A 144,179-nucleotide genomic window follows, 5' to 3' on the forward strand; every position below is an offset into this window, starting at 1 on the left:
AGTAAGTCAGGACTGTCAGTGGTCAATGTCTTCCCCAGGTTAGTAAGTCAGGACTGTCAGTGGTCAATGTCTTCACCAGGTTAGTAAGTCAGGACTGTCAGTGGTCAATGTCTTCCCCAGGTTAGTAAGTCAGGACTGTCAGTGGTCCATGTCTACACCAGGTTAGTAAGTCAGGACTGTCAGTGGTCAATGTCTTCCCCAGGTTAGTAAGTCAGGACTGTCAGTGGTCAATGTCTTCACCAGGTTAGTAAGTCAGGACTGTCAGTGGTCCATGTCTACACCAGGTTAGTAAGTCAGGACTGTCAGTGGTCCATGTCTACACCAGGTTAGTAAGTCAGGGCTGTCAGTGGTCTATCCAGGTGGATTTTGTCAAACTCTCCAGGGAACGTAAACCCTGGGCAGCCAGGGTTATACACATACAAACAGTTGTCCGGTTGGTCTAGCCGCCTGCCTGCCCCGTGCCTGTCTCTGGCTGCGGTACCCATAGAGCTGCTCTGCGTTAGGACAGAGGTTAAAGGTTAATGGAACAGAGTGGTGCTAGGCCAGGATCCTCTGTGGATTTGGTAAACAGTGAACTAGCAGATTAATAGTGGAGAAGGAGAGCGAGAGAGAATCAGACCTCACATAGCCCCAGGACAGCAACACAATCATGAGAAAACAAAATGATTATTACTTGACACATTGGAAAGAATTAACCAAAAAAACTGATCAACCTGTAATGCTATTTGGCCCTAAACAGAGAGTTCACAGTGGCAGAATACCTGACTACCTTGACTTATTCATACTTAAGGAAAGCTTTGACTATGTACAGACTCAGTGAGCATGGCCTTGCTATTGAGAAAGGCCACCGTAGGCAGACCTGGCTCTCAAGAGAAGACAGGCTATGCGCAGACTGCCCACAAAATGAGGTGGAAACTGAGCTGCACATCCTAACCTCCTGCCAAACGTATGACCATAATAGAGACACATATTTAACTCAGCTAACACGCCCAGCCTCAGCTAACACCCAAGCCCCAGCCTCAGCTAACAACTTAGCCCCAGCTCACACCCCCAGCTAACATCCCCAGCCCCAGCTAACACCCCCACCCCAAACACCAGCTAACACCCCCACCCCCACCCCCAGCCCCAGCAAACACCCCACACCCAGCCTCCGCTAACATCCCCAGCCTCAGCTAACACCTCTCTAGCGATTGTTCTGATAAAGAGATGATATTGAATGTCACAGCTTTAATGCAAAGGATGGCATGTTTGTTTTCACTACAACAACAAAAAAGAACACATATCATTACCATATATTTGCCACAATCAATGACTTGGAGAGCTTTTTGACCATACATGGAAAGAAAGAGTTGAGAATAAGAGTCTTTCATTCCACTATGGAATCCCGTAGACCTACACCTAATATTTTATTTAACCTTCATTTACCTAGGAAAGTAGGAACAAACGCTTTTTTTAACAATGACAATCTAAATAACAACTATATAGTCAGTGTCTTATATTCTTCTGAGTCTCCTCGGACATTACTGTACTGTACAGCACAGCATTACCCGCTTCCACCACCCTCTCTCTTTCCCCCAATGAATCACCCCCCCCCCCCCTACGGGCTTTCAGTTGGCCAGCAGGGAGGTCAGCCCCCCCTCACCCTCCAGTCACTCCCAGCTACAGCTACAGCTTCCATTGTACCGCCTCACAATGGAACAGAGTCTTTCATCTTCGAAGGGTGCACTCCTCCTCCTCTTTCCCCTCCTCTCTTCTCATCTTTCTCCTTGTGTTTTTCAGATTAAGCATTGACCTTCCATTCATCGCAGCAGAGAGGAGGAAAGGAGAGAAAGTAAGGAAATTTATGAAACTATAATGAATTGGAGTGAGGGAGCGAGAGAGAGAGTGATGAAGGGAGGGAGCGAGAGAGAGTGATGAAGGGAGGGAGAGAGAGAGATGAAGGGAGGGAGAGAGAGAGAGTGATGAAGGGAGGGAGCGAGAGAGTGATGAAGGGAGGGAGAGAGAGAGAGTGATGAAGGGAGGGAGAGAGAGAGTGATGAAGGGAGGGAGAGAGAGAGTGATGAAGGGAGGGAGAGAGAGAGTGACGAAGAGAGGGTGAGGGCTGTTGTTCTCTGTCTTCAGTAATTAAAAGGCCTGGAGACATATCTATCCAATGCATATTGTTTTTGTCTAATTGACAAAAATTGCTCTCCCCAAATGTCTTAATTGGTACATAGTGGTAGCATGGTTTAGGCTAAGGGTGAGGCTAAGAATGGGGAGGGTAGGGTAGGGATGTTGGGAGCTTCAGTATCTGGGATAAGGACAACTATAGCTCTTCTGTGTTACTGTAGCCCCATTGAGGTGTTGTGAATTTTGGGGATTGTAACCTAACCCAATGTACTGTAGCCCCATTGAGGTATTGTGGATTTTGGGGGTCATAACCAAACCCCATGCAGCCATGGTACAGCAGAGCAGGCTGACTGGTCTTTAGTAGATGGTCCACACAAACACTTTCTGGGACTGGAATTATCTTTCTGTTGCCCCTGTACTCTACCACCCAGTACTCTACCACCTCAGTACTCTACCACCCAGTACTCTACCACCTCAGTACTCTATCACCCAGTACTCTACCACCTCAGTACCCTACCACACCAGTATCCTACCACCTCAATACTCTACCACCTCAGTACTCTACCACCCCAGTATCCTACCACCTCAATACTCTACCACCTCAGTACTCTACCACCCCAGTACTCTAGCACCCCAGTACTCTACCACCTCAGTACCCTACCACCCCAGTACTCTACCACCCCAGTACTCTACCACCCCAGTACTCTATCACCTCAGTACCCTACCACCCCAGTACTCTACCACCTCAGTACTCTACCATCCCAGTACTCTAGCACCCCAGTACTCTACCACCTCAGTACTCTACCACCCCAGTACTCAACCACCCCAGTACTCTACCACCTCAGTACTCTACCACCCCAGTACTCTACCACCCCAGTACCCTACCACCCCAGTACTCTACCACCCCAGTACTCTACCACCTCAGTACTCTACCACCCCAGTACTCTACCACCCTAGTATCCAACCACCTCGTACTCTACCACCCAGTACTCTACCACCCAGTACTCTACCACCCAGTACTCTACCACCCAGTACTTAGTAGATGGTCCACACAAACACTTTCTGGGACTGGAATGATCTTTCTGTTGCCCCAGTACTCTACCACCCAGTACTCTACCACCTCAGTACTCTACCACCTCAGTACTCTACCACCTCAGTACTCTACCACCCAGTACTCTACCACCTCAGTACCCTACCACCCCAGTATCCTACCACCTCCGTACTCTACCACCCAGTACTCGACACTGGGTCAGGTCTTAGCAGAGGGCCAGAAGGGAGAGACAATACACTGAGTCAGGTATTAGCAGAGGGCCAGAAGGGAGAGACAATACACTGGGTCAGGTATTAGCAGAGGGCCAGAAGGGAGAGACAATAAACTGGGTCAGGTATTAGCAGAGGGCCAGGAGTGAGAGACAATATACTGGGTCAGGTGTTAGCAGAGGGCCAGAGGGAGAGACAATACACTGGGTCAGGTATTAGCAGAGGTCCATGAGGGAGTGACAATACACTGGGTCAGGTATTAGCAGAGGGCCAGGAGGGAGAGACAATACACTGGGTCAGGTATTAGCAGAGGTCCATGAGGGAGTGACAATACACTGGGTCAGGTATTAGCAGAGGGCCAGAGGGAGAGACAATACACTGGGTCAGGTATTAGCAGAGGGCCAGGAGGGAGAGACAATACACTGGGTCAGGTCTTAGCAGAGGGCCAGGAGGGAGAGACAATACACCGGGTCAGGTATTAGCAGAGGGCCAGGAGGGAGAGGCTACGGTGGTAGAGTACTGAGGTGGTAGAGTACTGGGGTGGTAGGGTACTCAGGTGGTAGAGTACTGGGGTGGTAGAGTACTGGGGTGGTAAGCTACTAGGGTGGTAGAGTACTGGGGTGGTCGGGTACTGAGGTGGTAGAGTACTGGGGTGGTAGGGTACTGGGCTGCTAGAGTACTGGGGTGGTAGAGTACTGAGATGGTAGATGTTGGGGTGCTAGAGTACTGGGGTGGTAGAGTACTGAGGTGGTAGAGTACTGGGGTGGTAGAGTACTGGGGTGGTAGAGTACTGAGGTGGTATAGTACTGGGTGGTAGAGTACTCTTTTTCTTCTCTTTCTCCCCTCCTCTCTTTTCTTCTCTCCCCTCTGTTTTCTTCGCTCCCCTCTCTTTTCTTCTCTTTCCCCCTCCTCTCTTTTCTTCTCTTTCCCCCCTCCTCTCTTTACTTTTCTTCTCTTTCCTCCCCTCCTCTCTTTCTTTTCTTCTCTTTCTCCCCTCCTCTCTTTTCTTCTTTCTCCCCTCCTCTCTTTTCTTCTTTCTCCCCTCCTCTTTTTTCTTCTCTTTCTCCCCTCTCTTTTCTTCTATTTCTCCCCTCCTCTCTTTTCTTCTTTCTCACCCTCTCTTGTCTTCTCTTTCTCCCCCTCTCTTTTCTTCTCTTTCTCCCCTCTCTTTTCTTCTCTTTCCCCCTATCTTTTCTTCTCTTTCCCCCTCCTCTCTTTACTTTTCTTCTCTTTCTCCCCTCCTCTCTTTTCTACTTTCTCCCCTCCTGTCTTTTCTACTTTCTCCCCTCCTCTCTTTTCTTCTCTTTCTCCACTCCTCTCTTTTCTTCTCTCTCTTTACTTTTCTTCTCTTTCTCCCCTCCTCTCTTTTCTTCTCTTTCTCCCCTCCTCTCTTTTCTACTTTCTCCCCTCCTCTCTTTTCTTCTCTTTCTCCACTCCTCTCTTTTCTTCTCTTTCTCCCCTCCTCTTTTTTCTTCTCTTTCTCCCCTCCTCTCTTTTCTTCTCTTTCTCCCCTCCTCTCTTTTCTTCTCCTCCCCCTCTCTTTTCTTCTCTTTCCCCCTCTCTTTTATTTTATTCTCTTTCGCCCCTCCTCTCCTTTCTTCTCTTTCTCCCCTCCTCTCTTTTCTTCTCTTTCTCCCCTCCTCTCTTTTCTTCTTTCTCCCCTCCTCTCTTTTCTTCTCTTTCTCCCCTCCTCTTTTTTTCTTCTCTTTCTCCCCCTCTCTTTTCTCTTTCTCCACCTCTTTTTTCTTCTCTTTCTCCCTCCTCTCTTTTCTTCTTTCTCTCCCTCTCTTTTTTCTCTTTCTTCTCTTTCTTCTCTTTCTCCCCCTCTCTTTTCTTCTCTTTCCCCTATCTTTTCTTCTCCTTCTCCACCTCTCTTTTCTTCTCTTTCTCCCCTCCTCTCTTTTCTTCTCTTTCTCCCCTCCTCTCTTTTCTACTTTCTCCCCTCCTCTCTTTTCTTCTCTTTCTCCCCTCCTCTCTTTTCTTTCCTCCCCCTCTCTTTTCTTCTCTTTCCCCCTCTCTTTTATTTTATTCTCTTTCGCCCCTCCTCTCCTTTCTTCTCTTTCTCCCCTCCTCTCTTTTCTTCTCTTTCTCCCCTCCTCTCTTTTCTTCTTTCTCCCCTCCTCTCTTTTTTCTTCTTTCTCCCCTCCTCTCTTTTCTTCTCTTTCTCCCCTCCTCTCTTTTCTACTTTCTCCCCCTCTCTTTTCTCTTTCTCCACCTCTCTTTTCTTCTCTTTCTCCCCTCCTCTCTTTTCTTCTTTCTCTCCCTCTCTTTTCTTCTCTTTCTCCCCCTCTCTTTTCTTCTCTTTCTCCCCCTCTCTTTTCTTCTCTTTTCCCCCTATCTTTTCTTCTCCTTCTCCACCTCTCTTTTCTTCTCTTTCTCCCCTCCTCTCTTTTCTTCTCTTTCTCCCCTCCTCTCTTTTCTTCTCCTCTCCCCCTCTCTTTTATTTTATTCTCTTTCGCCCCTCCTCTCTTTTCTTCTCTTTCCCCCTCTCTTTTCTTTTCTTCTCTTTCGCCCCTCCTCTCTTTTCTTCTCTTTCTCCCTCCTCTCTTTTCTTTTTCTCTCCCCTCTCTTTCTCTCTTTCCCTCTCTTTTCTTCTCTTTTCCCCCTCTTTTTTTCTTTTCTTTTCCCTCCTCTCTTTTCTTGTCTTTTCCTTTTCCTTTTTCCCCCTCTCTTTTCTTCTCTTTCGCCCCACCTGTCTTTCCTCTCCCCCCTTTCTTTTCTTCTCTTTCTCCCCTCCTCTCTTTTCTTCTCTTTCCCCCTCCTCTCTTTTCTTCTCTTTTGCCCCCTCTCTTTTCTTCTCTTTCGCCCCACCTCTCTTTTCCTCTCTTCCCTCCTTTCTTTTCTTCTCTTTCGCCCCTCCTCTCTTTTCTTCTCTTTCTCCCCCTCTCTTTTCTTCTCTTTCCCCCCTATTTTCTTCTCTTTTCTTCTTTTTTCGCCCCTCCTCTCTTTTCTTCTCTTTCCCCTCCTCTCTTTTCTTCTATTTCTCCCCTCCTCTCTTTTCTTCTCTTTCTCCCCCCTCTCTTTTCTTCTCTTTTCCCCCTCTCTTTTCTTCTCTTTCTCCCCGTCTTTTCTTTCTTTTTCCCCCTCTCTTCTATTTTCTTCTCTTTCTCCCCTCCTCTCTTTTCTTCTCTTTCCCCTCCTCTCTTTTCTTCTCTTTCTCCCCTCTCTTTTCTTCTCTTTCCCCCCTATCTTTTCTTCTCTTTCCCCCTCCTCTCTTTACTTTTCTTCTCTTTCTCCCCTCCTCTCTTTTCTTCTCTTTCTCCCCTCCTCTCTTTCTACTTTCTCCCCTCCTCTCTTTTCTTCTCTTTCTCCCCTCCTCTCTTTTCTTCTCTTTCTCCCCTCCTCTCTTTTCTACTTTCTCCACTCCTCTCTTTTCTTCTCTTTCTCCCCTCCTCTTTTTTCTTCTCTTTCTCCCCTCCTCTCTTTTCTTCTCTTTCTACCCTCCTCTCTTTTCTTCTCCTCCCCCTCTCTTTTCTTCTCTTTCCCCCTCTCTTTTATTTTATTCTCTTTCGCCCCTCCTCTCCTTTCTTCTCTTTCTCCCCTCCTCTCTTTTCTTCTCTTTCTCCCTCCTCTTTTTTCTTCTTTCTCCCCTCCTCTCTTTTCTTCTCTTTCTCCCCTCCTCTTTTTCTTCTCTTTCTCCCCCTCTCTTTTCTCTTTCTCCACCTCTCTTTTCTTCTCTTTCTCCCCTCCTCTCTTTTCTTCTTTCTCTCCCTCTCTTTTCTTGTCTTTCTCCCCCTCTCTTTTCTTCTCTTTCTCCCCCTCTCTTTTCTTCTCTTTCCCCCTATCTTTTCTTCTCCTTCTCCACCTCTCTTTTCTTCTCTTTCTCCCCTCCTCTCTTTTCTTCTCTTTCTCCCCTCCTCTCTTTTCTACTTTCTCCCCTCCTCTCTTTTCTTCTCTTTCTCCCCTCCTCTCTTTTCTTCTCTTTCTCCCCTCCTCTCTTTTCTACTTTCTCCCTCCTCTCTTTTCTTCTCTTTCTCCCCTCCTCTTTTTTCTTCTCTTTCTCCCCTCCTCTCTTTTCTTCTCTTTCTCCCCTCCTCTCTTTTCTTCTCCTCCCCTCTCTTTTCTTCTCTTTCCCCCCTCTCTTTTATTTTATTCTCTTTCGCCCCTCCTCTCCTTTCTTCTCTTTCTCCCCTCCTCTCTTTTCTTCTCTTTCTCCCCTCCTCTCTTTTCTTCTTTCTCCCCTCCTCTCTTTTCTTCTTTCTCCCCTCCTCTCTTTTCTTCTCTTTCTCCCCTCCTCTTTTTTCTTCTCTTTCTCCCCCTCTCTTTTCTCTTTCTCCACCTCTCTTTTCTTCTCTTTCTCCCCTCCTCTCTTTTCTTCTTTCTCTCCCTCTCTTTACTTCTCTTTCTCCCCCTCTCTTTTCTTCTCTTTCTCCCCCTCTCTTTTCTTCTCTTTCCCCCCTATCTTTTCTTCTCCTTCTCCACCTCTCTTTTCTTCTCTTTCTCCCCTCCTCTCTTTTCTTCTCTTTCTCCCCTCCTCTCTTTTCTTCTCCTCTCCCCTCTCTTTTATTTTATTCTCTTTCGCCCCTCCTCTCTTTTCTTCTCTTTCCCCCTCTCTTTTCTTTTCTTCTCTTTCGCCCCTCCTCTCTTTTCTTCTCTTTCTCCCCTCCTCTCTTTTCTTCTCTTTCTCTCCCCTCTCTTTTCTTCTCTTTCCCCCTCTCTTTTCTTCTCTTTCTCCCCCCTCTTTTCTTCTCTTTCCCCCTCTCTTTTCTTCTCTTTCTCTTTCTCCCCTCCTCTCTTTTCTTCTCTTTCGCCCCTCCTCTCTTTTCTTCTCTTTCCCCTCCTCTCTTTTCTTCTCTTTTGCCCCCTCTCTTTTCTTCTCTTTCGCCCCACCTGTCTTTCTTCTTCTCTTCCCCCCTTTCTTTTCTTCTCTTTCGCCCCTCCTCTCTTTTCTTCTCTTTCCCCTCCTCTCTTTTCTTCTCTTTTGCCCCCTCTCTTTTCTTCTCTTTCGCCCCTCCTCTCTTTTCTTCTCTTTCCCCTCCTCTCTTTTCTTCTATTTCTCCCCTCCTCTCTTTTCTTCTCTTTCTCTCCCCTCTCTTTTCTTCTCTTTCCCCCCTCTCTTTTCTTCTCTTTCTCGCCCTGTCTTTTCTTCTTTCCCCTCCTCTCTTTTCTTCTCTTTTTCCCTCCTCTCGTTTCTTCTCTTTCTCCCCTCCTCTCTTTTCTTCTCTTTCTCCCCTCCTCTCTTTTCTTCTCTTTCTCCCCTCCTCTCTTTTCTTCTCTTTCTCCCCCTCTCTTTTCTTCTCTTCCCCTCCTCTCTTTTCTTCTCTTTTTCCCCCTCTCTTTTATTTTCTTCTCTTTCACCCCTCCTCTCTTTTCTTCTCTTTCCCCTCCTCTCTTTTCTTCCCTTTCTCTCCTCCTCTCTTTTCTTCTCTTTCTCCCCCTCTCTTTTCTTCTCTTTCTCCCCCTCTCTTTTATTCTCTTCCCCCTCTTTTTTATTCTGTGCCCAAACTGTAAATATTTACCAATGTGCTGGTATTGAGAGTTGTTGTGCTCGTAACTGGATAGAGTACAGAGAGGGAGGGGCAGTAATTGGATAGATTACAGAGAGGGAGGGGCAGTGAATGACCATATGGCTCCCATAATGGGAGAGAACACAGAACACACACAAACACACACATCCGCTGTACACACACTGGCTATATGATCGTATTCTTGCTTTACCCAGTGAGAGACCCACTTGTGCTACTTTAGCCTTTGGCCACTTCAAACTTTCCAGAGACACATCAGCGTGGACTCAGTGGCCTCGACCATATGTTAGTGATGTGTTTCCTGTTAAGACTATTGTGCATTTACCAGACGCTCCGACTGAAACAGGATAACATGGACAATTGGCTCCTCATGCTTCATCCTGGCCAACCCTTAACTTCCTGTCTCAATGTGAACTCTGGCTCTAGCATGTCTTTCATAGGTTAGTTTCACAACTGTGAAACCTTCTGTATGTCAGTGTGTGTGTGTGTGTGTGTGTGTGTGTGTGTGTGTGTGTGTGTGTGTGTGTGTGTGTGTGTGTGTGTGTGTGTGTGTGTGTGTGTGTGTGTGTGTGTGTGTGTGTGTGTGTGTGTGTGTGTGTGTGTGTGTGTGTGTGTGTGTGTGTGTGTGTGTGTGTGTGTGTGTGTGTTTGGCTTCAATATTCTTGGGACCAGAAGTCCTCACAACAGTAGTTAAATCGAGTACAGGCTTAACTGAATGAACAACAGAGACAGAATGCAATATTGAATATTACTAAATAGTTTGGGGCATGAGCTTATCTATGAGAAATGCTACGCGGAGCCAGATGCTGATGACAGGTTGCCGGGCAGCTGGCATCAACCTGGCTACTATGCCCGTAGAATAGGAAACAAAGTTATTTATTTTATGCTTTCTTGATGAAGTTAAATGAGCATTCAGAGCAGCCTTTCTGATTGATCTTTAAGAAACTACATTAAAGCAGGTACAATTTGGACAAGTGGGGACATTTCGCCAGCCCCCAAAAGTGCAAAGGCTATTTTAGGTTTAGGCGTCAGGTTTAGGGTTAGGTTTAGAATTAGGGTTAGCGGTTAGGTTTAGTCTTAGGAAATAGGGTTAGGTTTAGGGTTATGGTTAGCTTTAAGGGTTAGCTTGAGGGGTTTTGGTCCCCACAATGATAATAAAGCAAACATATAATACCAGTCAGAAGTGTGGACACCTCCTCATTCAAGGGGTTCTCTTTATTTGACTATGTTCTACATTGTAGAATAATAGTGAATAAATCAAAACTATGAAATAACATGTTGAATCATGTAGTAACCAATATATTTTAGATTTTAGATTCTTCAAAGTAGCCACCCTTCGCCTTGATGACCGCTTTGCACACTCTTGGCATTCTCTCAACCAGCATCCCCTGGAATACTTTTCCAACAGTCTTGAAGGAGTTCCCACATATGCTGAGCTCTTGTTGGCTGCTTTCATTCACTATTCAGTCCAACTCATCCCTAATCATCTCAATTGGGTTGAGATCGGGTGATTGTGGAGGCCAGGTTATCTGATGCAGCACTCCATCACTATCCTTCTTGGTCAAAAAGCCTTTACACAGCCTGGGGGTGTGTTGAGTCATTGTCATGTTGAAAAACAAATGATAGTCCCACTAAGCCCAGCCAGATCTGATGGCGTACAGCTGCAGAATGCTGTGGTACCCATGCTGGTTAGGTGCTCCTTGAATTCTAAATAAATCACTGACCGTGTCACCAGAAAAGCACCCCTCACACCTCCTCCTCCATGCTTCACTGTGGGAAACACACATGCAGAGATCATCCAGTCACCTACTCTGCGTCTCACAAAGACACGGTGGTTGGAACCAAAAATCTCACATTTGCACTCATCAGACCAAAGGGCAGATTTCCACTGGTCTGATGTCCGTTGCTCGTGTTTCTTGGCCCAAGCAAGTCTCTTCTTCTTATTGGTGTCCTTTAGTAGTGGTTTCTTTGCAGCAATTTAACTACGAAGGCCTGATTCACATAGTCTCCTCTGAACAGTTCATGTTGAGATGTGTCTGTTACTTGAACTCTGTGAAGCATTTATTTGGGCTGCAATTTCTGAGGCTGGTAACTCTAATAAACTTATCCTCTGCAGCAGAGGTAACTCTGGGTCTTCCATTCCTGTGGCGGTCCTCATGAGAGCCAGTTTCATCAGTGTTTGATGGTTTTTGCGACTGCACTTGAAGAAACTTTCAAAGTTCTTGAAATTTACCCTATTGACTGACCTTCATGTCTTAAAGTAATGATGGACTGTCGTGTCTCTTTGCTTATTTGAGCTGTTCATGCCATAATATAGACTTGGTCTTTTACCAAATTAGGGCTTTCTTCTGTATACCACCACTACCATGTCACAACACAACGGATTGGCTCAAACGCATTAAGAAGGAAATCAATTCCAGAAATGAACTTTTAACAAGGCACACCTGTTAATTGAAATGCATTCCAGGTCATGAAGCTGGTTGAGAGAATGTGAAGAGTGTGCAAAGCTGTCATCAATGCAAAGGGTGGATATTTTGAAGAACTAGTTACTACATGATTCCATATGTGCTATTTCATAGTGTTGGTATCTTCACTACTATTCCACAATGTAGAAAATAGTAAAAATAAAGAAAATCCACGGAATGAGTAGGTGGGGTTTCTCTGGTTTCAATGGTAAAGGGTTATGGTTTATGGGTAGATAGGGGTTTCTCTGGTTTTAATGGTAAAGGGTTATGGGTAGATAGGGGTTTCTCTGGTTTTAATGGTAAAGGGTTATGGGTAGATAGGGGTTTTAATGGTAAAGGGTTATGGGTAGATAGGGGTTTCTCTGGTTTTAATGGTAAAGGGTTAGGGGTAAATAGGGGCTTTCTGTGTCTCATTGTCTCGTTACTTCTAAATGTTCTACTGAGACACCTGATACTGAGGCCCATTTGTCAGCCTTGTTTATGTCTGGGGTGCAGAGTGGTGTCTGCGAAGGCTGCTCCCCTCTCCACCCTCCCTTCTGTCCCCTCCACAGCCCCCTGGGATGTGGGTGCGGTGAGTGACAGGGCTCTGAGAAATCTGTTGGTTGATACATGTACAGGTGTCTTGAGATGGAGGGAGGGAGGAGAGGAGTAAGGTGTCTAAACCTTATATACTAATGGAAACTGCCTCCTGCAGAGGCAACAAGATCTCATAGTTTCCCCCTCTGGAAAAAAAATTGATTATGGGATGAATGTCTATTTTTGACGCATTAATTCCACGTGGTTAAGGTTAGGGCTATTGTTTGGGGATGCCTTTAAACAAAATAGTTTTAAAAAGGACTCGCTACTACCATCAAGTATCATCAAGTAGTCTCAACGGCTTGCTACAGCATTGTGAACTGAGGTGACACAGAGGTCTGAGAAATGGTTTAGATGTTATTGTTGAGAGTGCAGACGAAGGTGTAGTTGTATCCTCGTTCTGTCTGTTTCTAGGTATCGGGCCGGGAGAGGATACAGAATGCCTTGGTATGTCTGGCGACAACACACGCTATTTTATTCAATTCATTTCTATTCAAAATCTACCTTTACTTGTATTCCTATTATTGTCACATTGGGAGTTGAACCTGCATGTCAATGTACTGTGTGTAAGTCGCTCTGGATAAGAGCGTCTGCTAAATGACTTAAATGTAATGTACACCATGTGTATCCAATGCATATGACAAATAGCACTTGACTTGACTTGACTTGACTTGACTTGACTTGACTTGGCTTGTCTTACAGATTCAAACAGATGCTCTTACAAGATGCTTGACACGTGAACACACTGCACACTGTAGTGGACACACCCACACACAAACACACACAGTATTGTACTTAAGTAAAAAATACTTTTACTTTTGATATTTAAGTATATTTTTGCAATTAGACTTACTTTTGATACTTAAGTATATTTAAAAACAAATACTTTTAGATTTCCTCAAGTAGTATTTTACTGGTTGACTTTTACTTTTACCCTTTTCTGTTAAGGTATCTTTACTGTTACTACAGTATGATTTTTTAGGTACTTTACACACACACACACACACACACACACACACACACACACACACACACACACACACACACACACACACACACACACACACACACACACACACACACACACACACACACACACACACACACACACACACACACACACACACACACACACGCACACACAGGTCAGGGTTTGACGAGGGTGGTTTGTTTAGTTTTTGTATTGTCTAGGGGTTTTTGTAAGTCTAAGTGTTTGTATGTCTATGGTTGCCTGAATTGGTTCTCAATCAGAGGCAGCTGTTTATCGTTGTCTCTGATTGGGGACCATATTTAGGTAGCTATATTCCTTGGGTAGTTTGTGGGTTCTTATTCTATGTTTAGTTGCCTGTTCTGCACTCCTCATATTAGCGGTGCATTTTGTTGTTTTGTATAGTTTGTTCAGTGTTCTTTCTTTCAATAAAGAAGAAGGTGCCCTTACCACGCTGCGCCTTGGTCTCCTCCGTATGACGACCGTGACACCATAACACACCTCTCTCCCCATAACACACCTCTCTCCCCATAACCCATCTCTCTCCCCATAACACACCTCTCTCCCTATAACCCACCTCTCTCCCCATAACACACCTCTCTCCCCATAACCCACCTCTCTCCCCATAACACACCTCTCTCCCCATAACACACCTCTCTCCCCATAACACATCTCTCTCCCCATAACACATCTCTCTCCCCATAACACATCTCTCTCCCCATAACACATCTCTCTCCCCATAACACATCTCTCTCCCCATAACACACCTCTCTCCCCATAACACACCTCTCTCCCCATAACCCATCTCTCTCCCCATAACACACCTCTCTCCCCATAACCCACCTCTCTCCCCATAACACACCTCTCTCCCCATAACACACCTCTCTCCCCATAACACACCTCTCTCCCCATAACCCACCTCTCTCCCCATAACACACCTCTCTCCCCATAACACACCTCTCTCCCCATAACCCACCTCTCTCCCCATAACACACCTCTCTCCCCATAACACACCTCTCTCCCCATAACACACCATTCTCTCCCCATAACACACACACTCTCCACATAACACACCTCTCTCCACATAACATTCTCTCCCCATAACACATCTCTCTCCCATAACACACCTCTCTCCCCATAACCCACCTCTCTCCCCATAACACATCTCTCTCCCCATAACACACCTCTCTCCACATAACACACCTCTCTCCCCATTTCACCCCATTCTCTCCCCATAACACACCACACATCTCTCTCCCCATAACACACCTCTCTCCCCATTTCACCCCATTCTCTCCACATAACACACCACACATCTCTCTCCACATAGCACACCTCTCTCCACATAACACACCACACATCTCTCTCCACATAGCACACCTCTCTCCACATAACACACCACACATATCTCTCCACATAGCACACCACACACCTCTCTCCACATAGCACACCTCTCTCCACATAACCCAGCTCTCTCCACATAACACACCTCTCTCCCCATAACACACCTCTCTCCACATAACACATCTCTCTCCCCATAACACACCTCTCTCCCCATAACACACCTCTCTCCCCATAACACACCTCTCTCCCCATAACATACCACACATCTCTCTCCACATAACCCACCTCTCTCCACATAACCCACCTCTCTCCACATAACCCACCTCTCTCCACATAACCCACCTCTCTCCCCATAACACACCTCTCTCCCCATAACCCATAACATAACCTCTCTCCACATAACCCACCTCTCTCTCCATAACCCAAACTCTCTCCACATAACATAACTCTCTCCCCATAACATAACTCTCTCCCCATAACACACCTCTCTCCCCATAACATACCTCTCTCCCCATAACATAACTCTCTCCCCATAACCCACCTCTCTCCACATAACCCACCTCTCTCCACATAACCCACCTCTCTCCACATAACATAACTCTCTCCCCATAACACACCTCTCTCCCCATAACACACCTCTCTCCCCATAACACATCTCTCTCCACATAACATAACTCTCTCCCCATAACATAACTCTCTCCCCATAACACACTATCTCCCCATAACACACCGCTCTACACATAACATAACTCTCTCCCCATAACACACCACACAACTCTCTCCCCATAACATACCACACAACTCTCTCCCCATAACACACCACACAACACTCTCCCCATAACACACCACACACCTCTCTCCCCACAACCTACCTCTCTCCCCACAACACACCTCTCTCCCCACAACACACCTCTCTCCCCATAACATAACTTTCTCCCCATAACACACCACACACCTCTCTCCCCATAACCCATCTCTCTCCACATAACCCACCTCTTTCCCCATCACACACCTCTCTCCCCTTAACCCACCTCTCTCCACATAACCCACCTCTTTCCCCATAACACACCTCTCTCCCCTTAACCCACCACTCTCCACATAACACACCTCTCTCCCCATAACACACCTCTCTCCACATAACACACCTCTCTCCCCATAACACACCTCTCTCCCCATAACACACCTCTCTCCACATAACACACCTCTCTCCCCATAACACACCCTCTCCACATAACCCACCTCTTTCCCCATAACACACCTCTCTCCACATAACACACACCTCTCCACATAACCCACCTCTCTCCACATAACACACCTCTCTCCACATAACACACCTCTCTCCACATAACACACCTCTCTCCCCATAACACACCTCTCCACATAACCCACCTCTCTCCCCATAACACACCTCTCTCCCCATAACACCTCTCTCCACATAACACACCTCTCTCCACATAACACACCTCTCTCCACATAACACACCTCTCTCCCCATAACCCACCTCTCTCCACATAACACACCTCTCTCCCCTTAACCCACCTCTCTCCACATAACACACCTCTCTCCACATAACACACCTCTCTCCCCATAACACACCTCTCTCCACATAACCCACCTCTTTCCCCATAACACACCTCTCTCCACATAACCCACCTCTCTCCTCATAACACAACACACATCTCTCTCCCCATAACACACCACTCACCACATAACACATCTCTCTCCACACACACATAACACAAACCCATCTTGCCAGGGTACAAACCATTCCACAAAATGAGCCTTCTTTCCTTCTTTCTGTCCCTTTTTTGTCCTCCTCAACCCTGCTTCTCTCTCTCGTTTTCACTCAATGAACAGCATTTTCTCTCACATAGGTCCCAGGGGCTTGGCCTCTCAGCTACCCATACGGGTTAGTGATTGGTTGACAGTATAGGACCCAGGGGCTTGGCCTCTCAGCTACCCATACGGGTTAGTGATTGGTTGACAGTATAGGACCCAGGGGCTTGGCCTCTCAGCTACCCATACGGGTTAGTGATTGGTTGACAGTATAGGACCCAGGGGCTTGGCCTCTCAGCTACCCATACGGGTTAGTGATTGGTTGACAGTCTAGGTCCCAGGGGCTAGGCCTCTCAGCTACCCATACGGGTTAGTGATTGGTTGACAGTCTAGGACCCAGGGGCTAGGCCTCTCAGCTACCCATACGGGTTAGTGATTGGTTGACAGTCTAGGTCCCAGGGGTTTGGCCTCTCAGCTACCCATACGGGTTAGTGATTGGTTGACAGTCTAGGTCCCAGGGGCTTGTTTTCAGGTATTCTTCCTCCGAGAGGAAGAAGGGAGGAAGAGGATGAGGAAGGGAGGAGGCACAGGCCATGAAATGCAGTGGTAAGATAAAGAGTGAGAAACAGAAGATACTGGATTGAAACCAATCAGGAGGATACTGTAAAACGAAAGAGAAAAAAATCATGTTTTTTTGACAGTAACACCAGTGTTCCATCAGTGTATCCACTCTTATGTTATACTAAGTACAGTATATGGTGATTCTATAGCTAGTGCTGACAGTGAGGACGTGTGAAGTACAGGATCAACAACCTCTGCACAATCAAAACAGTGTATTTGTGAAAAGGTGATAAGTTCACAGTTAGCCATTGTTATGATGTAGGCTAAATGCCAGCTGAAAAGTACCGGTGGCTTTGGCCCCAAGTGAGAGCGGTTCCGCCGGAGCCATGGCCCAGTGAGACACGGGTGCGGCCCGCATAGATGGAAAGGGAAAGGTCTAAGCCTTTGGAATTAAACACTGGGATACATCCTGTATGGAACTGACCCACTCTCAGGCAGAGCCTCCCCACCCACCAGGGTCATCCCCCGACTCTTGACACCGGGCCTATTTGCTGTGAGACCATGGTTTAAGAAGGGCGTTTTCTCCAGGTCTTGGTTAAGGACTGTCTGGTTTAAGAGTCCTGTCATCAGGGCTATTGATTTGATCCTAATGAGCTGATTAGGAGAACTGGAGTTAAGTTATTGGGCTGTGTGTGTGTGTGTGTAACTATAGTCTCTTCCTAGGATGGAGACCTAGAGGAGGTTCCCTTCTCAAGCTCCTGAGAAAGAGACAGACGGAGCACAAGTGTTCCCTGCTGGACAGAGACCGTACTACAGCCTCACTTATTTAAACTGTCATAGGTACTGGGGGAGAATCTAATTTCCTTGATTCCTCACATCCTCTCTCCTTGCCTCCTTCTCAAAACCCATTGATTGAGAAGTTCAGAGGGGCGGAACCTCTGATGTTCTCATCCAATGAGTTTAGATAAGGACATGAGGAATGAGGACGCAAGGAATAAAGAAAACGCAATTGAGATTCTCCCCGTGTTGTAAGAGTGGCAACGCTCTGCCTGGTTTTACACTGACAAACAAAGAGTAATGTGTTCTCAGTCAAAGCATGTGGCTCCTTTTGTATAGAGATCTAAAGTGTATTGTGAAATGCACTTCAGAATAATCAGTACTTGCAGTTCAAAATTATATTAAATTTGATCTCCCTATCGTTCCCAATTCTAATAAAGAAAAGGGAATGGAACAATAATCTAATCATAATGGAATATTCTCGTTCCTGCCCATGTCAACCCCATCCTAGTTCTCTGTAGCCTACACAGGTGTGTGGAATGTGGAATCTCCATGGTCCAGAGAGATGTATGATCGAATGCTTCCCCCTGACCCGTATACATGCCCTGACCTCTGACCTCTCTACCTTCCTCCTGGTCTCAATGACTGACGATGCTACTGGGGAGTCAGGGGTCTGGTGATCAGTGGTATGGGCCCAGTCCTCTCTCCTTTCACCCGGGCTCTGCTATGGCCCATTTCAATCCATACACACACATGCACGCAGGCACGAGTGTGCTCTCACTCACAAACACACACCCTTCAGTTGGTTGGGCAGCTGTCTTCCAGATGTATACGTGATGCTTTGAGGATGTTTTTGTTCCCCTGGTGGTGGTTTGTGTGTGTGTGTGTGTGTGTGTGTGTGTGTGTGTGTGTGTGTGTGTGTGTGTGTGTGTGTGTGTGTGTGTGTGTGTGTGTGTGTGTGTGTGTGTGTGTGTGTGTGTGTGTGTGTGTGTGTGTGTGTGTGTGTGTGTGTGTGTGTGTGTGTGTGTGTGTGTGTGTGTGTGTGTGTGTGTGTGTGTGTGTGTGTGTGTGTGTGTGTGTGTGTGTGTGTGTGTGTGTGTGGCAGCTACCTGACAAATCAATCTGTCTGCATTAGTGTGTATGTTGTCGTGTCTTTGGCTATGCCGGATTAAGTGATATGACATGCTATTCTATAAAATAATTTCTCCGTCATTAATATTACCTGATTTTAGTTTAGTTTATTTTATTTTTTACAGGGACAGTGCACATTAATCAACGTTTCAGTAAAAGTGCCGGTTTTAGCCAGCCGGCTAATTTTCAACCGCAGTCCCTGGGCAGGTTATTAAAAACAATTACAATATAGACAATAGCACCATAGAACAAGCAAGTCATAGCAACATAGGACAAGCAAGACATAGCATACAGACAGAGCAACATAGAACAAAAAGCAGCAAAACAAAATTCATAAAAGCAACAAAGTGTTTCCACACCTCACAAGCTACAGACAACAGACAACATGGAAAGCGGCAACAGGGACCATGTTCACAAATCTGATTGACCTTTAGCCAGGTCTTCAAGCATTTTGTGAAAGTGTGATATGTGGTGCAGTTATGTGTGTCTGATGGCAGTGTATTCCAGACATGGGAAGCTCTCACAGAGAATGCAGATTTACTAAAGGTGCTTTTCCTTAGGGGAACTATACAGTCACCTCTCATGGCAGACCTTGTGGATCTGCTGCCATATGTCTGGGTTTTCTGTTTAACAAAAATATTGAGTGGAGGGGGAGCCAGGCCATTTAGGATCTTGAATACAAGACATGCGTCGGTGTATTGCACAAGATTTTCCCAACTCAAGAGCTCATGTTTTCTAAGGATGTGACAATGATGATGGCTATTGGGCTTCCTATCAAGCACTTTGAGAGCCTGTTTGTAGACAGACTGAATAGGTTTTAATGTTGTACAGCAAGCTTGGGCCCAACTAGTCAAGCAGTATGTTAAGTGGGGAGTATCATAGAATTGAAGTACAGTTTTGCTACCTCTGTAGTCAAACAATTTCGTATAAATCGGAAATTAGCTAGGTTGAATTTGGTTATTTGAATTACCTTTTTCACATGCTTTTTAAAAGAGAGGTTGGAATCAAGTATGATGCCAAGGTACTTAAAATCGGATACCACCTGGAGCTTCTCCCCTGACACATAGACATCTGGCTCAGTAGCATCTGTTGCCCTCTTTGTGAAGAACATGCAAACAGTTTTTTTCACATTGAGATGCAAACACGAGTCACTGAGCCACTTTGTAACCTGGACCATTACAGTAGTGAGTTCTTGTGCAGCTTGTTGTTTGCTCTTTGCATGCACATATATCACTGTATCATCTGCATACATTTGAACTTCAGACCCAGTACAGACAGAAGGCAGATCATTAATGTACAGGCTGAACAGGAGGGGCCCCAGTATTGACCCTTGGGGCACGCCCACATCATAGCTACGAGTGGGCGACAGCTCATTGCTCACTCTGACACACTGAGTTCTGCCTTCAAGGTATGATTTCATCCATCTCAAGGCATCAGGGGAAAAGTTGAACTTGGACAATTTTGTGATGAGAATCTCATGGTTAACAGTATCAAAAGCCTTCCTTAGGTCCAGAAACACAGCCCCAACAGCACCCCCTTTGTCCATCTTGGACTTCACATTTTCCAGAAGAAAGCAGTTGGCCGTTTCTGTGGAGTGTTTCGCTCTGAAGCCAAACTGCATGGAGTGTAATGTGAAGGGGCTGTTGTTGAGGTGGGCAATCAGTTGTTCTGCTACACACTTTTCAACAACCTTTGACACCACAGGTAGTATACTAATGGGCCTGTAGTTACTCACGTCAGCAGGGTCGCCTGATTTAAAGATGGCCGTTATTATGGCCGACTTCCATACCCTTGAAACACACCGAGACCAATAGATGTGTTGGTGACCTTAGTAATGGGGCCAATGAGTGACTCTTTGTAGTTTTTAAGAAAGGTAGAGTCCATCCCAAACACATCTTTGGCTTTAGAGTTCTTTAGTGAGCTAATCACCTTGTTCACCTTTGACTCAGAAACCTCCCTTATGATGAAGACAGGTTGAGTGTCATTCACTAGCACTGAGCCCAAGAAATCAGTGGAGGGGTTCTGTGTCAGTAACCTGACAGAGTCAATAAAGTAGGAATTGAAGGCTGTTGCTATTTCAACTGCATCCTGTGTTAGATTGTTATTCACCATGATTTCTAGTCTTTTTGCAGTGTTACTATGGTCTTTCCCTGTTAACTTTTTTAGATTCTCCCATATCAATTTAGAATTTCCCTTTGCTTCACCAATTATGTTAATAAAAAAAGTTTTGCCTTGGCCTGTCTGATTTCTTTTATCACCTTATTTCTCAACATGGTAAACCTACGTCTGTCATGCTCTAATTTAGATTTTAGGGCTATTTTTAGAGCATAATCTCATTCGTTCATCAATTTCCAGATTTCTCCATTTAGCCAAGGAAGAGTGCTCTTTTGGCCAGGTTTGGATTTGATTTTCTTTAGGAAGCCATTTATTGTAGTCTGGATTGTGGATAGAAAAACCTGACTATCAGCTTCCACGTCTGTATAGGACAAGAGATCATTCCAGTTTATTCCCTTAATTGCTTTTTCAATAGTTTAATTCACTCTTAGGTATTCTGAGTTGATCCGGCTTTCTAACAGTAGAGAGGTTAAACCTGCTCTTAGACAGCTTTCTGGCTATAAGTGTCAGATTATGATCAGACAGCCCAGTAACCATATTGAATGATTTAGTCACTCTCTCTGGTTTATTACTGAACACCAAATCAATCTGTGTTTTAGAGCAACAAGTCACCCTGGTTGGCCCTTTAACTAGCTGTGTAAGGTCAAAGGTATTAGTGATCCGTTTGAGCGTTTTCCTACAACACTTGTCTTCATAATTAATGTTAAAATCTCCCATTAAGATGACCTCTTTCCCAAAATCACATTCCCTAACTAAGCATGGTATTAAACTGATCAAAAACACACTTTTGGTGGAAGGTGGCCTATACATTCCAATGAGGGTAAAAGACATTTGGGGAGACAGTGTAACGTTCAGGCCGATACATTCTAGTTCATTATCACATGACCACTCAATTTGTTTACATCGGATATGTTCTTTAATGTAAATCATCACAACCCTCCTCTTCCTTCAATCCTGTCTCTCCTGAAAACATTGTAGCCAGACACAATCAAAGCAGCATATGGAGAGTGTTTATGGAGCCATGTCTCTGAGAGGCAGAGAAAGTCAAGGTTGGAGTCTGTGAGTAGATGTTGAATTTGATCACTTTTTGGAATGACACTATGAATGTTCAAGTGCCCCCCTAGTAGTCTCTTGGGCTTAGCTCGTGGGTCCCAGATGACTCGAGAGTGATTGACACATTGAAAAAAGTTAAATTTTCTGTGTTTTCTGACGGCTGGGTTTAGGCCGTTTTGTTTCGTTTTGATTAGGGGCAGTTCGGTAGCGCAATTAACAATCCCTCCCGCCTGCACTGGATGCGGGGAACTAATTAAAATAGCTTGCGTACCAGAAGCAGAGTCAGGGATCGCATATAGCGACTCTGGTATGTTTGAAGAGTCAAAATCTATCCTGGAGCTGGATGAGTCGAGAGAAACCATAGGACCATAGCACTCACCCACTTCCACAGCGGCGACGACCAGTGGACAAGGCTTTCCACCGCTCTCCACTCTGGTGCGTATCACTGGCTCGGTGATATTGGGCCCAGGATTGAGTTGTACATCCCTGGAGAGCAGGAGGGTAGTGAACAGGTAGTTTAACAGTTTCCGATAAATGTTGGACTTGTGTTTGTTACGCCTAAGCGGTTCAGTAGAATAAGGAGCGAGGTAGACTTGGCCATTATTCAGAACATTATGGTATGCTGTGTACTGTCCGCTCCCGTGGAACGGTGAACCAATGTGTTTGGTGTTGATATTCTCCGGTAGTAGACTGATTGTGTCATCCCAGCAAGGACGCACTGAGATTATCAGTAGAGCAGCTACATAACTGACAATCATGGCAGAGTACTGGAGATAAAACACATAATTGTGTTGAGGCAGCACCTGCCTCACCACCCTGTCTTCCGTCCGCCATTTTCCTCGGTAACACTTCACTGTGACGTAGGTAGTGTTGCTGTAGAAACTAATCTAATCATTAGTTGAGCTAATCATCTAAATGTAATTAACTAGAGAGTCGGGCAACACAAAATAATATTTATAGAGCTGTTATAGAGAGACAGGAACAATCACCCACAAAAATACAAAGTGAAACCCAGGCTACCTAAATACGGTTCCCAATCATAGACAACGAGAATCACCTGACTCTGATTGAGAACCGCCTCAGGCAGCCAAACCCATACAACACCCCTACTCAGCCGCAATCCCAATAACCACAAAACCCCAATACGAAATACAACAAAACAAACCCATGTCACACCCTGGCCTGACCAAACAATCAGCGAAAACACAAAACACTAAGACCAAGGCGTGACAATACCTAACTAAAATGACACAGAATTACACATACACACAATTAATCATAACTTGATTACGAATTACGTCATAAAGGAAAACGACCCTGGCGGGCGGAACAGATCTGACAGCTTGTTACACAAAGGAAAGAGGCTGGGTTTGAGTGAAAGAGCGGGAAGACTGAGGGACACAGGGAGAAGCTGTGCTATCGTAAATACAGTATCTGATGCATTCTAAATTACCGCCCATTTGGAAAAGGAAAATGCAATAAATATTTACCCTGAGCTGCGCTTCAGTAGGTTGGTGGTAGATGGAAGGCCGTGTTGCCAAACCAAGTCCTTTGTTCTTTGAAGAATGTCTCTGGAGGTCAATTGGATAAGCTGTAGTAGCGTCGTTGTGTGATAGATGGGATACTCTGTCTGTTCCTTCCTAACCTGCGTTTGCAGCGGCTGTTGCTAACTCAACGGCTAGGAGGTATCACTTCTGTAGTGAATAAGAGTTCAAAGTTCATATCATTCGCAACTAAGCTCACGCTGATGTTGGCTTCATTCTGTAGTTATTACCTGAACCATTCTGACATCGGACCGTCGTCCTCACATTATCGGAACAGGAGGTTCTATTGTCGTCAAGGGCTTATATAGGAAGGGAGAGGAGGGCGTTTGAAAAGTTTAATAGCCCATGCCCCTTCACAGGGCGGGCCACTGATTGAGCAGCCCTCTCTTATGAAAACCCACATCTCACATTTTAGAAACTAAAATCACATTTCATCCCATCACAAATAATTTAATATTCAAACATTTAAATTGAACAACAATTCCATGTGAATCCGATAACTCTGATGTGTAGACTTTCCACTGTAGAGTTTATGTCATCTTATCATTGATTAGAATGTCTCAGATGACAACCGAACTGACATTATATTCATTAAGTACCGCCGCATATGTTCAATTGTTCGGATTACCAGAATATAGTTCATTTCCCCCCACCTACTGATGTTCCCAGAATCTCTATGTTAACTAAGGGTTTTCCAAATGTAACCTCAGTAGGGTAGAGAGAGGAAAAAGGGGGAAAGAGGTATTTATGACTGTCATAAACCTACCCCCAGGCCAATGTCATGACAACTATAAGGGTTCTTCTACATAGATAATAGAAAATCCCAAGACATAGTGTCTATAATAATATAAGGGGTTATTCTACATAGACCATAGGAAACTCCAGGACATAGTGTCTATAATACTGTAAGGGTTCTTCTACACAGATAATAGGAAATCCCAGGTCATAAGGTCTATAATACTGTAAGGGGTTATTCTACATAGATCATAGGAAATCCCAGGACATAGTGTCTATAATATGGGCAGGTGGGACAGTATTGTCCCACCTCGCCAACATCCGGTGAAATTGCAGGGCGCAAAATTCAAACCACAGAATTATAGATATTTAACTTTCATAAATTCACAAGTGTAATCCATTAAAATTAAGTTTAACTTCTTGTTAATCCAGCCGCTGTGTCAGATTTCAAATAGGCTTTACGGCGAAAGCACACCATGCGATTATCTGAGGACAGTGCCCCGCATACCAAACCATGAAAAACATATTTCAACCAGGCAGGTGCGACACGAAAGTCAGAAATGGCGATATAATAAATGCCTTACCTTTGATGATCTTCTTCTGTTGGCACTCCAAAAGGTCCAGATACATCACAAATGGTCCTTTTGTTCGATAATGTCCTTCTTTATATCCATAAAAACTCAGTTTAGCTGGCATGTTTAGGTCAATAATCCACCCAGTTTCCCTTCATCAAAATGCATACAAAATTAATCCCAAACGTTACTAATAAACTTTTCCAAACAAATCAAACAAAGTTGATAATCAAACCTTAGGTATCCTAATATGTAAATAAACTATACAATTTAAGACGGAGAATCATTATTGTCTTTACTGGATAAAAATACTAAAGAACGCGCTCTCATTCACGCGCTTGGAAACACTACAGACAAAATGGGAGCCACCTAGGAAAAACTACCATTTCTGGCTCATTCTTCCAAAAACCAGCCTGCAACTCTTTTTAAAGACTTTTGACATCTAGTGGAAGCCCTAGGAACTGCAATCTGGGAGGTTTTCGCCTTATAATAAAAGTGACAGCCATTGAAAATAGTGGTAGGCTGATTTCTTTTTTTTTTAGATGGTTTGTCCTCAGGGTTTTGCCTGCCATATCAGTTCTGCTATACTCACAGACATGATTTTAACGGTTTTTGAAACTGTATAGTGTTTTCTATCCCAATTATATGCATATTCTAACTTCTGGGCCTGGGTAACAGGCAGTTTACTTTGGGCACACTATTCATCCAGATGTGAAAATACTGCCCCCTACCCAAGAGAGGATAATACTGTAAGGGGAAATTCTACATAGGTAATAGGACATCCCAGGACATAGTGTCTATAATACTGTAAGGGGAAATTCTACATAGGTAATAGGACATCCCAGGACATAGTGTCTATAATACTGTAAGGGGAAATTCTACATAGGTAATAGGACATCCCAGGACATAGTGTCTATAATACTGTAAGGGTCCTTCTACATAGATCATGGGAAATCCCAGGACATAGGGTCTCTAATACTGTAAGGGGTTATTCAACATAGATCAAAGGAAATCCCAGGACATAGTGTCTATAATACTGTAAGGGGTTATTCTACATAGATCAAAGGAAATCCCAGGACATAGTGTCTCTAATACTGTAACGGGTTATTCTACATAGATCAAAGGAAATCCCAGGACATAGTGTCTCTAATACTGTAAGGGGTTATTCAACATAGATCAAAGGAAATCCCAGGACATAGTGTCTATAATACTGTAAGGGGTTATTCTACATAGATAATAGGAAATCCCAGGACATAGTGTCTATAATACTGTAAGTGGTTATTCTACATAGATCATAGGAAATCCCAGGACATAGTGTCTATAATACTGTAAGGGGTTATTCTACATAGATCATAGGAAATCCCAGGACATAGTGTCTATAATACTGTAAGTGGTTCTTCTACATAGATCAGAGGAAACCCCAGGACATAGTGTCTATAATACTGTAAGGGGTTATTCTACATAGATAATAGGAAATCCCAGGACATAGTGTCTATAATACTGTAAGTGGTTATTCTACATAGATCATAGGAAATCCCAGGACATAGTGTCTATAATACTGTAAGGGGTTATTCTACATAGATCATAGGAAATCCCAGGACATAGTGTCTATAATACTGTAAGTGGTTCTTCTACATAGATCAGAGGAAACCCCAGGACATAGTGTCTATAATACTGTAAGTGGTTCTTCTACATAGATCAGAGGAAACCCCAGGACATAGTGTCTATAATACTGTAAGTGGTTCTTCTACATAGATCAGAGGAAACCCCAGGACATAGTGTCTATAATACTGTAATAATCTCATATAGTTCCTTTCACAATTTACAAAATTCACTCAATTGTCACTGACTAGTTGAATAATCATTTCCCAGTTAACAATTTCTGTACTTACAGAAATCATATAAATTCATTATCAGGTTTTTGGTTTGGTGGTTATAATTTTATTTACATAAAATAAATAGGGTCCCCATCCAGCTCCTTCAACCCTACAACCCTTCAACCCATCAACCCTATAAGCCTTCAACCCTACAACCCTACAACCCTTCAACCCTCGAATATTTCAAGCCTGCACCCGTTCAACCCTACAAACCTTCAACTCTTCAACCTTTTGTCATGCAGGTGAAAGAGGACCCAAAAGCGACTTGGCGAAAACAGAGTCTTTAATCCAGTAAAGTAAATACAAACAAAAAACACAACTTTCACTCGAAATGACGAGGACAAACTGGAGACTCGATCTTGAACAGCAGGTGAACAGCAGGTTGCCTCGGGAAGGCACTTGAACCAGACAGACTCAGACACCTGCTCACCACGCAGCATCTGAGGAAAACACGACACGACAGGGTGATACACAAACACAGCACGGTGAATTCTAGACAAGGAACCGACAGGACAGGAACGGAACACAAAGGAAGAAATAGGGACTCTAATCAGGGGAAAGGATCGGGAACAGGTGTGGGAAGACTAAATGATTGATTAGGGGAATAGGAACAGCTGGGAGCAGGAACGGAACGATAGAGAGAAGAGAGAGCGAGAGAGTGAGAGAGGGAGGGGGAGAGAGAGGGATAGAAAGAGGGAAAGAACCTAATAAGACCAGCAGAGGGAAACGAATAGAATGGGAAGCACAGGGACAAGACAAGATAATAAATGACAAAACATGACACCTTTGAACCCTACAACCCTTCAACCCTGCAATCCTTCAATCCTACAACCCTTCAACCCTATAACCCTTCAACCCTACAACCCTCCAATACTACAACCCGTCAACCCTACAACCCTTAAACACCACCACCCTTCAACCCTTCAAACTTTCATCCCTACAATCCTTCAACCCTGCAATCCTTCAAGCCTACAACCCTATAACCCTTCAACCCTACAACCGTTCAATACTACAACCCTTCAACCCTTAAACCCTTCAACACCACAACCCTTCAACTCTACAACCCTTCAATACTACAACCCTTCATCCCTACAACCATACAACCCTAGAACCCTTCAACCCTACAACCGTTCAACCATACAACCCTTCAACTCTTCAACCTTTGAACCCTACAACCCTTCAACCCTGCAACCCTTCAATCCTACAACCATTCAACCCTTCCACCTTTAAACCCTTCAACACCACCACCCTTCAACCCTTCAATACCACAACCCTTCAACCCTACAACCCTTCAACCCTACAACCCTGCAACCCTACAACCCTTCAAGCCTGCAACCCTTCATCCCTACAACCCTACAACCCTTCATCCCTTCAATCATTCATCCCTACAACCCTTCAACCCTACATCCCTACAACCCTTCAACCCTTCAATCCTACAACCCTACAGCCCTACAACCCTTCAACCGTTCAACTCTACAACCCTTCAATCCATCCGTCAACTCTACATCCCTTCAATCCTACAACCCTTCAATTCTACAACCCTTCATCCCTACAACCCTACAACCCTAGAACCCTTCAATCCTACAACCGTTCAACCCTAAACCCTTCAACCCTTCAAGCCTTCAACCCTTCAACCCTTCAATCCTACAACCTAACAACCCTTCAACTCTACAACCCTTCAACACTACATCCCTTCAAGCCTACAACCCTTCAACCCTACAAACCGAGAACCCTTCAACCCTAGAACCCTTCAACCTTTCAATTGTACAACCCTACAACCGTTCAAACCTACAACCCTTCAAGCTTTCAAACCTTCAACCCTACATCCATTCAAACCTACAACCCTACAACTCTTCAACCCTATAATCCTTCAACCCTACAACCCTTCAACCCTTCATCCTTACAACCCTTCAAGCCTTCAAACTTTCAATTCTTCAACCCTACAACCGTTCAGCCCTACAATTCTACAACCCTTCAACCTTTAAATCCTACAACCCTACAACAGTTCCATCCTACAACCCTTCAAGCCTCCAACCTTTCAATCCTTCAATCCTACAACTGTTCAACCCATCAATCCTAGAACCCTTCAGCCCTACAATCCTTCAAACCTTCAATCCTACAATCCTTCAACCCTTACAAACCTTCAACCGTTCAACCCTACAATCCTTCAAGCCTCCAACCTTTCAATCCTTCAATCCTACAACTGTTCAACCCATCAATCCTAGAACCCTTCAGCCCTACAACCCTTCAACCCTACAAACCTTCAACCCTACAAACCTTCAACCCTACAATCCTTCAACCCTTACAACCCTTCAACCGTTCAACCCTACAACCCTACAACCCTTCAACCTTAGAACTCTAGGAGGGGAGAGCGAGGGAGTGTGTGAGGCTTGTTTTTTACAAGCTGGACCTGGCTTTCAGGTTCCCTGTCCCATGGAAGTAGAGCAGACATGAAGGACCTTCCTTCCTCTGATAACAACAAAAGACAGTTTGGTGTCACACACACAGCCATTTGCTGAGGTTATCTGTGACCTTCATCTAGTCTCTGTATCTATCAGATCATGTCTCAAGCAGCAGCTATCCAACAGGGATACCACTATCTGTTGGCCCACAGGATCTTATCATCTGTCTCTGCAGCATTCTCTCTCTACTTCTCTATCTCTCCATCTCTGTCTCTCTCTAGATCTCTCTCTCTCTGTTTCTCTCTCTCTCTCTCTCTCACTCACTCTTTCTCTCCTTCTCCTTCTCTCTTTATCCCTGTCAAATCAATTCAAAGTGGCTTCATTGGCATGGAAAACGTGTTTACATTGCCAAAGTGAGTGAAAAAAAACATAACAACCTCGACAAAAACCAACAAGGAGAATTAAACAAAACAAAAACAACCAGACATTAACAGTGACATCAACAGTCTCCATCTCGCTCTGAGTCCTGACACCTGGTCAGTAGTGCAACAGCCAGGGTTACAGCTAGCATCAGCCTGAGGAGAGGAGAGGCTGGATGGAGTGACTTCATACTGTACTGTAATGATTGGCTGTCTATCTCATACTTTCGGTGGTTCAACCACTTTTTAAGGCCATCAGAGTATCATGTCTCATGGCCACATATGCTGCTTGCAACCACCCTACTCATCTATCCTCACTTTCTCTACTTGTTCTGTTTACAAAGGTGCGCTATCACACACACACACACCCACTCACTCACACACCCAGACACCCACCCAGACACCCACCCACCCACCCACACCCACCAACCCCCCCCCACACACACTAACACACTCTCTCTCTCTCTCTCTCTTACTCTCTCTCCCTCTCTCACCCTCTTTCTTTCCCTCTCTCACTTCCCCCATCTACCCCATCTACCCCATTCTCTCTCTCTCTCTCTCTCTCTTACTCTCTCTCCCTCTCTCACCCTCTTTCTTTCCCTCTCTCACTTCCCCCTCTACCCATCTACCCCATTCTCTCTCTCCCTCTCTCACCCTCTTTCTTTCCCTCTCTCACTTCCCCCTCTACCCATCTACCCCATTCTCTCTCTCCCCATTTCTCTCTGTCTGTTACTCTCTGCCATTCGTTCCTTTTGGTTGATTTCCCTGTGGTATTTCCCAATGTAAACAGACAGTGTCTTGTGTATGGACAGATCTCGTCTGTCTGCAGTGCTGCTGCGCTGCTTGACACACACACACACAAACACACCGTCTGTTTTGACTGAGGGAAACACCATGAGTGATTGAGATCTCCTAGTGGCTGCAATCGTATGTTTTCATTCACCTCCTTCAATCTGTTTTGTCAGTCAGCAAACAACACCATGATTTGGGTTGGTGCACCAGAGGGAGAATAAGAAGAATACCCCACTACAATATGTAGGATTAGCTTCCTTCTTTTTAAAATGTAATTCTAGAATTATAAAGTGACTTGTAAATGGATAAAAATGGTTTATTGTATGTATGTGACTGTATGTGAATTAAACCCACATTCTTGTCATTGCTAGCGCCACACTTAAACCAACTGAGTTCCTTCAAAACTGATACTGTAGACGTCTTGTTCTGTAACAGCCTCAGTGTCTGTCTGTCTGTCTGTCTGTCTGTCTGTCTGTCTGTCTGTCTGTCTGTCTGTCTGTCTGTCTGTCTGTCTGTCTGTCTGTCTGTCTGTCTGTCTGTCTGTCTGTCTGTCTGTCTGTCTGTCTGTCTGTCTGTCTGTCTGTCTGTCTGTCTGTCTGTCTGTCTGTCTGTCTGTCTGTCTGTCTGTCTGTCTGTCTGTCTGTCTGTCTGTCTGTCTGTCTGTCTGTGGCTTGATGACAGCATGCTGTGAATGTGGCTACATTCACAGATTCTATCTGTCTGTCTGTGGCTTGATGACAGCATGCTGTGGACGTGGCTACATTCACAGATTCTATCTGTCTGTCTGTGGCTTGATGACAGCATGCTGTGGACGTGGAAAGTTTCACAGATTATGTCTGTCTGTCTGTCTGTCTGTGGCTTGATGACAGCATGCTGTGGACATGGCTACATTCACAGATTCTATCTGTCTGTCTGTGGCTTGATGACAGCATGCTGTGAATGTGGCTACTTTCACAGAGTCAGGCAGGATAGAAAACACTACTCAACAATTGTGGCCAGTGGTCCCTGGATCAGCTGTGGATGGTTGAGGTAAACACACACACACACACACACACACACACACACACACACACACACACACACACACACACACACACACACACACACACACACACACACACACACACACACACACACACACACACACACACACACACACACACACACACACACACACACACACACACACACACACACACACAGGTCAGCGCAGACCACCAGAGTGTAAACGTGTTGGCTGCATGGTCAGTCATCCTCACATAGCGAATCCACAAGATAAGCATCTTTCTTTATACTGCAATCATCAAGAACGCAGTACGAGTCACCTACTGTAGTCACACAAACAAGCACATACACAAACAAACACACACACACACACATACACAAATACACAAACACCCAATTAAATTGAAGCCTCTCCTGAAATTGGTGTTTATGTGACATACAGTAGATACACAGCCCAGTGATTTAAAGATCACACTCACACTGTCTGCATGACCAGAGTTCACCAGAAATGACCAGAGTTCACCAGAGATCACCAGACATCCCCAGAGTTCACCAGAGATGACATGAGATGACATGAGATCACCAGAGTTCACCAGAGACAACATGAGATCACCAGAGTTCACCAGGCTGGTGGAAAGAGGAGTAGATTATGAAAATGTAACCACTCACTTTAGACCCTGTTACAAATGGGCAATATTGAATCATGAGATGTGGATATTAAATACATACAGTTGAAGTCGGAAGTTTACATACACTTATGTTGGAGTCATTAAAACACGCTTTTCAACCACTCCACAAATTCCTTGTGAACAAACTATAGTTTTGGCAAGACGGTTAGGAAATCTACTTTATGCATGACACAAGTAATTTGTCCAACAATTGTTTACAGACAGATTATTTCACTTATAATCCACTGTATCACAATTCCATTCTAAATTGACTGTGCCTTTAAACAGCTTGGACATTTCCAGAAAATGATGTCATGGCTTTAGAAGCTTCTGATAGGCTAATTGACATCATTTGAGGCAATTGGAGGTGTACATGTGGACGTATTTCAAGGCCTACCTTCAAATTCAGTGCCTCTTCGCTTGACATCATGGGAAAATCAAAAGATATCAGCCAAGACCTCTGAAAAAAATGTGTATTCCTCCACAAGTCTGGTTTATCCTTGGGCGCAATTTCCAAACGCCTGATTTTTTTATTTTTTTATTTCACCTATATTTAACCAGGTAGGCTAGTTGAGAACAAGTTGTCATTTGCAACTGTGACCTGGCCAAGATAAAGCATAGCAGTGGGAAGAGACAACACAGAGTTACACATGGAGTAAACAATTAACAAGTCAATAACACAGTAGAAAAAAAGAGAGTCTATATACATTGTGTGCAAAGGGCATGAGGAGGTAGGCAAATAATTACAATTTTGCAGATTAACACTGGAGTGATAAATGATCAGATGGTCATGTACAGGTAGAGATATTGGTGTGCAAAAGAGCAGAAAAGCAAATAAATAAAAACAGTATGGGGATGAGGTAGCTAAAAATACGTGGGCTATTTACCGATAGACTATGTACAGCTGCAGCGATCGGTTAGCTGCTCAGATAGCAGATGTTTGAAGTTGGTGAGGGAGATAAAAGTCTCCAACTTCAGCGATTTTTGCAATTCGTTCCAGTCACAGGCAGCAGAGAACTGGAACGAAAGGTGGCCAAATGAGGTGTTGGCTTTAGGGATGATCAGTGAGATACACCTGCTGGAGCGCGTGCTACGGGTGGGTGTTGCCATTGTGACCAGTGAACTGAGATAAGGCGGAGCTTTACCTAGCATGGACTTGTAGATGACCTGGAGCCAGTGGCTCTGGCGACGAATATGTAGCCAGCCGACTAGAGCATACAGGTCGCAGTGGTGGGTGGTATACGGTGCGTTAGTGACAAAACGGATGGCACTGTGATAAACTGCATCCAGTTTGCTGAGTAGAGTGTTGGAAGCTATTTTGAAGATAACATCGCCGAAGTCGAAGAGCGGTAGAATAGTCAGTTTTACTAGGGTAAGTTTGGCGGCATGAGTGAAGGAGGCTTTGTTGCGGAATAGAAAGCCGACTCTAGATTTGATTTTCGATTGGAGATGTTTGATATGAGTCTAGAAGGAGAGTTTACAGTCTAGCCAGACACCTAGGTACTTGTAGATGTCCACATATTCTAGGTCGGAACCATCCAGGGTGGTGATGCTAGTCAGACGTGCGGGTGCAGGCAGCGAGCGGTTGAAAAGCATGCATTTGGTTTTACTAGCGTTTAAGAGCAGTTGGAGACCATGGAAGGAGTGTTGTATGGCATTGAAGCTCGTTTGGAGGTTAGATAGCACAGTGTCCAAAGAAGAGCCGGAAGTATATAGAATGGTGTTGTCTGCATAGAGGTGGATCAGGGCATCGCCCGCAGCAAGAGCAACATCATTGATATATACAGAGAAAAGAGTCGGCCCGAGAATTGAACCCTGTGGCACCCCCATAGAGACTGCCAGAGGACCGGACAGCATGCCCTCCGATTTGACAAACTGAACTCTGTCTGCAAAGTAGTTGGTGAACCAGGCACGGCAGTCATCAGAAAAACCGAGGCTACTGAGTCTGCCGATAAGAATATGGTGATTGACAGAGTCAAAAGCCTTGGCAAGGACAATGAAGAGGGCTGCACAGTACTGTCTTTTATCGATGGCGGTTATGATATTGTTTAGTACCTTGAGCGTGGCTGAGGTGCACCCGTGACCGGCTCGGAAACCAGATTGCACAGCGTAGAAGGTACGGTGTGATTCGAGATGGTCAGTGACCTGTTTGTTGACTTGGCTTTCGAAGACCTTAGATAGGCAGGGCAGGATGGATATAGGTCTGTAACAGTTTGGGTCCAGGGTGTCTCCCCCTTTGAAGAGGGGGATGACTGCGGCAGCTTTCCAATCCTTGGGGATCTCAGACGATATGAAAGAGAGGTTGAACAGGCTGGTAATAGGGATCGTGACAATGGCGGCGGATAGTTTCAGAAATAGAGGGTCCAGATTGTCAAGCCCAGCTGATTTGTACGAGTCCAGGTTTTGCAGCTCTTTCAGAACATCTGCTATCTAGATTTGGGTAAAGGAGAACCTGGAGAGGCTTGGGCGAGTAGCTGCGGTGGGGGCGGAGCTGTTGGCCGAGGTTGGAGTAGCCAGGCGGAAGGCATGGTCAGCCGTTGAGAAATGCTTGTTGAAGTTTTCGATAATCATGGATTTATCGGTGGTGACCGTGTTACCTAGCCTTAGTGCAGTGGGCAGCTGGGAGGAGGTGCTCTTGTTCTCCATGGACTTCACAGTGTCCCAGAACATTTTGGAGTTGGAGCTATAGGATGCAAATTTCTGCCTGAAGAAGCTGGCCTTAGCTTTCCTGACTGACTGCGTGTATTGGTTCCTGACTTCCCTGAACAGTTGCATATCGCGGGGACTATTCGATGCTATTGCAGTCCGCCACAGAATGTTTTTGTGCTGGTCGAGGGCAGTCAGGTCTGGAGTGAACCAAAGGCTATATCTGTTCTTAGTCCTGCATTTTTTGAACGGAGCATGCTTGTTTAAAATGGTGAGGAAATTACTTTTAAAGAATGACCAGGCATGCTCAACTGACGGGATGAGGTCAATGTCCTTCCAGGATACCCGGGCCAGGTCGATTAGAAAGGCCTGCTCACACAAGTGTTTTAGGGAGCGTTTGACAGTGACGAGGGGTGGTCGTTTGACTGCGGCTCCATAGCGGATACAGGTAATGAGGCAGTGATTGCTGAGATCCTGGTTGAAGACAGCGGAGGTGTATTTGGAGGGCCAGTTGCTCAGGATGACGTCTATGTGGGTGCCCTTGTTTACAGATTTAGGGTTGTACCTGGTGGGTTCCTTGATGATTTGTGTGAGATTGAGGGCATTTAGCTTAGATTGTAGGACTGCCGGGGTGTTAAGCATATCCCAGTTTCGGTCACCTAACAGAACAAACTCTGAAGCTAGATGGGGGGTGATCAATTCACAAATGGTGTCCAGGGCACAGCTGGGAGCTGAGGGGGGTCGGTAGCAGGTGGCAACAGTGAGAGACCTATTTCTGGAGAGAGTAATTTTTTAAATTAGTAGTTCGAACTGTTTGGGTATGGACCTGGAAAGTATGACATTACTTTGCAGGCTATCTCTGCAGTAGACTGCAACTCATCCCCCTTTGGCAGTTCTATCTTGACGGAAAATGTTATAGTTGGGTATGGTAATCTCAGAATTTTTGGTGGCCTTCCTGAGCCAGGATTCAGACAAAGCAAGGACATCAGGGTTATTAGAGTGTGCTAAAGCAGTGAGTAAAACAAACTTAGGGAGGAGGCTTCTGATGTTGAGATGCATGAAACCAAGGCTTTTTCGATTACAGAAGTCAACAAATGACGGTGCCTGGGGGCATGCAGGGCCTGGGTTTACCTCCACATCACCCGCGGAACAGAGGAGGAGTAGTATGAGGGTGCGGCTAAAGGCTATCAAAACTGGTCGCCTAGAGCATTGGGGACAGAGAATAAAAGGAGCAGATTTCTGGGCATGGTAGAATATATTCAGGGCATAATGCGCTGACAGGGGTATGGTGGGGTGCGGGTACAGCGGAGGTAAGCCCAGGCACTGGGTGATGATGAGAGAGATTGTATTTCTGGACATGCTGGTTGTAATGGTTGAGGTCACCGCATGTGTGGGAGGTGGGACAAAGGAGGTATCAGGGGTATGAAGAGTGGAACTAGGGGCTCCATTGTAAACTAAAACAATGATAACTAACCTGAACAACAGTATACAAGGCATATTGACATTTGACAGAGACATACAGCGAGGCATACAGTAATCACAGGTGTTGAATTGGGAGAGCTAGCTAAAACAGTAGGTGAGACAACAACAGCTAATCAGCTAGCACAACAACAGCAGGTAAAATGGCGTTCACTAGGCAGGGAGGGTCGGATTAAGTATACACAGAGCCTGAGTGCGACTGGGGCTGACAGATAAAACATAAACAAGCAAAATGGAGTACCGTGATTAATGGACACTCCAGCATGCATCAGCTATGTAGCTAAGTGATCAGTGTCCAAGGGGCAGCGGTGGATAGGGCAGGGAAGCTAGACTGGCGAGTATTATCCAGGTAAAAGAAACTGGCTGGCTGTGCAGAAGGTAAAAGCCGCTAGCAGTGGCTAACAGTGACTAAATAGCTTGTAGCTAGTTAGCTGGTTAGCTTCTGGAGGTTCTTGAATGTGTTCTAAAAATTAAAAAGAATAGCGATTCCGTATCACATTGGGTGAGGCAGGTTACCGGAAGGTATAATCGAATTAAAAATCGAAAAGAGATTGAAAGTAAATATGGGTCCAGTGAGTGGTTGGGCTGTCTGGGGACGCGGCGATTCAGACAGTTAGCAGACCTGTGCTAACAAGCTAACAGTTAGTAGGCCGGGGCTAAACAAGCTAGCAGTTATCGGACCGGGGCTAAACAAGCTAGCAGTTAGCAGGCCGAATTAGCAAGCAAGCAGATAACAGGGGCTAGAAAGTTAGCCTTTGGGGGACGTTGCGATGGGGTGAGTCTGTTTATGCCTCTTCATGCGGTGACATCGATAGACCGGTCGTGGTTCCGGATATTGTAGCCCAGGAGTATGCTTCGGTGGTAGCACAGGATATCTGGCTGGGCTTGCGGTTAGCTAGTTAGCTAGTTGTGAAGATCCAGCTGAAAATGTTCTGTTTGCGGTGGGAATCCGGGGATAAAAAATAGGTCCGTTATGCTCTGGTTAGAGTCGCGTTGTTCGAACTGGCGAGAGCTTTCCGAGCTAAAGGTTAGCTGATGACCGCTAGCAATGGTTTGCTGACTGATAGCTGGTAGTTAGCTGGCTAGCTTCAGTTGAGGGGTTCCGGATCCGAAGTAAATATAAATACTTTAGAAAAAAGCAGATCCACGCTACATTGGGTGAGGCGGGTTGCAGGAGAGTATTTAGATGTTGAGGTTTAGCAAAATGTTTTAAAAGATATGCGAAGAAATACATGTTTTTTAAAAACGATATATACAAGGGACACGACACGACAAGACGTCTGACTGCTACGCCATCTTGGTACCACGTTCATCTGTACAAACAATAGTACGCAAGTATAAACAACATGGGACCACGCAGCTGTCATACCGCTCAGGAAGGAAACACCTTCTGTCTCTTAGAGATGAACGTACTGTGGTGCGAAAAGTACAAATCAATCCCAGAACAACAGCAAAGGACCTTGTGAAGATGCTGGAGGAAACCGGTACAAAAGTATCTATTTCCACAGTAAAACGAGTCCTATATAGACATAACCTGAAAGGACACTCAGCAGGGAAGAATCCACTGCTCCAAATCCGCCATATAAAAGCCAGACTACGGTTTGCAACTGCACATGGGGACAAAGATCGTACTTTTTGGAGAAATGTCTTCGGGTCTGATGAAACAAAAATAGAACTGCTTGGCCATAATGACCATTGTTATATTCGGAGGAAAAAGTGGGAGGCTTGCAAGCCGAAGAACATCATCCCATCTGTAAAGCACGGGGGTGGCAGCATCATGTTGTGGGGGTGCTTTGCTGCAGGAGGGACTGGTGCACTTCACAAAATAGATTGCATCATGAGGGAGGACAATTTTGTGGATATATTGAAGCAACAGCTCAAGACATCAGTCAGGAAGTTAAAGCTTGGTCGTAAATGGTTCATCTAAATTGACAATGACCCCAAACATACTTCCAAAGTTGTGGTGGCAAAATGGCATAAGCACAACAAAGTCAAGGTATTGGAGTGGCTAGCACAAAGCCCTGACCTCAATCCTATAGAAAATTTGTGGGCAGAACTGAAAAAGGATGTGCGAGCAAGGATGTCTACAAACCTGTGGAAGGCTACCCAAAACAAACCTGTGGAAGGCTACCCAAAACAAACCTGTGGAAGGCTACCCAAAACACACCTGTGGAAGGCTACCCAAAACAAACCTGTAGAAGGCTACCCAAAACAAACCTACCCAAAACAAACCTTGGAAGGCTACCCAAAACAAACCCGTGGAAGGCTACCCAAAACAAACCTGTGGAAGGCTACCCAAAACAAACCTGTGGAAGGCTACCCAAAACACACCTGTGGAAGGCTACCCAAAACAAACCTGTAGAAGGCTACCCAAAACAAACCTGTGGAAGGCTACCCAAAACAAACCTGTAGAAGGCTACCCAAAACAAACCTGTAGAAGGCTACCCAAAACAAACCTGTTGAAGGCTACCCAAAACAAACCCGTGGAAGGCTACCCAAAACAAACCTGTGGAAGGCTACCCAAAACAAACCTGTGGAAGGCTACCCAAAACAAACCTGTAGAAGGCTACCCAAAACAAACCTGTTGAAGGGTACCAAAAACAAACCTGTGGAAGTCTACTTCCACTTATTGTGGAAGGCTACCCGAAACGTTTGACTCAAGTTAAACAATTTAAAGGCAATGCTACCAAATGCTAATTGAGTGTATGTGTTGAAAGAAGTAAAAGCTGAAATAAATCATTCTCTCTACTATTATTCTGACATTTCACATTCTTAAAATAAAGTTGTGATCCTAACTGACCTAAGACAAGGAATTTGTACTCGGATTAAATGTCAGGAATTGTGAAATTTATTTGGCTAAGGTGTATGTAAACTTCTGACTTCAACTGCATTACTATACTATTATAATATATGATACATATTGTGTGTAAGAGTGTTAGAATGCAGGAGGAGGACATAGAGTGAGCTGGCCTTCACCCATCCAGTAGGTGTCTGCTTTGTCAGCACCGGCCCAACACCACAGCCAAACAGACCACACACAGAGTTACTAGGAAGAGGGAGGAGAGGAGTGGAACGACAGAGAAAAAGAGGGGGAGGAGAAGAGTAGTGGTAAGCTAATGACCTTGTCTTACAGTAAGAAGGAAAATAACATAATTTATGAACACTTCCTATTGTCTCCTCAGCCAAATGATGTTCTTATATTCCTGTCCTTCTCTTTCTCTCTTTGTATCTCTCTTTATTTCTCTTCTTCTCTCTATCTTTCTCTTGTTCTCTCATTTTTAGATGTGTCGTCCTCTCTCATGTTGCTGCTGTTAAAATGGGATTTGTTTTATTTTCTTTTTAATAGTGCCTTTCCATCATGTTGTTCAACTCCTCTTTCTCTCTCTCTCTCTCTCTCTCTCTCTCTCTCTCTCTCTCTCTCTCTCTCTCTCTCTCTCTCTCTCTCTCTCTTTCTCCCTCTCTCTCTCCCCTCTCTCTCTCTCTCTCTCTCTCTCTCTCTCTCTCTCTCTCTCTCTCTCTCTCTCTCTCTCTCTCTCTCTCTCTCTCTCTCTCTCTCTCTCTCTCTCTCTCTCTCTCTCTCTCTCTCACTCTGTGGTTCCATTCTGCCTGGCCAAATGTCTGGATTATACTGGATTATAGGACATCACAGGAGGGAATAACATAAATATATGTTGGCCTAACTAAGAAAAGCTCTTCAGTCTTCAAACAATTAGTCAAGATAGACTAATAATTTCACATAGAACGGTGAAATGGATGAGCCAATGTCAGCCAATGTTGTACAGACAAGGCGAGGCAATGTTAGGTGCTCCAATATTGCACCATGTAGTGGCCAATCACAATTTTCTTTCAATACGGGTCACTGGTGTTGATGACCAATGAAATTACTTCACCATTAAACCGTGTAATTCAGTTCAACTATCAGTGGGCATTGTCTGTATTAAGGGGTGCTCTGCTGTACATCCTGCTCTCCTCAGCAGTGTGGAAATAGTTTACTGTTCTATATTCAGGCCTGGTCCAGTATATGTCCACAGCTGAGGTACTGGTCCTGGTCCAGTATATGTCCACAGCTGAGGTACTGGTCCTGGTCCAGTATATGTCCACAGCTGAGGTACTGGTCCTGGTCCAGTATATGTCCACAGCTGAGGTACTGGTCCAGTATATGTCCACAGCTGAGGGGAGAGAGGAGTTTATCAGGACTTTATATTTGTGTTACATACAGTACCAGTCAAATGTTTGGACACACCTACTCATTCAAGTGTTTTTCTTAATTTGTACTATTTTCTACATTGTAGAATAATAGTGAAGACATCAAAACTATAAATAACACATATGGAATCATGTAGTAGCCAAAAAAGTGTCAAACAAAACTAAATATATTTTATATTTTAGATTCTTCTTGCCACCCTTTGCCTTGATGACAGCTTTGCACACTCTTGGCATTCTCTCAACCAGCATCACCTGGAATGCTTTTCTAACCGTCTTGAAGCAGTTACCACATATGCTGAGCACTTGTTGGCTGCTTTCCTTCGCTCTGAGGTCCAACTCATCCCAAACCATCTCAAATGGATTGCAGCCGGGTGATTGTGGAGGCCAGGTCATCTGATGCAGCACTCCATCACTCTCCTTCTTGGTCAAATAGCCCTTACACAGCCTGGAGGTGTGTTTTGGGTCATTGTCCTGTTGAAAAATAAATGATAGTTCCATTAAGCCCAAACCAGATGTGATGACCTATCACTGCAGAATTCTGTGGTAGCCATGCTGGTTAAGTGTGTCTTGAATTATAAATAAATCACTGACAGTGTCACTAGCAAAGCACCGCCAAACCATCACACCTCCTCCTCCATGCTTCACGGTGGGAACCACACATGCAGAGATCATCCATTCACCTACTCTGCATCTCACAAAGACAAGTCGGTTGGAACCAAAAATCTCAAATTTGGACTCATCAGACCAAATGACAGATTTCCACCGGTCTGATGTCCATTGCTCGTGTTTCTTGGCCCAAGCAAGTCTCTTCTTCTTATTGGTGTCCTTTAGTAGTGGTTTCTTTGCAGCAATTCAACCAGGAAGCCCTGATTCACTCAGTCTCCTCTGAACATTTGATGTTGAGATGTGTCTGTTACTTGAACTCTGTGAAGAATTTATTTGGGCTGCAATTTCTTAGGCTGGTAACTCTAATGAACTTATCCTCTGCAGCAGAGGTAACTCTGGGTTTTCGTTTCCTATGGCGGTCCTCATGAGGGCCAGTTTCATCATTGCGCTTGATGGTTTTTGCGACTGCACTTGAAGAAACTTTCAAAGTTCTTGAAATTTCAAGTAATGATAGACTGTCATTTCTCCTCTTTTATCTGCTGCGGCAGCACGGTAGCCTAGTGGTTAGAGCATTGGACTAGTAACTGGAAAGTTGCAAGTTCAAATCCCAGAGCCGACAAGGTACACATCTGTCGTTCTGCCCCTGAACAGGCAGTTATCCCACTGTTCTGTCATTGAAAATAATAATTTGTTCTTAACTGACTTGCCTAGTTAAATAAAGGTAAAAAAAAAAAAATCTGAGCTGTTCTTGTCATAATATGGACTTGGTATTTGACCAAATATGGCCATCTTCTGTATACCACCCCTAACTTGTCACAACACAACGGATTGGCTCAAACGCATTAAGAAGGAAAGAAATTCCACAAATGAACTTTTAACAAGGCACACCCATCAATTGAAATGCATTCCAGGTGACTACCTTATGAAGCTGGTTGAGAGAATTCCAAGACTGTGCAAAGCTGTCATCAAGGCAAAGGGTGACTACTTTGAAGAATTTAAATACATTTTGAACACTGGTTGGTTACTACATGATTCCATATGTCTTATTTCATAGCTCTGATGTCTTCACTATTTTCTACAATGTAGAAAATAGTAAAGATGAGAAAAGCCCTTGAAAGCCCTTGAATGAGTATGTGTGTCCAAACTTTTGACTGGTACTTTACATTTTTTGTGTGTGTTTGGGTGACCATGTAATGCTTTGACGATCGATCAGGGCCTGTGTCTGTGTGCGTGTCGGTGTGTGTGTGTGTGTGTGTGTCGGCGTGCTGGTCGGTGTGTGTGTCGGCATGTGTGTAGGTGTGTGTGTTTGTTTCGGTTTGTGTGTGTGTGTGCGCCATCCTGTTTTTAATTTTGTATTTTACTATAGCACAGCTTCAGGCATTTGTTTATTCCACTCTGTCACCAAAACTGTCAATTATTTTTGGGGGTGTATCACACATGCAATGCAACAATGTAAATGCACAGACACAATAACATGTTCCAGATATCTGGAGTTCTATCAGTGCTCTAGCCTGGTCACTGACAGGATGGGAATATCTCAAATCAGACATATCTCAAACTGTTTATGTTGGGTAACTATCTCCCGAGTGGTGCAGTTGTCTAAGGCACTGCATCTCAGTGCAAGAGGTGTCACTAAAGTCCCTGGTTTGAATCCAGGCTGTATCACATCCGGCTGTGATTGAGAGTCCCATAGGGCGGCGCACAATTGGCCCAGCATCGTCTGTGTTTGGCTGGGGAAGGCCATCTTTGTAAATAAGAATTTGTTCTTAACTGACTTGCCTAGTTAAATAAAGGTTAAATATGATGATAACATCTACTGAAGCTAGTAGAGTCCATGTATAGTAGGCCACTGTGTGAATCTGACGCTGAGGTGGAATGTAGTAGTGTTTAGAAGGCAGAAACCCCAGTCTGAAACCAGCCTAATTATCCCCTCACAAAGCTTTTACAGCCTGGCTAATGATTCATTAATAGCTGCAAACTCTCACACCACGCTGTAACAACTTTTCATTCTCGTAAAGTTTGTGGTAGAAAGCCCATTGCTTCTGAATAAACAGAATTAAGGATAGAACTAGAATTGGACACTCAAGAAAAAAATACTTTCTTATTTCTAGAGATTCTGGAAACACACAGGACAGAGAATATTTATAAAACAAGTACAAAGAAAAACAATAGTCTGATTTATTTCATAATTCAGGTTACTAGGCTAATGTGTACAACGTTTAGTCTTCACATTATGTTTATACTATAGTAATAAGAAATGTAACACATAGCTCTGATGCAATATCCTGTGCAGTTCCTACCATAGTTCCGACACCAGCGGGTTTGATTCCCGGCGAAATGTGATCCTGCATTTGGCCCTTTAATAGGAATTAGGGATAAACCTAGGGAATGGGGATCCACGTCAAGGAGGCACTGTCTCCTGACCTCTCTCTACGAGCACGAGAGACACGGGGAACCGGAGTTATACAGGACGATACTACAGCATGAAACGTTGACAGAAGAGGAATAGTAGGAACAGGCTACAGTCAGAAAGTTAATGAGAATAGCAGCCGAGAGCCGTGATGTGATTTACCGGGCCACTTTACTACGCGAGGAAAGAGCGAGAGAGAGAGACTACAACATCACAAGGTAAGAGGTATTTGAAATAGTTCCGCTATAACCAGGAACGCATACGTGTTTTTCTTTTTCAGATTGTAGCCTAGGCTAATAGTCCTCCGCTTTGATTTGTGTCATCACAGGGACATTGGCTAGTTATTATGATTATTCTCTAGCCTACAGTATGTAGTCTGCTAAGAGAAGTGCAACGCGAGTCTAGGATTGGAGCTGGATGAGTTTACGATTGAAACCACATTGCTTATTTGCTGTCGGCGTTTTTTCACGGTGGCGTCTAGTCCATTGAGTTGTGACCAGTAATGCGGGTGAAATGTAGACCTTTCCTTGCTAAACCAGAAGAAGAAATAAAGAAGATGTGTTGCAAACTGTTATCTGAAACAGAAATGTCATTGGATCGGATGACCTCAAAGTGATAAACCTTTCAACTTTTTTTGAGGGGGGGAGGGGGGGGGGCGTGCAACTCGCCCCAGCTGCCTGGCTGTAATCACATCCATTATAATGCTGATACAAATGGATAAACAGCCCAGGTGTTATCTAAGGGCACTCTGTTGAGTGTTGGGAATTCAGCTGTTGCAGCCAGCTGAATTGGAACGTGGTGCATTTTTAAAAACATTTTTAAATGTAACCTATATTTACCTAGGCATGTCAGTTAAGAACACATTTACAATGACAGCCTAATACTGTAGCATCTATTTGATGTGAGTTGTAAATCATAGGGTTTTAGTTATGACATGGGTCATAAACCAAACCATGATGATATATATATTTTTTATATTTTTTATTTAACCTTTATTTAACTAGGCAAGTCAGTTAAGAATTAGAATAAAACGTAATACAATGATTTACAATAACGGCCTAGGAACAGTGGGTTAACTGCCTTGTTCAGAACAACAGATTTTTCTCTTGTCAGCTCAGGGATTCAATCTTGCAACCTTTCGGTTACTGGCCCAACGCTCTGACCACTAAGCTACCTGCCCGTCTGCCCTCTTTTTCTTTCCAAGCTAGTTCTGAATACCCAATGCCAAACTCTAAATATGTATTCTACAGCCCCTACAGACAGAATCCAAAAACATTGCAGATTTGCAGTTATAGGCCAATTCAGAATTATGCAGTCTGTTTATTGGAGTTTTGAAAATATCAAACAAAATCTAACTGTATTTGTCACATGCACAGAACACAACAGATGTAGACCTTCCAGTGAAATGCTTACAAGCCCTTAACCAACAATACTTTAAGAAGTTTTAAGAAAAAACAAGTGTTAAGTAAAAAATAGATATGTAAAAAATAGAAAATAAAAGTAACAAATAATTAAACTGCAGCAGTAAAATAACAATAGCAAGGCTATATACAGGGGGTATCGGTACAGAATCAATGATACAGGGTCAATGTGGAGGCTATATACAGGGGGTACCTGTACAGAGTCAATGTGGAGACTATATACAGGGGGTACCGGTACAGAGTCAATGTGGAGGCTATATACAGGGGGTACCAGTACAGAGTCAATGTGGAGGCTATATACAGGGGGTACCGGAACAGAGTCAATGTGGAGGCTATATACAGGGGGTACCTGTACAGAGTCAATGTGGAGGCTATATACAGGGGGTACCGGAACAGAGTCAATGTGGAGGCTATATACAGGGGGTACCGGAACAGAGTCAATGTGGAGGCTATATACAGGGGGTACCTGTACAGAGTCAATGTGGAGGCTATATACAGGGGGTACCTGTACAGAGTCAATGTGGAGGCTATATACAGGGGGTACCGGAACAGAGTCAATGTGGAGGCTATATACAGGGGGTACCGGTACAGAGTCAATGTGGAGGCTATATACAGGGGGTACCGGTACAGAGTCAATGTGGAGGCTATATACAGGGGGTACCGGTACAGAGTCAATGTGCGGGGGCACCGGTTAGTTGAGGTAATGGAGGTAATATGTACATGAAGAGTTAAAGTGACTGTGTATAGATAATAAACAGAGAGTAGCAGCGTAAAAGAGGGGTCTGGGTAGCCCTTTGATGTTGAGCTTTTGATAGATGCATGTGCTCCTACACTGTTAGGATAAAAAGGTGCTATCTAGAACCTAAAAGGGTTCTTCGACTGTCCCCATAGGAGAAACATTTGAAAAAACCTTTTTGTTTTACATGTACCTGGAACCAAAAAGAGTTCTACCTGGAACCAAAAAGGGTTTTACCTGGAACCAAAAAGAGTGCTCCTATGGGGACAGCTGAAGAACCCTTTTGGAAGCCTTATTTTCTGAGAGTGTATAGGTCTCTCTTTACCGTCTGGCGAAGCTGTGGATTAGATTTGTACTAGAGGGTAACACACGTTCCCCACAGCACAGTCCTGCTCTCTCATCTCCTGTTGCATTGTTGAGGCGAGACAGGTCTGTGTGTGTGTGTGTGTGTGTGTGTGTGTGTGTGTGTGTGTGTGTGTGTGTGTGTGTGTGTGTGTGTGTGTGTGTGTGTGTGTGTGTGTGTGTGTGTGTGTGTGTGTGTGTGTGTGTGTGTGTGTGTGTGTGTGTGTGTGTGTAGTGATGGGATAGTATGTTTACACCTCAGCACTGAGGAATGTCCTGGTCTGTATTTACGGTAGAGACTGATAATGAGTGTGGTCAGTTTACAGAGAGCCTGTCATTAGACTACCCTGTCTGCACACTCAGCTTCCACTAGAGGTAGAGAGGAGAGGAGGAGAGAAGAGGGGAGGAGAAGAGAGGAGAAGAGAGGGGGAGAGGAGAGAGGAAATGAAAGGTGGAGGAGAGGAGAGAAGAGGGGACAAGAGGAGGAGACAGGAGAGGAAGATAGGTGGTCCTACCCTGGCTACAGCTGTTATAGACCCTTGGCCTGCTTAATGTGTATTCATGTATATTTATAACTACAGACATAGTAGGTGTTTGGACAATCTTTTGCATCACAAGTGTGTTACTCCACAGTTAATACAAATAAATAACTGATGTAATTATGTTACACCAGGTATTTGTCACGGTTGTCGTAAGAACGGGACCAAGGCGCAGCGGATGTTGAGTTTCACATATTTATTTCCAAGTGAAACTTCAGCAAAACAAAAATATACCAATAAACAAACAACTAAACATGACTACGTGGTGCACATGCACAAACACAAAACAATATCCCACAAACACAGGTGGGAAAAATAGCTACATAAATATGATCCCCAATTAGAGGCAACGATTACCAGCTGCCTCTAATTGGGAATCATACAAAACACCAACATAGAAAATATAAACTAGAACACAACATAGGAATAATAAACTAGAATAACCCCTAGTCACACCCTGATCTACTACACCATAGAGAAACAAGGGCTCTCTATGGTCAGGGCGTGACACTATTTATGCACAGGTAGTTACATTGTACTTGTCATTGTGAGAAGTTGTACGTGCTCTATACAACAATACTGAATGAACACTTATTTTAACTTAATATAATACATCAATAAAATAAATGTAGCCTCAAATAAATAATGAAACATGTTCAATTTGGTTTAAATAATGCAAAAACATGAAAGTAATATGTGCCAATATGCAATATGTGCCATGTATGTGCCATGTAAACATGTGTGCCATGTAAAATATGTGCCATGTAATATATGTGCCATGTAAAAAAGCTAACGTTTAAGTTCCTTGCTCAGAACATGAGAACATATGAAAGTTGGTGGTTCCTTTTAATATGAGACTTCAATATTCCAAGGTAAGAGGTTTTAGGTTGTATTTAATATAGTATTTATAGGACTATTTCTCTCTCTACTATTTGTATTTCATTTACCTTTGACTATTGGATGTTCTTATAGGCACTACAGTATTGCCAGTGTAACAGTATAGCTTCCGTTCCTCTCCTCGCCCCTACCTGGGCTCGAACCAGCAGTCACATTCGAAGCATCAACACTTAGAAGCCACATTGTCTGAAATCTTTAGCCAGTGAGGTAGACTCCATAACACATGTAAACCTTTGTAGGTATCTCAGGTATCTGAGATGATTGCCACACATTTCAGTCAATAGCCATTGTCCTGGACCCAGTGGTATTCAGAGTAATGAGTCAGTGGTATTCAGAGTAATGAGTCAGTGTAGTCCATATGTATATTTGATATATATCTTGGATCCAGCCAGCTGCTTGTGTTTTCTCTGGCCTACGGTGTTTCAAGGTATTCCTGCTGGAGGAGAAGGGAGCAGATTTTTGAAGGAAGACCCAGGCTCCCTAAAGCCAGAGGGGAAGGGACCGACCCATGCCCCCCCCCCCCCCTCCCTATTTTAAACAAGCCTGTGGTGCTGAAGGAACTAAAGGAATTGTTCTGGGGAGCATTAGCATTGACATGCTTAAATATTTTGTTTGCACCCAGGTGTCTTAGCTACCCTGACCTGGGCTGACCTGACCTGACCTGGGCTGACCTGACCTGGGCAGACCTGACCTGGGCTGACCTGACCTGACCTGGGCTGACCTGGCCTGACCTGACCTGGGCTGGCCTGACTTGGCCTGACCGGGCCTGACCTGGGCTGGGCTGACCTGGGCTGACCTGACCTGGGCTGGGCTGACCTGGCCTGACCTGGGCTGGGCTGACCTGGGCTGGGCTAACCTGGGCTGACATGGGCTGACATGGGCTGACATGGGCTGGGCTGACCTGGGCTGACCTGGGCTGGGCTGACCTGGGCTGGGCTGACCTGAGCTGGGCTAACCTGGGCTGACATGGGCTGACCTGGGCTGGGCTGACCTGGGCTGGGCTAACCTGGGCTGACATGGGCTGACATGGGCTGGGCTGACCTGGGCTGGGCTGACCTGGGCTGGGCTGACCTGAGCTGGGCTTACCATAGATGGGCTGCTTTGGACTGGTCAGACTGAATAGACTACCATAGCAGCTGATCTAAGCTAGCTACCATAGAAGGGTTGGCCTGGTTTGGCCTTAGTTATCTGAGTATACAGTAACAGGGCTGTGCAAGGCTAGCCTGGCGGGGCCGAGCATGGCTGTCTGCTTTGGGCTGACATCTCCTTCCTCACACCCCCAGTTTGCCTCTGGCTGGCTGGTTCTCCTAAACCTCAAACTCCAGATAGAGAATGGAGCCAGGGTCTGGGCCTTGTGGTCGGCCAGAAGAACCTCTGGATGTATGGCTTCTGTAATTAGCCTGCAAGTTGGTGCTAGCTATTTATGAGCAGGCTAATTGTAGAGAGTACAGAGAGACATGGCTCAGTTATAGCCGCTGGGTCTTTGAGCTTTGGCCGTCTGCTGTACTGCTGCTGACAGTGGAGGACCATGGCTATATCTTTGGCTGGCTGGTAGTTGGTCTGGCTGTCTGGTTGACTGGCTTGCTGGCTGTTTGTCTAGCTGGCTGACGGGCTGGCTGGCTGACTGGTTGGCTGTTTGTGTGGCTAGCTGTTTGTCTGGTTGGCTAGCTGGATAGTTGGGCTGTTTGTCTGGATAGGTGGCTGGCAGTTTGTCTGACTGGCTCGCTGATTGGCTGACAGGATGGCTGTCTGTCTATTTGTCTAGATTGCTGTTTGTCTGGCTGGCTGACTGGTTGGCTGTTTGTGTGGCTAGCTGTTTGTCTGGTCAGCTAGCTGGATAGTTGGGCTGTTTGTCTGGATAGGTGGCTGGCAGTTTGTCTGACTGGCTCGCTGATTGGCTGACTGGATGGCTGTCTGTCTGTTTGTCTAGCTGGCAGTCTGGATGACTGACTGGCTTTCTGTTTGTCTGGCTGGCTGGTTGTCTGGCTAGTTGTTTGTCTGGCTGGCTAGCTGGTTAGTTGACTGACTGGTTGGTTGGTTGGCTGTTTGTCTGTCTGGCTAGCTGGATGGCTGGCTGACTTTTTGGCTTTTTGGCTGTCTGACTGAAAGACTGGCTGTCTGGCTGTTTGTCTAGCTGACAGGCTGTATGACTGACTGACTGGCTTGCTGGCTGTTTATCTGCCTGGCTGACTGTCTTGTCTGTCTAGTCCGTCTGTCTTTAGACACCACTACAACAATTGTAATAGATGAGCTATACATTCACTCTTAGTTACTGTAATCAACTGTCCACCATTGAATTTCCATTTGAGCCTTTGTGAATAAAACATGTGAGAATATCCATCTCGTCTGAGAAAATGACAACTAGTCAATCTCTGATCCCTTTCTCTCAGGTAAAAATAAGTTGAGCGCCCCACATTCAGAGCTCTATCCATTCACTCACTCTCACACATTCTCTTCCCCTGTCTTTGTTTAGCTAGCTAAGCTATAACTCACAAACACAGCCCCCCTCCAGCCTCCACATCCGTGATGGGACTGTCATGCAGAAAGACACTATTGTGCTGGCTTGGATCCTGTTTCACTTCTGCCCTGTAATTAAGAAGGGATTGCCTGGCTGGGCTGGGCTGGGGAAAGCTGTGTTGGGGGCTGGGGTTGGGGATGGGGGTGGGATCCAGGCATTGCATGGCTTGGCTATGCCTCGGCAACCCATAATCCAAAGCTAGGGAGATCTTGATGGGGGACCGATGCTGGGGGTGTGGCACATGGACTGGGTTAGGAGTTATTTGGTTAAAAAGCAGAGCCTGGCCTGCTGTGTGTGTAGTGAGAGAGGAAACATGTATTTAACTGTGTCATCATGAAGTCCTCTCTGAGTGGTGAGTGTTTGTTTTTCTCACATTGTCCCACTGAGTCATGGGAAGTGAAGTGGGGACACTATTAAACACTATTTCCTTTCTAAGATCTTCAAAGGGTTTTTACTTGTTTTCACTTGATAAAAAAAACGTACAAAAACTGACACACGTATTGTAACTTTTTGCTGCTCCTGCTCCTGCTCCTGCTCCTGCTCCTGCTCCTGCTCCTGCTCCTGCTCCTGCTCCTGCTCCTGCTCCGTTCCCGCGGCCTGGCTCCTGCTCTGGCTCCTGCTCTGGCTCCTGCTCCTGCTCCGTTCCCGCGGCCTGGCTCCTGCTCCTGCTCCTGCTCCTGCTCCGTTCCCGCGGCCTGGCTCCTGCTCCTGCTCTGGCTCCTGCTCTGGCTCCTGCTCTGGCTCCTGCTCTAGCTCCTGCTCTGGCTCCTGCTCTGGCTCTGACTGTGTGTGTTGCTCTGCAGGTCCGGGTCAGTCGGTTACCAGGCGACAGGGTCCATCTGTCGGGCAGCGGTGCGGTCAACATGGCAGACGTCTTGGAGAGTGGCAGGGCGGGTGCAGGCTCCGTAGTAGGAGCAGGTAGCGTGGACTGGCAGAAGCGTTGTGTTGCCCTGGAGATGCAGCTGCTCAGGTTTCGTCTGCAGGCGGGGAAGATCCGAGAGCTGCTGGCCGAGAAGGTGAGGGGGGGCATCATGGGTAAAGTAGTACTATCTAAGGGAAAAGTCCCAGCAAACACACAACCTTCACGCAACATTTTTTGAATGTTGACTTGAAGTTGTGGGCATCAACGTCATGTGCTACTTTGTACTGTCTAAGGCAGTGTTTCTTCATCTGGTCCTGGGGACACAAAGAAACACGCATTTCATGTTTTACCTAGCTCTACACACACTAATCAAGTCATTATTATTAGCCCATCTATAATTTAGCCTAAACAACTACCTCTTCCCCTACTGTATTTTTAATTTGTATTTTTCTCCTTTGCACCCCATTATTTCATCTCTACTTTGCACATTCTTCCACTGCAAATCTACCATTCCAGTGTTTTACTTGCTATATTGTATTTACTTTGCCACCATGGCCTTTCTTTTGCCTTTACCTCCCTTATCTCACCTCATTTGCTCACATTGTATATAAGGTCCAAAGGTAAGAACTGTAGTGCAAATCTATTTTAGCATCACAAATCATAAAGATTTGGGATTAAGTTTTCCACACATGGAGCAGCCTTGCCACTGTGTGTTTTGACCTACATTGATTTGGTGTGCATGAATGAACTGTATTGCGTTATTCACCGTTTTACATCCAACAGACCCACGTGGTGTGGGAACTGGTTATGCTATGGTGATAATTCTCTGTGCTGATCTAGTAGAACAGTCAGCTGGTTTAGGAAGAGTAGGCTGGTTTAATAGAACAGTAGGCTGGTTTAATTGAAAAATAGGCTGGTTTAATAGAACAGTAGGCTGGTTTAGAAACAGTAGGCTGGTTTAGTAGAAGGGTCAGCTGGTTTAGGAACAGTAGGCTGGTTTAGTAGACCAGTAGGCTGGTTTAATAGAACAGTAGGCTGGTTTAGGAACAGTAGGCTGGTTTAGTAGAACAGTAGGCTGGTTTAATAGAACAGTATGCGGGTTTAGGAACAGTAGGGTGGTTTAGAAACAGTAGGCTGGTTTAGGAACAGTAAGCTGGTTTAGGAACAGTAAGCTGGTTTAGTAGAACAGTAGACTGGTTTAATAGAACAGTTGTCTGGTTTAGTAGACCAGTGGACTGGTTTAGTAGAACAGTAGTCTGGTTTAGTAGACCAGTGGACTGGTTTAGTAGAACAGTAGGCTGGTTTAGTAGACCAGTAGACTGGTTTAGTAGAACAGTCGGCTGGTTTAGGAACAGTAGTCTGGTTTAGTAGAACAGTCGGCTGGTTTAGGAACAGTAGGCTGGTTTAGTTGACCAGTAGGCTGGTTTAATAGAACAGTAGGCTGGTTTAGGAACAGTAGGCTGGTTTAGTAGAACAGTAGGCTGGTTTAATAGAACAGTAGGCTGGTTTAGGAACAGTAGGATGTTTAGAAACAGTAGGCTGGTTTAGAAACAGTATGCTGGTTTAGGAATAGTAGGGTGGTTTAGAAACAGTAGGCCGGTTTAGGAACAGTAGGCTGGTTTAGGAACAGTAGTCTGGTTTAGTAGAACAGTAGACTGGTTTAATAGAACAGTTGTCTGGTTTAGTAGACCAGTGGACTGGTTTAGTAGAGCAGTAGGCTGGTTTAGTAGACCAGTAGGCTGGTTTAGTAGAACAGTAGGCTGGTTTAATAGAACAGTAGGCTGGTTTAATAGAACAGTAGGCTGGTTTAGTAGAACAGTAGGCTGGTTTAGTAGAACAGTAGGCTGGTTTAGGAACAGTAGGCCGGTTTAGGAACAGTAGACTGGTTTAGGAACAGTAGGCTGGTTTAGGAACAGTAGGCTGGTTTAGGAACAGTAAGCTGGTTTAGGAACAGTAGACTGGTTTAGTAGAACAGTCGGCTGGTTTAGGAACAGTAGGCTGGTTTAGGAACAGTAGGCTGGTTTAGTAGAACAGTAGGCTGGTTTAGGAACAGTAGGCTGGTTTAGGAACAGTAGGCCGGTTTAGGAACAGTAGACTGGTTTAGGAACAGTAGGCTGGTTTAGTAGAACAGTAGGCTGGTTTAGGAACAGTAGGCTGGTTTAGGAACAGTAGGCCGGTTTAGGAACAGTAGACTGGTTTAGGAACAGTAGGCTGGTTTAGTAGAACAGTAGGCTGGTTTAGGAACAGTAGGCTGGTTTAGGAACAGTAGGCTGGTTTAGGAACAGTAGGCTGGTTTAGGAAGAGTAAGCTGGTTTAGGAACAGTAGACTGGTTTAGTAGAACAGTAGGCTGGTTTAGGAACAGTAGGCTGATTTAGGAACAGTAGGCTGGTTTAGGAACAGTAGGCTGGTTTAGTAGAACAGTAGGCTGGTTTAGGAACAGTAGGCCGGTTTAGGAACATCATTTAACTTTGGCTTATTCCACTGACATAAAAGACTACCTGTGAACAGACACCTAAAACCTCCCTCCTCCTATCCGTCTTCTCCTTCCTTTTGTTGTTTCCCCTGTTCTGCTTATAGACTCTGTCAGTCATGCTGCACTGACCTCTGTGTTGCAACAAATGGTTAACTGTCTGGTCCTTGGCAGACAGCCCTGCACTAAAGCAGAGAAACTACTGACTCGTGTGAATGAGTGCCTGAGTGAAAATACAGGTGTGTGTGTGTGTGTGTGTGTGTGTGTGTGTGTGTGTGTGTGTGTGTGTGTGTGTGTGTGTGTGTGTGTGTGTGTGTGTGTGTGTGTGTGTGTGTGTGTGTGTGTGTGTGTGTGTGTGTGTGTGTGTTTCCAGGAACAGCATAGCAACATTTATGAGGGATAATTCTTAGAATGATGAATTGTAAAATGACATTAAAGCTTTCTGTTGGCGTTGTCAGAATGTCATGTTTGTTCCAAAACATTCTAATAATGTTCAGAGTAACGTTGTTAGTAAGCAACCAAATGTCAACCAAATGAAACTCACTTTGTTCAGGGACTGCTTCTTGCTAGCTTCTACATATACAGTTGAATTCGGAAGTTTACATACACCTTAGCCAAATACATTTAAACTCAGTTTTTCACAATTCCTGACATTTAATCCTAGTACAAATTCCCTGTCTTAGGTCAGTTAGGATCACCACTTTATTTTAAGAATGTTAAATGTCAGAATAATAGTAGAGAGAATGATTTCTTTCAGCTTTTACTTCTTTCATCACATTCCCATAAATTGTTTAACTTGGGTCAAACGTATTGCGTAGCCTTCCACAAGCTTCCCACAGTAAGTTGAGTGAATTTTGTCTCATTCCTCCAGACAGAGCTGGTGTAACTGAGTCAGGATTGTAGGCCTCCTTGCTCGCACACACCTTTTCAGTTCTGGCCACAAATATCTATAGGATTGAGGTCAGGGCTTTGTGATGGCCGCTCCAATACCTTGACTTTGTTGTCCTTAAGCCATTTTGCAACAACTATGGAAGTATGCTTGGGGTCATTGTCCATTTGAATGACCCATTTGCGACCAAGCTTTAACTTCCTGACTGATGTCTTGAGATTTTGCTTCAATATATCCACGCAATATTCCTACCTCATCTATTTTTTGAAGTGCACCAGTCCCTCCTGCAGCAAAGCACCCCCACAACATGATGCTGCCACCCCCATCCTTCACGGATGGGATGGTGTTCTTCGGCTTGTAATCCTCCCCCTTTTTCCTCTGAATATAACAATGGTCATTATGGTCAAACAGTTCTATGTTTGTTTCATCAGACCAGAGGACATTTCTCCAAAAAGTACGATCTTTGTCCCCATGTGCAGTTGCAAACCGTAGTCCGGCTTTTATAGGTTTTGTAGCAGTGGCTTCTTCCTTGCTGAGCGACCTTTCAGGTTGTGTTGATATAGGACTCGTTTTACTGTGGATATAGATACTTTTGTACCTGTTTCCTCCAGTATCTTCACAAGGTCCTTTGCTGTTGTTCTGGGATTGATTTGCACTTTTTGCACCACAGTACGTTCATCTCTAGGAGACAGAACACGTCTCCTTCCTGAGCGGTATGACGCCTGCGTGGTCCCATCTTGTTTATACTGCGTACTATTGTTTGTACAGACGAACGTGGTACCTTCAGGCATTTGGAAATTGCTCCCAAGGATGAACCAGACTTTTCTTTTGATTTTCCCAGGATGTCAAGCAAAGAGACATTGAGTTTGAAGGTAGGCCTTGAAATACATCCACAGGTACACCTCCAATTGACTCAAATGATGTCAATTAGCCTATCAGAAGCTTCTAAAGCCATGACATCATTTTCTGTATTTCTCCAAGCTGTTTAAAGGCACAGTCAACTTAGTGTATGTAAACTTCTGACCCACTGGAATTGTGATACAAGTGAAATAAGTGAAATAATCTGTCTGTAAACAATTGTTTGAAAAAATACTTGTGTCATGCACAAAGTATATGTCCTAACTGACTTGCCAAAACTATAGTTTGTTAACAATAAATTTGTGAAGTGGTTGAAAAACAAGTATTAATGACTCTAATCTAAGTGTATGTAAACTTCCGATTTCAATTGTATATATTGAGTTTTCACTGCTCATAATAAAACCATCATTATCTTTGCATTGCTTTGGTACGGAGCACTGTCATGGTATAATTAAGCAATAAGGCACGAGGAGGTGTGGTATTTGGCCAATATACCACAGCTAAGGGATGTTCTTATGTACGACGCAACATGGAGTGCCTGGAAACAGCCCTTAGTCGTGGTCATATACCACAAACCCCTGAGGTGCCGTTATTGCTATTATAAACTGGTTACCAATGTAATTAGAGCAGTAAAAATAAATGTTTTGTCATACCCGTGGTGTGTTAGCCAATCAGCATTCAGTGCCTGAACCACCCTGTTTATAATATAGATATAATATAATATAGATATAGGTAATAATATAGATATAATATCTGAACTACAGAGGACCATGTTCTACTAACTGAACTACAGAGGACCATGTTCTACTAACTGAGCTACAGAGGACCATGTTCTACTAACTGAACTACAGAGGACCATGTTCTACTAACTGAACTACAGAGGACCATGTTCTACTAACTGAGCTACAGAGGACCATGTTCTACTAACTGAGCTACAGAGGACCATGTTCTACTAACTGAACTACAGAGGACCATGTTCTACTAACTGAACTACAGAGGACCATGTTCTACTAACTGAGCTACAGAGGACCATGTTCTACTAACTGAGCTACAGAGGACCATGTTCTACTAACTGAGCTACAGAGGACCATGTTCTACTAACTGAACTACAGAGGACCATGTTCTACTAACTGAGCTACAGAGGACCATGTTCTACTAACTGAGCTACAGAGGACCATGTTCTACTAACTGAACTACAGAGGACCATGTTCTACTAACTGAGCTACAGAGGACCATGTTCTACTAACTGAGCTACAGAGGACCATGTTCTACTAACTGAGCTACAGAGGACCATGTTCTACTAACTGAGCTACAGAGGACCATGTTCTACCAACTGAGCTACACAGGACCATGTTCTACTAACTGAGCTACAGAGTACCATGTTCTACTAACTGAGCTACAGAGGACCATGTTCTACTAACTGAGCTACAGAGGACCATGTTCTACTAACTGAACTACAGAGGACCATGTTCTACTAACTGAGCTACAGAGGACCATGTTCTACTAACTGAGCTACAGAGGACCATGTTCTACTAACTGAACTACAGAGGACCATGTTCTACTAACTGAGCTACAGAGGACCATGTTCTACTAACTGAGCTACAGAGGACCATGTTCTACTAACTAAGCTACAGAGGACCATGTTCTACTAACTGAGCTACAGAGGACCATGTTCTACTAACTGAGCTACATAGGACCATGTTCTACTAACTGAGCTACAGAGGACCATGTTCTACTAACTGAGCTACAGAGGACCATGTTCTACTAACTGAACTACAGAGGACCATGTTCTACTAACTGAGCTACAGAGGACCATGTTCTACTAACTGAGCTACAGAGGACCATGTTCTACTAACTAAGCTACAGAGGACCATGTTCTACTAACTGAGCTACATAGGACCATGTTCTACTAACTGAGCTACAGAGGACCATGTTCTACTAACTGAGCTACAGAGGACCATGTTCTACTAACTGAGCTACAGAGGACCATCAAATCAAATCAAATCTAATTTTATTTGTCACATACACCTGGTTAGCAGATGTTAATGCGAGTGTAGCGAAATGCTTGTGCTTCTAGTTCCGACAATGCAGTGATAACCAACAAGTAATCTAACTAACAATTCCAAAACTACTGTCTTATACACAGTGTAAGGGGATAAAGAATATGTACATAAGGATATATGAATGAGTGATGGTACAGAGCAGCATACAGTAGATGGTATCGAGTACAGTATATACATATGAGATGAGTATGTAGACAAAGTAAACAAAGTGGCATAGTTAAAGTGGCTAGTGATACATGTATTACATAAGGATGCAGTCGATGATGTAGAGTACAGTATATACGTATGCATATGAGATGAATAATGTAAGGTAAGTAACATTATATAAGGTAGCATTGTTTAAAGTGGCTAGTGATATATTTACATAATTTCCCATCAATTCCCATTATTAAAGTGGCTGGAGTTGGGTCAGTGTCAATGACAGTGTGTTGGCAGCAGCCACTCAATGTTAGTGGTGGCTGTTTACCAGTCTGATGGCCTTGAGATAGAAGCTGTTTTTCAGTCTCTCGGTCCCAGCTTTGATGCACCTGTACTGACCTCGCCTTCTGGATGATAGCGGGGTGAACAGGCAGTGGTTCGGGTGGTTGATGTCCTTGATGATCTTTATGGCCTTCCTGTAACATCGGGTGGTGTAGGTGTCCTGGAGGGCAGGTAGTTTGCCCCCGGTGATGCGTTGTGCAGACCTCACCACCCTCTGGAGAGCCTTACGGTTGAGGGCGGAGCAGTTGCCATACCAGGCGGTGATACAGCCCGCCAGGATGCTCTCGATTGTGCATCTGTAGAAGTTTGTGAGTGCTTTTGGTGACAAGCCAAATTTTTTCAGCCTCCTAAGGTTGAAGAGGCGCTGCTGCGCCTTCTTCACGACGCTGTCAGTGTGAGTGGACCAATTCAGTTTGTCTGTGATGTGTATGCCGAGGAACTTAAAACTTTCTACCCTCTCCACTACTGTTCCATCGATGGGATAGGGCGGTGTTCCCTCTGCTGTTTCCTGAAGTCCACAATCATCTCCTTAGTTTTGTTGACGTTGAGTGTGAGGTTATTTTCCTGACACCACACTCCGAGGGCCCTCACCTCCTCCCTGTAGGCCGTCTCGTCGTTGTTGGTAATCAAGCCTACCACTGTTGTGTCGTCCGCAAACTTGATGATTGAGTTGGAGGCGTGCGTGGCCACGCAGTCGTGGGTGAACAGGGAGTACAGGAGAGGGCTCAGAACGCACCCTTGTGGGGCCCCCGTGTTGAGGATCAGCGGGGAGGAGATGTTGTTGCCTACCCTCACCACCTGGGGGCGGCCCGTCAGGAAGTCCAGTACCCAGTTGCACAGGGCGGGGTCGAGACCCAGGGTCTCGGGCTTGATGACGAGCTTGGAGGGTACTATGGTGTTGAATGCCGAGCTGTAGTCCATGAACAGCATTCTCACATAGGTATTCCTCTTGTCCAGGTGGGTTAGGGCAGTGTGCAGTGTGGTTGAGATTGCATCGTCTGTAGACCTATTTGGGCGGTAAGCAAATTGGAGTGGGTCTAGGGTGTCAGGTAGCGTGGAGGTGATATGGTCCTTGACTAGTCTCTCAAAGCACTTCATGATGACGGAAGTGAGTGCTACGGGGCGGTAGTCGTTTAGCTCAGTTACCTTAGCTTTCTTGGGAACAGGAACAATGGTGGCCCTCTTGAAGCATGTGGGAACAGCATCCCTATACCAGCAGACTGGTATAGGGATTGATTGAATATGTCCGTAAACACACCGGCCAGCTGGTCTGCGCATGCTCTAAGGGCGCGTCTGGGGATGCCGTCTGGGCCTGCAGCCTTGCGAGGGTTAACACGTTTAAATGTCTTACTCACCTCGGCTGCAGTGAAGGAGAGACCGCATGTTTTCGTTGCAGGCCGTGTCAGTGGCACTGTGTTGTCCTCAAAGCAGGCAAAAAAGTTATTTAGTCTGCCTGGGAGCAAGACATCCTGGTCCGTGACTGGGCTGGGTTTCTTCTTGTAGTCCGTGATTGACTGTAGACCCTGCCACATGCCTCTTGTGTCTGAGCCGTTGAATTGAGATTCCACTTTGTCTCTGTACTGACGCTTAGCTTGTTTAATAGCCTTGCGGAGGGAATAGCTGCACTCTTTGTATTCGGTCATGTTGCCAGACACCTTGCCCTGATTAAAAGCAGTGGTTCGCGCTTTCAGTTTCACGCAAATGCTGCCATCAATCCACGGTTTCTGGTTAGTGAATGTTTTTATCATTGCTATGGGAACGACATCTTCGACGCACGTTCTAATGAACTAGCACACCGAATCAGCGTATTCGTCAATATTTTTATCTGACGCAATACGAAACATGTCCCAGTCCACGTGATGGAAGCAGTCTTGGAGTGTATAGTCAGCTTGGTCTGACCAGCGTTGGACAGACCTTAGCGTGGGAGCCTCTTGTTTTAGTTTCTGCCTGTAGGCAGGGATCAACAAAATGGAGTCGTGGTCAGCTTTTCCGAAAGGGGGGCGGGGCAGGGCCTTATATGCGTCGCGGAAGTTAGAGTAACAATGATCCAAGGTTTTACCACCCCTGGTTGCGCAATCGATATGCTGATAAAATTTAGAGAGTCTTGTTTTCAGATTAGCTTTGTTAAAATCCCCAGCTACAATGAATGCATGTTATGCAGGTGAGTGAGGACCCAAAAGCGGTTTAACAGAAACAGAGTCTTTTAATGTCCAAACACAGGGAAGACATATATCCTCTTCAGATGTATCGATTGACAAAATAGACAACCCGCAGAGAGGGCGACAAATAAATCATAAAGTCTTCTGATCTTTACAGGAGAGTCCCCTTCTAGCAGCAGAGGAGAATAGCAGGGTTAGCGGCAACAGACTGCTGGTCTCTCCGGGTAGGCGCGGGTTGTAGAGGACAGAGGTACCTGATCACACGTAGCATCTGATGAAGAGGCAGATTACGACAGGACGGGACAAGGGTGAAGCAAACGAGAATCTGACAAAGACAGAAGCAGAAACAGAGAGAGAAATAGAGACCTAATCAGAGGGAAAAAAGGGAACAGGTGGGAGAGAGTAAACTAGGTAGTTAGAGGAGATGAGGAACAGCTGGGGGAAGGAAAGGAAGAGAAGGTAACCTAATACGACCAGCAGGGGGAAACGAAGTGAAGAGAAAGAACAGGAACAAGACATAACATGACAAGGAGGATGCTTAGCTGCCTGTGTATTATTGCTAGCTGCATTTTCAGGTTGAACAACTCAGAGTTGTCAGATATTAGTATGTTTATTTCGTTATTTCTTTATTTGGATCCCTATTAGCTTTTGCAGAAGTATCAGGTACTCTTCCTGGGTCACACAAAAAAACACAAAACATGACAAGTAACAAAACACTGATCGGCAGTGCAACAAAACAATGTGTGTTAGAGTGTCTGTGTGTTAGATTGTCTGTGTGTTAGAGTGTCTGTGTGTTAGTGTCTGTGTGTTAGAGTGTCTGTGTGTTAGAGTGTCTGTGTGTTAGAGTGTCTGTGTGTTAGGGTGTCTGTTTGATGGTGTGTCTGTGTGTTAGAGATTGTCTGTGTGTTAGAGTGTCTGTGTGTTATTGTCTGTGGGTGTCTGTGTGTTAGATGTGTTAGAGTGTCTGTGTGTTTGTCTGTGTGTTAGAGTGTCTGTGTGTTAGATTGTCTGTGTGTTAGAGTGTCTGTGTGTTAGTGTCTGTGTGTTAGATTGTCTGTGTGTTAGTGTCTGTGTGTTAGAGTGTCTGTGTGTTAGAGTGTCTGTGTGTTAGGGTGTCTGTTTGATGGTGTGTCTGTGTGTTAGTGTGTCTGTGTGTTAGAGTCTCTGTGTGTTAGAGTGTCTGTGTGTTAGTGTGTCTGTGTGTTAGTGTGTCTGTGTGTTAGAGTGTCTGTGTGTTAGAGCGTCTGTGTGTCTGTGTGTTAGTGCGTCTGTGTGTTAGAGTGTCTGTTAGTGTGTCTGTTTGTTAGAGTCTCTGTGTGTTAGAGTGTCTGTGTGTTAGTGTGTCTGTGTGTTAGAGTGTCTGTGTGTTAGAGCGTCTGTGTGTCTGTGTGTTAGTGCGTCTGTGTGTTAGAGTGTCTGTTAGTGTGTCTGTTTGTTAGAGTGTCTGTGTGTTAGTGTGTCTGTTTTATGGTGTGTCTGTTTGATGGTGTGTCTGTGTGTCTGTGTGTTTCTCCTCACAGTCCTCGCTGTTTCATGAGATGTTGTTTAATCTTTTTTTAAAGGTAATTTTACTCTTTGAGTAATAGGAGATGGTAGGAAGTTCCATGTGATTATGGCTCTGTATAAAACTGTTTGTTGCCATGAATTAGTTCTGGACTTGGGGACTGTGAAGAGACCCCATGTGGCATGTCTTGTGGGGTATGTATGGGTGTCTGAGCTGAATGTTATTTAATTGTGTAGACAATTTTGAATTTTCATCACAGTAATATTTCTCATGGCAGCTAGAAGTGAAGCAGTTAAAGGGAAACGTCACGATTTTATCTACTTTCCCAGAGTCAGATGAACTTGTGGATACCATTTGCATGGCACTGTGTATGAAGGAAGGTAGAGGTCGTTTTGCGCAGTGGCTATGGTATCTGCTAGCATGCTAGGAGATACCATAGACTTCCAGTGATTTTGCTAAAGCTAGCACGCCTTATCCCTTTAATATTTCATTAACCCTAGACCAAGAAAGACTGGCATGCATGTTGTTGATGTTAGTTCAGTATGTGTAGTTAAGGGTAAGGCATACTGTGCTGTTTTGAGCCAGCTACAGCTTTGCTAGGTCTTTCTTTGCTGCACTTGACCAAATTACCGGACGGTAATCAAGATGGGACAAGACCCTTAATAACTAGTACAGTTGATGTTTGTGTCAAAAAAGCAGAACATATTTTTATAACAGACACACCCCTCCCCATCTTCACAACAACTTTGTCAGTATGATTTCATTTTGATACTGTAGTTGACCATCCAATGTTATATCTAGGAGTTGAGATTCTTCAACGAGGGCCTCCCGGGTGGCGCAGTGGTCAAAGGCTGTGCCAACAGAGATTCTGGGTTCGAGCCGCGACCGGGAGGCCCATGGGAGGGCGCACAATTGGCCCAGCGTCGTCTGGGCTAGGGAGGGTTTGGCCGGCAGGGATATCCTTGTCTCATCGTGCACTAGCGACTCCTGTGGCGGGTCGGGCGCAGTGCAGGCTGACCAGGTCGTCAGGTGTACAGTGTTTCCTCCGACACATTGGTGCGGCTGGCTTCCGGGTTAGATGTGCATTGTGTCAAGAAGCAGTGCGGCTTGGCTGGGTTGTGTTTCGGAGGACGCATGTCTCTCGACCTTCGCCTCTCCCGAGTCCGTACGGGAGTTGCAGCGATTAGACAAGACTGTCACTACCAATTGGATAACATGAAATTGGGGAGAAAAAAATGGTTAAAAAAGGAGAGATTCCTCAACGTACTCCATTGTCACACCCTTTATGCACAACTCCAGTTAAGGATTAGGTCTTTGAGAATGTTTCGAACCAAATAAAATGCTATGGTTAACTCCTTATTTAGAATTTCAGTGAGCACACTGGCTTTGAGTTGCTGACATGTAGAGTGGAATCATCTGCATACATAGTCATTCTAGCTATGTGTAAGACCAGTGGCGAATCATTTGTAAAAATAGAGAAGAGTAACGGCCCAAGGCAACCGCCTTGAGGGACACCGAACTGTACATATCGGATGTTAGAAAAGCTTCCATTGAAGAACAGCTCTCTGGGTTCTGCAACCATGTGATGTCAGGTGATGTAAAGCCATAGCAAGTGAGTTTCTGCAATAACAATTTATGATCAATAATATTAAAGGCTGCGTTGAAATCTAACAATATAGCTCCAACTATCATCTTATTATCCATGTATTTTAACCAATCATCTGTCATCTGAGTCAGTGCAGTAGAAGTTGAGTGTTCTTCTCTATTTGCATGCTGAAAGTCAGTAGTTAACTTGTACTCTGAAAAATAGAATTGTATTTGGTCAAACACAATTCTCTCAATCGGTTTACTGAGAACAGGCAACAAACTGATTGGGCGGCTGTTAGAGCCAGCAAAGGGTGCTTTACTGTTTTTTTGTATTGTAATTACTTTAGCTTCCTTCCATGTTTATGGACACACACACTCCTTTAGGCTTTGGTTAAAGATATACCAAAATAGAGGTGGCAATACAGTCTGCTACAATTCTCAATAGTTTCCCATCTAGGTTGTCTATATCTGGTGGTTTATCATTATTGATGGATAACAATAGTTTCCCATCTAGGTTGTCTATATCTGGTGGTTTATCATTATTGATGGATAACAATAGTTTCCCATCTAGGTTGTCTATATCTGGTGGTTTATCATTATTGATGGATAACAATAGTTTCCCATCTAGGTTGTCTATATCTGGTGGTTTATCATTATTGATGGATAACAATAGTTTCCCATCTAGGTTGTCTATATCTGGTGGTTTATCATTATTGATGGATAACAATAGTTTTTCTCCCTCTCCCACACTAACTTGGCCAAATTAAAAACAACAATCCATTTTCTTCATTATTAGATATTTTATTCACATATATGATGGTTGACTGGTTAATGTTGTCATTTCCACTTTTGGCAATATTAAAAGTTTATTTTTTAAATGACCCATCAACTTCAATTAATTATGGAGTTGATTTGGGTTTTCTGCCCATGATATCATTTAAGGTTCTCCAAAGACTTTTTCTGTTGTGTTTTATGTAATTTATCTTGGTTGGGTAATAGTTTAGTTGCAAAATATCACCATTTACAGTGTGTCAGCCAATCAACCAATCAGCTGAGCAGCCTGACTTGTTTACCACCTCATTTGCAGCATTCTTTGAACCATACAGTGTTTCAGTTCAACCATGGAGCTGTAACAGTTCTCACAGTTCATATCTTAACAGGTGTTAACAGCACTGGTGTCTATCACTGAGCTCAGCTGTTATTGGATGAGATGTCTGTCTCTCGTCCAGTCTGTTCTCCTGCCTGTCACTATCTCCCTGTCGGTCCTCCTCCCTCTCTGGATACTATCAGCCCTTCTGGATTCCTCAATGCAGAAAGGAGAGAAAGTGCCATCACAGACTTACAGCATTAGTACTCCTCTCTGCCTTCTAAACACAAGACTCAATTTGAAAAGGGAAAGGTATGCCATTTTTATCTTATTAACTTCAAAACGGAGCATTTTACAGGAATATATTAATCTTAGACTATGTTCTTACAATTGAGTAGCTTGGTGAAAGATGACAGCTTGTTAAATGCAACCGTAAGCAGACTCTAAAGTCAGTCAGAGTGAACAGCTTCTGGAGACATGACATGGCCTGTTGATCCCCGTGGTAACCAGGGGGCTGGATACATGACATGGCCTGTTGATCCCCGTGGTAACCAGGGGGCTGGAGACATGACATGGCCTGTTGATCCCCGTGGTAACCAGGGGGCTGGATACATGACATGGCCTGTTGATCCCCGTGGTAACCAGGGGCTGGAGACATGACATGGCCTGTTGATCCCCATGGTAACCAGGGGGCTGGAGACATGACATGGCCTGTTGATCCCCGTGGTAACCAGGGGGCTGGATACATGACATGGCCTGTTGATCCCCGTGGTAACCAGGGGGCTGGATACATGACATGGCCTGTTGATCCCCGTGGTAACCAGGGGGCTGGAGACATGACATGGCCTGTTGATCCCCGTGGTAACCAGGGGGCTGGATACATGACATGGCCTGTTGATCCCCGTGGTAACCAGGGGGCTGGAGACATGACATGGCCTGTTGATCCCCATGGTAACCAGGGGGCTGGAGACATGACATGGCCTGTTGATCCCCGTGGTAACCAGGGGGCTGGATACATGACATGGCCTGTTGATCCCCGTGGTAACCAGGGGGCTGGAGACATGACATGGCCTGTTGATCCCCATGGTAACCAGGGGGCTGGAGACATGACATGGCCTGTTGATCCCCGTGGTAACCAGGGGGCTGGAGACATGACATGGCCAGCACCTGTTGATCCCCATGGTAACCAGGGGGCTGGAGACATGACATGGCCTGTTGATCCCCGTGGTAACCAGGGGGCTGGAGACATGACATGGCCTGTTGATCCCCGTGGTAACCAGGGGCTGGAGACATGACATGGCCTGTTGATCCCCGTGGTAACCAGGGGGCTGGAGACATGACATGGCCTGTTGATCCCCGTGGTAACCAGGGGGCTGGAGACATGACATGGCCTGTTGATCCCCGTGGTAACCAGGGGGCTGGAGACATGACATGGCCTGTTGATCCCTGTGGTAACCAGGGGGCTGGAGACATGACATGGCCTGTTGATCCCCGTGGTAACCAGGGGGCTGGAGACATGACATGGCCTGTTGATCCCCGTGGTAACCAGGGGGCTGGAGACATGACATGGCCTGTTGATCCCCGTGGTAACCAGGGGGCTGGAGACATGACATGGCCTGTTGATCCCCGTGGTAACCAGGGGGCTGGAGACATGACATGGCCTGTTGATCCCCGTGGTAACCAGGGGGCTGGAGACATGACATGGCACCTGTTGATCCCCGTGGTAACCAGGGGGCTGGAGACATGACATGGCCTGTTGATCCCCGTGGTAACCAGGGGGCTGGAGACATGACATGGCCAGCACCTGTTGATCCCCGTGGTAACCAGGGGGCTGGAGACATGACATGGCCAGCACCTGTTGATCCCCGTGGTAACCAGGGGGCTGGAGACATGACATGGCCAGCACCTGTTGATCCCCGTGGTAACCAGGGGGCTGGAGACATGACATGGCCAGCACCTGTTGATCCCCGTGGTAACCAGGGGGCTGGAGACATGACATGGCCAGCACCTGTTGATCCCCGTGGTAACCAGGGGGCTGGAGACATGACATGGCACCTGTTGATCCCCGTGGTAACCAGGGGGCTGGAGACATGACATGGCCTGTTGATCCCCGTGGTAACCAGGGGGCTGGAGACATGACATGGCACCTGTTGATCCCCGTGGTAACCAGGGGGCTGGAGACATGACATGGCACCTGTTGATCCCCGTGGTAACCAGGGGGCTGGAGACATGACATGGCACCTGTTGATCCCCGTGGTAACCAGGGGGCTGGAGACATGACATGGCACCTGTTGATCCCCGTGGTAACCAGGGGGCTGGATACATGACATGGCCAGCACCTGTTGATCCCCGTGGTAACCAGGGGGCTGGATACATGACATGGCCAGCACCTGTTGATCCCCGTGGTAACCAGGGGGCTGGATACATGACATGGCCAGCACCTGTTGATCCCCATGGTAACCAGGGGGCTGGAGACATGACATGGCCTGTTGATCCCCGTGGTAACCAGGGGGCTGGAGACATGACATGGCCAGCACCTGTTGATCCCCGTGGTAACCAGGGGGCTGGAGACATGACATGGCCAGCACCTGTTGATCCCCGTGGTAACCAGGGGGCTGGAGACATGACATGGCCAGCACCTGTTGATCCCCGTGGTAACCAGGGGGCTGGAGACATGACATGGCCAGCACCTGTTGATCCCCGTGGTAACCAGGGGGCTGGATACATGACATGGCCAGCACCTGTTGATCCACGTGGTAACCAGGGGGCTGGAGACATGACATGGCCAGCACCTGTTGATCCCCGTGGTAACCAGGGGGCTGGATACATGACATGGCCAGCACCTGTTGATCCCCGTGGTAACCAGGGGGCTGGATACATGACATGGCCAGCACCTGTTGATCCCCGTGGTAACCAGGGGGCTGGATACATGACATGGCCAGCACCTGTTGATCCCCATGGTAACCAGGGGGCTGGAGACATGACATGGCCTGTTGATCCCCGTGGTAACCAGGGGGCTGGAGACATGACATGGCCTGTTGATCCCCGTGGTAACCAGGGGGCTGGAGACATGACATGGCCTGTTGATCCCCGTGGTAACCAGGGGGCTGGAGACATGACATGGCCAGCACCTGTTGATCCCCGTGGTAACCAGGGGGCTGGATACATGACATGGCCAGCACCTGTTGATCCCCATGGTAACCAGGGGGCTGGAGACATGACATGGCCTGTTGATCCCCGTGGTAACCAGGGGGCTGGAGACATGACATGGCCTGTTGATCCCGTGGTAACCAGGGGGCTGGAGACATGACATGGCCTGTTGATCCCCGTGGTAACCAGGGGGCTGGAGACATGACATGGCCTGTTGATCCCCGTGGTAACCAGGGGGCTGGAGACATTACATGGCCAGCACCTGTTGATCCCCGTGGTAACCAGGGGGCTGGATACATGACATGGCCAGCACCTGTTGATCCCCGTGGTAACCAGGGGGCTGGAGACATGACATGGCCAGCACCTGTTGATCCCCGTGGTAACCAGGGGGCTGGATACATGACATGGCCAGCACCTGTTGATCCCCGTGGTAACCAGGGAGCTGGATACATGACATGGCCAGCACCTGTTGATCCCCGTGGTAACCAGGGGGCTGGAGACATGACATGGCCAGCACCTGTTGATCCCCATGGTAACCAGGGGGCTGGATACATGACATGGCCAGCACCTGTTGATCCCCGTGGTAACCAGGGGCTGGAGACATGACATGGCCAGCACCTGTTGATCCCCATGGTAACCAGGGGGCTGGGCCATGACATGGCCAGCACCTGTTGATCCCCATGGTAACCAGGGGGCTGGAGACATGGCCAGGCCTGTTGATCCCCGTGGTAACCAGGGGGCTGGAGACATGACATGGCCTGTTGATCCCCGTGGTAACCAGGGGGATGGAGACATGACATGGCCTGTTGATCCCCGTGGTAACCAGGGGGCTGGAGACATGACATGGCCAGCACCTGTTGATCCCCGTGGTAACCAGGGGGCTGGATACATGACATGGCCAGCACCTGTTGATCCCCGTGGTAACCAGGGGCTGGAGACATGACATGGCCAGCACCTGTTGATCCCGTGGTAACCAGGGGGCTGGAGACATGACATGGCCAGCACCTGTTGATCCCGTGGTAACCAGGGGACTGGAACCATGGCCAGCACCTGTTGGAGGGGGCTGGAGACATGACATGGCCAGCACCTGTTGATCCCCATGGTAACCAGGGGGCTGGAGACATGACATGGCCAGCACCTGTTGATCCCCGTGGTAACCAGGGGGCTGGAGACATGACATGGCCAGCTGTTGATCCCCGTGGTAACCAGGGGGCTGGAGACATGACATGGCCTGTTGATCCCCGTGGTAATGGCCAGCAGTTGGGTAACCAGGGGGCTGGATACATGACATGGCCAGCACCTGTTGATCCCCGTGGTAACCAGGGGGCTGGAGACATGACATGGCCAGCACCTGTTGATCCCCGTGGTAACCAGGGGCTGGATACATGACATGGCCAGCACCTGTTGATCCCCGTGGTAACCAGGGAGCTGGATACATGACATGGCCAGCACCTGTTGATCCCCGTGGTAACCAGGGGGCTGGAGACATGACATGGCCCACCTGTTGATCCCCATGGTAACCTGGATACATGATGGCCAGCACCCGTGGTAACCAGGGGGCTGGAGACATGACATGGCCAGCACCTGTTGATCCCCATGGTAACCAGGGGGCTGGATACATGACATGGCCAGCACCTGTTGATCCCCATGGTAACCAGGGGGCTGGAGACATGACATGGCCTGTTGATCCCCGTGGTAACCAGGGGGCTGGAGACATGACGTGGCCTGTTGATCCCCGTGGTAACCAGGGGGATGGAGACATGACATGGCCAGCACCTGTTGATCCCCGTGGTAACCAGGGGGCTGGATACATGACATGGCCAGCACCTGTTGATCCCCGTGGTAACCAGGGGGCTGGATACATGACATGGCCAGCACCTGTTGATCCCTGTGGTAACCAGGGGGCTGGAGACATGACATGGCCAGCACCTGTTGATCCCCGTGGTAACCAGGGGACTGGAGACATGACATGGCCAGCACCTGTTGATCCCCGTGGTAACCAGGGGGCTGGAGACATGACATGGCCAGCACCTGTTGATCCCCATGGTAACCAGGGGCTGGAGACATGACATGGCCAGCACCTGTTGATCCCCGTGGTAACCAGGGGGCTGGAGACATGACATGGCCAGCACCTGTTGATCCCCGTGGTAACCAGGGGGCTGGAGACATGACATGGCCAGCACCTGTTGATCCCCATGGTAACCAGGGGGCTGGAGACATGACATGGCCAGCACCTGTTGATCCCCGTGGTAACCAGGGGGCTGGAGACATGACATGGCCAGCACCTGTTGATCCCCGTGGTAACCAGGGGGCTGGAGACATGACATGGCCAGCACCTGTTGATCCCCGTGGTAACCAGGGGGCTGGATACATGACATGGCCAGCACCTGTTGATCCCTGTGGTAACCAGGGGCTGGAGACATGACATGGCCAGCACCTGTTGATCCCGTGGTAACCAGGGGGCTGGAGACATGACATGGCCAGCACCTGTTGATCCCCGTGGTAACCAGGGGGCTGGAGACATGACATGGCCAGCACCTGTTGATCCCCGTGGTAACCAGGGGCTGGATACATGACATGGCCAGCACCTGTTGATCCCCGTGGTAACCAGGGGGCTGGATACATGACATGGCCAGCACCTGTTGATCCCCGTGGTAACCAGGGGCTGGAGACATGACATGGCCAGCACCTGTTGATCCCCGTGGTAACCAGGGGGCTGGAGACATGACATGGCCAGCACCTGTTGATCCCCGTGGTAACCAGGGGGCTGGAGACATGACATGGCCAGCACCTGTTGATCCCCGTGGTAACCAGGGGGCTGGAGACATGACATGGCCAGCACCTGTTGATCCCCGTGGTAACCAGGGGGCTGGAGACATGACATGGCCAGCACCTGTTGATCCCCATGGTAACCAGGGGGCTGGAGACATGACATGGCCAGCACCTGTTGATCCCCGTGGTAACCAGGGGGCTGGATACATGACATGGCCAGCACCTGTTGATCCCCGTGGTAACCAGGGGGCTGGATACATGACATGGCCAGCAACTGTTGATCCCCGTGGTAACCAGGGGGCTGGATACATGACATGGCCAGCACCTGTTGATCCCCGTGGTAACCAGGGGGCTGGATACATGACATGGCCAGCACCTGTTGATCCCCGTGGTAACCAGGGGGCTGGATACATGACATGGCCAGCACCTGTTGATCCCCGTGGTAACCAGGGGGCTGGATACATGACATGGCCAGCACCTGTTGATCCCCGTGGTAACCAGGGGGCTGGATACATGACATGGCCAGCACCTGTTGATCCCCATGGTAACCAGGGGGCTGGATACATGACATGGCCAGCACCTGTTGATCCCCATGGTAACCAGGGGGCTGGAGACATGACATGGCCTGTTGATCCCCGTGGTAACCAGGGGGCTGGAGACATGACGTGGCCTGTTGATCCCCGTGGTAACCAGGGGGATGGAGACATGACATGGCCAGCACCTGTTGATCCCCGTGGTAACCAGGGGGCTGGATACATGACATGGCCAGCACCTGTTGATCCCCGTGGTAACCAGGGGGCTGGATACATGACATGGCCAGCACCTGTTGATCCCTGTGGTAACCAGGGGGCTGGAGACATGACATGGCCAGCACCTGTTGATCCCCGTGGTAACCAGGGGACTGGAGACATGACATAGCCAGCACCTGTTGATCCCCGTGGTAACCAGGGGCTGGAGACATGACATGGCCAGCACCTGTTGATCCCCGTGGTAACCAGGGGGCTGGAGACATGACATGGCCAGCACCTGTTGATCCCCGTGGTAACCAGGGGGCTGGAGACATGACATGGCCAGCACCTGTTGATCCCCGTGGTAACCAGGGGGCTGGAGACATGACATGGCCAGCACCTGTTGATCCCCGTGGTAACCAGGGGGCTGGAGACATGACATGGCCAGCACCTGTTGATCCCCGTGGTAACCAGGGGGCTGGAGACATGACATGGCCAGCACCTGTTGATCCCCGTGGTAACCAGGGGCTGGATACATGACATGGCCAGCACCTGTTGATCCCCGTGGTAACCAGGGGGCTGGATACATGACATGGCCAGCACCTGTTGATCCCCGTGGTAACCAGGGGACTGGATACATGACATGGCCAGCACCTGTTGATCCCTGTGGTAACCAGGGGGCTGGAGACATGACATGGCCAGCACCTGTTGATCCCCGTGGTAACCAGGGGGCTGGAGACATGACATGGCCAGCACCTGTTGATCCCCGTGGTAACCAGGGGGCTGGAGACATGACATGGCCAGCACCTGTTGATCCCCGTGGTAACCAGGGGCTGGATACATGACATGGCCAGCACCTGTTGATCCCGTGGTAACCAGGGGCTGGATACATGACATGGCCAGCACCTGTTGATCCCCGTGGTAACCAGGGGGCTGGAGACATGACATGGCCAGCACCTGTTGATCCCCGTGGTAACCAGGGGCTGGAGACATGACATGGCCAGCACCTGTTGATCCCGTGGTAACCAGGGGGCTGGAGACATGACATGGCCAGCACCTGTTGATCCCCGTGGTAACCAGGGGGCTGGAGACATGACATGGCCAGCACCTGTTGATCCCCGTGGTAACCAGGGGGCTGGAGACATGACATGGCCAGCACCTGTTGATCCCCGTGGTAACCAGGGGGCTGGAGACATGACATGGCCAGCACCTGTTGATCCCCGTGGTAACCAGGGGGCTGGATACATGACATGGCCAGCACCTGTTGATCCCCGTGGTAACCAGGGGGCTGGATACATGACATGGCCAGCAACTGTTGATCCCCGTGGTAACCAGGGGGCTGGATACATGACATGGCCAGCACCTGTTGATCCCCGTGGTAACCAGGGGGCTGGATACATGACATGGCCAGCACCTGTTGATCCCCGTGGTAACCAGGGGGCTGGATACATGACATGGCCAGCACCTGTTGATCCCCGTGGTAACCAGGGGGCTGGAGACATGACATGGCCAGCACCTGTTGATCCCCGTGGTAACCAGGGGGCTGGATACATGACATGGCCAGCACCTGTTGATCCCCGTGGTAACCAGGGGGCTGGATACATGACATGGCCAGCACCTGTTGATCCCCGTGGTAACCAGGGGCTGGATACATGACATGGCCAGCACCTGTTGATCCCCGTGGTAACCAGGGGCTGGATACATGACATGGCCAGCACCTGTTGATCCCCGTGGTAACCAGGGGCTGGATACATGACATGGCCAGCACCTGTTGATCCCCGTGGTAACCAGGGGGCTGGATACATGACATGGCCAGCACCTGTTGATCCCCGTGGTAACCAGGGGCTGGATACATGACATGGCCAGCACCTGTTGATCCCCGTGGTAACCAGGGGGCTGGATACATGACATGGCCAGCACCTGTTGATCCCCGTGGTAACCAGGGGGCTGGAGACAGGCACAAAGCCCTACAGTCACACACACACACACACACACACACACACACACACACACACACACACACACACACACACACACACACACACACACACACACACACACACACACACACACACACACACACACACACACACACACACATAAACAGACACACACACAGTGCTGTGTCAGCCGTCAGCCTTCGAGGAACTTATACAGCTCAAGTCTCAGTCCCATAACCTTTGACCTCCTCTGCTTTCTAACTTGGATGTGCGAGCTACTTCAATGGAAATTACATTTTATAAGTACCGCCTACGGCCCTTAGTTGTCATCTTGGCTTGCTAAAAAAGCTTAGGAATCGTTTCTACAGTTAAAGGTTAAAGTAACGTGGTGAAGACTTCTGTTTACTCCTCTGACTCCCCTGACTCCTCTGACTCCTCTGACTCCTCTGACTCCTCTGACTCCTCTGACTCCCCTGACTCCTCTGACTCCTCTGACTCCTCTGACTCCTCTGACTCCTCTGACTCCTCTGACTCCCCTGACTCCCCTGACTCCTCTGACTCCTCTGACTCCTCTGACTCCCCTGACTCCTCTGACTCCTCTGACTCCTCTGACTCCTCTGACTCCCCTGACTCCTCTGACTCCTCTGACTCCTCTGACTCCCCTGACTCCTCTGACTCCTCTGACTCCCCTGACTCCTCTGACTCCTCTGACTCCCCTGACTCCTCTGACTCCCCTGACTCCTCTGACTCCTCTGACTCCCCTGACTCCTCTGACTCCTCTGACTCCTCTCCCACTTGGCTTGGTGATACCTTTCTTTGGACTCATTCTAAAGTCTTTTGACCTTGAGGTGAGGAGTCATTCAACCACTAACCACCACTAACAACCTCCTTCCCTGAGTTTCCCATCTCTACCCTAGCTTTAATCAGTGTTATTCTAGGCGTGAGTGACTGAGGCAGTGTCCTACATGGCATCATATTCCCTACATAGTGCACTACTTTTGATCAGAGCCCTATGAGCCCTGGTAAAATGGATGGACCCTGAGTGACAAATGGGTGTGAGTGGATTCCAGGAATCTGTTCTGTGCCCTTTGGAGTTTATGAGCAATAGAAGTAGAATGCTTCTGAACAATGAGGACAGAAACAAAGAAACTAAGAAGAAAAGAAGAGGGTTGAAATGCCTCTCTCCTCTCTTCTCTCCTCTTTTCTCTCTTCTCCTCTCCTCTCCTCTCCGTGTGTGTGTGTGTGTGTGTGTGTGTGTGTGTGTGTGTGTGTGTGTGTGTGTGTGTGTGTGTGTGTGTGTGTGTGTGTGTGTGTGTGTGTGTGTGTGTGTGTGTGTGTGTGTGTGTGTGTGTGTGTGTGTGTGTGTGTGTGTGTGTGTGTGTGTGTGTGTGTGTGTCTAAGAGAGATTTTCCAATGCCTTCCTTTTCAGAGGAGCTTCTGAGCCTCCCCCATCACTATTACTACGTTTAATTCAATCTTAGACAGACTCAACAACTCTACTCAGAGATGCTGCAATGCACAGGTTCAGGCAAGACCCATCCTGCAAGGTACTGTAGGCTTGCTGGACTGCAACAAGATCTCATAGTTTCCCTTCAAAAATCAACATATTATTAATTCTGCTGAGTTACAGGGTTAATTCTCACTATTTACAGGGTTAATTCTGCATAGTTACAGGGTTAATTCTGCATAGTTACAGGGTTAATTCTGCATAGTTACAAGGCTAATTATGCATAGTTACAGGATTAATTCTGCGTAGTTACAGGGTTAATTATGCATAGTTAAACGGTTAATTCTGCATAGTTACAAGGCTAATTATGCATAGTTACAGGATTAATTCTGCGTAGTTACAGGGTTAAAACATAAATAAGTAAAAGGTTAATAGTCTAGACATTCAAGAAGGCTTGAAACAAAATAATAAATAAATGCCATCGAGTATCATCAAGCATTTTCACAGCTTGCGGAGGCATTGTGATCTGCGGTAGGGCAGTGGTCTGAGCAGTATGCTTCGGCTCCGAACATCATCAACATCCTCGCACTCAGGGCTGGGCAATTGTTTCCTTTTTTTTGCCAAGAAAGGCATATATCCATGTTCTCGGGACCTTTTCAAACGTCAGAAATCAGTCTATTTCTAGTGATCAGGCTGCTAGACTAGTACGGATTCACGTCCTACATAGTACTGTAGACTAGTACGGACTCACATCCTACATAGTACTGTAGACTAGTACGGATTCACGTCCTACATAGTACTGTAGACTAGTACGGACTCACATCCTACATAGTACTGTAGACTAGTACGGACTCACATCCTACATAGTACTGTAGACTAGTACGGATTCACGTCCTACATAGTACTGTAGACTAGTACGGACTCACATCCTACATAGTACTGTAGACTAGTACGGACTCACATCCTACATAGTACTGTAGACTAGTACGGACTCACATCCTACATAGTACTGTAGACTAGTACAGACTCACATCCTACATAGTACTGTAGACTAGTACGGACTCACATCCTACATAGTACTGTAGACTAGTACAGACTCACATCCTACATGGTACTGTAGACTAGTACGGACTCACATCCTACATAGTACTGTAGACTAGTACAGACTCACATCCTACATAGTACTATAGACTAGCACAGACCCACATCCTACATAGTACTGTAGACTAGTACAGACCCACATCCTACATAGTACTGTAGACTAGTACAGACTCACATCCTACATATTACTGTAGACTAGTACAGACTCACATCCTACATAGTACTGTAGACTAGTACAGACTCACATCCTACATGGTACTGTAGACTAGTACAGACTCACATCCTACATATTACTGTAGGCTAGTACAGACTCACATCCTACATAGTACTGTAGACGAGTACAGACTTACATCCTACATAGTACTGTAGGCTAGCATACAGACTCACATCCTACATAGTACTGTAGGCTAGCATACAGACTCACATCCTACATAGTACTGTAGGCTAGCATACAGACTCACATCCTACATAGTACTGTAGGCTAGCATACAGACTCACATCCTACATAGTACTGTAGACTAGTACAGACTCACATCCTACATGGTACTGTAGACTAGTACAGACTCACATCCTACATATTACTGTAGACTAGTACAGACTCACATCCTACATATTACTGTAGACTAGTACAGACTCACATCCTACATATTACTGTAGACTAGTACAGACTCACATCCTACATATTACTGTAGACTAGTACAGACTCACATCCTACATAGTACTGTAGGCTAGCATACAGACTCACATCCTACATAGTATTGTAGGCTAGCATACAGACTCGCATCCTACATAGTAATGTAGGCTAGCATACAGACTCACATCCTACATAGTACTGTAGGCTAGCATACAGACTCACATCCTACATAGTACTGTAGGCTAGCATACAGACTCACATCCTACATAGTACTGTAGGCTAGCATACAGACTCACATCCTACATAGTACTGTAGGCTAGCATACAGACTCACATCCTACATAGTACTGTAGGCTAGCATACAGACTCACATCCTACATAGTACTGTAGGCTAGCATACAGACTCACATCCTACATAGTACTGTAGGCTAGCATACAGACTCACATCCTACATAGTACTGTAGGCTAGCATACAGACTCACATCCTACATAGTACTGTAGGCTAGCATACAGACTCACATCCTACATAGTACTGTAGGCTAGCATACAGACTCACATCCTACATTGTACTGTAGGCTAGCATACAGACTCAAATCCTACATTGTACTGTAGGCTAGCATACAGACTCACATCCTACATTGTACTGTAGGCTAGCATACAGACTCACATCCTACATTGTACTGTAGGCTAGCATACAGACTCCTCTCTTATATCTATAGACTACCATGGTGGACAGACATGTCTCAGGTATATTTATGGTCTGTAACACACACAGTACACACACGCACACACCAGCACAGTATAGGGCAATGTCTGGCCCTACTCCACTATAGGATCAACTTAGTTTCAGATGGTTTTCCTGGAACCCCTCTGATGATCTTGCCTGATAATGTTCAACGATTAATTATTCAGTTTGACTACATGCTGTGAGGAGGAATGTCTGAGTTGAATGGGTTTTGTGGAATTGGACTCAGAAGGTTGACAAACCAAAGTTCCCCCCTCCTTTACCCCCTCTCCCCCTCCTCTACCCCCTCTCCCCCTCCCCTACCCCTCTCCCCCTCCCCTACCACCCACAGTCACTCGCCACTCACCTTTCAAATTTCCTGTGAGGGTAATGACGCTTAAGAACTATTGTTGTGGGGGATTAGTGTGTGTGTGTGTGTGTGTGTGTGTGTGTGTGTGTGTGTGTGTGTGTGTGTGTGTGTGTGTGTGTGTGTGTGTGTGTGTGTGTGTGTGTGTGTGTGTGTGTGTGTGTGTGTGTGTGTGTGTGTGTGTGTGTGTGTGTGTGTGTGTGTGTGTGTGTGCACTGTGTGTGTTACAGACCATAAATATGTCTGAGACATGTCTGTCCACCATGGTAGTCTATAGATCTAACAGAGGAGTCTGTGTGCTAGCCTACATTGCAGACGCACACACACTGGATTTTCCCGTGACCCCCTTCAACCCCATACCGAGACAGCTGACCCGTAGGAATAAGTAACCATGGCAACCCCTTTGTCCCCTAGATGCAGGAGTTGGAGCTGAGGGTGACAGAGTCTGACCAACGGGCTGAGAGGGCTAAGAAACAGGTACAGTACAGGAACAGTCTACAGGAACAGTCTGCTCTCTCCCCCCCCCCATTCTCTCTCTGTCTCTCTCTCTTCCCCCCTTTATCTCTCCCCCTCTCTCTGTCTCTCTCTCTCTCTCTCCCCCTCTCTCTCTTCCCCCTTTATCTCTCCCCCTCTCTCTGTCTCTCTCTCTCCCCCCTCTCTCTCAGTCTGCTGCTCTACTGATGGTTCCAGAGTCCATTTATTCCTATCTTTCTTGTGAGTGTGAACATGTGAGTGTGAACATTTGAGTGTGAACATGTGAGTGTGAGCATAGTTGATAATGTATTACAGATCCATGTCATGGAAGAGAAGCTGAAATATGCAAACGTACAACCCAGTGAATCAGAGAACTCAGTGTTCAGAAGGTACCAGGACCTGACCAATCAGGTGCAGGAGAAAGATGCAGTGATAAAGAGGTTAGAGGTGCAGCTGGAAAAACAGGTATGGAAGCTATAGTGTGAGACCCAAATGGTATCCTATCCCCTATATAGTGCACTACTTTTGACCAGAGCCCTATGGACCTTGGTCAAAAGTAGTGCACTGTATAGGGAATATGGTACCATTTAGGATGCAACCATAGATAAGAAACAGTTGAATGCATTCAGTTGTACAACTGACTTATTATGTCCATTCATGCTCATAATATGTACTGTAGGTTACAATGAGTCACTAACCATAAACCATGTTTTGTTGGCCTCTAGATCTTAGTCAGAGCCCAGGAGGCTAAGATCATTGAGGAGAAGGCTGCTAAAATCAAAGACTGGGTTACGTTTAAGCTACGAGAGGTAAGCGTAGCTCGGATACACTATCTACTGTGACATATACATGCTATAGAGACCAACCCCCTCAAAGATTAAGCTTTCTTTACATTAGCTCAACTCAAACCCAAACCCAGTTTATGATCAGTTGTTAAAGACAAAGAGAACAGTTAACCCCAAACTGTCACTAATTGTCATCTTCTTTCTGCGCTGTATTTCAGATGGAGATTGAGAACCAGCAGCTGAAAATGTCCAACCTGAAGCAGGCCGAACAGATTATGATGCTGGAAGACAAACTGCAAGGTGATCCTGATCCTCCTTCTACCACAGGAACTTTAGTTCATCTACCCAGCACCTCACCCTCTGAGAGTACCAAACTCCATTTTAACAACCAGCCAGCTGTTGTCACAGCATTAACATCTGTCATCACAGTTTTCAATTGTTATCCACCTAAAGTCATGCAAATGGTCTGGTTGAAGTGGCATAGGATCTGTACGAGTGGTCGTATGTAGATGATGAAGAGGGCCCAGCATAGAGCCCGGGTGCACACCACAGTCTATGTTACTTTGATAATATCAGAGCCTTCTCACCTTAGTGATAGATGATTAGTAGTCAAGTGTGGGCCTATGTTCTACAGTACATGTTGTTATATTGTCAAAGGTTGCTGTTGTGTCTCTACATTGACTATATTTTTTCCCCTCTTGTCCAATAGCTCTCCTGGAGAAGCCTTCATCTCCCCTTCCCCCCACCTCTCCTTCCACAAACACCCACCAGGTACCCTCCAGCCCTCTGTACCCCTCATGCTGTCCTGGGACCCCAACTGTCCAGGAGGAGACAGGCTGGGGGAGACAGACAGGTCCAGGGGATAGAGCAGAGGAGCCCTGTAAACCGAGAGGAGACAGAGGAGACACAACAGGCCACGGCACTGTGACAGTAACCCTGCCAGACACTCCCTCTCTGGGCAGCAAGGGCAGGGAGGCTGGCGCTGGACCTGGTAGTCCTGTTCCAACCACTGGAGGCCAGGACCAACCACTAGGTAGCGCTACTCCCAGAGATCACTCCTCGGACGAGCTCAACAGCAGGTTCCGCTCCCAACGTCTCCACTCTTCCTCCTCTTCCTCTTCCTCCTCCTCATCTTCCTCTGCCTGTGAAACAACACACGGGGGTCCCAGGACCCCTGATATCCCTACCTCCACCTCCACCCCCAAAAACCCTCTCCTCTGCCGCTCTCCATCTAACTCCCACCCCTTCCAGACCCACACCCAGCCCCTGGCACTACCCTCCCATACTGGGACCAGCATGACCCTACCCAAGGTGTGTTAAGTTCTATGTATATGTATTTATGTATATATACACTACCGTGGGGTCACTTAGAAATGTCCTTGTTTTTGAAAGAACGGGACATTTTTTGTACATTAAAACAACATCAAATTGATCTGAAATACAGTGTAGACATTGTTAATGTTGTAAATGACTATTGTAGCTGGAAACGGCTGATTTTTAATGGAATATCTACATAGGCGTCCAGAGGTCCATTATCAGCAACCATCACTCCTGTGTTCCAATGGCACGTTTGTGTTAGCTAATCCAAGTTTATCATTTTAAAAGGCTAATTGATCATTAGAAAACCATTTTGCAATTATGTTAGCACAGCTGAAAACTGTTGTTCTGATTATAGAAGCAATAAAACTGGCCATCTTTAGACTAGTTGAGTATCTGGAACATCAGCATTTGTGGGTTTGATTAGAGGCTCAAAATGTCCAGAAACAAAGAACTTCTAAAACTCGTCAGTCTATTCTTGTTCTGAGAAATGAAGGCTATTCCATGTGAGAAATTGCCAAGAAACTGAAGATCTCGTACAATGCTGTGTACTAGACCCTTCACAGACGGCGCAAACTGGTTCTAACCAGAATAGAAAGAGGAGTGTGAGGCCACAGTGCATAACTGAGCAAGAGGACAAGTACATTAGAGTGTCTAGTTTGAGAAACAGGATGCCTCACAATTCCTCAACTGGCAGCTTCATTAAATGGTACCCGCAAAACACCAGTCTCAACGTCAACAGTGAAGAGGCAACTCTGGGATGCTGGCTCTCTCGCCTTCTCGGCAGAGTTGCAAACAAAAAGCCATATCTCAGACTGCCCAATAAAAGTAAAATATTAAGATTGGCAAAAGAACACAGACACGATCTCAAAATTTGGACTCATCAGACCAAAGGACAGATTTCCACCGGTCTAATGTCCATTGCTCGTGTTTCTTGTCCCAAACCAGTTTCAAATCAAAATCAAATCAAACTTTATTTGTCACGTGCCGAATATAACACGTGTAGACTTTACCGTGAAATCCTTACTTACAAGCCCTTAATCAACAGTGCAGTTCAAGAAGTGTTTAGAAAATATTTACCAAGTAGACTAAAATAAAAAGTCATAATAAAAAGTAACACAATAAGAATGACAATAACGAGGCTTTATACAGGGGGCACCGGTACCGAGTCAGTGTGAGGGGGTACAGGCTAGTTGAGGTCATTTGTACATGTAGGTGTGGGTGAAGTGACTATGCATAGGCAATAAACAGCGAGTAGCAGCAGTGTACAAATAGGGGGGGTCAATGTAAATTGTCCGGTGTCGATGAATTGTTCAGCAGTCTTATGGCTTGTGTCTCCCTGTAGCGCTGTCTTAGGTGTCTCACGTCACTGTACGGACATTGCAATTTATTGCCCTGGCCACATCTGCAGACCTCATGCCTCCTTGCAGCATGCCTAAGGCACATTCACACAGATGAGTAGGGACCCTGGGCATCTTTCTTTTGGTGTTTTTCAGAGTCAGTAGAAAGGCCTCTTTAGTGTCCTAAGTTTTCATAACTGTGGTCTTAATTGCCTACCGTCTGTAAGCTGTTCGTGTCTTAACGACCGTTCCACAGGTGCATGTTCATTAATTGTTTATGGTTAATTGAACAAACATGGGAAACAGTGTTTAAACCCTTTACAATAAAGATCTGTGAAGTTATTTGGATTTTTACGAATTATCTTTGAAAGACAGGGTCCTTATCAGTCAGTAAACTTAGTTGAACTTGAGCCTCATCAATCAATCAATCAAATGTCAATCAATAATGTCATCTATCTTTGTTTGTGAACTAACAGGTGCGGACCCCTCTGACCCTACGAGACAGTATCCAGCTGCTGAAGAAACACTACAGTCAGCCCCAGCCTGGAGGTGTGGACCGGCTATACCACCTCAACGTCCCCAGTCAGCCCCAACCTGGAGGTGTGGACCGGCTGCACCACCTCAACGTCCCCAGTCAGCCCCAACCTGGAGGTGTGGACCGGCTGCACCACCTCAACGTCCCCAGTCAGCCCCAACCTGGAGGTGTGGACCGGCTGCACCACCTCAACGTCCCCAGTCAGCCCCAACCTGGAGGTGTGGACCGGCTGCACCACCCCAACGTCCCCATAGACATCATGACTGCTTCCAGCACCCAGGTAAAGGGGTGAGCATGCTCACCTCTATCCTGTGGTGTAGAAACAGTGAGAGTGTGCTTCAAGTCAACAGTCGGTCACATAACAACGATAAAAAGGTACCCGTCTGCACTCAGTTGATGTAGATGCAATTGAAGTAAATGCTTCTTTTCTTTCATCTTTGCACCCTGCAGAGCCTTGCGTCTCCCTCCACCTGCAGTCACTTCCTGGTGGAGACAGATATAGATGACGGGCTGCCTGACAGTATGGAGGGAGTGGTAGAGGGGGCAGAGGGTCCTCCCCAGGAAGGAGTGTCGTTTGTTGGGTTGGCTGAGGGTCTGGAACTGCTGGATCCGGAGGTTCTGAAACCCCCCACCCCGCCTCTGCACCGCTTCCCATCCTGGGTAAGACAGAGAGAGAGAGAGAGAGAGAGAGAGAGAGAGAGAGAGAGAGAGAGAGAGAGAGAGAGAGAGAGAGAGAGAGAGAGAGAGAGAGAGAGAGCTGGTGGAGTGCTCTTTGCCGTAGTCTCATATCTGTGTATGTGTGTGTGTTCCTGTTGTTGTGAGCAGTCAAAGTGATGTTATAAAACACACATACACACACTCATGCTTACACAATGATCTATGTGCTCTACAGGAGAGCCGTATCTATGCTGTGGCCAAGTCAGGGATGACAGTATCGGAGACGACCACAGGAGCCAGAGGTCCTGGTCCAGGTGAGTTGCCTACCATGCTGATGTTGGAGAGGACTGTCTGGAGGAATCTCAATTGCACTTCCTTGTTTCCTCACGAGGAATCACTCCCTGTCTGTGGTGGAACATTATGGGGCCTGTCAGTACTCCTTTTGATGTCTTCCTATCTGAGGGGGCTAAGTAACACCTGTGCAGGTGTGATCTGGGAAGCTTTAAGGAGCTCTTTAAAGAGATGTGTTAGAGCAGAACCCTGCTTTTTAATCTGCTGTGATGAAAGGATAGGACGTACACACAGTAAGACAGACTATAATTATAAATCTCGCTGCATCCGAAACATCTCGTGTTTTCTGCAGGAAAACCACAGTACCCTGCGGCAGGACCATTCACTCACCTGATTTACAAGAACATCACTGTACCCGTGTATACCACACTGAAAGGGGTAAGTACCGTACTCTACAGCAGCTCTAACTGTGTCCAACTGACAATAACATATCCACTCCCTATGGACTGTGGTATGTGCTGAGGAATATCTAAACGTGCCTTCTGTCTGTCTGCAGAAAGCCACTCAGATCAGCAGTGTGCCCCTGCATGATGATGACTCTGGTTCGGAGGATGACAGTGGCTCTCTGGCCAGCCTCAGGACCTCCACCCTGGGCCCAGAAAGGAAGGGCAGCACCCCCGGGAGCCCCCGTGCCGTCAAGAGGGGTGAGAGGGTTTACTTTACTTTAATTTAAAAAAATTGCTCACTTTAAAAAGTGCAATATAACATATAACACAAGGTACGCGCAAATAAGACTGTGAATCACCTGAATGACCTGTTCCTGTTTGGACTTCTGACCTTTGATCCCTCCAGGTGTGTCCATGTCATCCATTAGCTCTGAAAGTGACTACGCCATCCCTCCTGACGCCTACTCCCTGGAATCTGACTACTCTGAGCCAGAACACAAAGTCCAGAGAACATCTTCATACTCCTGCGAGAGCCTGCGAGAGCCTGTGAGTGCCTGTGAGTGCCTGTGAGTGCCTGTGAGAGCCTGCGAGAGCCTGTGAGTGCCTGTGAGAGCCTGCGAGAGCCTGTGAGTGCCTGTGAGAGCCTGCGAGAGCCTGTGAGTGCCTGTGAGAGCCTGCGAGAGCCTGCGAGAGCCTGCGAGAGCCTGCGAGTGCCTGTGAGAGCCTGTGAGAGCCTGTGAGAGCCTGTGAGTGCCTGTGAGAGCCTGCGAGAGCCTGTGAGTGCCTGTGAGAGCCTGTGAGAGCCTGTGAGAGCCTGTGAGTGCCTGCGAGAGCCTGTGAGTGCCTGCGAGAGCCTGCGAGAGCCTGTGAGTGCCTGTGAGAGCCTGCGAGAGCCTGTGAGTGCCTGCGAGAGCCTGCGAGAGCCTGTGAGTGCCTGTGAGAGCCTGCGAGAGCCTGCGAGAGCCTGTGAGAGCCTGCGAGAGCCTGTGAGTGACCATTCACAGTACGATATGGTGCAGTACAGTACCATGCACTAGCCACAATAGAATATAAGATACAAGGATCCCTTCCACGTCACTGTAGATTCACTAGGACTATTCAGCTGTACTGAGCAGCTGTAAAGGACAACGTGAAAAGAAACTATCCAAGCCAGCAAAGTATGGTTGAGGTTGGCACGACAGTGAAAATGATAAGTGATTCATGTGCTGTGTGTGTCCCCATGTACAGGAGATACTGGAGAAGTCAGGCTACCTGCTGAAGATGGGCAGTCAGGTTAAAGCCTGGAAGAGACGCTGGTTCATCCTGAGGAACGGAGAGATCTTCTACTACAAGTCTCCGGTGAGTCTCCACGAGTCGTCACTGTCTTCTTGATCACTGTCTTCTCTGACAGAATTATTACAGTGGCAGGAAATTACCACCCTGGGCTTTATACCGGTTCAGAAAACACACATCAGGTGGCAGTATGCACCCTTTCAGTTTGTTTACCAACTCATAGAAGTAGTAGAAGAAGAAAATGGACTACTGCCCGTGCTCTCACAGATGCCATCATGGGACCAATACGGTAATGCAATGTCTATCTAAGTCTATGGCTGAATCAGTACAACTGGGGTTGGTTGGAAAACGCACAGGAGGGTATTTCTCCAGGAACACGGTTGGAGAGCCATGGTTTATTCTGTAATGCCGACTCCTTCCTATGGGCTTTGTCCTGGTCTTTCAGAGCGATGTGATACGGAAGCCTCAGGGTCAGATGGAGCTGAACTCTTCCTGTCGTATCGCCCGTGGAGAAGGAGCACAGACCTTCCAGGTGAGTGACAGTGATGACCAGCGGAGGCTGCTGAGGGGAGGACGGCTCATAATAGTGGTTGGAATGGAGTCAATGGAGTCAAACACATCAAACATGTGGTTTCTATGTGCTTGACAACGACTCCGTTCCGGCCATTATTATGAACCGTCCTCACCTCAGTAGCCTCCACTGGGGAAGAGGGGTTTAAGTAAATTGAGTTAGGTAGTTTGTTAGCGCACGCAACATTTGGTTGTGGGTTCTGGGATTACCAGTACACACACACGAGCACACACACATGCACACACATAATGGCCTCCCATCCCTAGCACCAAACTGGGTAAAAAAGAGAGATTGTCAGTTATGGAATGTTGTCTTCTGCAGCTGATACTCATCTCTACTAACCTGGGGATGCTATCGCTGCCCACTCAGAGTGTGTGTGTGTGTTCTTGCGTATGTGCATGTGTCTGTCCCTACCTGCCTGTCTTTACAGGCATGTATTCACCCTGCATTTCTCTTCTCCTGTTCTAATCTTCTCCTGTTCTAATCTTCTCCTGCTCTAATCTTCTCCTGCTCTAATCTTCTCCTGCTCTAATCTTCTCCTGCTCTAATCTTCTCCTGTTCTAATCTTCTCCTGCTCTAATCTTCTCCTGCTCTAATCTTCTCCTGCTCTAATCTTCTCCTGCTCTAATCTTCTCCTGTTCTAATCTTCTCCTGCTCTAATCTTCTCCTGCTCTAATCTTCTCCTGCTCTAATCTTCTCCTGTTCTAATCTTCTCCTGTTCTAATCTTCTCCTGTTCTAATCTTCTCCTGTTCTAATCTTCTCCTGCTCTAATCTTCTCCTGCTCTAATCTTCTGCTCTAATCTTCTCCTGTTCTAATCTTCTCCTGTTCTAATCTTCTCCTGTTCTAATCTTCTCCTGCTCTAATCTTCTGCTCTAATCTTCTCCTGTTCTAATCTTCTCCTGCTCTAATCTTCTCCTGCTCTAATCTTCTCCTGCTCTAATCTTCTCCTGTTCTGATCTTCTCCTGTTCTAATCTTCTCCTGTTCTAATCTTCTCCTGCTCTAATCTTCTCCTGTTCTAATCTTCTCCTGCTCTAATCTTCTGCTCTAATCTTCTCCTGTTCTAATCTTCTCCTGCTCTAATCTTCTCCTGCTCTAATCTTCTCCTGTTCTAATCTTCTCCTGTTCTAATCTTCTCCTGCTCTAATCTTCTCCTGCTCTAATCTTCTCCTGCTCTAATCTTCTCCTGTTCTAATCTTCTCCTGTTCTAATCTTCTCCTGTTCTAATCTTCTCCTGCTCTAATCTTCTCCTGTTCTAATCTTCTCCTGCTCTAATCTTCTGCTCTAATCTTCTCCTGTTCTAATCTTCTCCTGTTCTAATCTTCTCCTGTTTTAATCTTCTCCTGCTCTAATCTTCTGCTCTAATCTTCTCCTTTTCTAATCTTCTCCTGCTCTAATCTTCTCCTGCTCTAATCTTCTCCTGCTCTAATCTTCTCCTGTTCTAATCTTCTCCTGTTCTAATTTTCTCCTGTTCTAATCTTCTCCTGCTCTAATCTTCTCCTGTTCTAATCTTCTCCTGCTCTAATCTTCTGCTCTAATCTTCTCCTGTTCTAATCTTCTCCTGCTCTAATCTTCTCCTGCTCTAATCTTCTCCTGTTCTAATCTTCTCCTGCTCTAATCTTCTCCTGTTCTAATCTTCTCCTGCTCTAATCTTCTCCTGTTCTAATCTTCTCCTGCTCTAATCTTCTCCTGTTCTAATCTTCTCCTGCTCTAATCTTCTCCTGCTCTAATCTTCTCCTGCTCTAATCTTCTCCTGTTCTAATCTTCTCCTGTTCTAATCTTCTCCTGTTCTAATCTTCTCCTGCTCTAATCTTCTCCTGTTCTAATCTTCTCCTGTTCTAATCTTCTCCTGTTCTAATCTTCTCCTGCTCTAATCTTCTCCTGTTCTAATCTTCTCCTGCTCTAATCTTCTGCTCTAATCTTCTCCTGTTCTAATCTTCTCCTGTTCTAATCTTCTCCTGCTCTAATCTTCTCCTGCTCTAATCTTCTCCTGCTCTAATCAGTTGATAACAGAGAAGAAGACATTCTTCCTGACGGCTGACTCTCCCAACATCTTGGAGGAGTGGATCAGAGTTCTACAGAACATCTTCAAAGTCCAAGCCAGCAGCCCCATCGCCATGGAGACCACCACCGCCAAACCCACCGTGAGGGGCTGGCTCACTAAGGTCAGGGGTCACTGGACTGGGCCTAAGAGATGAGGGTTATGGAGATGAGAAACAGACAACATGTTTAGGGTGATTGGCCTTAGCAAGACGAGGTACAGAAGTGCTTATCTTGATCACATAATGATTGAGATAGGACAAGGAAATCCCAGCCGGCCAAACCCTCCCCTAACCTGGACGAAGCTCGGCCAATTGTGAGCCGTCTCATGGATCTCCCAGCTGTGACACAGCCTGGGATCGAACCCGGGTCTGTAGTGGCGCCTCAAGTACAGCAATGCAGTGCCTTAGACCGCTGCGCCAGGCCCCCAAAACACAGTTCCAAAGGCATTGCCTTTTTGATGGAAGGACAACTCTTATTACAAAGGCAATACAAAAATACAGCTATTCTTACCCAATATCTATTATATCAACAATATGTTTCTTATTAGGACACCGTAAAGTTTAAACTAGCCATTCTTCCCACTGTAAGAAAAAGAGACTGTCACAGATTGGTGGAAGGCTTTCACTTCAGGCAGATTCCTGGACAGCTAATTCACGATGTGACACGGCTAGTTAGGACCCCTTACTGATCAGGGGATGATGATGTTTGAGTGATACCCCCCTTCTCTACAGAGGTGTGTCTGTCAGTATGGTTGAGACTGGGGCTAGGAGACCCCTAGATCACAGAGGTGTGTCTGTCAGTATGGTTGAGACTGGGGCTAGGAGACCCCTAGATCACAGAGGTGTGTCTGTCAGTATGGTTGAGACTGGAGCTAGGAGACCCCTAGATCACAGAGGTGTGTCTGTCAGTATGGTTGAGACTGGGGCTAGGAGACCCTAGATCACAGAGGTGTGTGATGACTGATTGACAGATCAACTATCTGTAAAGAGGCTTTGATCTCTACACTATGACGTTATGCACCTCAGAACTCTGGAGTGATGGAGTTGTTTCACTACCTCTCTCTCTGCATATTTGACCTTCGGCCCGATGAAGAGATGTACAGCTAGGATTATGAGTCATGAGATGAAGCCAGTAGACCACACACATCCACTCTCTACTGCAGCCTGCTGTTCATATTATAAATATTATATACAGTCTGAGTGGTATTGAATCTATAAACCTCACACATTCTCCTCTGTCTCTCTCTATCTCTCTCTCACTCTCTCTGTCTCTCGCTCTCTCTCTTCTCTTTCTCTCACACTGTGTCTCTCCTCCAGGTGAAGCATGGCCACTCTAAGCTGGTATGGTGCTCTCTGGTCAACAAGGTCTTCTATTATTACAGGAACCAGGAAGACAAGGTTTAAATTCCTCCTAAATTTACCCTCATTATGTCAGTGTCATTACTGTTGACAGACTATATCTGTAGTATAACTGAATATCATTATATTATATACACACACTCTAACTGTGTGTGTGTATACTGTATGCGTTTGTCACCTCTCAGCTCCTCCTAGGCCAGCTGCGGATGCGTGAGGCGGTGGTGGAGGAGGTGGACAGGTCATGTGACTCTGACGAGGACTACGAGGCCGGTGGGCGTGGCTTCTTGTCATCTCACTGTACCCTAGTGGTCCACCCCAGAGAGCAGAGCCCCACCTACCTGCTCATAGGGACCAAGCAAGAGAAGGTACAGCACCTGTAAACTACACTACCCATATACCCCCTCACTGCAAGACAAGGTACAGCACCCCTAAACTACACTGCCCATATACCCCCTCACTGTGGTCCTTCTGTAGCTCAGTTGGTAGAGCATGGCGCTTGTGACGCCAGGGTAGTGGGTTCGATCCCCGGGATCACCCATACGTAGAATGTATGCACACATGACTGTAAGTCGCTTTGGATAAAAGCGTCTGCTAAATGGCATATATTATATTATTATTATATTATTATGGCATATATTACTGCAAGACAAGGTACAGCACCCCTAAACTACACTACCCATATACCCCCTCACTGCAAGACAAGGTACAGCACCCCTAAACTACACTACCCATATACCCCCTCACTGCAAGGGAAGGTACAGCACTCTAAAACTACACTACCCATATACCCCCTCACTGCAAGACAAGGTACAGCACCCCTAAACTACACTACCCATATACCCCCTCACTGCAAGGGAAGGTACAGCACTCTAAAACTACACTACCCATATACCCCCTCACTGCAAGGGAAGGTACAGCACCCCTAAACTACACTACCCATATACCCCCTCACTGCAAGAGAAGGTACAGCACTCTAAAACTGAACTACCCATACACCCCTTCACCTACTTGCTCATAGGTACCAAGCAAGAGAAGGTACAGTACTCTAAAACTAAACTACCCATAACCCCCCCACCCCACCCCACCTACCTGCTCATAGGCAGCAAGTGAATGTACAGCACCCTAAAAATACACTTATTCAAACACCCCTAATTTCCCATAATTGTAAGTTACAACCCACAGACTTACCTGTTTCCATTATCTCCTCCATCCCTTCTGTACAGGACACCTGGCTGTACCACCTGACAGTCGCGGCAGGCAGCAGTGCCAGCTTCAAGGTGGGCACAGAGTACGAGCAGCTGGTCGGGAACCTCCTAGACGTAGAGGGAGATCCAGGTAAGTCATCTAATCATTCAACTCAGTCTGTCTGTCAACACCACAGACATGTACACTGCTTGAGAAGGTTCATGTCTAGCAATGCCTTGAAGATAGACTAGTGGTTAACAGACTGGTCTAGCACGTGCTATACTGTATCACATAAGGTTTCAGATTCAGTCAGTAGCTCTTTCATGTTACATTAACCAGGACAGACTACTGAAATCTCTTGATCCAGTCTGCAATCTGCAGTTAGTGTTAATGACTGGGCTCAAGTAAGTCTGTTTCTGGTCAATCTGTGTGTGTGTGTGTGTGTGTGTGTGTGTGTGTGTGTGTGTGTGTGTGTGTGTGTGTGTGTGTGTGTGTGTGTGTGTGTGTGTGTGTGTGTGTGTGTGTGTGTGTGTGTGTGTGTGTGTGTGTGTGTGTGTCTGTCTTCTCTCAGACTCTGCGTTGTGGAGGAGTGAGTCTCTATGTTTCTGTAAAGACGGCCTGCGCTCCCCTCTCACCACTCTACCCTCTGAAGCTCTGCAGACTGAAGCCCTCAAACTCTTCAAGGTCGGTCCCTTCATTACTTCATTACATTGTATTTCTTCAAATCCCTGTCTTTCTCTTCTCCTGTCTGCTGATCTGACGGAGACCCCCAGCCTGTCTGTCTGTTATGGGCTTCCCCTTCTCTGTCCATCACCCCCCTCTCCTCTTGGATGTGATCCATGCCTCTCCACCCTACCGCCACTCACAGATCAAAGCCTCGGAGGCTCATTAGAAGTGTGGAAGAGAGATAATGTTCCTCTTGTTCTTGTTAGGGGGTCAGAGACCGTCTCTGTGGATGTAATAGTCGGATGAGGGAGTGGGACAGACAGACACACATGGGCAGGGAGTGGGTCAGACAGACACACATTGGCAGGGAGTGGGACAGACAGACACACATGGGCAGGGAGTGGGACAGACAGACACACATGGGCAGGGAGTGGGACAGACAGACACACATGGGCAGGGAGTGGGACAGACAGACACACATGGGCAGGGAGTGGGACAGACAGACACACATGGGCAGGGAGTGGGACAGACAGACACACATGGGCAGGGAGTGGGACAGACAGACACACATGGGCAGGGAGTGGGACAGACAGACACACATGGGCAGGGAGTGGGACAGGGGAGGGGGGGGGCATGGGCAGGGAGTGGGACAGTGATAGGGAGTGGGACAGGGGAGGGGGGCATGGGCAGGGAGTGGGACAGACAGACACACATGGGCAGGGAGTGGGACAGTGATAGGGAGTGGGACAGGGGAGGGGGGCATGGGCAGGGAGTGGGACAGACAGACACACATGGGCAGGGAGTGGGACAGTGATAGGGAGTGGGACAGGGGAGGGGGGGATGGGGGGGCATGGGCAGGGAGTGGGACAGTGATAGGGAGTGGGACAGGGTGGGGGGCATGGGCAGGGAGTGGGACAGTGATAGGGAGTGGGACAGGGGGAGGGGGCATGGGCAGGGAGTGGGACAGTGATAGGGAGTGGGACAGGGGAGGGGGGCATGGGCAGGGAGTGGGACAGTGATAGGGAGTGGGACAGGGGAGGGGGCATGGACAGGGAGTGGGACAGACAGACACACATGGGCAGGGAGTGGGACAGTGATAGGGAGTGGGACAGGGGAGGGGGGCATGGGCAGGGAGTGGGACAGGGGAGGGGGGCATGGGCAGGGAGTGGGACAGTGATAGGGAGTGGGACAGGGGGGGGGGCATGGGCAGGGAGTGGGACAGAGGAAGGGAGTGGGACAGGGATAGGGAGTGGGACAGGGGGGGGGGCATGGGCAGGGAGTGGGACAGTGATAGGGAGTGGGACAGGGGGGGCTTGGGCAGGGAGTGGGACAGTGATAGGGAGTGGGACAGGGGTGGGGGGCATGGGCAGGGAGTGGGACAGGGGGGCATGGGAAGGGAGTGGGACAGTGATAGGGAGTGGGACAGGGGAGGGGGGGCATGGGCAGGGAGTGGGACAGTGATAGGGAGTGGGACAGAGGAAGGGAGTGAGACAAGGACAGGGATAGGGAGTGTGACAGGGAGTGTGACAGGGATAATGACTGTGACAGGGATACGGACAGGGAGTGGGACAGGGATAATGAGTGTGACAGGGATACGGACAGGGATAATGAGTGTGACATGGATAATGAGTGTGACAGGGATACGGACAGGGATAATGACTGTGACAGGGATACGGACAGGGGGTGGGACAGGGATAATGAGTGTGACAGGGATAATGAGTGTGACAGGGATACGGACAGGGAGTGGGACAGGGAAATGACTGTGACAGGGATACGGACAGGGATAATGAGTGGGACAGGGATACGGACGGACAGGGATAAAGAGTGGGACAGGGAGACGGACAGGGAGTGGGACAGGGATAATGACTGTGACAGGGATACGGACAGGGAGTGGGACAGGGATAATGAGTGTGACAGGGATACGGACAGGGATAATGACTATGACAGGGATACGGACAGGGAGTGGGACAGGGATAATGAGTGTGACAGGGATAATGAGTGTGACAGGGATAATGAGTGTGACAGGGATAATGAGTGTGACAGGGATACGGACAGGGATAATGAGTGTGACAGGGATACGGACAGGGAGTGGGAAAGGGATAATGAGTGTGACAGGGATACGGACAGGGATAATAAGTGTGACAGGGATACGGACAGGGAGTGGGACAGGGATACGGACAGGGATAATGACTGTGACAGGGACACGGACAGGGATAATGAGTGTGACAGGGATAATGAGTGTGACAGGGATACGGACAGGGATAATGACTGTGACAGGGATACGGACAGGGAGTGGGACAGGGATAATGAGTGTGACAGGGATAATGAGTGTGACAGGGATACGGACAGGGATAATGAGTGTGACAGGGATACGGACAGGGAGTGGGACAGGGTTAATGAGTGTGACAGGGATACGGACAGGGAGTGGGACAGGGATAATGACTGTGACAGGAACACGGACAGGGAGTGGGACAGGGATAATAAATGTGACAGGGATACGGACAGGGAGTGGGACAGGGATAATGAGTGTGACAGGGATACGGACAGGGAGTGGGGCAGGGATAATGAGTGTGACAGGGATACGGACAGGGATAATGCGTGTGACAGGGATACGGACAGGGAGTGGGGCAGGGATAATGAGTGTGACAGGGATACGGACAGGGAGTGGGACAGGGATAATGAGTGTGACAGGGATACGGACAGGGAGTGGGACAGGGCTAATGAGTGTGACAGGGATACGGACAGGGAGTGGGACAGGGATAATGAGTGTGACAGGGATAATGAGTGTGACAGGGATACGGACAGGGATAATGAGTGTGACAGGGATACGGACAGGGAGTGGGACAGGGATAATGAGTGTGACAGGGATACGGACAGGGAGTGGGACAGGGATAATGAGTGTGACAGGGATACAGACAGGGAGTGGGACAGGGATAATGAGTGTGACAGGGATACGGACAGGGAGTGGGACAGGGATACGGACAGGGAGTGGGACAGGGATAATGACTATGACAGGGATACGGACAGGGAGTGGGACAGGGATAATGAGTGTGACAGGGATACTGACAGGGAGTGGGACAGGGATAATGAGTGTGACAGGGATACGGACAGGGAGTGGGACAGGGAAAATGAGTGGGACAGGGATACGGACAGGGATAATGAGTGTGACAGGGATACGGACAGGGAGTGGGACAGCGATAATGAGTGTGACAGGGATACGGACAGGGAGTGGGACAGGGATACCGACAGGGATAATGAGTGTGACAGGGATACGGACAGGGAGTGGTACAGGGATAATGAGTGTGACAGGGATACGGACAGGGAGTGGGACAGGGTTAATGAGTGTGACAGGGATACGGACAGGGAGTGGGACAGGGATAATGAGTGTGACAGGGATACGGACAGGGAGTGGGACAGGGATAATGACTGTGACAGGGATACGGACAGGGAGTGGGACAGGGATAAAGAGTGTGACAGGGATAATGACTGTGACAGGGATACGGTCAGGGAGTGGGACAGGGATACGGACAGGGAGTGGGACAGGGATAATGAGTGTGACAGGGATAATGAGTGTGACAGGGATACGGACAGGGAGTGGGACAGGGATAAAGAGTATGACAGGGATAATGACTGTGACAGGGATACGGACAGGGAGTGGGACAGGGATAATGAGTGTGACAGGGATACGGACAGGGATAGGGATGGGGAGTGAGACAGGGAGGGGACAGGGACAGGGAGTGAGACGGACAGGGACAGGGAGTGAGACAGACAGGGATGGGATGGGGAGTGTGACAGGGACAGGGATTGAGACAGACAGGGATGAGATGGGGAGTGTGACAGGGACAGGGAGTGAGACAGACAGGGATGGGGAGTGTGACAGTGACAGGGAGTGAGACAGACAGGGATGGGGAGTGTGACAGGGACAGGGAGTGAGACAGACAGGGACGGAGACAGACAGGGATGGGATGGGATGGGGAGTGAGACAGACAGGGATGGGATGGGGAGTGAGACAAAGACATGGATGGGATGGGGAGTGAGACAGACAGGGATGGGATGGGGAGTGAGACAGACAGGGATGGGATGGGGAGTGAGACAGACAGGGATGGGATGGGGAGTGAGACAGACAGGGACGGGGACAGGGAGTGAGACAGACAGGGACGGGGACAGGGAGTGAAACAGACAGGGATGGGATGGGGAGTGTGACAGACGGGGACAGGGAGTGAGACAAAGACAGGGATGGGATGGGGAGTGAGACAGACATGGATGGGATGGGGAGTGAGACAGACAGGGATGGGATGGGGAGTGAGACAGACAGGGACGGGGACAGGGAGTGAGAAAGACAGGGATGGGATGGGGAGTGTGACAGACGGGGACAGGGAGTGAGACAAAGACAGGGATGGGATGGGGAGTGAGACAGACAGGGATGGGATGGGGAGTGAGACAGACAGGGATGGGATGGGATGGGGAGTGTGACAGACAGGGATGGGATGGGGAGTGTGACAGACAGGGACGGGGACAGGGAGTGAGACAAAGACAGGGATGGTATGGGGAGTGAGACAGACAGGGACGGGGACAGGGAGTGAGACGAAGACAGGGATGGGATGGGGAGTGAGACAGACAGGGACGGGGACAGGGAGTGAGACAAAGACGGGGATGGGGTGGGGAGTGAGACAGACAGGGACGGGGACAGGGATTGAGAGGAAGACAGGGATAGGATGGGGAGTGAGACGAAGACAGGGATGGGATGGGGAGTGAGACAGACAGGGAGTGAGACAGACAGGGACGGGGACAGGGAGTGAGACAAAGACAGGGATGGGGTGGGGAGTGAGACAGACAGGGATGGGATGGGGAGTGAGACGAAGACAGGGATGGGATGGGGAGTGAGACAGACAGGGACGGGGGCAGGGAGTGAGACGAAGACAGGGATGGGATGGGGAGTGAGACAGACAGGGACGGGATGGGGAGTGTGACAGACAGGGATGGGATGGGGAGTGTGACAGACAGGGACGGGGACAGGGAGTGAGACAAAGACAGGGATGGGATGGGGAGTGAGACAAACAGGGAGTGAGACAGACAGGGACGGGGACAGGGAGTGAGACAAAGACAGGGATGGGGTGGGGAGTGAGACAGACAGGGAGTGAGACAGACAGGGATGGGGACAGGGAGTGAGACGAAGACAGGGATGGGATGGGGAGTGAGACGAAGACAGGGATGGGATGGGGAGTGAGACAGACAGGGACGGGAACAGGGAGTGAGACAAAGACAGGGATGGGGTGGGGAGTGAGACAGACAGGGAGTGAGACAGACAGGGACGGGGACAGGGAGTGAGACGAAGACAGGGATGGGATGGGGAGTGAGACAGACAGGGACGTGGACAGGGAGTGAGACGAAGACAGGGATGGGATGGGGAGTGAGACAGACAGGGACGGGGACAGGGAGTGAGACGAAGACAGGGATGGGATGGGGAGTGAGACAGACAGGGACGGGGACAGGGAGTGAGACAAAGACAGGGATGGGGTGGGGAGTGAGACAGACAGGGAGTGAGACAGACAGGGACGGGGACAGGGAGTGAGACGAAGACAGGGATGGGATGGGGAGTGAGACGAACACAGGGATGGGATGGGGAGTGAGACAAAGACAGGGATGGGTTGGGGAGTGAGACAGACAGGGACGTGGACAGGGAGTGAGACGAAGACAGGGATGGGATGGGGAGTGAGACGAAGACAGGGACGTCTTTGTCATGACACAGTATTGATACAGAGCCTTGATCCTACTAACATTTTCCTGTTCCCCTCAAGCAGTGACAGATGAGTTTGACTTGGATGAACCTGTTAAACTTGGAATGTGTTTCCAAGTAGGAAACACACTGAAGTTTGTGCATGCTGGGCCGGGCCGCCCATTAGTTAGGATTAGGTGGCTGGATTAGGTGGCTGCCTATGGCAGCAGATTGACGTTTTCCCAGCCAAACTGACCGACACATGAATCAACACAAACAAACAGGCAGGGGCGCAAAATATCAATCTTGTCCATTCCCAGCGTGCCTCTCCAGGGTTCTGTTGGAGAGGTGCATCTCGGCAGCGCTCCACCAGCGTTCTGTCAAAAAATGGTCTAACATAAATCATATGGGTATAGGATATGGTAGAAAGAGTATGTGGCCTTTTCTGTAGCCGACAGGCTGGAGATATAATGTAATGACAATGTAATGAGACAGACACGTTTTACATAATGCAGGTTTCTCCGATCAAATAGCCTAACCTAAATGGTGCCCAATAAAGAAGCTGACATGTTAAAACATGTCCTAAAAACAGGACAGGTCAAAGGAAAATGGACCATATGGAATGGACCATCAGGCTGCTCATAACCGCTGTCCGGGAGTTTTCTGTTTAACAAACGATAGTCATTCCACATAACATTCAAATAACATTTTATTGGTCACATACACATGGTTAGCAGATGTTAATGTGAGTGTAGCGAAATGCTAGTGCTTCTAGTTCCGACAGTGCAGTAATATCTAACAAGTAATGTGACAATTCCACATCAATATAATGAGTGTGACAGGGATAATGAGTGTGACAGGGATAATGAGTGTGACAGGGATACGGACAGGGATAATGAGTGTGACAGGGATACGGACAGGGAGTGGGAAAGGGATAATGAGTGTGACAGGGATACGGACAGGGAGTGGGACAGGGATACGGACAGGGATAATGACTGTGACAGGGACACGGACAGGGATAATGAGTGTGACAGGGATAATGAGTGTGACAGGGATACGGACAGGGATAATGACTGTGACAGGGATACGGACAGGGAGTGGGACAGGGATAATGAGTGTGACAGGGATAATGAGTGTGACAGGGATACGGACAGGGATAATGAGTGTGACAGGGATACGGACAGGGAGTGGGACAGGGTTAATGAGTGTGACAGGGATACGGACAGGGAGTGGGACAGGGATAATGACTGTGACAGGAACACGGACAGGGAGTGGGACAGGGATAATGAATATGACAGGGATACGGACAGGGAGTGGGACAGGGATAATGAGTGTGACAGGGATACGGACAGGGAGTGGGGCAGGGATAATGAGTGTGACAGGGATACGGACAGGGATAATGCGTGTGACAGGGATACGGACAGGGAGTGGGGCAGGGATAATGAGTGTGACAGGGATACGGACAGGGAGTGGGACAGGGATAATGAGTGTGACAGGGATACGGACAGGGAGTGGGACAGGGCTAATGAGTGTGACAGGGATACGGACAGGGAGTGGGACAGGGATAATGAGTGTGACAGGGATAATGAGTGTGACAGGGATACGGACAGGGATAATGAGTGTGACAGGGATACGGACATGGAGTGGGACAGGGATAATGAGTGTGACAGGGATACGGACAGGGAGTGGGACAGGGATAATGAGTGTGACAGGGATACAGACAGGGAGTGGGACAGGGATAATGAGTGTGACAGGGATACGGACAGGGAGTGGGACAGGGATACGGACAGGGATAATGAGTGTAACAGGGATACGGACAGGGAGTGGGACAGGGATAATGACTATGACAGGGATACGGACAGGGAGTGGGACAGGGATAATGAGTGTGACAGGGATACTGACAGGGAGTGGGACAGGGATAATGAGTGTGACAGGGATACGGACAGGGAGTGGGACAGGGAAAATGAGTGGGACAGGGATACGGACAGGGATAATGAGTGTGACAGGGATACGGACAGGGAGTGGGACAGCGATAATGAGTGTGACAGGGATACGGACAGGGAGTGGGACAGGGATACCGACAGGGATAATGAGTGTGACAGGGATACGGACAGGGAGTGGTACAGGGATAATGAGTGTGACAGGGATACGGACAGGGAGTGGGACAGGGTTAATGAGTGTGACAGGGATACGGACAGGGAGTGGGACAGGGATACGGACAGGGAGTGGGACAGGGATAATGAGTGTGACAGGGATACGGACAGGGAGTGGGACAGGGATAATGACTGTGACAGGGATACGGACAGGGAGTGGGACAGGGATAAAGAGTGTGACAGGGATAATGACTGTGACAGGGATACGGTCAGGGAGTGGGACAGGGATACGGACAGGGATAATGAGTGTGACAGGGATAATGAGTGTGACAGGGATACGGACAGGGAGTGGGACAGGGATAAAGAGTATGACAGGGATAATGACTGTGACAGGGATACGGACAGGGAGTGGGACAGGGATAATGAGTGTGACAGGGATACGGACAGGGATAGGGATGGGGAGTGAGACAGGGAGGGGACAGGGACAGGGAGTGAGACGGACAGGGACAGGGAGTGAGACAGACAGGGATGGGATGGGGAGTGTGACAGGGACAGGGATTGAGACAGACAGGGATGAGATGGGGAGTGTGACAGGGAGTGAGACAGACAGGGATGGGAAGTGTGACAGGGACAGGGAGTGAGACAGACAGGGATGGGGAGTGTGACAGTGACAGGGAGTGAGACAGACAGGGATGGGGAGTGTGACAGGGATGGGAGGGAGGAGACAGACAGGGATGGGAGAGTGAGACAAAGGATGGATGGGATGGGGAGTGAGACAGACAGGGATGGGATGGGGAGTGAGACAGACAGGGATGGGATGGGGAGTGAGACAGACAGGGATGGGATGGGGAGTGAGACAGACAGGGACGGGGACAGGGAGTGAGACAGACAGGGACGGGGACAGGGAGTGAATCAGACAGGGATGGGATGGGGAGTGTGACAGACGGGGACAGGGAGTGAGACAAAGACAGGGATGGGATGGGGAGTGAGACAGACATGGATGGGATGGGGAGTGAGACAGACAGGGATGGGATGGGGAGTGAGACAGACAGGGATGGGATGGGGAGTGAGACAGACAGGGACGGGGACAGGGAGTGAGAAAGACAGGGATGGGATGGGGAGTGTGACAGACGGGGACAGGGAGTGAGACAAAGACAGGGATGGGATGGGGAGTGAGACAGACAGGGATGGGATGGGATGGGGAGTGTGACAGACAGGGATGGGATGGGGAGTGTGACAGACAGGGACGGGGACAGGGAGTGAGACAAAGACAGGGATGGTATGGGGAGTGAGACAGACAGGGACGGGGACAGGGAGTGAGACGAAGACAGGGATGGGATGGGGAGTGAGACAGACAGGGACGGGGACAGGGAGTGAGACAAAGACGGGGATGGGGTGGGGAGTGAGACAGACAGGGAGTGAGACAGACAGGGACGGGGACAGGGATTGAGAGGAAGACAGGGATAGGATGGGGAGTGAGACGAAGACAGGGATGGGATGGGGAGTGAGACAGACAGGGAGTGAGACAGACAGGGACGGGGACAGGGAGTGAGACAAAGACAGGGATGGGGTGGGGAGTGAGACAGACAGGGATGGGATGGGGAGTGAGACGAAGACAGGGATGGGATGGGGAGTGAGACAGACAGGGACGGGGGCAGGGAGTGAGACGAAGACAGGGATGGGATGGGGAGTGAGACAGACAGGGACGGGATGGGGAGTGTGACAGACAGGGATGGGATGGGGAGTGTGACAGACAGGGACGGGGACAGGGAGTGAGACAAAGACAGGGATGGGATGGGGAGTGAGACAAACAGGGAGTGAGACAGACAGGGACGGGGACAGGGAGTGAGACAAAGACAGGGATGGGGTGGGGAGTGAGACAGACAGGGAGTGAGACAGACAGGGATGGGGACAGGGAGTGAGACGAAGACAGGGATGGGATGGGGAGTGAGACGAAGACAGGGATGGGATGGGGAGTGAGACAGACAGGGACGGGAACAGGGAGTGAGACAAAGACAGGGATGGGGTGGGGAGTGAGACAGACAGGGAGTGAGACAGACAGGGACGTGGACAGGGAGTGAGACGAAGACAGGGATGGGATGGGGAGTGAGACAGACAGGGACGGGGACAGGGAGTGAGACGAAGACAGGGATGGGATGGGGAGTGAGACAGACAGGGACGGGGACAGGGAGTGAGACAAAGACAGGGATGGGGTGGGGAGTGAGACAGACAGGGAGTGAGACAGACAGGGACGGGGACAGGGAGTGAGACGAAGACAGGGATGGGATGGGGAGTGAGACGAACACAGGGATGGGATGGGGAGTGAGACAAAGACAGGGATGGGTTGGGGAGTGAGACAGACAGGGACGTGGACAGGGAGTGAGACGAAGACAGGGATGGGATGGGGAGTGAGACGAAGACAGGGACGTCTTTGTCATGACACAGTATTGATACAGAGCCTTGATCCTACTAACATTTTCCTGTTCCCCTCAAGCAGTGACAGATGAGTTTGACTTGGATGAACCTGTTAAACTTGGAATGTGTTTCCAAGTAGGAAACACACTGAAGTTTGTGCATGCTGGGCCGGGCCGCCCATTAGTTAGGATTAGGTGGCTGGATTAGGTGGCTGCCTATGGCAGCAGATTGACGTTTTCCCAGCCAAACTGACCGACACATGAATCAACACAAACAAACAGGCAGGGGCGCAAAATATCAATCTTGTCCATTCCCAGCGTGCCTCTCCAGGGTTCTGTTGGAGAGGTGCATCTCGGCAGCGCTCCACCAGCGTTCTGTCAAAAAAATGGTCTAACATAAATCATATGGGTATAGGATATGGTAGAAAGAGTATGTGGCCTTTTCTGTAGCCGACAGGCTGGAGATATAATGTAATGACAATGTAATGAGACAGACACGTTTTACATAATGCAGGTTTCTCCGATCAAATAGCCTAACCTAAATGGTGCCCAATAAAGAAGCTGACATGTTAAAACATGTCCTAAAAACAGGACAGGTCAAAGGAAAATGGACCATATGGAATGGACCATCAGGCTGCTCATAACCGCTGTCCGGGAGTTTTCTGTTTAACAAACGATAGTCATTCCACATAACATTCAAATAACATTTTATTGGTCACATACACATGGTTAGCAGATGTTAATGCGAGTGTAGCGAAATGCTAGTGCTTCTAGTTCCGACAGTGCAGTAATATCTAACAAGTAATGTGACAATTCCACATCAACGGCTGCATTCCACTGCAGCCAACACTGTAGGCTCCACTCCAGTAAGCACAGGCCGACATTGTAGGCTCCACCCCAGTAAGCACAGTCCGACACTGTAGGCTCCACCCCAGTAAGCACAGGCCGACACTGTAGGCTCCACCCCAGTAAGCACAGGCCGACACTGTAGGCTCCACCCCAGTAAGCACAGGCCGACACTGTAGGCTCCACCCCAGTAAGCACAAGCCGACACTGTAGGCTCCACCCCAGTAAGCACAGGCCGACACTGTAGGCTCCACCCCAGTAAGCACAGGCCGACGGCGACGTCATTTGGACGTCTTTTTTTGTTGCAATCCGGACCGGCCTTGATTTCCACATCCACAGATGTAAATCTTAACCAATCATAGACATATATTTTAGGTAAAGATTTTGTTCGGTCTGGACCGGACTTGATTTAGTTCAAACATCGACGTTTATAAATGATGTATTTTTGGACCTTCATTCAGAACTGAAAATTAACATAATTTCAACATTCGGGTAAAATATGTATTTTCATCCCTGTCTTCGTCTCACTCCCCACCCTGGATGGTTCCGACCTAGAATATGTGGACATCTATAAGTGGCTAGACTGTAAACTCTCCTTCCAGACTCATATCAAACATCTCCCATCTAAAATCAAATCTAGAGTCAGCTTTCTATTCCGCAACAAAGCCTCCTTCACTCACGCCGCCAAACTTACCCTAGTAAAACTGACTATCCTACCGATCCTCGACTTCGGCGATGTCATCTAAAAAATAGCTTCCAATACCCTACTCAGCAGACTGGATGCAGTCTATCACAGTACCATCCCTTTTGTTACTAAAGCACCTTACACCACCCACCACTGCGACCTGAATGCTCTAGTCGGCTGGCCCTCGCTACATATTAGTCGCCAGACCCACTGGCTCCAGGTCATCTACAAGTCCATGCTAGGTAAAGCTCCGCCTTATATCTTAGTTCATTGGTCACGATGGCAACACCCATCCGTAGCACGCGCTCCAGCAGGTGTATCTCACTGATCATCCCTAAAGCCAACACCTCATTTGGCCACCTTTCGTTCCAGTTCTCTGCTGCCTGTGACTGGAACGAATTGCAAAAATCGCTGAAGTTGGAGACTTTATCTCCCTCACCAACTTCAAACATCTGCTATCTGTGCAGCTAACCGATCGCTGCAGCTGTACATAGTCTATCGGTAAATAGCCCACCCAATTTACTTACCTCATCCCCATACTGTTTATATTTATTTTATTTTATGCTCTTTTGCACACCAGTATCTCTACCTGTACATGACCATCTGATCATTTATCACTCCAGTGTTAATCTGCTAAATTGTAATTATTCGCCTACCTCCTCATGCCTTTTGCACACATTGTATATAGACTGCCCATTTTTTTCTACTGTGTTATTGACTTGTTAATTGTTTACTCCATGTGAAACTCTGTGTTGTCTGTTCACACTGCTATGTTTTATCTTGGCCAGGTCGCAGTTGCAAATGAGAACTTGTTCTCAACTAGCCTACCTGGTTAAATAAAGGTGAAATAAAAAATAAAAAAATAAAAATAAAAGGTAAAACCTTCCCTCTTTCATCCTTCCTTTCTTCAGTCCTGTCAGCTGTTCATCAACGTACTGGTGGAGTCTCCCTCCATTGACTACCACATGTCCCTGGCCCAGAATGCATTGCAGGTGTGTCTGACGCACCCAGAGCTCCAGAACGAGATGTACTGTCAGCTGATTAAACAGACCAACCGCCGCACACCACACAACTCCTCCCTCACTCAGGTACGTTACACACCACACAACTCCTCCCTCACTCAGGTACGTTACACACCACACAACTCCTCCCTCACTCAGGTACGTTACACACCACACAACTCCTCCCTCACTCAGGTACGTTACACACCACACAACTCCTCCCTCACTCAGGTACGTTACACACCACACAACTCCTCCCTCACTCAGGTACGTTACACACCACACAACTCCTCCCTCACTCAGGTACGTTACACATCACACAACTCCTCCCTCACTCAGGTACGTTACACACCACACAACTCCTCCCTCACTCAGGTACGTTACACACCACACAACTCCTCCCTCACTCAGGTACGTTACACACCACACAACTCCTCCCTCACTCAGGTACGTTACACACCTCAACTCCTCCCTCACTCAGGTACGTTAAACACCTCAACTCCTCCCTCACTCAGGTACGTTACACACCTCAACTCATCCCTCACTCAGGTACGTTACACACCTCAACTCCTCCCTCACTCATGTCCGTATAAGCCTGGCCCTGAAGCTGAAATTACCCTCTAGTCCCTACCCCTTAGTCCCTACCACCTAGTCCCTACCACCTAGTCCCTACCACCTAGTCCCTACCCCCTAGTCCCTACCTCCTAGTCCCTACCCCTAGTCCCTACCCCCTAGTCCCTACCACCTAGTCCCTACCACCTGGTCACTACCCCATAGTCCCTACCCCCTAGTCCCTACCACCTAGTCCCTACCACCGAGTCCCGACCACAGAGTCCCTATCCCCTAGTCCCTATCCCTAGTCCCTACCACCGAGTCCCTACCCCCTAGTTGCTACCCCCTAGTCCCTACCACCTAGTCCCTACCACTTAGTCCCTACCACCGAGTCCCTATCCCCTAGTCCCTACCCCTAGTCCCTACCCCTAGTCCCTACCACCTAGTCCCTACCACCGAGTCCCTACCACTTAGTCCCTACCACCGAGTCCCTATCCCCTAGTCCCTACCTCCTAGTCCCTACCCCCTAGTCCCTACCACCTAGTCCCTACCACCGAGTCCCTACCACTGAGTCCCTATCCCCTAGTCTCTACCCCCTAGTCCCTACCTCCTAGTCCCTACCACCGAGTGCCTACCCCCTAGTCGTTACCCCCTAAGCACTTGTGGAGATCTGAGAGGATTCAATAGGTATGAGTAATATGACTACAATAACAGCTGGTCTTTCAGAAGCAAAGAGGGAGGTTCAACGTTATTGTTTATTCCTCCCACTTATCACTTTGTATCTAGGGATGTAGATACTTTGTATCTAGGGATGTATCTAGGGATGTAGATACTTTGTATCTAGGGATGTTGTGTTACCTGTCATAGTTTTTTTTTCTCAGGTATTGTTTACATTGTAGTGATCTGTCTGTCTGTCTGTCTGTCTGTCTGTCTGTCTGTCTGTCTGTCTGTCTGTCTGTCTGTCTGTCTGTCTGTCTGTCTGTCTGTCTGTCTGTCTGTCTGTCTGTCTGTCTGTCTGTCTGTCTGTCTGTCTGTCTGTCTGTCTGTCTGTCTGTCTGTCTGTCTGTCTGTCTGTCTGTCTGTCTGTCTGTCTGTCTGTCTGTCTGTCTGTCTGTCTGTCTGTCTGTCTGTCTGTCTGTCTGTCTGTCTGTCTGTCTGTCTGTCCTCTCCTCAGTGCTGGCAGCTGTTGGCTGTGTGTGTGGCTCTCTTTCTGCCTCAGCAACACTTCCTGTGGTACCTCAGACAGTATCTGCAGCGTCATGCAGACCCCAGGTACACACACACACACCATCCTTACTTTCCTGAGCAGAAAACATCAAACCTTCACAAAGATGACCCCCCCCCCTCTCTCTCTCTCTCTCTCTCTCTCTCTCTCTCTCTCTCTCTCTCTCTCTCTCTCTCTCTCTCTATCTATCTCTCTCACACACTGTCTATGTCTGTCTCTCTCTTTCTCTTATCTCTCTGTCTCCATGTGTGTAGGAGTGAGGTGGGGAAGTATGCTGTGTACTGTCAGAGGTCTGTAGAGCGTACCCTGCAGAATGGAGAGAGAGAGGCAAAACCATCACGTATGGAGGTCCTGTCTATCCTGCTGAGGAACCCTTACCACCACTCATTACCCTTCAGCATCCCTGTCCACTTTATGAACATCACTTACCAGGTAACACACATGTACGCACACATTCACCTACCAGGTAACACAGACACACACCTATCAGGTAACCCACACACACACTCACCTACCAGGTAATACAGACACACTAACCTACCAGGTAACACAGACACACACCTACCAGGTAACCCACACACACTCACCTACGAGGTAACACAGACATACACCTACCAGATAACACAGACACACTCACCTATGAAGTAACACAGACACACTAACCTACCAGGTAACACATACACACCTACCAGGTAACACAGACACACCTACCAGGTAACCCACACACACTCACCTATGAAGTAACACAGACACACTAACCTACCAGGTAACACAGACACACCTACCAGGTAACACAGACACACTCACCTATGAAGTAACACAGACACACTAACCTACCAGGTAACACAGACACACCTACCAGGTAACACAGACATACACCTACCAGATAACACAGACACACTCACCTATGAAGTAACACAGACACACTAACCTACCAGGTAACACAGACACACTCACCTACCAGGTAACACAGACACACTCACCTACCAGGTTAACACAGACACTCACCTACCAGGTAACACAGACACACTAACCTACCAGGTAACACAGGCACTCACCTACCAGGTAACACAGACACACTAACCTACCAGGTAACACAGGCACTCACCTACCAGGTAACACAGACACACTAACCAACCAAGTAACACAGACACACTAATCTACCAGGTAACCCACACACACTAACCTACCAATTAACACAGACACACACCTACCAGGTAACACAGACACATTTCAGTAATAATTTTTCAGTGAGCCCTCCTGTCCAGTCCTGTCTCCTAGGTGGTGGGGTTCAATAGTTCCTCCACCCACACACCCACACAATCACACATCCGCATGCACACAAACACACACACACACATACCCACACAATCACACATCTGCATGCACACACACACATACCCACACAATCACACATCCGCATGCACACAAACACACACACACATACCCACACAATCACACATCCACATCCACATCCGCATGCACACAAACACACACTCACAATCACACATCCGCATGCACACAAACACACACACAACCACAGAGTCACACACACTTGTCATTCATGCCATGTCTCCCATCCCGTCCTACCTGTCCTTTAGGTGGTAGGCTTCGATGGCTCCACCACAGTAGACGAGTTCCTGAGCACCCTGACCCAGAGGGTGGGCATGAGGAAACCACACCTGTCAGGCTTCGCTCTCTTCACTGACGACCCCTCAGGGAGAGACCTGGAGCACTGCCTGCAGCCCAGCGTCAAAGTACGTGTGGACCAACACTCGCTCATGACTGTAGCTGGCCATGGATTGCAGCACACACAACCTCACGTGTTAGTGCCTGTGACTAAGTATAAAACAGTAAACCGAGGGGTAGAGTGGAATCAGAACATGGATTAGGGAATAATGTACGAGGGACCAGGGTCTGCCTGTTAACTGACTGACCTCTCACCCCTGCCAACAGATCTGTGATGTCATCTCCAAGTGGGAACAGGCCCTGAAAGAACTGCATCCTGGGAAATACGAGGGCACACGCATCGTCCGTCTGATGTACAAGAGCAGGTAGGATTGACCTTGTTTTAGTTGACTCCATCCGTAGAGATGAAGACCAGCTGCTGACATCATGCGTTGACCAGTGTGATGTCTGTTGTGTAGGTTGTGTTTCCGGGCCCAGGCTAAAGGAGAGACAGAGCGTGAGCGCCTCCTGCTGGCCTACCAGGTGAATGACGAGGTCCACCAGGGACACTTCCCTGTCAACAAGGAGCTGGCTCTGGAGGTGGCTGCTCTCATGGCACAGGTGGGCAGTGGTTTTGCAGAGGAGAGGGGCATTATGGGTACGGTGGTACATGGTCCTGGAGGGATGGAGGGGACTGACGGGGACAGTATGAGGGGTACAGGTGTGTGTGTCTTGGGTTATGCTGTGTGAACAGCAGATGATATACCTGCACGTTAAGGTTTGTTTGTGACCACAATGGTCTTTCACCTTATTGTGTAATGTTCTATTATTTTGTTTTTGCACACGTGTGTTTTTAAGATTGTCAGACAAAAATTACTACAAATAGAAAAATGTATAATAAAATAAATAGTTAAAATGACCCTCCCTCCCCAGGTGGAGCATGGGGATCTGGACCGTCCAGCCCCCTCCTCTGCTAGCTGCAGCTCTCCTCAGCCCAAAACGCAACAAATCCTCCTACAGGCCCTGGGACGCTTCTACCCCAAGCACTACAAACAAGACTGCAGCATGGACCAGCTCAGGTAATAATGGAAACACACCCACACCCACCCGCACACACACATTCCCCCACCCACCCACCCACCCACACACACCCAACCACCCATGCACACACACACGCATACACCCACCCATGCACACACACACACACACACACACACACACACACACACACACACACACACACACACACACACACACACACACACACACACACACACACACACACACACACACACCCACATACACACATCCACACACACATACACCCAAACCCCCACACACACACACACACATACACACACCCACCCACCCACCCACCCACACACACTTGACAAAAAGGGAGCTAAATTTGCTCTCCTGTTATTTATTCAATAATGAGTTATAAACTACTTACAAATTAATAATTGATCCTCTATCTCCCCTCAGAGATCTATCGGAGCGTCTGGCCACTAAGTGGTCAGTCCTGCGCGGCTGCAGTGCCTCAGAGTGTGTCAGAATCTACCTGACTGTTGCTAGGAAGTGGCCGTTGTTCGGTGCCAAGCTCTTCCATGCTAAGGTTAGTGGGAATGGAACAAGACTGAAAAAAACATTCCAGCTTTCCTGAATCTGTATTCTACCAGAAGTGTCCAGTATAGAGTGTATGTGGTGCTGTATGTTTACAGATTTAGCTGAATCTGTATTCTACCAGAAGTGTCCAGTATAGAGTGTATGTGGTGCTGTATGTTTACAGCTTTAGCTGAATCTGTATTCTACCAGAAGTGTCCAGTATAGAGTGTATGTGGTGCTGTATGTTTACAGATTTAGCTGAATCTGTATTCTACCAGAAGTGTCCAGTATAGAGTGTATGTGGTGCTGTATGTTTACAGATTTAGCTGAATCTGTATTCTACCAGAAGTGTCCAGTATAGAGTGTATGTGGTGCTGTATGTTTACAGATTTAGCTGAATCTGTATTCTACCAGAAGTGTCCAGTATAGAGTGTATGTGGTGCTGTATGTTTACAGCTTTAGCTGAATCTGTATTCTACCAGAAGTGTCCAGTATAGAGTGTATGTGGTGCTGTATGTTTACAGATTTAGCTGAATCTGTATTCTACCAGAAGTGTCCAGTATAGAGTGTATGTGGTGCTGTGTGTTTACAGCTTTAGCTGAATCTGTATTCTACCAGAAGTGTCCAGTATAGAGTGTATGTGGTGCTGTATGTTTACAGCTTTAGCTGAATCTGTATTCTACCAGAAGTGTCCAGTATAGAGTGTATGTGGTGCTGTATGTTTACAGATTTAGCTGAATCTGTATTCTACCAGAAGTGTCCAGTATAGAGTGTATGTGGTGCTGTATGTTTACAGCTTTAGCTGAATCTGAGTTCGGTGTCTCCAGCGACTTGGAAGATATCTCTATAATCAAATAGATGTTGTGATCCTCTTTCCTTTTGAAAGGCCTGCTTTTTCAGTATTTACTCAGAGCAGAGCCCCATTCCAATGGAAACCTATGTTAATGCAGATATACCTGTATCTAGTATTATCTGTGTGTCTACAAAAGTCCATACCTCTACCCTGTCTCTGTCTGCAGCCTTTACCCCTGTCGTCTGTAGAGCAGTCCCAGGTCTGGCTAGCTGTCAATGAGGATGGACTGTGTGTGCTTGACTATACCATGGTAAGTGTCTGTTTAGGTAGCTGTCAATGAGGATGGACTGTGTGTGCTTGACTATACCATGGTAAGTGTCTGTTTAGGTAGCTGTCAATGAGGATGGACTGTGTGTACTTGACCATACCATGGTAAGTGTCTGTTTAGGTAGCTGTCAATGAGGATGGACTGTGTGTACTTGACCATACCATGGTAAGTGTCTGTTTAGGTAGCTGTCAATGAGGATGGACTGTGTGTACTTGACCATACCATGGTAAGTGTCTGTTTAGGTAGCTGTCAATGAGGATCGACTGTGTGTACTTGACTATACCATGGTAAGTGTCTGTTTAGGTAGCTGTCAATGAGGATGGACTGTGTGTGCTTGACTATACCATGGTAAGTGTCTGTTTAGGTAGCTGTCAATGAGGATGGACTGTGTGTGCTTGACTATACCATGGTAAGTGTCTGTTTAGGTAGCTGTCAATGAGGATGGACTGTGTGTACTTGACCATACCATGGTAAGTGTCTGTTTAGGTAGCTGTCAATGAGGATGGACTGTGTGTGCTTGACTATACCATGGTAAGTGTCTGTTTAGGTAGCTGTCAATGAGGATGGACTGTGTGTGCTTGACTATACCATGGTAAGTGTCTGTTTAGGTAGCTGTCAATGAGGATGGACTGTGTGTACTTGACTATACCATGGTAAGTGTCTGTTTAGGTAGCTGTCAATGAGGATGGACTGTGTGTGCTTGACTATACCATGGTAAGTGTCTGTTTAGGTAGCTGTCAATGAGGATGGACTGTGTGTACTTGACTATACCATGGTAAGTGTCTGTTTAGGTAGCTGTCAATGAGGATGGACTGTGTGTACTTGACTATACCATGGTAAGTGTCTGTTTAGGTAGCTGTCAATGAGGATGGACTGTGTGTACTTGACTATACCATGGTAAGTGTCTGTTTAGGTAGCTGTCAATGAGGATGGACTGTGTGTACTTGACTATACCATGGTAAGTGTCTGTTTAGGTAGCTGTCAATGAGGATGGACTGTGTGTGCTTGACTATACCATGGTAAGTGTCTGTTTAGGTAGCTGTCAATGAGGATGGACTGTGTGTGCTTGACTATACCATGGTAAGTGTCTGTTTAGGTAGCTGTCAATGAGGATGGACTGTGTGTGCTTGACTATACCATGGTAAGTGTCTGTTTAGGTAGCTGTCAATGAGGATGGACTGTGTGTGCTTGACTATACCATGGTAAGTGTCTGTTTAGGTAGCTGTCAATGAGGATGGACTGTGTGTGCTTGACTATACCATGGTAAGTGTCTGTTTAGGTAGCTGTTTGTATGTCTGCTTCCTTAGCGCGTTTACCATAGTTCAAGTTATGATGCAAAGGTTTCATAGCATGCTGGCCTAAAATCCAACTAATATGTGGTATTACTGGTACTAAATGTGTCCAGCAGAGGGCGTATTTCAGTGATTCAGTAGTGATCAAGGGACTGCCATCAGAAGTGAGCTCTAGATATCTGAATAGAATATTTCAATATCATTCTTTGCCGGTGTGGCTGAGGCCAGGACACAGAGACTTGTTGAACTACTGGTGTGGAATGATTTTTCTGCTACAATGTTTGAAACACCAGATCCCCACCGGGTAACAGAAACTGGTCAACGCCAGTTAAGCGGGACTTGATTGACCTTGCCTGGGTTAAAGGAAACAATAAGAAATATCAAACAGTGCAAATCCCGCCCATCTGGCACTCATGGCAGGCCAGAACAAACACTTCATGTGTTTGAAAGATTTCAAATCGTATTTGAACCCATGTCTGGGTCTACCCAGAGAGATCCAAACGTTGACTGAGATATAAACACAGTTAGACCTAAAACACTAGTCATTTCTGGTTTGGTGTGTTTTCATGCTCCAATACATTCACTAGTTCTTAGGAACATTTGAAATAAAGCCGCAGAAATAACGTTGTGCTGCTACATTGCCTCTTGCTGAATTTGCCTCTTGAGAAAACAACACAAAACCAATTTCCGAAACAAGGATCTTGTGGCCTGTATCAGTGGCCAGGCACTAGGGATGGAGGTGTGGCCAGGCACTAGGGATGGAGGTGTGGCCAGGCACTAGGGATGGAGGTGTGGCCAGGCACTAGGGATGGAGGTGTGACCAGGCACTAGGGATGGAGGTTTGACCAGGCACTAGGGATGGAGGTGTGACCAGGCACTAGGGATGGAGGTGTGGCCAGGCACTAGGGATGGAGGTGTGACCAGGCACTAGGGATGGAGGTGTGGCCAGGCACTAGGGATGGAGGTGTGACCAGGCACTAGGGATGGAGGTGTGACCAGGCACTAGGGATGGAGGTGTGACCAGGCACTAGAGATGGAGGTGTGACCAGGCACTAGGGATGGAGGTGTGACCAGGCACTAGGGGGATGGAGGTGTGACCAGGCACTGGCCAGGCACTAGGGATGGAGGTGTGACCAGGCACTAGGGATGGAGGCACTAGGGATGGAGTGTGACCAGGCACTGTGACCAGGGGATGGAGGTGTGACCAGGCCAGGCACTAGGGATGGAGGTGTGACCAGGCACTAGGGATGGAGGTGTGGCCAGGCACTGTGACCAGGCACTAGGTGTGACCAGGATGGAGGTGTGACCAGGCACTAGAGATGGAGGTGTGACCAGGCACTAGGGATGGAGGTGTGACCAGGCACTAGGGATGGAGGTGTGACCAGGCACTAGAGATGGAGGTGTGACCAGGCACTAGGGATGGAGGTGTGGCCAGGCACTAGGGATGGAGGTGTGACCAGGCACTAGGGATGGAGGCACTAGGGATGGAGGTGTGACCAGGCACTAGGGATGGAGGTGTGACCAGGCACTAGGGATGGAGGTGTGACCAGGCACTAGGGATGGAGGTGTGACCAGGCACTAGGGATGGAGGTGTGACCAGGCACTAGGGATGGAGGTGTGACCAGGCACTAGAGATGGAGGTGTGACCAGGTAGGGATGACCAGGCACTAGAGATGGAGGTGTGACCAGGCACTGACCAGGCACTAGGGATGGAGGTGTGACCAGGCACTAGAGATGGAGGTGTGACCAGGCACTAGGGATGGAGGTGTGACCAGGCACTAGGGATGGAGGTGTGACCAGGCACTAGGGATGGAGGTGTGACCAGGCACTAGGGATGGAGGTGTGACCAGGCACTAGGATGGAGGTGTGACCAGGCACTAGGGATGGAGGTGTGACCAGGCACTAGGGATGGAGGTGTGACCAGGCACTAGGGATGGAGGATGTGGCCAGGCACTAGAGGGATGGAGTGTGTGACCAGGCACTAGGGATGGAGGTGTGACCAGGCACTAGGGATGGAGGTGTGACCAGGCACTAGGGATGGAGGTGTGACCAGGCACTAGGGATGGAGGTGTGTGACCAGGCACTAGGGATGGAGGTGTGACCAGGCACTAGGGATGGAGGTGTGACCAGGCACTAGGGATGGAGGTGTGACCAGGCACTAGGGATGGAGGTGTGACCAGGCACTAGGGATGGAGTGTGTGATGGAGGTGTGACCAGGCACTAGGGATGGAGGTGTGACCAGGCACTAGGGATGGAGGTGTGACCAGGCACTAGGGATGGAGGTGTGGCCAGGCACTAGGGATGGAGCCAGGCACTAGGGATGGAGGTGTGACCAGGCACTAGGGATGGAGGTGTGACCAGGCACTAGGGATGGAGGTGTGACCAGGGATGGAGGTGTTACCAGGCACTAGGGACTACTAGGGATGGAGGTGTGACCAGGCCACCAGGCACTAGGGATGGAGGGTGACCAGGCACTAGGGATGGAGGTGTGACCAGGCACAGATGGAGGTGTCAGGCACTAGGGATGGAGGTGTGACCAGGCACTAGGGATGGAGGTGTGACCAGGCACTAGGGATGGAGGTGTGACCAGGCACTAGATGGAGGTGTGACCAGGCACTAGGGGAGGTGTGACCAGGTGACCAGGCACTAGGGATGGAGGTGTGAGGCACTAGGGATGGAGGTGTGACCAGGCACTAGGGATGGAGGTGTGACCAGGCACTAGGGATGGAGGTGTGACCAGGCACTAGGGATGGAGTGACCAGGCACTTGACCAGGCACTAGGGATGGAGGTGTGAGCAGGCACTAGAGATGGAGGTGTGACCAGGCACTAGGGATGGAGGTGTGACCAGGGTGACCAGGCACTAGGGATGGAGGTCTGACCAGGCACTAGGGATGGAGTGTGTACCAGGCACTAGGGATGGAGTGCCCAAACCCAGGCACTAGGGATGTGTGACCAGGCACTAGGGAAACCAGGCACTAGGGATGGAGGTGTGACCAGGCATAGGGATGGAGGTGTGACCAGGTAGGGATGGAGGTTGACCAGGCACTAGGGATATGACCCAAACCCAGGCACTAGATGGATGACCCCAAACCAGGCACTAGGGATGGAGTCTGACCAGGCACTAGAGATGGAGGTGTGACCAAACCCAAGGGATGGATAGCACTAGGGATCTTGGCCAGGCACTAGGGATGGAGGTGTGAAGGCACTAGGGAAGTGTGACCAGGTAGGGATGGAGGTTCTAGGGATGGAGGTGGCAGGCACTAGGGATGGAGGTGTGACCAGGCACTAGGGATGGAGGTGTGACCAGGCACTAGGGATGGAGGTTGACCAGGCACTAGGATGGCTACCAGGCACTAGGATGGAAAGGTAGGGATGGAGTCTTCACTAGGGATGGATGGCCAGGCTGGAGGTGTGGCCAGGCACTAGGGATGGAGGCAGGCACTAGGGATGGAGGTGTGTCAGGCACTAGGGATGGAGGTGTGACCCAAGGATGGAGGTATGGCCAGGCACTTCTCTATGGTGTGACCAGGCACTAGGGATGGAGGTGTAGTCTTCTCAGGCACTAGGGATGGAGTTGTGACCAGGCACTAGGGAAACCAGGCACTAGAGATGGAGGATGGAGGTGTGACCAGGCACTAGGGATGGAGTTTGACCAGGCACTAGAGATGGTGACCAGGCACTAGAGATGGAGGTGTGAAACTACATTTACATTTACATTTAAGTCAGGTGTGACCAAAGGGATGGAGGTGTGACCAGGTCTAGGGATTGACCAGGCAGGCACTAGGGATGGAGGTGTGACCAGGCACTAAACCCAGGCAAGGGATGGAGGTGTGACCAGGCACTAGGGATGGAGTGACCAGGCACTAGGGATGGAGGTGTGACCAGGCACTAGGGATGGAAACTAGGGATGGAGGTGTGACCAGGCACTAGGGAAGGTGTGACCATATAGTCTTGACCAGGCACTGGAGGTGTGACCAGGCACTAGAGATATGACCAGGCACTAGGGATGGAGGTGTGACCAGGCACCCAGGCACTAGGGATGGAGGTGTGACCAGGCACTAGGGATGGAGGTGTGACCAGGCACTAGGGATGGAGGTGTGGCCAGGCACTAGAGATGGAGTTGTGACCAGGCACTAGAGATGGAGGTGTGACCAGGCACTAGAGATGGAGGTGTGAGCATGCGGGTCTGGGCAGAGGGGACGTAGTCCTTGTTTGTGTCTGAATGTAAGTTGTTGTTTGTATGTACAAGTTTGTTTTTGGAGTGTAAAAAAAACAAAAACAAAAATATTTGTTTGTATTAATAAGAAAGGAAGAGACATGATACAGACACTACTGAACAGAACCAAACCAAAAGTATAGTCTTCTCTATGTTCTAAACCCAAGGTAAAGTATAGTCTTCAGGGTGGAGGGAAGAAGAGTGTCTGTCCCAAACCCAAGTAAAGTATAGTCTTCTCTATGTCTAAACCCAAGGTAAAGTATAGTCTTCTCTATGCCCAAACCCAAGGTATAGTCTTCTCTATGCCCAAACCCAAGGTATAGTCTTCTCTATGCCCAAACCCAAGGTATAGTCTTCTCTATGCCCAAACCCAAGGTATAGTCTTCTCTATGCCTAAACCCAAGGTGAAGTATAGTCTTCTCTATGGCAAACCCAAGGTGAAGTATAGTCTTCTCTATGGCTAAACCCAAGGTAAAGTATAGTCTTCTCTATGGCTAAACCCAAGGTAAAGTATAGTCTTCTCTATGGCTAAACCCAAGGTAAAGTATAGTCTTCTCTGTGGCTAAACCCAAGGTAAAGTATAGTCTTCTCTATGGCTAAACCCAAGGTAAAATATAGTCTTCTCTATGGCTAAACCCAAGGTAAAGTATAGTCTTCTCTGTGTCTAAACCCAAGGTAAAGTATAGTCTTCTCTGTGTCTAAACCCAAGGTAAAGTATAGTCTTCTCTATGTCTAAACCCAAGGTAAAGTATAGTCTTCTCTGTGTCTAAACCCAAGGTAAAGTATAGTCTTCTCTATGTCTAAACCCAAGGTAAAGTATAGTCTTCTCTGTGTCTAAACCCAAGGTAAAGTATAGTCTTCTCTATGGCTAAACCCAAGGTAAAGTATAGTCTTCTCTGTGTCTAAACCCAAGGTAAAGTATAGTCTTCTCTATGTCTAAACCCAAGGTAAAGTATAGTCTTCTCTATGTCTAAACCCAAGGTAAAGTATAGTCTTCTCTGTGTCTAAACCCAAGGTAAAGTATAGTCTTCTCTATGGCTAAACCCAAGGTAAAGTATAGTCTTCTCTGTGTCTAAACCCAAGGTAAAGTATAGTCTTCTCTATGGCTAAACCCAAGGTAAAGTATAGTCTTCTCTGTGTCTAAACCCAAGGTAAAGTATAGTCTTCTCTATGTCTAAACCCAAGGTAAAGTATAGTCTTCTCTATGTCTAAACCCAAGGTAAAGTATAGTCTTCTCTGTGTCTAAACCCAAGGTAAAGTATAGTCTTCTCTATGTCTAAACCCAAGGTAAAGTATAGTCTTCTCTGTGTCTAAACCCAAGGTAAAGTATAGTCTTCTCTATGTCTAAACCCAAGGTAAAGTATAGTCTTCTCTATGTCTAAACCCAAGGTAAAGTATAGTCTTCTCTATGTCTAAACCCAAGGTAAAGTATAGTCTTCTCTATGTCTAAACCCAAGGTAAAGTATAGTCTTCTCTATGTCTAAACCCAAGGTAAAGTATAGTCTTCTCTATGTCTAAACCCAAGGTAAAGTATAGTCTTCTCTATGTCTAAACCCAAGGTAAGGTATAGTCTTCTCTGTGTCTAAACCCAAGGTAAAGTATAGTCTTCTCTATGTCTAAACCCAAGGTAAAGTATAGTCTTCTCTGTGTCTAAACCCAAGGTAAAGTATAGTCTTCTCTATGTCTAAACCCAAGGTAAAGTATAGTCTTCTCTATGTCTAAACCCAAGGTAAGGTATAGTCTTCTCTGTGTCTAAACCCAAGGTAAAGTATAGTCTTCTCTATGTCTAAACCCAAGGTAAGGCCATAGAAATGTTTAAAGTAGGTGGTCTTTACCTCTGGCCAAGTGCAAATGGTCAAAGAAAACTATTAGTGGATAATAATCACCACGGACCACAACAGCTCTGCCAACTTTCAGTCAGCGCTCGGATTAAGTTAAGGTCACACAGTTACTTTCGCTGGATTTTCCAAAGACTGAAAAGTAAAGGGTGGGTGGTGGTGTTGATGTAGGATTTTACTGTACAGATCAGGGAGCCAGGGTGACGAGTTAAGGGTGAGCTCCTGCTATGTGGCTCTGTCCACCTGTCAGTTCAGTGTCGCTCTGAGAGCATATAGGAAGGTTAACCTCATTTCATTTTTTTATACATTTTTGGAAAAAAATCTAAACCTGTTTTTGCTTTGTCATTATCGGGTATTGTACGTAGATTGATGAGGGGGAAAAACGATTTAATCAATTTCAGAATAAGGCTGTAATGTAACAACATATGGAAGTAGTCAAGGGGTCTCAGTAGTTTCTGAATGCACTGTGTGTATATATATATATATATTTTTTTTTTATGAAGGTTACCCTATTCCTTGGGCTGATGTAGAAAGCAGGTTGATTCTCTATTTTATGTGTTCAGCCTCCGAGGAACCTAAGGGAGGGATTTTTTTTTAAAGCAGATAAGTTACCTGTGCACTGAAATTGACTTTAAAAGATGGTTTTGGCTTGAGCCGCCAGTCGTTAATCTGTGTTGGATTGAATCCCGGTCGAAGCATAGAGTCACATTACTACTGTAGGACGTGCTAATAAGGTCCCTCTGTATTCATGTCAGGCAGATCACTATCAAGTAATTTCTATGGTTTTCTCATTGGCTTTAAACTGAACTTCTAAATGTGAGCAAATGGGCCTCCAGCTCCCTAGGAGCTAATGAAATACAATAATATCAAATGGTAAAACAATTTCCCCCTCCCTACTCTGTGTCCTCTCTCATCACCTTCATCCTCCTCTCTTCTTCCCATCCCGTCCCCTCCACTCTTCTCTCCCTCTTCTCCTCTCCTTCATCCTCCTCTCCTCTCCCCGTCCCCTCCACTCTTCTCTCCCTCTTCTACTCTCCTTCATCCTCTTCTCCTCTCCCCGTCCCCTCCACTCTTCTCTCCCTCTTCTCCTCTCCTTCATCCTCCCTCCTCTCCCCGTCCCGTCCCCTCCACTCTTCTCTCCCTCTTCTCCTCTCCTTTATCCTCCTCTCCTCTCCCCGTCCCCTCCACTCTTCTCTCCCTCTTCTCCTCTCCTTCATCCTCCTCTCCTCTCCCCGTCCCCTTCACTCTTCTCTCCCCCTTCTCCTCTCCTTCATCCTCCTCTCTTCTTCCCGTCCCCTCCACTCTTCTCTCCCTCTTCTCCTCTCCTTCATCCTCCTCTCCTCTCCCCGTCCCGTCCCCTCCACTCTTCTCTCCCTCTTCTCCTCTCCTTTATCCTCCTCTCCTCTCTCCCCGTCCCCTCCACTCTTCTCTCCCTCTTCTCCTCTCCTTCATCCTCCTCTCCTCTCCCCGTCCCCTTCACTCTTCTCTCCCTCTTCTCCTCTCCTTCATCCTCCTCTCTTCTTCCCGTCCCCTCCACTCTTCTCTCCCTCTTCTCCTCTCCTTCATCCTCCTCTCTTCTTCCCGTCCCGTCCCCTCCACTCTTCCCTCCCTCTTCTCCTCTCCTTCATCCTCCTCTCTTCTTCCCGTTCCGTCCCCTCCACTCTTCTCTCCCTCTTCTCCTCTCCTTCATCCTCCTCTCTTCTTCCCGTCCCCTCCACTCTTCTCTCCCTCTTCTCCTCTCCTTCATCCTCCTCTCTTCTTCCCGTCCCGTCCCCTCCACTCTTCTCTCCCTCTTCTCCTCTCCTTCATCCTCCTCTCTTCTTCCCGTTCCGTCCCCTCCACCCTTCTCTCCATCTTCTCCTCTCCTTCATCCTCCTCTCTTCTTCCCGTCCCCTCCACTCTTCTCTCCCTCTTCTCCTCTCCTTCATCCTCCTCTCCTCTCCCTGTCCCCTCCACTCTTCTCTCCCTCTTCTCCTTTCCTTCATCCTCCTCTCCTCCTCCCCCCTACCCCTTCCTCTCTCCCTCCTCCCAGATCTTGGAGTTGACTCTGTTGATGGCCAGCTACATTAACTACTGGACGCCCAGCCTCCCTGGCCCCCCTATAGCCCAGCACAAGTCCCCAGGACCCGTCTCCCCTCTGGGGCCCCGCGGGACCGGGACAGGGGCTGCAAAGATGTGGAACTTAGACAGCAGACACTTCCCCTCCATGACTTACACCACCAAGGGTCCCACTCTACTGTGAATATGTCAAGCAACAACAGCAGCAGCAACAATCAACACCCATGCTCCAGTTTATCTTCGGGACAAGACAGTTGTGTCCAGTACGCTCCTTAAAGAAGAAAACAGATGAAAACATGGAGAATCTATACCTGGATCTGGTCAAATGATACATGTTTGTTTTCCATTTCAAAACATTTTTGCAACAGTGTTCCCTACTGGACATGACCCAGGACTGAGAAACTACTACAGGCTTTTGTGGTAAAGAGGACATTGCTCCACATATGTTACGTCACTGTCATTGGCTGTGGTTCTTCTATGTTATCCTCATCCCCTCTAGCCTGAAGTGGATTCTGTTCCATATACACAGGACGTTTCATTTCTGAAAGAAAAAAACATTTACCGTGAAGAAATGGGAGATGCAAGATGTAATCATTTGTGGTTCACTTTATAGGAAGATGCCGCTCTTCAAATGTTTGAGTTTTAGTCCGTGCTTAATTTAGGAAAAATATGCTATTTGAGGGACTATTTGAAAAACAATTGAGCCTTGAAATAGGACCAATACACACCCTACTTCTTGACCTTGGCTGTCAGGCCATTATTTCACATACCCTCTGTCTTTTTTAAAGGGAAAAAAGCTGTTAATCAAGGAAAGACTGTGAATTTATTCTGGCTCTTTGGTACCTAATATGGAGCTAGGAAGAATGACGTATTCCTTAAACGATGGAGGCTTGAAGTGGCGTTAACCGGTTTCTGAGGGAATCTATTCGACTACAGAGCACTAGTTGTTGCTCACTACCTTCTCCTGACTGGCTTCTGGAGACGCCGTCGCGTTAGAATGACGCTATCTGACGGAAGACACTGCATTAAACTAGTACAAAATACTTAGACTTATACTCTGACATCAAATTGTACTTGATTTTTTCATCAAGCAATTGAACAAGATGTCTGACTTATAGATCACAGCAGGCCAGAGCCTGAGGAGGAACAGCCCACTGGGTAAAAACTGGTTGAATCAATGTTTCCACTACATTTTAAACCCAAAAAATCTACGTGATGACATTGAATTAGAAAACTAATTGGATTTGGAAAAAGTCACCAACTGTTAAACTAAATCGAATGACATGGTTGAATGTTTTTGTCAATATCACGTTGAATTCACGGTAGTTGACAACTCAACCAAATGTCAATCAAAACTAGACGTTGAACTGATGTCTGTGCCCCGTGGGAGGCAAGGCGAGATGACTTATGGTACTGATGATGGTAACATTCTGACCAAGCAATGTTTTATAACAATTTTGACCACATACTTTTATTGTGAAGTACAGAGTAACAATATTTTTTAAGCTGATAGAGAAGAATAGAGATGGAATATAATGTGTCTGTCCGCTGTATGAGGCTTAGTCTGAGATGTATCAACTCATTTGGTGGCATGTTCCTACTCCTCCACTTACTACCTGCCTTGACAACCAGGGTTGGGATCAATTCCATTTCAATTCAGTTATACTGAAATTCCCATGTTATTTCCAAATCCAGTTTTCCACATTGCCTTTCAATTAGAGAATTTAAAATGCGAATTTCAGTTTACTTCTAGAATTGACTGAATTGAAATGGAATTAACCTCCAGCCTTTTTGACAACACAGTGGAAGGTACTGTTAATTCAGCCAGGTAGGACTGATTTAAATGGAGAGGTCCAGCCACATAAGAGTGGACTGGTATGATTAGTGCTATTCAAATGTTATTAGTGACTTGAATTGTTTTGGATGAAACCACTGTCTTGGTCATTTAAGTCTTATTTATTTCATTTCCTGATATTTTGTTGCTTTTTTGAATGCTGGAAATTGTTTGGCAGAACTGTTAAATGTTGAACTGAAACGTTCAAAATGGCCTTGACTTTGTTTGTCTCTAGTAGCTGAATAATTGAACTTGACAGTTTTACGCTGTAGGAAAGCTGTATGAATGCTGTATGAAAGCTGTATGAATGTGGTCTGAATGCTGTATGGATGCTGTATGAAAGCTGTATGAAAGCTTTATGAAAGTGGTCTGAATGCTGTATGAATGTTGTATGAATGTGGTCTGAATGCTGTATGAATGCTGTATGAATGCTGTATGAATGCTGTATGAATGCTGTATGAAAGCTTTATGGAAGTGGTCTGAATGCTGTATGAATGCTGTATGAATGCTGTATGAATGCTGTATGAAAGCTGTATGAATGCTGTATGAATTGTGAAATAGGGATGTTAACTCAATGAAACAGTTTAGAGACGATGTGCTTAGCTGTTATGAAGTGTTGTGTTTAAAATGAAATAAAAAAAGTGCATTATATACAGAAGAGTATTTGGCATGGCTTTCACCTATAAACATTTACGCTCAACATTCTGGTGAATACTAAAGCTCTTACAATATGCTTGTTCCTTTCTCTCGTTATATTTTTACACACAAACTATCCCCAGACTTTGGCAAATGTACCAGTGTGATGTTGCTTCATCCAAACAGATCAAAGTGGTAAAGATATTTTCCTGCCAACAGTATTGCTATAAATCTTTCCTTTTTTTAATGATTACTCAACAACTGTTGTTGTAGTTACTCTATTATGACCAAAAATACTCATTATTGGAAACTCTGCTAACTTGTTGTGCATCATAGCCCCTAGGGCAGGGCAGACGCTGGTCAGTCCCCTGTCCATGTCTTTCCTAATATCACACCACTACACAGACACAGTCTCTTCTCTGAGCCTGGTTACACTACCTCAGGGTGAGACGACCCTGTTCCTGGAGTGCCACAGGTCCTGCAGGATTTTCTTCCACCACAGATAGGCACCACACCTGACCAACCGAGCTAATTGATCAGTTCAGTGATTGCCTAAATTCAACACACCTGGTCTTCCAGGTCAGTTAAACCAAAAAACATGACCAGGGTTGCCGACCCCTGCCCTAGGCCCCACAGTGGCTCGTCAGGAAAAATGTTGAAGAGGGGGGTGGCTTGGCTTGTTTGACGTTCCATTCCTTAACATTGCTTATGTTTATCTCTATATTAACCTTCTGAGATGTTAAATAACAGCTTTAGCTTGATGTGAATTCAAATTCAGTTTTTGAAGCTCTCCAACTCGCAAATTACAGCACAACATAAATTCACCAAGGGGCATCACTTATTTATCTGTTTAACAGCATGCCTATTTAACAAAGCAGGAAATAGGTGAGCTGGTGATTTTTGGAAAACTCAGTAGGTCAACAAGTGTAAGCCTACTTGGGAACAGAAAGTTGGTAAGAGGTTGAGCGAGAGAGCACTAGAACAAAAACACAGTAGCCTGGGGCCATAATATAGTCAGTGACTATGAGCCCTGTGAAGGTAGCCCGCCGTTTCCATGGAAACTCTAACGTTGCCAAAGACAGACATTCTCTTTTGAAAATGTGGACTTCCGGTCCCACACTGGTGTTTTAAAAGTATGTTGCATTGTTTGTTGCCTCTAAAGCAGGGCTGGGCAACGTTGATGGGGGTGGGCTCAGTGGCTTGCGGGTCTGTGTACCCACACCCATACCCACACATGCAGTCAGAGCCCTAGCCTTTTGGTAGTATGATAACTAACAACATCAACGGGGACCCTGGTCAGTTATACGACAATGATTAGGCTACTACAAGTTTAGAAAGCTAGCTATACTAATTTACCAATCTAAAACTGTTTAGCTGACATGGGCTAAATGAGTGACTGTCAGTCACCCATAGAACAACAGAAAACTGCTGATGCACAACCACATTTAGAAATTGCACCTTGTGTATTCTCCTATTCTAAATCTCAACAGTAAATTGGGACCCAGACTGAGTTGATAAAAAACAGAATAATAAGTCAAACGTTTGGGAATGTATTCCTCATCCCTGCTCTGTAGTAATCTCTAGATTAATAAACTACATTGCATTCATTTTGTAAATGCAGTTTACGAGTGCAGGCACTCTGACAGCAACTGCTATTTGACCAAAAATATGAAAGTCTCAGCCATAGGCAAGGTGCAAATTACAGGGAGCCAGTGGGGGCTCAGCTCTTCTGAATGAGATATTAGCTCCTCTAAACAAAAGTCCAAAAATACATTTTGGGGGGAGGTCTCAAAATAATGCTAATTTAAACCAATTCTCTATTTGTTTAAAATGTTATGGTAAATATGTTTTACCGTGGTAAATATGAAAATAAAAGCTTACAAATGAAATGAACACCCCCACCTCTGTCATGGTTTAAACCATGTATTTCTATGTGGAGACGCTGAACTTTGGTCTCAGCTGAGCTCCTGTACACATAGATTCTCCTTTGTAGTTTTCCATGTGTTTGCCATGTGTTTCACCATTTGTTTGCCATGTATCCTTGATTTAAAAAATTGCCTTTATTCTAATGCATTAGATTTATAATTGTTTGCATAAGTCAGTCAGCGGTTTAGAGCGCTCATTGAGTTGTTTTTCAGGTGCACCATGGGTACAGGGTTAGAGAGCTACAGGAACAGGGTTAGAGAGCTACAGGAACAGGGTTAGAGAGCTACAGAGGAACAGGGTTAGATAGCTACAGAGGAACAGGGTTAGAGAGCAACAGGAACAGGGTTACAGAGCTACAGAGGAACAGGGTTAGAGAGCTACAGGAACAGGGTTAGAGAGCTACAGAGGAACAGGGTTAGAGAGCTACAGAGGAACAGGGTTAGAGAGCTACAGGAACAGGGTTAGAGAGCTACAGGAACAGGGTTACAGAGCTACAGGAACAGGGTTAGAGAGCTACAGGAACAGGGTTAGAGAGCTACAGGAAAAGGGTTAGAGAGCTACAGGAACAGGGTTAGAGAGCTACAGGAACAGGGTTAGAGAGCTACAGAGGAACAGGGTTAGAGAGCTACAGAGGAACAGGGATAGAGAGCTACAGGAACAGGGTTAAGGAGCTACAGGAACAGGGTTAGAGAGCTACAGGAACAGGGTTAGAGAGCTACAGGAACAGGGTTAGAGAGCTACAGGAACAGGGTTAGAGAGCTACAGGAACAGGGTTAGAGAGCTACAGGAACAGGGTTAGAGAGCTACAGGAACAGGGTTAGAGAGCTACAGGAACAGGGTTAGAGAGCTACAGAGGAACAGGGTTAGAGAGCTACAGGAACAGGGTTAGAGAGCTACAGGAACAGGGTTAGAGAGCTACAGGAACAGGGTTAGAGAGCTACAGGAACAGGGTTAGAGAGCTACAGGAACAGGGTTAGAGAGCCATGTGGTTGATAGATTTAAAAGGATTCTCTGGTTCTTTTAGCCAGTAGTTCTGAAACTAGCGCTCACGAGCCAAAAGTGGTCCCATAAAATGTCTTATTATGTCACATACGTGCAGATATGTGCACCAGGTCATTGCATAATCTGTGCTTTGCTAGCTGTCGCTCATATGACGAGAGGCTGAAGCTCATTGGTTGAACTCAAAATGCCAGGGAGCTGTAGGGAAAATGGCACATCACAGCTTCCAGAAAAACAGTTGTTTCAAACTAGGGATTTCGTGGCTAATATGAGGTAATTCTGCTCATAGATGTATGAACTACACATTGACATATCCAGCCCAAAGTAGGAGGTTTTAAAAATACTTCTTGTCGCCAAAGTTCTGGTACCTAGAAGTGGCATGGTTTCAATTCACCACAAAGGGGCAGCAATGACCTACTCTTTCACTTTTCACAAGAGAGGAGGATACACTACAACGTTCTGCTCATTCTTCAAGCTGATACTTTGGCTTGCAAAATTGACACCAAGTTAATGTCTAAAGCATAGCTATATGTTTGTGTAACTGTTCAGGATCATTTTGTGGATGTGCAAACTGCACAATTACATTGACTTTTATCTGATGTGAAGTAATGTAAATGTATGATGTGAGATATACTGATGTTACATTTCAAATATTGATGTTATAACAGAAGTAGCTATGTTGCCCCCAAAAGTGAATATTGTATAACTACTCGTATGTCTGCCATTTTATTATTCTAGTATTGAGTATTTCCTTTTCCTTCCAACCTGACAATGGAACTTCATAACCTTAGTTTTTTTCCGTTAGTGGAAACCAATCCTTCCCTAGCAAATGGAGTGCGTTGATACTAGACAGACGCCCTAAGTATGATTAGATACGTCCCAGACGAAGTCTGTGTAGTAGACTGTCAGAACCTCATTTAAAACGAGGTTCATTTTAATTGGTTTTAAACCTAAGACGAGGTGGCATTTTAACAAATAAATCCCACTTAGCTTAAATAAAGAAGAGAAGTAAAAAAAAAAAAATATTAAATAAATATAATAAACAAAGTGAGTGGTGGAAGTCTGAGGATCGTTCAACTGACAGAGAGAGAGATGGTCGTTACAAATTAGCCTTCTCTTTCCTTCCAGTTCCAGACGGGACCCGTCCCACTATTGGATTGGCTGCTACAATCAGAGCTCAATTAGGCCTAATATTTATTTCCAGAAACAATTGTACATGTTTTTGTGGGTGCTTTGATTGAACTCCCGGCAGACATGCTGTAGACAGATGTTTAGATGACCTCATGTTTGAAGTAATGTTGATTATGGAAGGGGTGCTGCTTGGCTCTTTCTCTAAAATTTAGAGTCTAAATCAACCCCCTCCGAACCCCCCAGCTCCCTTTGCTAGACTATGTGTCTCAGACAGAGGGGAGAGGTACATCCTTCAGAATGGTCACACACAGTCGAGTGGGAGTTGTTTTGGCTCAGGGAGGAAGAGGAGATATTTACATTTCTGAAACCATTTCTTTGACAGACAGATGTCAGTAGGGTTGTGGGTGGCTGGGTAAAATGAAGCATGACCAGCGTATGACAAGCCATCAACATAGTTCTGGGACGGGTTGTCTAACAAACAGCACATTGTGTGAATGCAATCTACAGATAAATAGCTGTCCAGACTACAAAGTAGGATACAAATTATGTCATTTAGCTCTCTGTGGGTAAATTCATTCTTCTGATGTTCTTCCTTTATGAAGCAGCCATTCTATTGCATGTTACTCTGTTGACTCTGGTTGCATCCCAAATGGCACCCTATTCCCTACAGAGTACCACAGTGTGACTCATAATACCCATAAAACCTATTGGTCAAACAGGGAAATGGTTCCGTTTTTCCACCATTCATTTTTCCCATAGGGGATTTTAGAAACATTAAGGGCTGTTTTTCAAGTAGGCTTACCCTGGCGTGATGTTTTGATAACCAGGTAACTGTCTGGGACAAGGTGACTTTTATCAATATATTCGCCTGTATTTACCCCCCAAAAATGAAATGCTAATTAGCTGCTAATGTGGCTATTAGCACTACAAATGCAAAGCTGATCTGGACAAGACTGCGAATCGAGGCAAAGGTAAGAATCTCTGGATTAACTATCTAATATTAGCTAAATTCTGTAATGAATAAATTTACAAAATGTCTTTGACATGACAATTCTGGAACTGACACCTTTGCTAACAGTACCTGTTAGCAAAGGTGTCAGCTAGAGATGACGAGCAGGAGCTTGCAGGGATTTCTAGTCTTGCATGATGTCTACTTTGATGCTAATTAGCATTTTTCAAATCTGAGAGTAAATAGAGGCGAATATAATGATTAAAGTCACCTTGTCCGAGAGAGATTTACATATTTATCAAAACTTCACTCCAGGGAAACACTACACGAAACACAGCCCTTATTTTAAGTGAACAATGGAAAAAAATATTGGAACCATTTCCCTATTTGACTGCTAGGTTTTATGGGTATTATGACACCTCCACTGTGGAGCTCTATGTAGCGCACTACTTTTGAGTCCCGTGGGCCCTGGTCAACAGTAGTGCACTACGCAAACAAATAGGGGGCCATTTGGTCGTGTGTAACCTAGCGTAATTGACAGAAACTACCTCATTTAGATTTTAGAATGGAGAAAAAAGTTGACTGCAACCAGGCTTGAGGTGTAATGGGAACACATGTAGCATGGACACATGAAAGCCATGCTTCCTGAAATAGATCTGATAGCGTTCTTACAGGTATAAGATCCAGCTAAAATGGGCAAAGCTGAAATGCTTCATGTTTTTAAGTAGAAATACAAAACTCATGCCATCTTGGTTGTGAGACATACTGATGTTATTGATTGGGGGAAAAAATGTCTGTCATGATTTACAGCATTTATTTATTTTTTTTGCAGTAAATTGGTTGTTAATATCTGTCTCAAAGGAGATATTGTGCCATTTGATAGATATCTAATGTTCGCATAAATGAGGACTGTAGGCTACCTGCTAATGAGCAGTTTGTGTGAGGAGAGAGTGGTTGGGTGGCCTAGTGGAGATTTAGTCAGTGCTGTGATGTACAACCCACAGACCAACCGCTGACGTTATCTTAATGACATGATTAATGGAACTAGGTCACTGACTGAGTGGGGGAGCGGAGCGCGCAGTGTGTAGGAGGAAACTTCTCTATTGTGATCACTAAATAGTTCAAGATAGCAGTAAACGCACACACACAGACACACACACACACACACAGACACACACACATGCACACACAGGCCATCAATCATGCATGTTAGGTTGCTGTGAGCAGTAAGGATAATTGCGGTGTTATGTTAGGAGCATAATCAGCAGGATAATTATGATTGTTCGACATGGGAGGCTGTGCCTGGACTATCGCTAGTCTCATTTACCAAGGAACAATTATCACAATGAGTTGAGGGAAATGCAGCCAGTCTGTGGTTGTAACTTGTAGGGACAACGTTTTGGGTCATTTTGTGAATGTGTACTTGGATGTTCTCTCTTTCGTTCTCATCCGTAGTTTTTATGCGACAGCTGTGATGGAAACAGGAAGTTTCGGTAGAATTTTGTAAATGCCGACAGATCATTTGTTCATTTGACATGGTGTGGTGTTTTTTGTGTCTGTAAAATGAATTATGCGAGGAATGGCAGTGGAAACACTTTTATGAGCAGATATTTGATATAATGATCATATTGAAGTAAACTTAGAGTCACGCAATGATATGGTGTGTGGTCCTCCCACTACAATTCAGGAAGCATGCAGTTTATTAGGCTACAGATTAAAATAAGTTAAGATGAACTTCACAGGGTGGTGAAAGTGCACGGTGATGAGCTTGATGCTCTGTTCCAATAAATATCCAAGGTATTATTCTGGTGAGATGCTTGACTGCCCTTTGACAAATAAACATATTATCCACAATATCATCATCTTATTTGTATCTGCGATCTGTTTATGGCGTCAAATGAGCCTCTAAAGTCCATTGCACACAAGATGGCTCTATTGAGCACGATGAAACATCATTGAGCAAGCAAACACTGAGCCGAGAGCACAGAGGATGGGTCCCGCGAGCAGAGGATGGGTCCCGCGAGCAGAGGGTGGGTCCCGCGAGCAGAGGGATGGGTCCCGCGAGCAGAGGATGGGTCCCGCGAGCAGAGGGTGGGTCCCGCGAGCAGAGGATGGGTCCCGCGAGCAGAGGATGGGTCCCGCGAGCAGAGGATGGGTCCCGCGAGCAGAGGATGGGTCCCGCGAGCAGAGGATGGGTCCCGCGAGCAGAGGATGGGTCCCGCGAGCAGAGGATGGGTCCAGCGAGTAGTGGATGGGTCCCGCGAGCAGAGGATGGGTCCCGCGAGCAGTGGATGGGTCCCGCGAGCAGTGGATGGGTCCAGCGAGCAGATGATGGGTCCCGCGAGCAGAGGTTGGGTCCCGCGAGCAGAGGATGGGTCCCGCGAGCAGAGGATGGGTCCTGCGAGCGGACAGGATGTTTCCTGCGAGCTGACAGGATGGGTCATGCGTGTGGACAGGATGTCTCCTGCAAGCTGACAGGATGTCTCCTGCGAGCTGACAGGATGTCTCCTGCGAGCTGACAGGATGTCTCCTGCGAGCGGACAGTATGGGTCCTGTGAGAGGACAGGATGTCTCCTACGAGAGGACAGGATGTCTCCTGCGAGCGGACAGGATGTCTCCTGCGAGAGGACAGGATGTCTCCTGTTAGCGGACAGGATGTCTCCTGCTAGTGGACAGGATGTCTCCTGCGAGAGGACAGGATGTCTCCTGCGAGCGGACAGGATGTCTCCTGCGAGAGGACAGGATGTTTCCTGCTAGAGGACAGGATGTTTCTTGTGGCAGGTGTCTGTGGAGGGGTTCTTGACCACGCTCTGGCTGTCTGAGCGGACAGGACGCTCAGACAGCGGTAATGCTGGAACATGTCCTAGGCACCGTTGGTGGCCAAGTCACCTCCCTCAGAACCAGTGAACATCTCCAAGTTCTTACAGTGGGACATCAGCACAATCTATAGACAGCACAGAAAAATACAGAAGATGGAACTAGATTTAGTATGGAGTCGAAGGGCTGAATCACAACTTCAAATCCATGTCGCTCGAAGTTCTATGCATGATTTACCGAACTAACCGAGTCAATGAGTGTATATGGGGGCTGGACATCACTGAGTGCAGAGGAGAGGTGCAAGCTCAGATGAACAGTGTTGTCCATCCCTGCCTCAACACTGGTCTGGGGAGCAACACATATCTGAGGCGATAAGAGAGGGATGTCACAAAACACAGGTCTGTAATACAGGCTGTATACAGACTGAGTAGACTAATATACACAAACCATCCAGTATTTATGCTGCAGTAGTTTATGTGTCGGGGGGCTAGGGTCAGTTTGTTTATCTGGAGTACTTCTCCTGTCCTATTCGGTGTCCTGTGTAAATCTAAGTGTGCGTTCTCTAATTCTCCTTCTCACCGTCTTAAGCCTTCACCCATTTCTTTTTCTCTCTCGGAGGACCTGAGCCCTAGAACCATGCCCCAGGACTACCTGACATGATGACTCCTTGCTGTCCCCAGTCCACCTGGCCATGCTGCTGCTCCAGTTTCAACTGGCCTGGGCCCTAGGACCATGTCCCAGGACTACCTGACATGAGGACTCCTTGCTGTCCCCAGTCCACCTGGCCATGCTCCTGCTCCAGTTTCAACTGTTCTGCCTTACTATTATTCAACCATGCTGGTCATTTATGAACATTTGAACATCTTGGCCACGTTCTGTTATAATCTCCACCTGGCACAGCCAGAAGAGGACTGGCCACCCCACATATGTCTCTCTAATTCTCTCTTTCTTTCTCTCTCTCGGAGGACCTGAGCCCTAGGACCGTGCCCCAGGACTACCTGACATGATGGCTCCTTGCTGTCCCCAGTCCACCTGACTGTGCTGCTGCTCCAGTTTCAACTGTTCTGCCTTATTATTATTTGACCGCTGGTCATTTATGAACATTTGAACATCTTGGTCATGTTCTGTTATAATCTCTACCCGGCACAGCCAGAAGAGGACTGGCCACCCCACATAGCCCGGTTCCTCTCTAGGTTTCTTCCTAGGTTTTGGCCTTTCTAGGGAGTTTTTCCTAGCCACCGTGCTTTTACACCTGCATTGTTTGCTGTTTGGGGTTTTAGGCTGGGTTTCTGTACAGCACTTTGAGATATCAGCTGATGTACGAAGGGCTATATAAATAAATTTGATTTGATTTGATTTGTACAGTACAAAACATTGCCAGTATCAGACCCAGAACGTCACAATTGTATATCATACACTGCAACTGGAGGGACAGTGGGAAAGTAATGCTGCCTGTTGATAAACTGGTAACCCCACTTTTGAGAAATGGCCCTTGAAAAGTTCCAGTTCAGTTTTTACACTTCATTGTTCACACCCATTCAGCATCATTCACACCGTCTTAAGCCTTAGTCCCACCCATCTCTTTAAGGATTCACGTGAGTCTATGTGCTAATCAGAGTGAGTAAGGTAGTGTAGTAAACAACCAAAGGTTTCAAGCATAAATGGTGAAAGTAGTAGCCTAAAATAAGGAAAAACTCTAGGTAAAAATACACTTTATAAAGAATGTAAGATTAATAAAAGTAGTGCGAATCATGTTGGTGGTAAATGAAATAATCAAAATATGTGTTGTTTATGCTTTTACATATCAAGTGTTGTTGTCATCCACACTGCTACTTATGTCACATGAGATGTTAGCAGCTTTCCACCAGAGTGTTTGTGTCCTGGGTGGCGTCCTGGTAAAACTAATGCATTATCCTCTGTTCACCACTCGTTGCAAGTCCTCATGCTTCAGGTGTAACCTGTTCTTGCTTGCGATGAAAACACATTGAACTTTAGATTTTTATTCAGTACATGGAAACTACTTTCATCACGCACTGATTTTCATCTGCAACAAGTCCTTTGCTGGAAACACCACTGGTGGGGAATTCCACATATTTTCTTTATGCAGATTTTAGAAAATTCGCAGACATATAGTGCTGGGGTGATGTGACTATCGGGAAGTAGAGGTGAAATTCTTATTCAATGAAACTAGTTCATCTTTGTGGCTTTTTAAAATAATATATTCCATTCAGAAGAAATTGTACCGGTAATGTACATGGGAAAAGACAGTGAGACCATCTTAGTGAATTCCGTTGTAATAGAAAAGTGAAGGAATACATACAGAATACATGGAAACAAAGCAGACCTGGGAGAGAAATCAGTTAAACAAGCTATGCTTAATTGAGCACTTAGTCTAAGTAGTCAAGGGGCAAGGTGAGAGTGACCCTGGTAGAAAGTGTGTGTGTGTGTGTTTCTGCGTCTGTCTGTGTGTGTTTGTGAGTGTTTATGCTCCTGTGTGCGTGTGTTTCTGCGTCTGTCTGTGTGTGTTTGTGAGTGTTTAAGCTCCTGTGTGCGTGTGTTTCCACGTCTGTCTGTGTGTGTTTGTGAGTGTTTATGCTCCTGTGTGTGTGTGTTTCCGCGTCTGTCTGTGTGTGTTTGTGAGTGTTTATGCTCCTGTGTGTGTGTGTTTCCGCGTCTGTCTGTGTGTGTTTGTGAGTGTTTATACACCTGTGTGTGTGTGTTTCCGCGTCTGTCTGTGTGTGTTTGTGAGTGTTTAAGCTCCTGTGTGCGTGTGTTTTATTTTGGATGATATATTATATCGTATCATTTTGACAATATTGCATTATTATTTTTGCACTAGTTGGCTGGGCCTGCACCAAAACTCCAGTATTCTTCCTTCATAGCTTGTTCTACATCTTCTTTTTAAATAGGGAGCAGCAGAAATATGGCGAGGAATATGTTTGGAACATCAAATTGCAATAAAATCACAGTATCAAATCGCAATAAACATATAATCGTAAGAATCGCAAAATACATATTGTATCGGCACCTAAGCATTGTGATAATATTGTATCGTGAGGTCCCTGGCAAATCCCAGACCTACTGTGTATAGATATAGGATCTCAATTTGATCAGCAGGACATGCAAACTTGTAGTGTATTCAAGGTTTAAAAAGGCTTCTAAAGTTGATCATTTCCATTTTAAAATTTCAAACTTGATTTGCTCTAACGAAAAATGTATCAACTAGGCTTGGGCCGTATCCAGGTTATCTTACCTTCATACCGACCTTCTGCCATACCGGGATATTCGGTAATACCTGAACTAAACCCCACTGATACTCTCAATCTGAAGGTTAGCAATGCTAACAAATGTATGTCACACCCCATAGAGAATGCTAACTAAATGCTAACGAGTGCATTGTGAATATTTTGTACAGTTTCTGACCTAAACTATACAAGTGACTCAAAATGCTACTCACAGTTTTCTGCACACACAGAACAAATATAAACCAACAAGGCTCTTAGTCCAGGAGGGGATTCTCTGCTGTTACCAAGTGAGTTGTTGTCATGTTGTGTTGCTAACATGCTGTGTTGTCATGTGTTGCTGCCTTGCTATGTTGTTGTCTTAGGTCTCTCTTTATGTAGTGCTGTGTTCTCTCTCTTGTCGTGATGTGTGTTTGTCCTATTTTGCCTTTTGGTAGGCCGTCATTGTAAATAAGAATTTGTTCTTAACTGACTTGCCTAGTTAAATAAAGGTTAAATAAAAAATAAAAAAATGCTTGATTTTGGAAGAAGCTAACCACTTAGCAAGATAGCTAACTAGCTACTAAATTAGTAAACCAAATGCACAACTGAAGAGCATTTAGCACATTTTAGACAATTAACTTAATAGTTATAAGATAGCTAACTGGCAAATATTTAGTTGTGAATTCCATACTGTAACTAGATCATCTGGCACGTGCTGCACAACAGTGAGTTACTCAGAAGACTCTGGTCTCTCGTCGTTGTGTGCTTGTAAACACCACGTGACTGGGGACTACCGATAATCATTTGACAGGTGAAATGAAGAACGCAATGTTCTTTATCTCCTAATGTATTACAAAAGTTGACTGCAGGTATTTACTTAAAAAGTAGGTACAAATATTCATAAAAAAAATATATGTACTTTTGATGGTATTGAAAAACCATCCCATGGCTACCATCCCATATGGTATATATGCTATACTGCCCAAGCCTAGTATCAACGCCTACAAAACATTTCCATTAATTATGTTCCACATAATAATTAACATTTACTGTTTCTGCAGGATTATTTTCCTTCTGTAGCAAACTGGCTCAAACAATGCTCTTTTATAACAAGATCTTAACCAACTGAGGTACTCAAAGTGCTTTACATAGTAAGGGGGAAACTCACCACATCCAGGTGAGGTGTGATATATGAGGGGGATGATTAGGTGGCCAAGTTGTGAGTTTAACCATGACACCAGGGTTAACACCCCTACTCTACGATAAGTCCCATGGGATAATGACCACAGAGAGTCAGGACACCATTTTAACGTCCCATCCAAAAGACAGTGGCACCCTTCGCAGGGCAATGTCCCCATCACTGCCATGGGGCATTAGGATCTCCTTAGACCAGAGAGAATAATGTTTCCTACTGGCCCTCAAGCACCACTTCCAGCAGCATTTGGTCTCCCATCTAGAAACCAATCAGGACTGACCCTGCTTAGCTTCAGAAGCAAGCCAGCAATGGGATGCAGGGTGGTGCAGGGTGGTATGCAAAGCCATGGAATTTAGCTAGAAATTGACAGTGAATTTGCTGAACTATGGCATCTGTGATAGTGTACTATAGACCACTAACTGTGCATTATCAGTGATTGTTCAGATTGAGATGAAGCATAATAGCATGTTTACGGCATGTGATTGCCTAAACAATTTGTTTGATTTGTGATGCAAAAATGTTGAGGGCAAACTAAGGCCTATATTTTCAACTGATTTTGATGCAAAAAATCTAAAGTTCAGATAATTACCAACCTTGTGTTTCTACTGGAAATGAAGAAATATAAATAAACATAAGTACTGTCAACAACAAAAAAAGACCCAAAGAAAGAACCCTTGGCACTGTGTGAGAGTGTGTGTGTGTGTGTTTCTCTGGATGAGCTGTACACTGGGAGAACACAGGTTTTACAGTAAGCCCCTGCCAAGATCCAGCCTCTTCATTTAGCTCTCAGTCCCACCATGCAGACAGACCCCTACACACACACACACACACACACACACACACACACACACACACACACACACACACACACACACACACACACACACACACACACACACACACGCACGCACGCACGCACGCACGCACGCACGCACGCACGCACGCACGCACGCACACACACACACACACACACACACACACACACACACACCCCTTTCCCTACCTCATCCCCTCTGTTAACTGTATCAAGATGAAGAGTGTTTAGACCAGTGCAGTAATCACAATGTGATTTGTTGTGCTCGGGAGCCAATTTGTATCTTTACTGCATGGGGCAAATATCCTGTGTGTGTGGTGAGAGTTGTGTGTGTGTAAGAGCATCTTGCGACGAGGCTTTGGTTAGGTAAGCTCAAATGTATAGGCACGTTAGATTATGTGTGAGGTGGAGCATGTAGAGGATGACATGGGTTTAGGAAGAGGACGTTGGCAGAGGAAGAGGTCATATTTGATCATGAGAAACAACTGAACTCGTTTGGAATGTGTTGTTTACAATTTCATTATCCCTTCAAAAGGGACAAGAGCGTCACATTGAAATCAAGGCAGACACAAATTGTGAACATAAAGGGAATAAAGACAACTATGCCCTGGCTAGAAATAATGTTGTAAAACTATCGTTGTGTCATGGAAAGGAGCAGGTATCATGACACAAGGCGAGATCCAGATGGAGACACAGGAGGCAGATGGTTGGAGTTAAAGATGTTTAATAAATCCAAAAAGGAAGGAATAGGCAAGAGAATGGTTGTGGACAGGCAAAGGGTCAAAACCAGTTCAGAGTTCAGGAGGTACCGAAGGGCAGGCAGGCTCGAGGTCAGAGCAGGCAGAATGGTCAGGCAAGCGGGCATGGAGTCCAGAAAACAAGCAAGGGTCAGAACCGGGAGGACTAGCAAAAAGTGAAAAGGCAAAGCAGGAAAATGGGAAAACCACTGGTAGGCTTGGACATACAAGACGAACTGGCACAGAGAGACAAGAAACACAGGGATAAATACCTGTGTTTCCTGTCTACACAGGGATAAATACACTGGTACAGAGAGACAGGAAACACAGGGAGAAATACACTGGCCCAGAGAGACAGGAAACACAGGGATAAATCCACTGGCACAGAGAGACAGGAAACAGAGGGATAAATACACTGGCACAGAGAGACAGGAAACACAGGGATAAATACACTGGGGAAAATAAGCGACACCTGGAGGGGTGGAGACAATAACGAGGACAGATGAAACGGATCAGGGTGTCACAGCAGTTCTGTCACGGCGGTGATCTTCACACCTCCCCAGTTGTCAGTGTCTTATAGGGTGTGGCTGTGAGAAGAACTGACTGACCTGTACTCTACCTATTGGTATTACATTTTAAACATTTGGCAGAAGCTCTTATCCAGATCGACTTACAGTCAGTAGATTTATTTCAACTGAAGTCGTTAGTAACTAACTGTACTGGGTTGTACATAATGTTTACTACTACTTTCATTCTGATTGGCCTGACTCATGTCTGGGCCATGTTCTGTACAGCACTCTAGCAAAACAAAAATCAGCATTTGTTTTTGGATAAGTTCAATTACAACTTGGTTAAAAGCCATTTTCAGACTTTAGAGCTGTGTGTAAAAAAGAAAATCTGTACATTGAAAAAGATTAAGAGGAAATAATATTGTATTTTTTTTTACAGCTAATTACTGTGCTTTGCTTTCATGGTTTACATTTAGCTGTTAATGTAACTTAAGACAACTCCACTAACAACAGTAACTTTCTAAAATCTACCTTGTGAATAAGGTGTCTTGCTTTGTGTGACTAGAGGGCAGAAGAGAGCTATGTGTAAGGCTAAATAATGAGTTTTTTTTTTTTTTTTGCATCAGAAACACATTTTTAATGTGTTGGCAATATGACGACAAGCCTCCGACGCAAAAATGTATGGTGGTATTCAGTTTATCTGCTGTCAATTTGAAATAATGTTCATCATTTTTTACATCAACTGACAAATATGTTTAAAGAAAACATTGCAAATATCTTCCCAGCCTTGTTGCTGTGTCAAAATGGGTATGCCTCCTCCCACATGTTCTTACTAAAAGACTTAGTTTGCTACAGTAACACAGGATGCATCTCATATATAAAGACTTAGTTTGCTACAGTAACACAGGATGCATCTCATATATAAAGACTTAGTTAGCTACAGTAACACAGGATGCATCTCATATAAAGACTTAGTTAACTACAGTAACACAGGATGCATCTCATATATAAAGACTTAGTTAGCTACAGTAACACAGGATGCATCTCATATATAAAGACTTAGTTAGCTACAGTAACACAGGATGCATCTCATATATAAAGACTTAGTTAGCTACAGTAACACAGGATGCATCTCATATATAAAGACTTAGTTAACTACAGTAACACAGGATGCATCTCATATATAAAGACTTAGTTAACTACAGTAACACAGGATGCATCTCATATATAAAGACTTAGTTAGCTACAGTAACACAGGATGCATCTCATATATAAAGACTTAGTTAGCTACAGTAACACAGGATGCATCTCATATATAAAGACTTAGTTAACTACAGTAACACAGGATGCATCTCATATATAAAGACTTAGTTAGCTACAGTAACACAGGATGCATCTCATATATAAAGACTTAGTTAACTACAGTAACACAGGATGCATCTCATATATAAAGACTTAGTTAGCTACAGTAACACAGGATGCATCTCATATATAAAGACTTAGTTAGCTACAGTAACACGGGATGCATCTCATATAAAGACTTAGTTAGCTACAGTAACACAGGATGCATCTCATATATAAAGACTTAGTTAGCTACAGTAACACAGGATGCATCTCATATATAAAGACTTAGTTAGCTACAGTAACACAGGATGCATCTCATATATAAAGACTTAGTTAACTACAGTAACACAGGATGCATCTCATATATAAAGACTTAGTTAACTACAGTAACACAGGATGCATCTCATATATAAAGACTTAGTTAGCTACAGTAACACAGGATGCATCTCATATATAAAGACTTAGTTAACTACAGTAACACAGGATGCATCTCATATATAAAGACTTAGTTTGCTACAGTAACACAGGATGCATCTCATATATAAAGACTTAGTTAGCTACAGTAACACAGGATGCATCTCATATATAAAGACTTAGTTAACTACAGTAACACAGGATGCATCTCATATAAAGACTTAGTTAACTACAGTAACACAGGATGCATCTCATATATAAAGACTTAGTTAGCTACAGTAACACAGGATGCATCTCATATATAAAGACTTAGTTAACTACAGTAACACAGGATGCATCTCATATATAAAGACTTAGTTAACTACAATAACACAGGATGCATCTCATATATAAAGACTTAGTTAGCTACAGTAACACAGGATGCATCTCATATATAAAGACTTAGTTAGCTACAGTAACACAGGATGCATCTCATATATAAAGACTTAGTTAGCTACAGTAACACAGGATGCATCTCATATATAAAGACTTAGTTAGCTACATTAACACAGGATGCATCTCATATATAAAGACTTAGTTAACTACATTAACACAGGATGCATCTCATATATAAAGACTTAGTTAGCTACAGTAACACAGGATGCATCTCATATATAAAGACTTAGTTAGCTACATTAACACAGGATGCATCTCATATATAAAGACTTAGTTAACTACAGTAACACAGGATGCATCTCATATATAAAGACTTAGTTAGCTACAGTAACACAGGATGCATCTCATATAAAGACTTAGTTAGCTACATTAACACAGGATGCATCTCATATATAAAGTGTGAGTTAATTACAGAGAAAAGACGACAGTTGAACCACAGTACACATGTGGTAAATCCTCAGTTCTCTCTGTGGCTCTGCAGTGCAAAAGTGACCATGGTGGGACCAGAGAGCCCAGAGGCAAATATGTAGGGACAAATATATTATGTCTCTGTAGGTGTCTCAGGTTAATATAGAGACAAATATATTATGTCTGTAGGTGTCTCAGGTAAATATAGAGACAAATATATTATGTCTGTAGGTGTCTCAGGTAAATATAGAGACAAATATATTATGTCTCTGTAGGTGTCTCAGGTTAATATAGAGACAAATATATTATGTATGTAGGTGTCTCAGGTAAATATAGAGACAAATATATTATGTCTCTGTAGGTGTCTCAGGTTAATATAGAGACAAATATATTATGTCTGTAGGTGTCTCAGGTATATATAGAGACAAATATATTATGTCTCTGTAGGTGTCTCAGGTTAATATAGAGACAAATATATTATGTCTCTGTAGGTGTCTCAGGTTAATATAGAGACAAATATATTATGTCTCTGTAGGTGTCTCAGGTTAATATAGAGACAAATATATTATGTCTGTAGGTGTCTCAGGTAAATATAGAGACAAATATATTATGTCTGTAGGTGTCTCAGGTTAATATAGGGACAAATATATTATGTCTCTGTAGGTGTCTCAGGTCAATATAGAGACAAATATATTATGTCTCTTGAGTTGTCTCAGGTCAATATAGGGAAATAAATATATTATGTCTCTGTAGGTGTCTCAAATCAAATCAAATCAAATTTATTTATATAGCCCTTCGTACATCAGCTGATATCTCAAAGTGCTGTACAGAAACCCAGCCTAAAACCCCAAACAGCAAGCAATGCAGGCGCAGAGGCCAGGAAAACCCCCCCAGAAAGGCCAAAACCCAGGAAGAAACCCAGAGAGGAACCAGGCCATGTGGGGCGGCCAGCCCTCCCCTGGCTGTGCCCGGTGGAGATTATAACAGAACATGGCCAAGATGTTCAAATGTTCATAAATGACCAGCATGGTCGAATAATAATAAGGCAGAACAGTTGAAACTGGAGCAGCAGCACGGCCAGGTGGACTGGGGACAGCAAGGAGTCATCATGTCAGGTAGTCCTGGGTCATGGTCCTGGTCAATGGTTCAATAGCTTTCACATTATCTCCAACCTTGGTCTGAGACTACTACTGTGACGTTGAGATGTTGAAAGGTTAAAATATGGATTCACTGCTGTGTCAGTCGCACACCATTTAACACAGTCCTGGCCTCGTTGGAAAGGATCACAAATCCACATCAAGAACAGGACAATTTAATGCCGATTCTCTTTACCTTCTTTACCTAAAAGATCATTTCTCAGATCATCATGTGTCCGTCCCAAATGGAAGCCTATCCCCTGTATAGTTCACTACTTTTAACTGGGACCCATATGGCAGTGGTCATAAGTAGTGCACTATGTAGGGAATAGGGTGCCATTTGAGATGTGTACCAACTTGTTTTATTACTGAAACAGTTTTCCAACAACAGGAATTCATACTGAAACCATTAATATGTTAGGAAGAAGTGGAGCACGCAGAGGGAGCGCGCAGAGGGAGTGCGCAGAGGGAGCACGCAGAGGGAGCACGCAGAGGGAGCACGCAGAGGGAACACGCAGAGGGAGCAGTGGGCTGATCAGTGGTTTGACAGTAGGGCTGATCACTCAGCCGTGTGTGTGTATGCATGTAATGTGTGAGTGTGTGAGTGATGCTTTCTCGATAAGAACAATCCCCCAGAAGCCTTTGGCAGAACAGAACACACAGGTCGGTGAGGCGCCGTTTCCACTGTGGGTACGTTCCAAATGACTTATAGTGGACTACAAAGGGAAAAGGGTACCATTTGAGATGCACACAGTATGTATGGGGCCACACAGTATGTATGGGGCCATATTGATGTTAATGTCTTCAAGAGGGGGGGAAATATAACTGGTCTCTTACAAGGGCTGGTTTACGTGTCCAAGGAGGATGTCCTGAATATGCATCAGCGGGGGAGGTGATTTTAAATCCTAAAGTTTAGGGTAAGGTTTGTGCATAGCAGGGGAGGTGATTTTAAATCCTAAAGTTTAGGGTAAGGTTTGTGCATGCGTGTACCTACAGTGTGCGTGCCAGGGGAGGTGATTTTAAATCCTAACGTTTAGGTTAAGGTTTGTGCATAGCAGGGGAGGTGATTTTAAATCCTAAAGTTTAGGGTAAGGTTTGTGCATGCGTGTACCTACAGTGTGCGTGCCAGCGGAGGTGATTTTAAATCCAAAAGTTTAGGGTAAGGTTTGTGCATGCGTGTACCTACAGTGTGCGTGGCAGGGGAGGTGATTTTAAATCCTAAAGTTTAGGGTAAGGTTTGTGCATGCGTGTACCTACAGTGTGCGTGGCAGGGGAGGTGATTTTAAATCCTAAAGTTTAGGGTAAGGTTTGTGCATGAGTGTACCTACAGTGTGCGTGGCAGGTGATAACTCCTCACTAAGTAAATGTCTTCCTTTGCTACATGAGTATTTTCCGTCTTCCTCTGACTTGCTACCTCCCAGGAAGAGGTCTTCGGTGGCCCCCAGGGGTCCTCTGTTCTCCTCTGAATGGCTGTTCACTGAGGTGCCTTTCAGAACTACTCTCTCTTTGGCAGCAGCCTCGCCGTACGGGGCCCAGGGGACAATCTGTCCCGGACACTCATTTATCACCTCATATCCAGACCAATGCAGACTGACACACACACACACACACACACACACACACACACACACACACACACACACACACACACACACACACACACACACACACACACACACACACACACACACACACACACACACACACACACACACACACACACACACACACACACACACAGAAACACACATAGACACTTAAGAACTATGCTTGTTTGTCTGTCATGATTTTTAAAAATTGCTTTGAGTTAACGTCAAGGCTTTTCTGAAAGGAAATGTCTCCATGTGATTCTGCACAGACCATTGCCCTTTTCTATAAATGTTTTGTTTAGTAATGCTACGTCTCTTGCCCCACAAAATTAATGATAATTTATGCTGTAGTTGCTCAGAAATGCATCATTTAGGATAAATGAATTCTAACGAGCAGTTATGTGTTGTACTTTTAAAGTTTTGGCAAAGTTTGATAGAAAAGATTTATTGTATTTGAACATGCAGATTGTATTTTTTTATTTTATGAAATAAAGCAAATGCATAATACAAAATAACAGAAAATATGTATTATTATGTAGCAATGCTTTAGTAAAACAATAAACTAAATATAGTATTATAATGCATTTAATTTGTACACAGTATCTCATTATATAGAAATAATATAACATTTGACTACTAGTATATACAAAATGATACCTGTATATTATTATTATGATTATTAATATTTTTATGATGGATGATGATTGTTACATCTTTTAGACTGTTGGTTTTCTGAATAAATCGAAAGGGGACAGGGTCAATTAGAGGAAGAGGCAGATGGAGCAGCATTTTATAACCCAAACATCCTTGTCCTGGGTACAGGACTGGGGCTGCTCCCACTTCCCAGATGTCTGTCTGCTGTCTGATAGATTGAACCAGAGCTGGACAGAGAACAGTTAGAAAATAACCCATTGAGAGGGAAACGGCATTTCAAATCAGGGACTAGGTCAGACAGACAGGGAGAGGGGGATGACATGGCAGCGATACAGATGGAAGAAGAGAAAGAGAGAGGTGGCTGATAGAGCTATTCAGGAAGAGAGGGAGGGAGGAGACGTTTGATAGAGGGGAGGAGGATGAGGGGAAGAGGAGGAGGGAGGAGGATGGGTAAAAGGAGGGAGGAGGAGAGATTGGGTTTTCCTGCAGGCTGCTCTGCTCTTGGTCCAGTTTTGCACATAATAATATGAGAATCAGTCAGTCAGAGGCTACGTCCCTGGTCAAAAGTAGTGCACTATGTAGGGAATAGGCTAGGTTACCATTAGGGGCATAGTCAGATTGTGGGCGGTTACAGTTTGAGTCAGAGAGTTGTTCAGAAGCCTATCAGGTTGTGAATGATACCCATCAGAATAGAACAGGGCTGAAAAAGAGCTACATAAAAAGAAAGTAGTCATTGGTTGAAAAAAATATATGTATTTAGCCTTTATTTAAGTAGGCAAGGACTCTACAGTAGAGTAGATACAGTATAATGTGTTTTTTGCTAGGTAGTTAATGTTAGCTAACGCCAGTTGACTGTACCTGCACCAAAACCCTGGTATTTTGTCCTTCTATAGCCTGTTCTCCATCTTGTTTTTAAATGATGAGCCAACGTGTCAGCACTGTTATTTCCTTTGTTTCCACGCACTTTGATTTGGCCCTACGTTTAATGTACGTTGTCCTTGACTTTCTTGAAAGACATCCCCCAAATAAAATGTATTATGACTGATCAACATTAGTTTTTTATGCTCTCTCTTGTCTCTGCAGCAGACATATGGTGAGCCATGAGAAATATGTTTGGAAAATCGAATCGCAATACATATAGAATAGTGAGAATACGTACCATATCGTATGATACTGTCTTATCGTGAGGTCCTGTAGCTTCACATTGAGGTTGATCTTGGTGTACTGTAGCTTCACATTGAGGTTGATCTTGCTGTCCTGTAGCTTCACATTGAGGTTGGTCTTGCTGTCCTGTAGCTTCACATTGAGGTTGGTCTTGGTGTCCTGTAGCTTCACATTGAGGTTGGTCTTGCTGTCCTGTTAGCTTGGTGTACTTCACATTGAGGTTGGTCTTGCTGTCCTGTAGCTTCACATTGAGGTTGGTCTTGCTGTCCTGTAGCTTCACATTGAGGTTGGTCTTGCTGTCCTGTAGCTTCACATTGAGGTTGGTCTTGCTGTCCTGTAGCTTCACATTGAGGTTGGTCTTGCTGTCCTGTAGCTTCACATTTAGGTTGGTCTTGCTGTACTGTAGCTTCACATTGAGGTTGGTCTTGGTATACTGTAGCTTCACATTGAGGTTGATCTTGGTATACTGTAGCTTCACATTGAGGTTGGTCTTGGTATACTGTAGCTTCACATTGAGGTTGATCTTGGTATACTGTAGCTTCACATTGAGGTTGGTCTTGGTATACTGTAGCTTCACATTGAGGTTGGTCTTACTGTACTGTAGCTTCACATTGAGGTTGGTCTTACTGTACTGTAGCTTCACATTGAAGTTGGTCTTACTGTACTGTAGCTTCACATTGCGGTTGATCTTGGTGTACTGTAGCTTCACATTGAGGTTGGTCTTGCTGTCCTGTAGCTTCACATTGAGGTTGGTCTTGGTATACTGTAGCTTCACATTGAGGTTGATCTTGGTGTACTGTAGCTTCACATTGAGGTTGGTCTTACTGTACTGTAGCTTCACATTGAGGTTGGTCTTGCTGTCCTGTAGCTTCACATTGAGGTTGGTCTTGCTGTACTGTAGCTTCACATTGAGGTTGGTCTTGCTGTACTGTAGCTTCACATTGAGGTTGGTCTTGGTGTACTGTAGCTTCACATTGAGGTTGGTCTTGGTATACTGTAGCTTCACATTGAGGTTGATCTTGGTATACTGTAGCTTCACATTGCGGTTGATCTTGGTGTACTGTAGCTTCACATTGAGGTTGGTCTTGGTATACTGTAGCTTCACATTGAGGTTGGTCTTACTGTACTGTAGCTTCACATTGAGGTTGGTCTTGGTGTACTGTAGCTTCACATTGAGGTTGGTCTTGGTGTACTGTAGCTTCACATTGAGGTTGGTCTTACTGTACTGTAGCTTCACATTGAGGTTGGTCTTGGTGTACTGTAGCTTCACATTGAGGTTGATCTTGGTGTACTGTAGCTTCACATTGAGGTTGATCTTGGTGTACTGTAGCTTCACATTGAGGTTGGTCTTACTGTACTGTAGCTTCACATTGCGGTTGATCTTGGTATACTGTAGCTTCACATTGAGGTTGATCTTGGTATACTGTAGCTTCACATTGAGGTTGATCTTGGTATACTGTAGCTTCACATTGCGGTTGGTCTTGGTATACTGTAGCTTCACATTGAGGTTGATCTTGGTATACTGTAGCTTCACATTGAGGTTGGTCTTACTGTACTGTAGCTTCACATTGAGGTTGGTCTTGGTATACTGTAGCTTCACATTGAGGTTGATCTTGCTGTACTGTAGCTTCACATTGAGGTTGGTCTTGCTGTACTGTAGCTTCACATTGAGGTTGGTCTTGCTGTACTGTAGCTTCACATTGAGGTTGGTCTTGCTGTACTGTAGCTTCACATTGAGGTTGGTCTTGCTGTACTGTAGCTTCACATTGAGGTTGGTCTTGGTATACTGTAGCTTCACATTGAGGTTGATCTTGCTGTACTGTAGCTTCACATTGAGGTTGGTCTTGCTGTACTGTAGCTTCACATTGAAGTTGTTCTTCTTATTCACGACTGAATGAGAATTAGTGTTGGCTCTCTGCCAGGTATGTCTAACGAGCAAACAGTGAGTTACATCATCCTGAGGTTGATAATTGGAGTGAATTAACTTGATTAGAACAACCCCTTTCCACTCTCACCTCGGCTAGGAACTAAGCCCACTGCTCTGCTATAGATTGCGTCCAAAATGCACCCTATTCCCTATATAGTGCAATAATTTTGACCGGGTCCTAAAGGGCTCACGTCAAAAGTAATGTATTATATGGGGAAAGGGTGGCATTTGGGACACAGAAATAAGCTACATGCCTGTCAGAACTGAAGAACGCTCTCAACTGGTTCCAGACCTGGGTTCAAATACTATTTGAAATCTTTCAAATACGTTGAGTGTTTGCTTTACCCTGCCCGGAAATGCCACTTCCCAAAAGTGACACTTTTGCATTATTGGGTTTTTTCTATTGGTTCCATTACAACAGGCAAGCTCAATCAAGCCCAGCTAAAGCATTTGAAATGATTTCAAATAGTACTTGAACCCAGGTCTGACTGGTTCTGTGATTCTTTCTGTCCTGTCTCACTGTGGTGTGTTTAATGTGGAATAAATACAACAAGGAAGGAAGGAGGAATGAACACCCACTGATGTTTTGATTTAGCTCCATTTTGTTATTTTGTTGAGAGGAGACGAGAGGAGGGAGTGAGGGTTCATGGATCTGTCCCAAATGGTACCCAGTTCCTTACATAGCCCCCTACATTTGGCCGGGGCCCATAGGGTTCTGTTCCAAATGGTACCCAGTTCCTTACATAGCCCCCTACATTTGGCCGAGGCCCATAGGGTTCTGTTCCAAATGGTACCCAGTTCCTTACATAG

The 144,179-nt window shown here is 46.5% G+C and overlaps 1 protein-coding gene across 3 annotated transcripts; it reads left to right on the forward strand.

Annotated features, from left to right (window-relative positions):
- The first annotated feature begins 42,882 nt into the window (after positions 1-42,882).
- LOC124046678 (pleckstrin homology domain-containing family H member 1-like) lies at positions 42,883-120,016 on the forward strand. 3 transcript variants are annotated; one of them, XR_006841042.1, is made up of 30 exons: positions 42,883-43,199; positions 50,238-50,450; positions 76,671-76,733; positions 77,046-77,195; positions 77,456-77,539; positions 77,734-77,815; positions 78,225-78,826; positions 80,649-80,987; positions 81,158-81,367; positions 81,600-81,678; positions 82,008-82,093; positions 82,212-82,359; positions 82,508-82,647; positions 83,329-83,439; positions 83,819-83,905; positions 85,948-86,109; positions 87,304-87,384; positions 87,531-87,710; positions 88,569-88,680; positions 89,102-89,214; positions 101,862-102,038; positions 103,678-103,775; positions 103,983-104,160; positions 105,330-105,485; positions 105,685-105,782; positions 105,876-106,017; positions 106,330-106,475; positions 106,882-107,011; positions 108,021-109,385; positions 117,502-117,631. XR_006841042.1 is itself a non-coding variant. In XM_046367319.1 (30 exons), the coding sequence occupies exons 2-30, from the start codon at positions 50,298-50,300 to the stop codon at positions 117,709-117,711; spliced, it is 4,401 nt and encodes a 1,466-aa protein (XP_046223275.1). In that variant the 5' UTR covers positions 42,883-43,199; positions 50,238-50,297; the 3' UTR covers positions 117,712-120,016. The 3 variants fall into 3 exon arrangements, 2 of the variants coding, with proteins under 2 accessions (XP_046223275.1, XP_046223277.1); XM_046367319.1 differs by having other exon boundaries at positions 108,021-108,104; positions 117,502-120,016; XM_046367321.1 differs by lacking the exon at positions 42,883-43,199 and having other exon boundaries at positions 50,190-50,450; positions 108,021-108,104; positions 117,502-120,016.
- Positions 120,017-144,179: the final 24,163 nt, after the last annotated feature.

The sequence above is a fragment of the Oncorhynchus gorbuscha genome, linkage group LG10 (assembly GCF_021184085.1).
Source record: "Oncorhynchus gorbuscha isolate QuinsamMale2020 ecotype Even-year linkage group LG10, OgorEven_v1.0, whole genome shotgun sequence".
Lineage (NCBI taxonomy): Eukaryota > Metazoa > Chordata > Actinopteri > Salmoniformes > Salmonidae > Oncorhynchus > Oncorhynchus gorbuscha.

Coding starts and splice junctions, on each gene's coding strand:
- LOC124046678 (XM_046367319.1), top strand. CDS start 50,298: ATGGCAGACGTCTTGGAGAGTGGCAGGGCGGGTGCAGGCTCCGTAGTA. Junction 77,816..78,224: donor GCTGGAAGACAAACTGCAAG/GTGATCCTGATC, acceptor CTTGTCCAATAG/CTCTCCTGGAGAAGCCTTCA. Junction 105,486..105,684: donor GCCTGCAGCCCAGCGTCAAA/GTACGTGTGGAC, acceptor CCCTGCCAACAG/ATCTGTGATGTCATCTCCAA.